Here is a 144,179-nt window from a genome sequence, read left to right on the forward strand (position 1 = left end):
TGGACCTGCTCTGACTGGCAGTTCTGGAAAAAAAACACTTGTTCTGCAGCACAGTCTTGGAAGAAGTTTTTACCTGGAGAGAGATAAAAGGCAATGATACAGAAATATCTTCATCCAAGAAGCAGCCCCTAATGTTGGCCATGTCATTGGTAACTTTTTTTAAAAAACTATGAAATGAACTTTTATGGAGCCAACACCTGCATCATCAATATCTTCTGTCTTTAAATGCAGTAGTTGGCAAGACAATTTTTATGATTTCTGAGGTCCTTATATTTCACAATGTCCTTATATTTTTGGCTTATTTACAGTCAAAAATTAGATGTGTTTATATAATGAAGACCATATAATTTCATCTCCTGTAAAGAGCTGAGAGATTGTTTTTCTCTGAGTTCCTCATTCTAGATTCAGCAGTTTTATTACTTTCTGCGAATTTTTAGTCCTTTCCAGTGGAGAACGGTTGTCATGTCCTTTAAGGGATCTATTAAGCAAAGTAACACAACTTTCTATTTGGTGAGGTGGAACTCCATGTTTAAAGCAACAATTAGAAAGATAAATGGAGTGTTTTGGGGTGCAGCCTCAGAAAAATACAAAAAAAAAAGATATTTTTGATTGTTTTATTTTTAGCACTGGAAAAATCAGATAGGATAGGCTGTCAGTATACATAGCGCTACGCACGATTTTTTCAAAAGGTTAGGGAGAACACTTTTAAGGACGATGCTTTTCATAAGTATTTGGAAATGTCAGTGAGTACAACTTCTATCTATCCAACTGATTGACAGTATTACCTCCAAATAATGTATTAACCACAGGATTTCATCAACTAATTGGGTTTCCTTCTCACTTCTGTAGAGCACTGTACTGTTGACACTGGACTAAAAACTCTCTATTACTTGGTTTTCTGGCCAAAGTCGCATTTCTGAGCACAGTCTCAAACAATGAAGATCACTGAAAAACTGCCAAAATAGTTTCCGGTGGAAAAAAAAATGTACTTTCACTAATGTTGAAACATTTCATGGGAAATTATTGTACTAGAACCCCCCAAAAAACTGAACTTATGGTTTCAAGCCCAAGTTTTAGGTTACTACAGCCCACATCAAACTTTCCTCTGTAGATCTCAAAGCATTTTTTTAAATTGGTAAGTATGATTATCCCCATGTAACAATTGTGATCAAGTCAAAAATTCTAGCTGAGCACTCAGTGGCAGCACACTACCTTTTTTTCCCTGGCTCTCCCACAGGCAAAACAGGCAGGTAAATCATTCTTTTCTTGTACCCACATGCTTTCTGCAGTACACAGCTGTTTATTTTGCCTAGGCAGCAGCAAGTCAATGAAAGAGCAATATATCACCTATTAATCAGTCCTGTCTGTGGACCATTACCCACAGATAAACCTACCTTGCCCACAGAAAAACACTTTTCACACATTGTAGAGGTCAAAGCTGGTGTAAACCAGTCCATACTATCTGAAAATCAGGCCCATTTCATCTATCTGAAGACTAAAAACATAAACAACTACAACCACTTCCAAGACTGTAGTGTCATACCTTGCAATAAGCTCCAAAGCTTGTCTGTGTTGACAGCAGTTCTACTTTTCTCCTGCCTCTGACCGATTTGCTTGGTTGACCTACTTTTTCAACACTTTCCCTAAAGGTAACATAAAAACTTGCTGAATCACTCATACCACTTTTTGATCATATTTAATAAACACGACCTCTTTTTGAAGGTTGTGTATAACTTCTTCAGAGTGGGAGAAATCCCAATAGCCCTTTGTCATCCAAGGGATTATTTGCATATCAGGTCAGGCAGCAGATTTCAGCAGCTCTATCTCTTTCAGTTAAATATATAGAACTTAAACAAAAAGAAGGGGAGGGCTGGTTTTGTATGTAGTGCTGTTTTTCCATCATCAATACTATTCAGCTCTCTAAAAAGGCAACTATTGACATTTGAGATGCTGCAGGGTACGTAAGGCATGCTGAAAGGGCTGGCAGATATGACAGAGGACCTATGGAAGATCCATGCACTTCTGGAGTATGTCAGGAGGCCAGCAAGATAAGTTATGGCATCTGAAATAGCACTGCACATCTATATTTATGCAACAGAACCACACCCACTAATTTTCAAGCCTATTTTTCTGGAGAAGGCAAAAAATTGGTTATGTTTTAAAATACAAATGACGACTCATCATCGATTCCCCATTGCAATTCCGGTGGTCCTATACTTCTTAATCTCACTTTATGACTGCAGAAAAAGACTACACAGTCTGCAACTGATCGTTAATACACAATAAATGCTGATAGTGTACTAAGTACCTTAAGGGAGGGTGTTGGGGGGGGGGGGACAGGGACAAACTCTTTTCAGTTGTCCCGTGTGACAGGACAAGAGGCAATGGGCAGAAATTGAAGCACAGGAAGCTCCACCTGACCGTGAGGGGGAATTTCTGAGCAGGGAGGTTGGACTAGATGATCTCCAGAGGTCCCTTCCAACCTTACTGATTCTGTGATTCTATGATTCTACTACGAAATATTTTTTGTTTGTCATATGATTGCTATGACTTTTTTTTCTGTCAGCTACTTGCTATACTAAAAGACCTTTGACAATTTCAAAGTTATAAAGTGGTGGCTGATGTCATAGTGATGGAAAGAAAGAAAAAGAGAAAGAAATCAAACGGAAAATTTTCTGCTTGGTCTTTCTTAAGTTGATGGACCTCACTGTTTTTCTTGCACAGCTGTGGAAAAGGCCCTGCTTTTCAGCTGGCTCCTCACTTCTCATTTAAATATCCTCTGAGGATTGGGTTGTTTTTCTCAGTTCCCCCCACAGCCATTCACTCTCTTTATTGGTTTGGTTTATTGTATTTTCTTCTGTTTTGAGGCATACGAGTGGTCATTTGGGGCAGGATTCAGCACGAGGCTGAAGACACTTACACATAGCTGTCTAAATGGGAATAAGGCCCCTGCTACAGTCAGTGAAGACCTAGTCAATACTGTTAGTGAAGGTGCTCAGCTCATCAACAAGGAGCTTTAGCACTTGAGATAGGGCTCTAGATTGAAAGCTGAGTGGCCTGATCCTGAGCGTAAAAATCCTTGTTCATTTATGGACTGAGTCTTTTTTATTTCTACTCTCAAAATATGCTAGAAATGTCCTTTTAGAGAAGTGTGGGGAGCACAAGCACCTGTGAAATGGTAAAGGAGTCAGGACTGTAACTGATGAGCTGTTCAACAGATCTGACCCTTTTTTGTTTGAGAGCAGATGGAAGTGTTTCTGTCTCATTGGGAAATCACTACGCACGTCCTACAGACAGAGTGTGGAATCGCTTTAGATAATGGGTGACTCCTTAAGATAAGAATATGAAGCCTGCAGAGACATATATATATAGCAGAAAATCTCCCAGCACATCTAGAGTAATTGCAGAAGATAAACATCTCTAGAAAATGGTCCATCTAACTTAAAATAAATGTTTAAAGTAAGTTGCCTATATCTCTCTGTGTTGTATACAGGAAGCCTTGATGACTAAATTGTAGTCACCTGCCTAAATTTTAGATAGCTGAGGTAAGGTGAAATGAATCCTATCAGTCAGATGACCAGGGATGAGATGGGGCTTTAGTGTATAAACTTGAGGTGAAACATGCAATTGAAGCATTATAGGTCATAGGAAAGTCACAGGTTTTTCACTAACTGCAGAGGTACTCGCTGTCAGATGTATTATTGCTGAAGATGTTTATCCCTCTCTAGTTTGCTTTCTTTTTTCTGCTCCTCATTGCTAGGATGAAAGGTCGGAACACAAAAAGAACTGACATACAACGAAACTTGATGTCATTCAACCCTTGATCTGGCTAAAAGTGAAAATTATGGAATTCAAAGGGCCATGAAAAATACACTTTCCAAAATTCTCCATATCACCTTTATCAACTCAGGAAATATAACTTCAAATGAATCCACAGGTATAGATGAGGAAAGTTAGTACATAAAATGGATTTTGATGAAGGCAGTGCTTGCATCTATTAAAAATAAATCTGTTAGCCATATTAATGTAATTTGTAACTAAGAAATTATTATTTGAAAAATAATTGGTTTTCTTGGAGAAAGCTTGAAGAATGAGTTTGTGCTGGAATAGAGTCAGGAAGTTTTTCTTACACCAGATAAAACACAGTAAAGAATCGCGGAAGTCAGAGCTGTTACTAGGTTTTGATCACATGTGACAAAAGGAAGCTACTATATTGCTATTTTGTTTTAAAAGAAACGAACTATTGCACTAGCCCGTTGACTTTCAGGTTGAATAGCAGAGGACAATTCATAACATAAAAGCATTATCTTAATTTGCACAGAATGTTAATAAGAGATGAAGTTCTTGCCAGGCAGCTCCTTGCAATGCACTGAATGAAGCATAGAATTGATTTAGTATATCCAGCAAAATTAAGTGGACATCTTGCAATGCCTGAACTAATTGCAGGATGTATTTTTGTTTATTACTTCTGAGGGAAACTTCAGTGGCTCTCATTAAATGGATGGATGGATGGGTGGATGAATGATTGATGGTACAGCAATCAATATAGCCAATTAGTTTTCCATTTCTCCCAGGCGTATCACTCTATTAAAAATCAGAAATATAGTAATAACAATCAACTTAGCAAAGCCATCCTTATTTGCTGTTCAGGGTGAAATTCATCCCTGTGCATATGCACAGCAAACACCCTTTCCCCTTCCTCCCCACAAAGAAAACACTCGCATTCATTAACAAGTTTTTGATGTTTACAATTAGAACAGATTTTCAAAAGGTTCACTTTTAGAACTGCAAAATAAGTAATCACATTTTCTAAAGAGCTTGTTCATATTGGTCATTCATAATAAATGCCATCCTCTTCTGAAAAACTAGCCCAGCTGCCCACTCATGCTTAAGAGGAACTTCCTGGAATCAACAATAGAAGGAAATAGAAGAATAATTTCATTATTCTGCTTCAAATCCTTCCTTAAAATTAGTGATATAAAAATGAATAGATAAAAATAGTGGATAAATGTATCTGTTCAGTGACCAGAAAAAGGCTGAAGGCCTGTAAGGCTTTACACAAGACTTTAAAAGGCCTGCATGTGTCAGCAGCGACAAGGAGATGCAATTCATACTGTCCATATCAGAGCGAAGTCCTGGCTGTTTACTTGATTCACCACCGAGCACACTGTTCCACTGTTTCAAGAGATGCTTTGCTACCTAGTCCTCAAAACTGAATAAGAAAATGCTCAGAAAGGGGAAGCAACTGCTTGGTTGGGGCAACACCCTTAACCTGGCTGTATCTGTTGTCTCACTGTCCCCTGTTTCCCCCTCTCTATTTATCTATACTCAGCTCTTATTTAAGACTACAGGGTTATTTTCACTGAACAAAGACCACTTTGGGTCTTGTGTTCGCAACACTTGAGCAGTCAAAGGAGTAATGCTCCATAACTCAGTCTCTGGATCATAACTCAACATCCATAAGTCTGTTGCATACTGACCGCATTTTGCATTCTGGATCTTCAGCATGTGCCTGGATGAGAATTTGGTTGAAAAAGTGGTAGCTGGCAGCTGCTGAAGTTTGCCTCTACTTTTTTTTTTTTTTTAATTTAACCTTACATCTATCTCTAGTTTTTAAAGTTCACTTTTGCTTTGTGCTCACATTCTTAACAAAGGTAAGCCTCCCCCTGAGTTAAAATAGACATCCTGATAAAAGCTTTCCTTCTCCCCAACACTTTCCCCCTTTATAATCAGCTATTATCATGCTTCTCCAAGGACATACCAGTGTATATGTTCCCAGAAACTGTCTTCAATCTGTCTGAATTTTTCACAGTTATGGCCTTTAAAAAACAGCAGATATTCTACATTTCTATCCCAGAACAGGTAGCCCTGATTTACATTATTTTTTACAATTTTTTAACTGTTTTATATACTCCAAATCAAATTCTACAATTTCTCCTGTGATCTACTTTCATTCAGCTTAAATACTGCAGCATGAGAGAGTATAAATAGAGTTACTTTGACCCCACCACTCCCAAAATGACCATACACTGTTCTGTTTCTTATGAGACTTCCAGAGCATAGCACATATATATAGCATCAGCTTGCCGAGCTCAGGCCACGATTCTGTTTTGTTATAACAGCGTTAACAAGAAGTAACTCTATTTCTCATACCAGTGTAAAACCAATGTAACAGAAGGAATAGTGGTGTGAGAAACACCTTATTTTCTCAGAAGCTAGACCTGATAAGCTGGAAGCTCAATACATGAAGCTGCTTTGTCAATTTTGCATTGACTTAACTAATCAAAACATTTATTTTTAACATTGTTCCCGATTAAATTGGTTCATTTTATTGGATCCCTTTGTGAACTAATCCTGAAAATTTGTAAAGATATGAGTCATTTATAAACATTCATTTAATAATTTGGATGATTAATAAGCAAAGGTTTCTTCATTTGTTGCACTGAAAGTTTTTATGTCTTCTTTTGCTATTTATTCTGCCTTCTAATTCTATTCTCATGGATTCACAAGGAATTATTTTTTACTGGCCAGCAAACCAAAGGAAACTTTTTGATTGGGAGACTAAACATTGCCATGGAAATCCTTATCAAAAACAGCCTTCTTGAATGAATGCTTAATCAAATGATGGTTGTGCTGAAAAATCTGGGAAACATTTAGGATAAATGAATACGCCTCATGATTCCTAAATATTTCAACAACCAGCATGCCCTGAATAATCACTATGAAACAAACTCAGCATCAGATTTGCACCTATTGCTGAGAGATAACAAAAGCCAAGTTTTAACTGTCCTGCCTCGTTTTGACACCCGTCTGGGACAGCTAAGTTTGAGCTCTAATGCCAAGAACCGATTGCAGCCTGACCATAAGGGGATCTAGCTCATTTCTTGATATAAGTACAGCTGTCTGAAGAGTCTGTTTGTGTTCCAGTTACTCCTACATGCAGTGTGAGCAGCTGATTGAAACTGAAAGCTGTGATATATCAACACAGAAATATAACGTGTTTGACACACAGTACTATTAGTTCATACGGGCACACCAGAAGTCCAACAGGCTGTCATAGCTTACACTTTTTGTGCAAGACAAAACGCCACCAGCCTCCTTTTAAAATACAACCGAAGTCCTTTTTAATTAAAAGGCAGTAAACTTCCTTTCACATTAGGAAGGCAGCTAGTCATCTGTGAAATATGAAAACTGTGGGGAAAAAAGTACATCCTGCATATAGAAGAGCTACACCTAAGAAGTCAAAGGTAGAGAGAATTAGGCTTTAAAATAAGAATCTTGACATTCACCCACGTCCTCCATCTCAGGCCCTGTCTTCCATACAAAGTCCGCTCTATCTAGTGCTGTGTGTGTGCGCTTCACTTTCCAGCTAACAGGTAATTTTCCTGACTGCAGAAAGGATTGATACTATCTTTATTTCAGAAATGCCAGTCTTTTAAAATAAAGTCTCTTCAGTAATCGTTGGGCTGGCGACCTCTTGTTCCGCAGTGGAGCTATACTACTCATGCTCTCTACAGCCGTAAAAGTCAGGAAGTTCTGGGCAATGACTCTGATTTGATGTGGGGCGAATCATTCCCTGGTGTCGCCTCGCTTTCCGTTTCGTCTGTATGGTGAGCCCAAAGCGGAGAGTTTAGGCATGCAACTGTCCTCACCTAAGTAAATATAAGTAGGAGGTATCTGGAGTACAGTGCAATGCACAATTCTTAAATATGCCTAAGGGCTTGTTTTGCTAAGGTCTGACATAATTTCTTACTTCTGAGTGTGTTTTGGAAACACACGGTGGGGGCAGGGGAAAAAAAAAAGAGCAGCTTCCTTTACTAACTACAGAGAAAGAAGGCCTTTTTCAACTCTGTTCTAACTCTGAGAAAAACAACAGTAGTGTGTGAAAAGGCAAAGTGAGTATTGACTTAATCTACTAGGGTTTGTTTACAAAAAACATCCTCTGGTGATCAATGGCTATGCCCTCTGGAAATGCAGTGTCAATTCTGACCTTGAACCATGGATCAAACAATGTTGACTATTATCAAGAAAAGAACGAATTTGTGATTTAGCTGGTAGCAATTTTCTCATTGACATGTGAAAATAATACAATGCTAGCACAAGGGGCTGGTAGTTGCCAGACCACAGAACTTACCATTTAGTAGAAAAGGAGCAGGAAATGTGAGCTTAGAATATAGAAATGTCAGCTATCTCCAGCATAACTCCTCAAAGACTCTGGCATAACCACTTAGCCCATTTATTTAGTGCCCCAACCAACCTCGAGAAACTAGACCCCCTTATCCTCACTTACCACCTTTACCCCTTTGACCAGCTCACATCCTTTTTCTCAATCATTGCTTCCCTATTGCTATCCCTATCCCCTGTCGCTATCACTCACACTGCAATATCATACAGGAATACGAAGCATGGACCATGATCTTACAGTGCTATACGCTATACAAAACCAGAATAAAGACAGTCCACATTCCCACACGTCGTATGTATGGTATGTGTCTAGCTGTTAAAATCATGCCCCAAACATCCCCCCACCCCATCCTTCCTTCATTTTATTCCTTTCACACATAATGTGAGCTAGAACGTGATCCCCAGTTCACTTCTGCAGGCTTCCGACACCACTATATCTAAGCTACGTTATTACATGGTGATAACACTATTACACGGCTGTCGTCTGGATGTGACAGACTGCAGTGTGTTCTAGCTTCATTTCCTCTGTTGAGGAAGCTTTTGCGAATGTCTGCAGCTTATTTAATATATTAGTGATGAAGCAGGTATTTCTGCTGAAATAATCACCCAACCATAGAAGCATCTGTGCAAAAAACTCATGTGCCTACAAACAGCATGACAACCTCTATTAAGAATCGACATCCTTCCAATGTTGGAACCAGGTGCACTGCTAACAAGCTGCAGGTGGAGACATGTAGAAATTAATTGTGAGGCCCCTGATAATTGCTCGGAATTCATCTTAAATACACTTGTGAAGCTGTCATATTTTGGTAATTCACCTCTTCTCAGGTTCCGTGCTTGCTATAAACGCTCCCACCTCTTACCTCACCACAAAGCAATCCCTGGCCCTTTGCACGTAATGTGCACGAACTCTATCCACAAAGGGAAGGAAGATGAAACTTTAAAGAGGAAAACATGGACTAGGGTATGAGGTTAGAACATAAATGCTGTAAGAACAAAGAGACAAACATAGAGATGTGACAGGGAGAAAAGAAATAGAAACCTGATTTTAGCAGGACAAAGGTCCACCTGGAGTTACAGGACTTGAATCAGTGGGATGCTTGCACCTCACTAGAGGTCTTCTTACCCTGTGGAAAGACTCAGTTGCACTAAGTTTAAGAAAAGGAATGAGCGAGCAAGGATTCAAGCTCCAGCACACTGCAAGCCTGAATAGACTTTCTGATAACCTAAAATCCAATTCCAGCTCCGTAATAATTTTTTATTCACATACCCCAGCAAAACATTGCTATTTTACCTCCTGTGGGACAGATAAGAAGTGTATTACCAGATTCAACCAGTGAAATAGCTGCAGATCTTACATATCCTCCCTTTTGGTCCCACCTTGACTGCTGTATGCTTGATTGCTCCTCTGCAGGGAAGTCTGATGGTTCTGTTTCCTTGAAGAACATTAATGCATGGAGTACCACAGAGTACACCTACCCTGCAGAGAGCACTGCTGTGTAAAGATACTCCTGCTGCTTTTAAACAAGGTAGCTGGTATGCCACTGCTTAGTGTTCAGTCTGGCGCTGAGCACAGACTGAGAGATAGTAAATTTTCCTGCACTGAGGTACGTGCTCAAGCACAGGAATCAGGAGGAGCCAGGCAGCACTATCTCCCCAGCTGCCCTCTTGCCTCTAACTGATTTGAGCATGTGTGCCCTCTTTGTCTGAAGCATCCTAGATCCTCCACCTGCAAGCTGAGGTGTCTCTAAAACTTCGCTGCGTGCTGGCTACGCTTTTGAGATCCGCAGCTGCTGCGGGAGCACGTTTCCTGTTGCTTCCCGCAGTCTCCAGGTTGCCATTCTCTCCGCTTGTTCAAGATCAGTTGGGATTCGTCTCCCACCAGAGTTAGGATTTTCCTCACCAAATATACATGTGCCTAGAAGTTAGGCATCGCATTTTAATTATTGCCTGGGTTTCTTCTACAGTTAGTAGAGCTAGAAACATTCAGGACGTGATTCATCTCACCTATCTCAGCATTTTTACGATGGGATAAATCAGTCTCTGGAGGTGTTTGTCTCCCCCAGTTAATTAGTGCAGAATGAATCGCACTGTTTAAACACCAAGTCTGTAGACAGTAACAGTTAGGTGGGATATTTCACAGGTCTGGAGCATGGTTTTATCATTTGTCTCCGTGAAACTGTGCTCGGGTCACTGGGGAACACAGGCTCGTGCTTTTGCGAAATATCACTCTGCTACAGGGTTTCTGTCTTGTCTCCTCGGCCTGACAGCAGGCATTCACTGTATTGTACACTCAAAAAAGAAAAGGCCTTCAACATAATTTAACTGGGCAGAAGCAGACAAGCACAGATGCAACCCTAAATATAATTAGCTTTTTCCCTTGGTTGATATGCAGAAATAGGTAGTCGTCATGTCCAATCCAAATGATCTGTGTAAACTGCCGCACTGAAATAATGCAGACTGACATAATCCTGGGGAGCTGTGTGGTAAATGTCCATATTGTTTGGGGGAACCTTTATTTCCAGTATTTCTTTGCAAATTGTACTGCAGTGGAGTCTTTGGTCCAGTATCTCCATTGGCACAAATCCCTGATGAGCCAGAGGCGGAAAGAGCTACATCAGTTTGCATTAGCCAACAGGTTAGCCCCGCAAATTACGCTCTTAAACAAACTGGAAATGCCTGGGGAAATCCTCCTCATCCTGCTTCTGACGTTTCTCTCTATCTGAGTTACCAAAAGCAGACATAACATGCAGTAACTGATTTCCGTGTTCCTCCATGACCATTTCCACTGGTCAGAGAACCAGTTTGAAACGTATTTCATCAAGAAAGACATTATTGCAGAAATAGTTGCAGTTCATCTAAGAGAATATTCCAGAAACTTGTCTGTGAATTGACCACTGACAAAGAAAATGGTCAGCTAGGTTTTTTACTATTTATTTATTAAATTTCACTATCTTATGTACCTATGGAGTCTTTGGGGATTACTGCAATAAAAGATTTTTATTTTTCTTCCTACTTTTTACTATAGTTAGTACTGAATTCAGTTTATGAACTGATGCTACCTGCTTCAGATATCATTTTGAGACACTATATATAGAGCATAAATATATTTTGGCAATAGACAGATTATTATTTCTTTTTTCCAAAAGACAGTGGTAAATAATGTATGTTTTATCTTTATAGACATTACTGACAATTGACTCTTTGACTTGAGTATGCCTGTATGCATTAAATATGTTTTGTAGACAGTAGCTTTTAAGTATGTTTTGCAATGTTCAAAACTATAAAGAGATATATAGCCATCATAAGACTGAAAATTGAAAATTTAATCTCTGACGTAGCGGGTTTTTTGGCATGGTGGTTTCCATAGCAACTTGATGTCACACTATAATTTGATCCATCTTGATAAGAAAGCAAGAAATTATTTGGTCTGTAAAAAAAAAGTTTTGAACATCTTCAGTAAAAATAAACTTTGAAATATATAAGAGAGAAGAAAAGATGGGGTAAGAACTGGAGGTAAAGTCTTTCATAAAATACTAATGTTGAATTAAGCAAGCATCTGGCAGATGGACAGATTCGGTTGCTTCTGCAGGTGCTAGCACTGTGGGAGAAGATAAGAGTGAGAGCAGTTCCCCAGAAGATCAGACATGCACTGTTCAAGAGACAGCACTTGCATCCCCCATTTTTGACAGAGCTAATTGCCCGTTTTTGAACTGAGAGCTTTTGGTTCAGGCCTGCTGAAAATGTAGCTGTATACTTACTTACATACCTCAGTTTTCTATATGAGAAGGGAATGAAGTCCTTCTAAATGTAAATTTAATTTTCAGAGAGGCATGAAAACAAATGAAGATAGAGTTAAAATACATTAGAAAACCCTCTTTTCTCCCTGTTTACTTATTTTTTTATCAGCTCTGAGCTAATTTGATACCAAGCAGGATGATAAAACAGTCTTTCCCTTGGGAAATCCTCTTCTGAGTGAGAGCCTGTAAATATTCCCTCAAAGTGAGGTGATTTGATGCAGTGCAAACTTTACCATAAAAAGCACACCTTACATTCAGAAAGCAGCTGTTCAGAAAGCAGAAAACAGGAGTTTTTTGCAGTCCCCAACAATATTTTTATTGGTCTTCCACTTTTACAAATCATGTGTTGTATTATTATTTTCCAGTAGATGCTATTCTTTGTATCAGCTCTCTATGTTCCTATATAAAGTGGTAAATTTGGAGATTTCTCAGCTTTTTGTCCTCAGAAAAATAAAGAATGCTCAGTTTTATACAGCTACACCATCAAGTGTGCTGTCAGAGGAATGAACTTTGGACAAACAGTTCAAGCACAAGAGCCTCAGATATTGCTGAAATACTTGAACCAGGACAATCTAGACAGGCACTCCAAAACCTAGATCTTCAAAACAATCTAGGTAATGAAGCTGATTTTACTGCACCACAAATTATCACTGCACTTAGTCATAACTTCATCTGTATTTTTCAACCCTTTATCAGTGAAGGAAAATTCTCTGGAAATTGCTGTTGTGCTCTCTCTCTTTCCCTGTCTCTCTTTCTCCTAAATACTGACAAAGCCCAATTCAGAAAATAGATAACTTTTGAAGCTTTGCTAAATGCATGACAGTTATAATGGTTATTTACAACATTTTGCTTTTGAATTCAGATGAACAGTTCTAGAGCTGATCTTTGATTTTTTTTAATATATTCCTCATGAACTTCTATTTCCTAAGTATTCACTTGTGATATAACGTACACACAAACCAATTTTCTATAAATACTGAATTTCTGTGAGTGTCACTGGAATCCTTTCTCTGAGCCTGAAAGTAGATAAATCCTATTTTGAAAGAGTAATTTGAAATTTAAAATCAATAGCCACCATTGTAAATGATCAATTTCCCCATATTCAGAGACGAATACCTACAAATATATATATTCTAGCTTGACTATGCAGAGCACTGAGGAAGAGGTTGTTGTCTACTTAAAGCACAATTATGAGACTTTCAGACCTTAATTTTCTTCCAAGAAAAGCTGGTTGCGTGCCTAGCTTTTCTTCAGAATACAGGTATGTTCAATGGTTAGTAAACCATTTTTCATCTATAGTATGGACCAAGAGTCAGCTGTTCTAGGTCTTAATTCCCGAAATAATATCCTCATATATTTACAATCTTGGACAAGCTGGTTTCCTACCAACTTTCATAATAGATCTCCTGTTTCTAGATTGGCTCAGTTGTAAACACAATTAAATATATAGACTTATTTTTGCTCCTCTGTCCTGTCTACAGCCATTTCAATTTTGCCTGGGATTCACATGAATAAAACAGTTTTTTTATTTGAGTTGGTTGTAATTGTGGAGCAGTAGTCTTTCCACGCATGTACCATTCATTGCAATAAAATAAGAATGACTACTGGACACAGATCTTTCCTTCCTGAGAAAAGCACCTATCATGAAAAACTTGCGATCCTACTACAACAGAAGTACAGGAGACACACCAAGAAAGAGCTTATCTTTGGGATGATTTCTACATCAGAGCTGGGGAAGAACTGCAGTATCTCTGAATGTCAGATTGCAACTCATCTTAAAAGGAATCCAGCATGCATAGGCATACCAAACATCTGGATTTTTGTATAGGTGTTCACTCTATTTACCTTGAAACTTTTGTGTAGGAGGAACGGCTGGACTTTGGATATTTATTCAGGTTTTCCAAGTGACTGTTAATCTTGGTTAAATACACTCTTTATGTCCTGATAAATTTTATTGCTCATAAACTGTGGGTTCAATGCACACCGGATGTGCCAGATTTACTGCAGATGTACTACACAGTGCATATACATACACCTGCCTAATTTCAGACAGCTCCAAGGCAATCTCAGCATACGTATTACCTCTTGTGGACTGCTGAGCTAGATGAAGGCTGTGGGTGGAATATGAGTGCATCTCCTTCATTAAGGTTATTTGATCAAGGAGCTTTTCAGCACCAAAGGGATAGATAATAATAAAAGAGGAAAGCCACAAACAAAACACAGGAACACAAACCTGACAGACAAGAGGTAACAGAGGCGATGACAAAGACCAAAATTTTCCAGTCACTAATTGATAGGCCATTAAGAAACTGTGGACATAGCCAACCTGGACTTGGTAGCTGACAAGAAGGAAGAGAAAAGAGGAATATTAAGTATTTTTAAGATAAGAGAGGGGCAAGAGGGATCCCTGGGGCCAGGTGGAGCAGGCAGCCCCCATTGCTCCCTTATTTACTTTCCTCTTCCAGCTCTTGAGAAACAAGAATTCATGTTCTGAATGCAGAAACTGCAGTTCTGCCTGGCTACTTGGTGTCAGCATCAGTAGAAATAAAGCCTAGTTCAGCAGAATCCACAGAATATCTATGCCCCATTTCACAGAACACTATAAGCTGGGTAGAGGACCCAATGTAATGTCCGGTAGAGCTCATAAAATATCTTCCACGGGCAGAACTTTAGATCAAGCCCAGAGCAAAAATGTGGCCAGAAGCTGAATTCATGTCCTGCTTTCCCTTCCCCATCTCCTTCTCACCCCGTCATGTAAGACTGGTGGGTTATTCCTCGGCGCCAAGAGCATTAACCCTGGACACAAGGAACAAGACATGACCACCCTGTATAAAATCCAGTTAACTTTAGCATACTTAAAGCCCATTTTTCACAGCAGTTCTTTTTTCCTGATCCAGGAAAAGGCAGTCCTCTGAAGCAAAAGCACAGTTTGCTGCCCTCCCCCTACCCTCAGCTTGTATCAAACAGCTTCTTGAAATCCAGCAAATGCACAAAAATAAGCCCTTTAAACTATTAACTCCTACTCTTATCATTTTTTATTGGAGCTGAAAGTGTGCTAATCAAACCAGCATCTAGAGTAATTTTAGTGCATGCAGTCACCAAGCAGATCTTCTAATCAGTGTTTTGGTAATAAAAGACACTGGCATCACTACACAGCCGTGAACTCTTCCCATGTGTAAACAAAATTGATAACGATCATATTGTCTTTATTGCTCTTGGGAGATAACACGTCACTCAGTCTGTAATGAATGGGTTAAAGTAATCCTTTCTGTCAGTTTAGAGACCCTGCAGCCTTTAAGAATAAATTCCATTTTTAATTAAAGATTTTTTACTACCTAATGAAGGAATTTAAAATGTAAACTGCTGATTGAAAAAGGAAAATGGACTTCAGCCAAGACAGTGACGAATTCTAGCATTAAAAAAAAAAAAAAAAAAAGTCAGTGAGAACCACACATTGCACTGACCTGCTACAATTTGAACAGGTAGTTACCATGTTTAAAAAGTACAGTACATTAACATAATCTGAATTATCATTATTAAAATGCTGCTCCAGGTATAATTAGTATTTTATTATCATTAATATTTTGACTTAATTTCTATTCTGAACAGATACCATCTCGTTCTCTCCTGTTTTCACGAAATGCAAGTTCTGAGGCAACTAAAAGAGAAAAACCTTCTTAGTTGTCTCATAAATTAATAAACCTTAAAGTCAGAGGGAGCAGCCTGATTACTGGCTTGGCCTCTCTGAATAACACGAGCAACTCTCCACCTCCAGCCCTGTCCCAGAAATTTCTTCATCAACCCCATGCCTTTTGGTTGAACCACTCTGTGAGTCCTGTCTTGAACAAACCCATGTTGACTGTTAAGGTCACGTTCAGATCACTTTTCCTAGTGCTCACAAACCCTTGCCCCTCGGGCCATTGCTACTCATGTCCCTCACGTACTCGTGTGTTTGGAAGAGCAGAAACTAATAGGTAAAATATTGGGTCTTTTGCTGATCAAGCCTTAACGTGTGACCCACAGTCATCCACGGGAAGTAATGATTCCTTTTATATACACTAAATCTATTTGTACAGCTTGGTTTTGTTACTCAATAGCTTTTTCAGCGTAGTTAGTACCACTAACTGGTGGTACTTTTTAATCACACACTTGTCATACCTTCTCGCCCCCAGCATTACACCGGGCATACTCCCAAGGACATGGAGACACTCAGTGAAGTGTGCAAGTGGGTCAGCCTCACCTCCCTATCGTGCCGTATCATTCGTAGCCAGCCAGCACTTAACATCATGTGCTTCCTATCCTTGTGCTTTGAGTGATAATTAAAACCATCACTTTCCTGGGGATTTATTTTTGGCTTCCTTTTTCTGTCAAGCCTGCGCAGAGCATTGTTTATGCCCAGCAGTCACATCACCGTGTCACTTCAAGTTAGTCTTGGCTTACAACCACCAAGCGACGTGTGGAGCTGAAGGTGTGCAAACCCTCAGGAGGCCTCAGCAGATACCAACCCAGCAAGGCCAGCTATCTTAGCAGCTCTGTTTTCTAGGCTCTTGTTTGTCTCTCCTAAAAAAGTTATATATCTTCTAGAAAGTCAGCCTGTCCTCATTTTAAAAAATTCATCATGTTTCAAGCGAAATTGTTTCCCTGGTTAATTATCTTTTCCACTTAACTTTTGCCTCTTATTTCTACTATGTATCTGTCTAGCTTTCACTTCCAATGAAAGCTAGACATTACACCTCATCCCGTTAAAGTTGGCTGCTAGACTAAATATGTGTCTTCCGATAGTCACTGATAACTGTGACATGATCACCTCATTATCTTCTTAGATAAATGATATACAAATTGAATTTAATAAACTAGAAGAAAAAAGGAAGAAAAAAGGTAAGAGTCTTTCAGCGTATGGAAAGTTTTCAAAATTTTGCCATTCTTCCCTGAACAGTTTCTGATTCTGTAGCCTCCCTTTTGAATTCTCTGGTAGGATGCACCAGGAAGAGTCTCACAAATGCTGAATGGCTCTTCTTGTTTGGCTCTATCTTTTCATAGGGCATTTCAAGCAAGATGTTACTTGAACTTGTTTTCTGGGCTTTAGAGAATATGTTTATTCCACTGAGGTTGTAGCTTGCGATGTGCGATCATTAAGATTTCATAATGGGTTTCTATAATAATCTTTGGGATGGGGGTTACCACGATCTTTCTGAAGCTTTCATCTTTCAAAATTTTTGCAAGTTTAATCTCTGCCCCAGGTATTTCTTCTTAAAATTTTCGAGGAAACAAATATTATTCATCCATTCTTGGATGAAAAAGTGGAAGAAGGAAATCTTTCCTGTTTAAAAATAAAGTCTTCAGAACTTGTTCTGAGAGCCTTATATGCAAAACAGTTGGGGATTAAGAAACAGCTTGGAATAGAGGAATTTAAATGTTTCCTTTCCCTAGTATAGACTGAATGTTTCCAGCCCTGGAATTTATAAAACTCTGAAGTGAAACTTTTGGTTTACCATTTCTCTCTCTTTTGATTCATTTCTGTCTGCGAGCACTCCTATATCAATCTGAGATGTCTTAAAAAAAATAGGGGGAAAAAAAAAGAAAAGCCTAAGAAGTTTCATAGCAAAGCACTGCACGACCTCTAGAGCTAATGATTTGAAAAGTCAGCTGTCATCTTGAGTAGCTGACTACTTAAAAAAATCAGAATTTAAAAATCAAGACAAAGCGATCTGTCTGGTATTGGCATGCGGTGAGACAAGACGATCATAATAGTCTCTTCAGTGTTCAGTGTAGAGGGAGAGATTCACAAAGGCTTGGTCTATGGAGTCTTGCTTCCCTTCAGCTTTTGATGTCTACACTGGGGAAACTCCTCGTGAGAGTAATTCACTGGCAAACTTGCTCTGAATGTTATATCAGGAAAGCTTCCCCTTCTCTTTAGACTTCAGAAGAATCACCAGAGATGGGACATAGGAAAAGAAATACTGGATCAGAGTGAGGTCTATCTATCCCAGTGTCCTCTTTCCAGCAATAACCAATAGCAAATGCCTACGCAAAAATTAAATACAGAGAGTGTGCATAATAATATTTCCCCAAATACCCTCCTAGCTTCCAGCAATCTTCCTTTTAGTGATGTTCTTCATAATCATTAATTATAAAATTAATTTTTAATTATAAAAAAAAAATCCCTCGGGTATTTTTCTTCCATTAGGTTGTTCAATCATTTCTAGATCTATGGACACTTCTATTATGCACAGCACTTTGTGACATTGTCCTACAGTTTAATCGTGTGTCACATGAAAAAAAGCAGCTTCTCTATACTTAAGGTAGCTGTTGTTAATTTTGCACTTTCCCATGATTTTCAGTCCACATTCCCACCTTCCTGCACACGAGTAGTAGCATACATGAACTAGTTTATGAAGTGACTACAGAAACATGTGTTAATAATCCATGATTTTCAGGGTGAAGCTTCCCTCTTGAGAAGCGAGGGTTTTAACCTTTAGCAGTAACAAGCCAACCAAACTCATCGTGACTGATGAGGCCCACATCCGCACCGGGAACTGGAAGTGTCGGTCATAAACACAAAGGTGGCTTTGGGCCCATTTGCTGCCCCTGAACATCAGAGACATAGCTGTGTTCAGCAAGACCATCTAAGCTAAGACCATAAACGTGCACTTGCATATATGAGAAAAAATAGTCCATGAACATCCCATATGGCTAGAATTTGAACTTTTCTCATGACCCAGTGCAGCCTGACTTTCATAACATTCAGAGTAGTTTCCAAAACAGATTATTTCTCCACAATAGAGGGATACTGAACACCCTAATTGTGTTTTACTATAAAGTGAGGCATACATCAAACTTTCATGTCATTTTATGTTTCTTTTTCTTTTGCTGGGAGGAGCAATAACTTGTCTATTTTTGTGTGACTACATTTTTAATTTACAATAAAAATTCCCAGAGCTCAGGAATGTGCTTTCTTATATAAGTACTATAAATCACAACAGTAATAAATAAATATCGTATACACCAGGCAAGCATCAAGTCTGCAAATCACTTTTGTAAGTACACAGTAAACCATACCTTGGTGAGTCTGTGCAGGTATGGTGCAACAAAGATTCACAGGAAAAAAAAATATACTGGCATACACAGAATTTTCAATTGAGTGTGACATGAGTGTGCACGCTCTCATTGTGAACAAGGCAAACTGCACACTGAGCTGCAGGAGGAGTAGTGTGGCCTTCAGATCAAGGGAAGTTATTATCCAGTTGATGCTAGTGAAGCTGCACCTGAAATAAAGGTGCCCAGTTTGGGGGTCTTCAGCTCAGCAGGGACATGGAGGAATTGGAGATGCTCCAGGAGGTGGCTGGGGAGTCTTGGGCATATGGCTTATCAGGAGAGGTTGGGGAAGCTGGGCTTTGTTGAAGAAGACACTAAGGATGAGATCTAATATCAACCTAAGCTACTTAAAAGGTAATTACAAGCACAAAAAAACCCCTAAACGTTTCTCAGTACTGGCACATGAAATAGTCACTTGACTGTTCTTGGGAGGTTCAGTTTGGATTCTCAGATTACCTTTTTTACCAGGCGGGATAGCAGTACTGAGTGGGTTTCATACAGTGTGGAATCTCCATTCTTGGCAATTTTCCGAACCAAACCAGACAAAGCTGTGGCTGACGGAGATAGTGTTGGTGCTGGTCCTGCTTCAAGCAAAAGACTGGATTAAGTGACCTCCAGAAATCTCTTCCAACTAACATTTGGATGATTTCTATGACAATTTCTATGATTTCTTAGCAGGTCCGTTACTATAGTCATGCATCTGTAAATACCTCCTAAGTACGAAGTTGTTACTTTTGCACAGTGCTTTGCTGTGATGTATCAAAGTAATGGACTGCAAGATACTAGTTCAAAGCTCTTTTTACCAAACACTGGTTTAGTGCAGATAGAAACTGAAAAATGATGCCTTTTCTCTTTCTCCAGATTCAGGACATTCCTTCTGTAACTCCATCTCAACAATGTTCACAAGACAGATTTGCCTCTTTTACTTATTTGAAAATTGTCCCATAGTATGTAGACACATCTACAAACAGATAATACACGTCACTCTCCTTTAGGGGCTATAATGTTATTGTTAATATTTACCTTATAAAACAGCTCAGTGCGAAATCACATAAAATCCATGCAATTTAACAGGAAAAATAAAAAGAATCTTCAGGTGTAATTTAATTTACTGATGGTAAATAAAATATTACACTCAAATAACTTGTTTCCTAGTGAGAAAAGGAAGGTTAGAAAATCTAAGCCAAGATTACAGCACCATTTGGCTATTTCTCTTGATAGATCTCCTCAGCTTGGAGCAGAGGGAAAACATTTTTTAAGGAGTTGGTGAAATAAGTTAACAGAAGACACCTGTCACAACAGCCTGATCTATTTTGATGAGACAGTTTAGAACAAAACGACTTGATCCTACAAAAACTAAAGGTGTAGGAGGAGAGCCTGCAAAAACATATCAGATGTACTCTGCCAGCTTTTTAATTTTTTCCCCATTGCAGCTGAAATGTAAGTTGGTGTTCCTGAAACGCCTCAAAACCATGACAAACTAGAGTTCACAGAAAAACATCCTTAATGACCGCCTTTAGCTAGTCTCAGGCTTGCCTATCAAGCACCAGGACATAGGAACCCTCTGTGCAGCACTGTTTCAAACATTAATAAATTAATCAGGGAGGAACCTCTAGTATAGCAGCTGTTGTTTTTCAGCCGGAGGACTTGTACAATCAGCCCACAAACTCCTCTGGCCAGACAAGCTGAACTGAATGGACTAATGCTAGATGGCATGAGACCGCCTAAGTTATAAAGCCTAAGATGTCCCATTTGCATCCTAGGCTTTTTATTCGCCTATAAAAAAATCTACTGGTGCATCTGTTCATCTCTGTAATATACTCTTTGGGCTATGAAACAGATAACGTATCTGAATTAAATAAAGCAGATAGAAAAGAACATTTATTTTTATTAAATAAATTCTACCTGAGGAACTGGGAGAGGTTTTCTCTTTTTTTTCTTAAGGTGCTATGGACAAATTGCTGAGATAAAACAAGTGCATATATAGGTATGTTCAAGTCAGCACCTGCTAATAGACAAAAAAACTATCTAGCTCATTGCAGTTCACCTTTAAGTTGCCATAATATTTAGCAGTTCAAAAGAACGACAGCAAGTGTACACAGCTAATCTGTATAACCCCAAAATTTGTACTCATAAGGGGAAGCAGTTCTCCTCATGAGGGAAACATGAAAAAGTCACATAGTGATATCAGCAACAAAGCCAGGAATAATGTCCAATTTTGCAACAATTACACCAATATCTTATTTGCTAGACTAATGTTTTATCCACAAGATAACATGAATTAGGATTCATGCTAAATTCATATTTAATCCTTCAGGATTAAAATAGCATTTAGACTCAATTGATTTTAAGGTCCTTAGTCCAAAAAATGGATGCTCAGTGTCTGTGGTCTAACAGTCATCTAATTCAGGAAGGGAGGATTAATTTTAATTTATTTCAGATGTCTTAAGTATAGATGTCTAAGAATCTATAGCTGACCAAGTAGTATAGACTCTGACTACAGTTAGGATATGGCGTAATTTCAAGTTGCTGCTAGAAGTGATGGCTCCAGACTCTCTCCTACCTATCTCAGCTGCATCCCTCACAATGAACCTAAAGGTTATACAGCCTCGAGATGAATCAAATCAGCCAGATGGTGCAATGGAAAACTAAACCATTCCGAAAAAAACATATTTTTTTGTCCCCATCAGATGGTCTTACTAAACTGCAGCCTGAAGACCTGACAGCAGACTGCACCCATGCAAGGAATGAGAGAGAACGTGCGGCTGCGAGGAGACAGAACTACTGTTAGTAGCCCACAATAACATCACACGTGGTGTAAGATCAGATCACCCATTCTTAGGTGAAAGGAGCCAAAATTCAGCAAGTCCCCGGATGTGGCTGACCACCGGATCAGAAGTGAGAGACATGACTGAGTGCCCTTCTGACCCACTATTTCATCTCATGAGAGCAACATATAGCTATTCAGGAAGATTTTTGCATGTTTTTTCCAAACTTGGAGGGTGAAACCAAAGGAGTAGAAACTCAGACAAATGGGAGATGCTCCTGCTTCCCGTGGTTTGTACGTAGCCGTGGGTTACGAACCTTTCTGGAGCACTTGTTTTTTGCTGACCCACCTGACGCACACATTCAAGGCTCTGCTGTCATAGAGTGAAATGAGTACTTCAGGGAAGGACCAAAGCTACTGCTGATTTTCAGAACTAATTTAACAAGCCAGTTTTCACTGTTTGAGATTACTCTGTATTCTAACAACAACAACAAATAAAAAACAGTAAAATGACCTCCCTGCCCCCTGCAACACACCCAATTTGAATTGCAAAGTTCCTTTGCACAATGTTGCAATCCTTCTGCATAGCGTGGACATCGTTTGTATAAGCAAAGCTAGTTTTCTCTTGAGATACAAGTGGATCACAGAAAAGAACATACTTTGATTAGGTAGGATCAGAATTTTATTATACAGTCTACTTGTTAAGAGGGGCATGAAATAGAGAAGCTGAAATAAGGCATTGTTGAATGGCATAAATAATTTTAATAGCATTTGTTTTAATGAAAACAGTTAAACGTGTCAGTGTGCCACAAATATACATCTAGCGTCTCAGTGTATACAAGAAGAAAATCAGGAACAATTATTTCATGAAAAATAGAACTGGGCTTCATTTTAGATTGATAGTCTCATTACTGCAGCCCATGTAAAAAACCTATACATTTGTTCAGCTCTGTGTTTCTTACTCACTAAACAAAAGAAATTCCTTCTTACTCTTTCAAAACAATCTTTCACCAAACTTTTTAGGTGGAGACATAATTCCACCACACTACGCATTAGCTTTTGCTCTCCGATTTAAATGGAGGAGTTGGATATATTCATAAGCAATAGGGCCAATAAAAAAATGCCGCTAGTCTATCTATAGCTTGATTCCAAAGATGAAGGAAGCCTTATTTCTCTGGGGGGAGGGGGGCATTCAGCATCTCTCCAGGTTAAGTATAGGAATAATACATGAACTTTATAGCTGTAATGCTTAGCATTCATGCACGCTCCTTGACTCCACTGGAACAGATTTGGCTTGCTCAGTCACATCAAACTTTACCGACAAAGTCAAAGAAAGATCTCTAAACACTAGGGAGTAGTTCCAGGGAATTCACACTTGGCCAGCATCACAAATCTCATGTTTTGCTCCTGCAGACCAGCCGGCTTCATTTCAGCAGCCACCCAGCTCAGAACGGAAGGGTAGGCGCTATGCTGACGTCCTCACGCGGGTGTTTCCCTTTCCTGTTGCGAGTAATAAAAGCCAGTGAAGGTTTAGCTATTACCTTTCATCCAGCTGTCCTGTCACTCTTCCGACGTCTCCCTTGCCAGGATGAAGATTTGAGACGAGTGGGTTCTTCTGCTGTGGTCTGCATTTATGAGGGAGTGCCTTTCTCCTCCGCTCCTCCTAGACGTGACCGGGAGACCTCATTTTGCTTTGCCAGAAACCAATCGTTGAGAATTTCAGGCAGGCTGGAGGTGGAGGAGAGGATAAGTGGGAAAGTACGACCCTGAAGTAGTAATTTTCAAGGGCATGGACTCTTTCCTCCTGCCTCATTGAGCATTACCCATGATTTCACTCCTTTAAATATAAGAATACAGGATCTGCCATTTCATAACAGAGCAACGGTCCCTCCAGTGCATCCTCGTAATCCCAACACTAGACAACACTGAATGCTTCAAGGGGGCCTATAAAACCCCATAATGCACCTAATTGGACAAGAATACACCACGGGGGGAAATTTCTAACTGACTTCAGCTGGTGATAGGGTTATTATTTGAAACATGACAACCCTTGTAATTTTTCATTGCAGCTAGTGTAACTGCAGCTGCTGTTCTTAGCCATGAAAATATCTGTTGCTGTTGCTTTCAGTGGGACAAAATATGTTTCCTGCTCTGTATTCATGCCTTAAAAAGAGCTATCCAGCATCATATAAAGTTTCTCTCTAGACTCCTATTAAGCTGTTTTTCTGCTGTGGTTCCTGCGCATCTGAAATACAGGTTAGGGAATGTGCCAGTCATAGTAGAACTTGTCTGATTGCCTTGTAAATTCTCTAAAATAGTAGAAAAAAAATTCTTGATTAAACAAAAATGAGAGAAAGGCTAAAAGCAAAACAGAAATGGATAAATGGGGGGAAAAAAGCCTTAAAGAAATGTAAAGCTTGTCACAATTACACTATTGAAGAAAAATACAATATATGGCTCAGCATTCACTCACAAGAAAATATATAATTATAGACTCATTTCAGATGGAAGGAGCCATTTGTGTCACCTGTTTCATCCTATACATTAAGTTGGAACTGATGTTACCATCTTTTTCACCCTCCTAACAGACGTCTGTCTAATCTGAATAGTTTGACCGGCTCCATTTAAGATTTCATAACCTCTATAAGGAGACTCACCCTCTTAAACTTTTCTTAAGCTAATGCCATAACACAAGCATGAACTAGTGTATTCTCTTTTATTTCAACAGGCTTTTGATCAAAGTCAAGACTAAATCCTGCAGATATGAGACGTCACTGATTCTGCTGCAGCAAGTCAGTAGATTTTAATACCTGCTGTAATAAAGAGTATGGGTCTTTCCTCTGCGACACCAGCCCATCCCCACCTCAAATCCAATAGCTCTGAAAAGAAGCATTTCCTCTGATATAATCTATTTTTCAACTTCCATGGAGTTTGTAGTTTGGACAATATCTGTATCTACATCAACATCTACAGCCAAACATACAGACAGACAGAGAAGAGAGAGAGGAGAGAGAGTTTTACACTTGTAAAAATATCAGTTCTGTGAACACATTTAAGGCCTAAAATAAATTCCACCAGATAGTTGAATATTCTTATTATTTTAAAACCACTTTTTTACTCACCTCTCCCACCTTCTGCTGCAAAGATCGGAGGGCAAACTAAGTCAAAGACTTAATAGTTCCATATCAGACTTCACCAAAATGCCCAGAGATCAGGCAGTAACCGCTTAGGCTTAAATTCAGAACTCAGATATGTAAACATCAAAATAAATTAGAATTCTGCACAATGTATCTGATTATGTTAAGCAAAAGAATGGCATCTTACAATTATGCCTAACAATTTCTGTCAGAATTGTGCTTTTGGCAGGCTAAGGCTCAAGAAAGAGAACTCTTTCTGGAATGTGACTTCTCAAAGATCTTGCTTAACCAACCTCTTTTTCAGGTTGAATTAAATGCCTTCATTTTTTTGCTACTCTTCTTTCAGAAGAGGAAACACTGTCTTCTAAATCAATTTGGCCCCAAGGAAGTAAATTTTTGACAGATTTTAACTTCTTTGCTGTTATATCCATAACAACTACTAATGAGAAATCTCCTGCCTTGTTTTAATGCAGAACTTTCTTTATAGTGCATCCAGATGCAAATATAATTTGGAATAACCTGCAGGATCCTTTCTCTTTACCTTAATTTTTATGAAACTTCACACTTTTTTTCAGATTTAAATTAGTCCAGATGGAGAGTAGTCCCTTAGCAACACCTTCTGGCAACTTCACCTGGCTGGAGCAGGCACCAACCTCCCTGTTCCCAGCCAAGTGACCTGGAAGTGGTCCAGACAGCACATGCTAGTACTAATGTTGCCAGCTGATACACACTGTAAAATGTGACTGTTTCCCAATTCAGAGGGAATATGGGACAAAACATTGACGATCTGAATGGTGTCAATTGTTTCAGAGCATCTGGCATCCACCAGTGTTTACAGAAATAACTGGTTAGCTAAGTTCATTTTGTTGTAGACCATGTTAGCAAAGATGACGTGATACGCAGAGATCAATCATCCCAGAAAGCCTGAGATGTTGCAAACATACAGTGGACTATCTACTCACTGCTGGGATGATACTATTGCTCAGTCTTAGTTTCTTAGGCTAGTTTCTTAGGCTATGTCTATAATTAGACTAAAAAGGCTAGTAACTTTTCTGTGGTCCTCAGCTCAAGTGACATTGCAGGAGTAGCATCCAAACAGCCAAATGCTCTTTCTCCCCACAAAGTTTCCAGGCGATCTACTGCAAACAGTGCCTGAAATGTGCTGTACTCCAAATGGGGCTGGAGTTTATCTGAGAGAATGAAAGCTGCCATGAGCCACAATCTGCCACACATTTTCTAATAATTAAGCAGACAGGGTAGTTTTAAGACAGAGCTCAAACCTGCTCCCTGTTGAATTGATTAGTGTAGACATACCATCAAGTCATGCATTGAAGTCAATTTAGTAGGGTTAGAAACTGCCTGAATACCTAGTGTACATCATTTCTTCTAACTCTCATTAACTCTCCAGCAAAACTCTTAGGAATTAAACCATCATTTTCCCTTCCCTGTAAGCTGCATTTGGACCAAGAAGGAACACAAGAAAGGCGTGGTGGGATGATTTTATCTTCTTTCAACCTGAAACCCTCAGGAACAAGCATCACCTACACCCTTATTCTTGGCAAGTTTCCCTCCTTATACAACCACAGCAGTCAGGAGCTGCATCAGTAATTGGATGTATCCAGTGAGCAACAGAGAAGCAGGTCACACACTCCGCTGTCTGATGGTGCAAGTCTGTCATTTCTGAGCTGTCAGAGCTGGAAGGGACAATAGCAATAATCTGGTCTGACATCCTTCATTACAGAGAAAAATCAAACATCACGCTTTACTCAGGCTTTGTTACCCTAAGCAGCTCTTGCTCAAGCTACAATAAAATACTAGAAATTGCTTCTTTTTTAAAGGCATGACCAAAACATTTAAAAAACAGTAGCAGTCTAGTGATGGCAATTGGATTTTGCCTAGTTATGCCTCAGTGTAGCTAGAAATATTTTCAGATTTGCATTTATGTTTTTTTCCTGAATATGAATCTTCCTTAGGAAGGTTAGGTAATAATCTGGGCATAAAAGTCACCATTTCCTCACAGCTCCTGCTCATAGAGTTTCCTGGCATTCGATGATTCCAGCTCCCCATAGATTCCATTATTTTAAGTGGTTTTTATATAATGGAGCTCTGTTAGAATTGCGGAGCCATACTCATCATAATAAGACAGAAACCATATTAAAGGCTGATGTGCCTCAAGATTTTTGTTGTGAGAAAGATTACTATCTCAGTGGAATACTTGGACAAATAAAGATATTGATTAGGATTTTTTCTCTGAAATACCATTTTACATAATTTTCCACTATTTTTACATACTAAAATAAATAACAATGGTAGCAACAACAGTTACATTTTTACCTTGTAAGACTAGCAACTTTGCAATTCAGTCTGAAGATGACAATGATGGGATTAAAGTCAAGGCTACTACAAAATAATACTAATAAACAAATTTAGCTCACACACAGAATTTCACAAAGACAACAAAAGCTCCTAAAAGATAAGTAGGTATCACATCTCCTTGATTTCCATGAGATTAGCTGTCAAAATCATTTTAGGCGCTGAGACTGAGTGACTCAGGAAGTAAAATATCATTATGCCTAATAGGATTTGTTCCCCTCAATTAGGCATTTTTTTTAAGTAATTATCTCTCTTATCATCCAGAGATGTAGCACATGAGATTTACTTCAATACTGATGAGTAAATGAATGCTTCACTTTTTAAAATATCAACTCTGAGACCTTCAGCAGGACGCTGCTCTTGTCTTCCAAATAATCTAATGGTCACCCTACTGACACTGCCCCTAACTTATCTGAAAACTCATTTCTAATAGGTGCAAATTAGCAGGAGGTGGAGGGGAATTTCCATTTAACAACATCTGATATGATGTTCTTCCTCACTGGATGGTAGAGAGACAATTTTACTGTACAACACACTAATTATATTGCAGCTGCATTTACTCCCACTCTAGAACTGCTTTTAATAGGATATCCAAACTTTAAAGTCACCGTGGAAATGTAGAGTAAGTCTTTATCTTTAGAATTTCTTTATGAATTTCGGTATACTACAGAAGTTATTTCTCTTCCTTCTAATTAAAAAGCAACATTTGGATCATTTAGTTAAGCTTTAAAGATGTTAAAAATTGTTATTCTGAGTAGAATGTGTAAAATCTTTGAAGATCTTAAGACAAGTTCTCATGCACCTGAGAGCTCCCTGTTGTACAACATCCCTGTAAAAATGTCCCAGTTCATTGTGGCTCTTACAGAATATGTTGGTGTAGGTGAATTTTCCTTCATTTGTCCTTAAACTCCTACTCTTCACTTGAGAGTTCCATACTACATCAAAATATTTAAAATATTTTTCTCACAAACCTTCCAGAAATTACCCAATAATTCCCATTCCCATTTTAAAACAGGGAGTTGCACAAAAATGTAAGTATGTTTTGAAGGCCTGTGACAAGGCAGGGAATTCAACTCCCTCCTGAGTTCTAAGCTATAGGGCTGAATTCTTTTCAAAAGAAGATGATGGCAGCTGAATAACAGATCTAGCAACTGAGAGAGACCCTGAAGTATTTTCTGACTGAAGGAGAGATATATGAGGATTTGTCTGGTTTGAAATCAGAGCTTCTCAGGAAGACATTAATCTTTTGCAGATCTCATTAAAGGACATACCACCCTACAGTAGCTATAGCAGGTGGTCTTTAAAATGCATTCCTAATGTATAGAGAAGAAAGAAGAGATGCATATACTACAGTTCACTTACCATCATTTTCATTATCTTTACAACATAACATGGGATGTTGAAGACACTAGAGAACACTGATTTTTTTTTTTTTTTTTTTTTTTTTTTTTTGACTGAGAAACAATTGGAGGAAAAAAAGGACTACAAAAACCTTCGTATTGCTTGGAAACATTTGTTCATGACCACTTTAGAGGATATAGCTAGTTCTACATTAAGACAATTGTACCAGTCTGTATATCTTTTATAAATAAAAGAGTTAAACTACAAGGCCATATTTCTCTATGCAACAGAGACTGAGACTTGATGCTGTCATTCAAGTTTCAAGATGATGCCTTTAATAGTTGCCACTATGAACATCTAATTATCAGCATTTTTTTCACAGACCAAAATAACCCTGCAATACTGTTATTGTCATAGCAAAGCTTTATTGTCATTTTTGCTTCAGCACATCATTATAACTCAGTAAGTACATGCTAGATAATCACAGAGATTCACTTTGACACCTGTATGCTAATATCAGCAGTGCTGATATTGAGCATTGCCTTCCTGCTTTGGTAGACCTATGACAGTCTCGCTTTATTTGCATTACAGTTGTACTTCCCAGAAGACATACATCTCTTAGGTGTGCCAGGTGCTGGAGCTTTCTCCATCTTCACCAGGAGACAAGGCTGCTTTGCCTGGTGCAGAGGACACTGTCTGAAGGCACTGGGTACACACAGTTCCTTAGGTGGACATGACAGGTCTCAGCAGCACAGTCAGTTTTCTCCACACCCTGTCCTTACCAGGGCTAAATGCAGAATAAGCTGGTATTCAAGGTTATTAATGGTTTTGGTATCTTTTCTGTATATATTTGATCTTACACAATCTGTACTTACGTATGTACACTCTCCTCTTCCCTGCTTCCTAACAAAATGCTTAAAGTGAGCCGGTGTGTGCATGATGCGGAGAGGAAAAGATGGAAAGGAGATCAGGTTTCTTCATTTCATAAAGTTTGTCTCAGATTTGACAAAAACTGCTGACTGTAGATATTTTAATTAAACATTTGCTAAATTTTCATGCAATACTTTCAGCAAAATGTCAGCGAATGTCTGGTCTGCTTTTCTTGACACATTCTGTTCGAGGGTGAGACAGGCTAACGTGCTTGCTTTGCAGGGAATTTGCATCCTTAATTTAATTCTTGCATCTTGGATCCATAATTTAAGGACTTGACTTCTGTTTGGTACTTTAATTTCTAAGAAATAGGTTCATCCCCATACCACAGCACCTAAGTCTTTCTAAAGCCAAGAATACAATTCACTGGAGGCAGCATTCAATTCATTGCAAAGAAAGCTGTAAGGAATAAACACATGCATTATTTAATTATAATATATTAATAAAAATATGTGAAAAGAATACCACAGACTCATGATGTCCATGTGAACACTTCTTCACTTTTTGGAACTCCTCTTCTGTTACAGAGCTATTTTTAGCTCAACTCAGCCCTCAAGTTGATAGATATGGTAATGTACCCAGTTTTAAGATTTAAGTCAGAGCAGGGAGAGGTAGATCAGTTTTCACTGCATTCTTTAGAAGTCAGTCTGCACTTCCTTTTTCAAACTGCTTTTCTTTCATGTGTGAAAAAGCCAAGATATCAGGTCTGTGAAGAGTAGAAGAAACCGACATGTGGCATATATGTGAGAATCTTATTTACATACAACCGGATCAAATTCCTCATGACTCAAGGTGAAGAGAATGGAAGTGACATCTAAAAAAACCATGTCCATGGGCAGACACCCAGCCACCTGCGAAACTTGTGCTGCTGCCAGAAAGGAGAGCAGCCAGTTACACGGCAATAAAATCATGCATTAGTCGGGGCCAGATAGTGCTCATTGAAAAAATCTCTTTCTGACTTGAGACTGATTTGCAGAGGCTGACTCTGCCAGCATAGTAGTTATAATTGACAGCTCCATGTCAGAGAGACAGAATATCATATGGAGCAATCCTGAATGGTCCTCCTGGTGTTCTACTCATCTTCCTGGCTCACCCAGTAGTTCTGCTGTACCACTTGCTTTAAGATAAGAATAGCCCAGCAACTGCTGAACATTTATTCTTGCACTTCCACATAGTTATCCAGGTGTTTCCTCTTATAAGCTGTGGCTGCTCTCACCTGGGAAGGATCTCTTATCAGATAGTTGAAGCTACTTCCATGAATAAACATCCATTCACCCTCCATTACCATTCATCAAGCACATTGTAACTCTGTATGTAATCTTTGGAGCTACCCCAATAGAGTATCTAGCCAGAACATTATAAAGACTGGACCCCCTGTTTATCTTTGAGTGATCTGAGTGGTACTGGTAGTGCTAATTCCAACACAGAATCACAGAATCAGTAAGGTTGGAAGGGACCTCTGGAGATCATCTAGTCCAACCCCCCTGCTCAGCACGGTCACCTAGAGCATGTTAGACAGGGTTGTGTTCAGGTGGGCCTTGAAGATCTAAAGAGAAGGAGACTCCACAACCTCTCTGGGCAACCTGGTCCAGTGCTCCATCACTCTCACAGGGAAGAAATTCCCCCTCACGTTCAGGCGGAACTTCCTGTGCTTCAATTTCTGCCCATTGCCTCTTGTCCTGTCACATGGGACAACTGAAAATATATTGTAGACAGCAGGAGATCCTCTATATATATCGCTAAAGGGAAATTAATGAGAATATTGTAGCTTGTTCTGATGTTAGATTATGATAAAATTTCCTGCATTTTCATTGATTTTTAAGAGCTTGCTACATCTCTTAAAAGCAATCATTTTACAATCATTTTAAAATATTGAAAGATTTAATATAAAGAATCAGAATATTTAGACCTATTTGAATCTGAATGTCAGTTTATATTAAGCTCTGAAAAAAAAAATGAAGACATATCTCAAAAATGGCCTGGCTCAATGGAGAAGTTAGAGCTCCAACTCTAAAGAGGCTCAGAACTACCTATCACAAGGACAGAGAAAGGCAGGATAAGCACCAGCTTAGGGAGGAGGAAAAATCTCAGTACTGTTGGGGCAACATAATATTCTGTTACATCTGGATTCTGGAGAGAAAACCAGAAAGCCTAATACTGAGAAAGGGGATTTATTTTTCTCTAGTCTATGGTGGTGGGATACATGGCACAACACAAAAACTGAAAAAGTCTTTGTCGGAGTCACGTTTCATGCAGCAGGAGCTCATTAGAATTGGCTTCGGTGAAAGGTGGTCGAGCCCAGGGGAACCCCTTTAAGTATGAGCCTGGGTCTGCTCAGGAGCTGCGCACCATGAAGGTGTTGAGCCAATGGGAAGACGAAACCTGGTAATCTCAAATCCACCTGAAAATGTAGGATTCGTGTTTTCCTCCCTCTCTAGGAGGAGGCTTACAGCAGCTCCAGCTCTCCACAGTTCTTAAGCTTGATAGCTCTCAGCATAGTTAATCCTGTTCACCCCAGAAAGCACATGGCAGACAGTAAAGAAGAGCAGCAAAAGCCAAAAGATTCTAGAAGAAGTAGTAATGAGAAATGACTGTTCAGTTCAGTACTCATTCAGCACTCAATATGACAATACCCCTGAGACCAACTCAGTGTGGTCTCAGCAGACAGGATGGCATAAAGCGCAGAAAAGGATTAAATTTTTATTTTTATTATTTTCAATAGGATATTAAAATCCTTTCTGTAATTGGAGATATTAACAGCTTCTCCTATTAAATATGGTGCTAATGAGACCAAGAATTGTTCATAAGAACACTAGAGCAAATGGTGAGATATCCTGGGGTTTAAATTAGATTTCTAATTCCTCCTAGGCAGAGATTTGCTTGTCTCAGGACAAATTCATTTAAGTAAATGTTGCCCAGGGTTTCACAGTGCTTAGAGATCAATTTTATAATCAAGCTACAGTGCCTTATCAGGTTCCCACACGTCATCCGAGTTCTGCCCAAGCCCTGTCCTGTCTCAGCCATTCATGCACAAGGCAACGGAACTGACTTCAGTTTGGGGTTAAGCTAAGCACAATTAATTATCTTACATTTGCAGCAGCTAGAAGTGTGAAATGAGAGGTTATCACTGCCTCTCTGAAAGCACGCTAACGCAGCTGGAACACCAAGCCTTTATTTAACAATTCTTCCATTTTTTTCACTTATAAAGTGATTATCCAAGATAAATCAAGTGTGATTCACAAACCTTCAAGCATAGTGCTGATTCCTATTTATAAAGTGTTTTCATTTCCTGTAGCATAATGAACCGTTTGGCAGCAGGATGCCATGCAGGCTGGCAAATCCCAGGGGCCAGTGTCAGCAGGGTGTCCCCGCAGTGGCAAGGCAGAGCCTCACTGCTGGCGCCCATCCGACTACACCACGATGGAGCAGAGCATCTCTGCGGGGACAGGCCGAGCCTGGGCTGGGTGATCATGTAACCGGGGTCAGACACAGCTCTGCACAAGTTGAGCAAGACTCTGACATTTTGGAGGTTTACTTTGTTCCTAACTCCAGGTTCATCTGTTTTCAAAGGGATAATTTTTGTTAAAAGCATTGCACAAAAGGATGTGCGCAAGAGTCTGCCTGGCGTAATTACTGTCTTAATCAAAAAAAAAAGGAGGGGGGGCAAAAGGGAAAAAAAGACAAAAAAAAAATCTGTTGTTGTTATTGACCTTAGTAATAGCTCTGGCTATTTTACTCATCTTTAACTGTGTCCTTTAAAACAAATCAAAAACTTCTTCTTCTTGACTGGAAAAGTGAGAGTTCTATATCTTATGAACTCCAAGAGCAAGTAGTAGGATTAAGGCCTATCATTTCTTTTATCTCTGGACTATGAATTTCTGCTATTTTTATATAGAAAAAATGCTAGATGTACAACAGCTTTGTAGACTCTTTGCTGTCAGAAAAGTCCTGACTCAGACAATGTCCTGGAATACGGAGGAAAAAGGTCAAATCAGAGAGAAGACGAATATGCAAATAAAGTGGACCATATTTTTTAGATTTTCACAGTGAGGCTGTGACAGAGAAGGACTGAAAATCTATGGCTGTTGGCTCTTACTACAATGTGCTGTCTACTAGAACAGACTTTGTTATAAGTGAGTTTACTGTCAGAGACTTTAAGTGTGTTGAGGTACAAGTGAGTTTGATGTTAACAAAACTTTAATGGATACAGGCAGATGCCTACAGATTTTAATGAAATGTTTTTGCAAAAGTAGTGACAGTGACATTGCAGCTTCGAAGCCATGTACAAGCTCTGTGCAATAAAGCATCCAAGTCTGCTGAACCTGAGCCATGCAAGAGAACCGGGAGGAAATAGCAAGCGATAGCACTGGGTGACTCATTGCTCCAAGGGATGGAAGACCCTTCCACTGACGCAATTCGCTGTCAGGAGAGGTCTGCTGCTTGCTAGGGCCTTGGATCTGGGACATTGTGGAGAGGAAACATCTCTTGTGTTGGGCGGAGTGGTTGATAAACCAGACAGCTGCACTGTCATGCAGGCAGACCTGTCAGGCTGGAGAAATTGCCAAAAGCAACCTCATGAAATTCAACAGAGGGAAGTGCAAATCCTGAGCTGATTTGGAAGAGTATTGCCAGCACGTAGAGGGAGGTGATCCTCAGAGCAGAGGCTCAGGGCACATCTGCACCGCAAGTAGTTATGGGCTCCTCAGCACGAGAAGGACATGGACATACTGGAGAGAGTTCAGCCAAGAGTCATGAAGATGATTAAGGGACTGGAGCATGTGTCATAGGAGGAGAGGCTGAGAAAACTAAGAATGTTTAGTCCTCAGAAAAGAAGGCTCAGACCAGGGACCTTATCAATACGTATAAATACCAGATGGGAGGGAGTAAAGAAAATGGAGCCAGACTCTTCTCAGTGGTGACAAGTGAAAGGTTGAGAGGCAGTAGGCACAAACTGAAATACAAGCAATTCCATTTAAACATAAACTTTTTTTATGATGGAGTGAGGCTTCTGGGAGAGATGATGTTTAATTATATGAAGTGATATGTTTGAGGAAAGGGAAACATAGATCTGGCATGCTTTTTCTTAAACTCTGAAATGGAAGTGGAAAACTTCAAAGCTAACCACAGCATGAGAATAATCTGCCAAAATAGACAACATTTTACAAGATGTCATTAACGATTTTGCTATGACCATTCTTCACAGATTTCTACCTGAAAATACTAACTTACTTTATAATATACCTAAATATAGAAAGCATACGTTCAGATGTGGATCAAAGTCTAGCTTGAGGCACAGTCACAGCAGGCAGTTGCCATGGACATTGAAAGAGCCAAGGCTCTGCAGCTTATTTCTCTCATCCTAATGCCCTAGAGTATCAAACTGGCAGCTGCTGTTGCTACCCCTGGGAGGGAATTTAGAACAGGTCGAGAAGTGCTTCCACGGAGAGATGCTCCACCAGGAAATCTCTGCTTTCAACTCTCTCCTCCCCTAACAGCAGCAGGGCACAAGCCTGATTGCCTAAGGCATTCCTCTATTCTACATCTCCCCTCTTCTGCTGTTTTGTTCCATATTTCCCTTCCTGTATCAAGCCCACACCACTGGGGAATCATAGAATCAGTAAGGTTGGAAGGGACCTCTGGAGATCATCTAGTCCAACCCCCCTGCTCAGCACGGTCACCTAGAGCATGGTAGACAGGGTTGTGTTCAGGTGGGCCTTGAAGATCTAAAGAGAAGGAGACTCCACAACCTCTCTGGGCAACCTGCTCCAGTGCTCCATCACTCTCACAGGGAAGAAATTCCCCCTCACGGTCAGGCGGAACTTCCTATGCTTCAATTTCTGCCCATTGCCTCTTGTCCTGTCACACGGGACAACTGAAAAGAGTTTGTCCCCTTCCCCTTGACACCCTCCCTTCAGGTACTTGTACACATTGATCAGATCCCCCCTCAGTCTTCTCTTCCCCAGACTGAAGAGGCCCAGCTCTCGCAGCCGTTCCTCATAGGGCAGATGCTCCAGCCCTCGGATCATCTTTGTAGCCCTACGCTGGACTCTCTCCAGTAGCTCCACATCTCTCTTGTACTGGAGAGCCCAGAACTGGACCCAGTACTCAAGATGAGACCTCACCAGGGCTGAGTAGAGGGACAGGATCACCTCCCTCCACCTACTGGCAACACTCATCCTAAGGCACCCCAGGAGACCATTGGCCTTCTTGGCCACAAGGGCACATTGCTGGCTCATGGTCGACTTGTCATCCACCAGCACTCCCAGGTCCTTCTCTGCAGAGCTGGTCTCCAGCAGGTCAGCCCCCAGCTTGTACTGATGCCTAGGGTTATTTCTCTCTAGGTGCAGGACTCTGCACTTGCCCTTGTGAAATCTCAGCAGGTTCCTCTCTGCCCAGCTCTGCAGCCTGTCCAGGTCTCTCTGAACGGCAGCACAGCCCTAAGGTGTGTCAGCCACTCCTCCCAGCTTGGTATCTTCAGCAAACTTGCTGAGGAGGCACTCCATCTCCTCATCCAGGTCACTGATGAAAAAGTTGAACAAGATGGGACCCAGTCCTGAGTCCTGGGGGATGCCACTAGCCACAGGCCTCCAACTAGACTCCACGCCACTGATGACGACCCTCTGAGCTCTGCCTTTCAGCCAGCTCTCAATCCACCTCGCTGTCCACTCATCTAACCCACACTTCCTGAGCTTATCTAGGAGGATGTTATGACCTTCAGTTGGCTTTGGAAGAAAGGTAGTCTTTCTTCTCTGCTGTACATCAGCCCACTGAAAAGTAAAGTAAGTGTGGCCATGCGTACACTCCTTTGGCTGAACTATCCAGACACTGTTTTAAGTCCAGTTCTCTTCTTGTTATTTTAAGATAGAATGAAAATATTTTCCTTCACTCAGGCTTTATTCTAGTCCATCATAAATTTTGACTATTAGGAGAAATTTTAATGGTCAAACTCTGGAGTGAGAGAGATTTTGAGATTTCCCAGAAAATCTGCATTCCATTCCTTGACACTTCTAGCAGTAATTATACTATCTATGGCACATCTTTTCATCATGTGACTCTATCCCAGTGCGCATGTGTGTATTTTATATTTCTAGAGAAACTGAAACCTTTCTTTCCTGTTTCCTAGGAAACAATGACTCAGTTCCTTTCATTAAATGATGAACAGCTTACTTTCCATTATGTTGTTCAGTACTTCAGAAAGCTAAAATGATCACCACAATTCAAATAGCCCTCCACGGAAGAATTATATCACTTTCAGAAAACAATACATTGAAAAGTATAATGATAATTATGCTTTTCAGAAATAAAATGGAATTTTTTTGTGCTTCATCACCTCAGGAGTAAAACTACCCAGAAGATTTTCAGTAAAACCTACTGGTCTGTCAAAACTAACAGGTTCCATAGGGTTCTATTAGCTTTGATGAAATTTTCAGGGGAAGAGATGCAGAGGAAACTTTCCCAAGCTTCATGGCCTTTTCATCACAACAGGGACTCTTTTTTTTATGCAAAGTTATTGAAGGATGAATCTGAACAAAGTGGATTTTCACCCAGCATTTTCACTGGCAGGCTCAACCTCAAATTATAGTCTACTCATCCCTGTACAAAACAAGCTTCAGATGAAAAGCAAAACAAAACAAAAACAAAACAAAAAGCATAGATTCCAATCCCAAGCCAGATTTTCCAACATAGTTTCAAGCAACATGAAAATGAATCTGAATTCTTTAAAGTCTTTGCTCAGTAAAATGGTTGTACTCCAGTAGGCTTTGCTCAGCAATGATTAAGGCAATATGTTATAGTGATATCTCCCTCAAGAGTAACTGTTTTCTATTGCGCTATCATGAAAAGAAGACAGCCCTAAATCTAATATAATCCTCATTCTTCAGAAGAGAAGACTCATAAAACCTGTTGACAAAACACATCTATTAAAAACTGAATCTTTTGTCCAATACCTTAGCTTTTTCCAGCCATATATCTATGGTCAGGGTCCAAGAAATGTGGTTAATATTCAAGCATCACCTCCCCCAAGCTCAAGAACAATGCATCCCTATGAATAAGAAGCCAAGCAAAGGGGGCAGGAGACCTGCAGGGATGAGCAAGGCGCTCCTGCAAAACGCAAACAAAAGAAGAAAGCACATGGAACATGGGAAAAGGGATAGGCCACTTGGGAGGAACATAGGAACATTGTCAGAGTATGCAGCGATGCAATGAAGAAGGCTACAGCCCATTTGGAATTAAATCTGGCAAGGCATGTCAAGGACAACAAGAAAGGCTTCTTTGATTATGTCAGTAGCAAAAGGAAGGCTAGGGAAAATGTGGGCCTGCTACTGAATGGGGCGGGGGCCCTTGGTGACAAGGGATATGGAGAAGGCAGAATTACTGAATGCTGCCTTTGCTTCAGTCTTCACTGCTAACGGCAGCCCTCAGGAATCCCAGAGCCTGGAGATGACAGAAAGTCTGGAGAAAGGAAGACTTTCCTTTGGTTGAGGAGGATAGGATTAGAGATCATTTAGGCAAATTTGACATCCACAAATCGATGGACCTTGACGGGATGTGCCCACAAGTGCTGAGGGAGGTGGTAGATGTTATTGTTAGGTCAGTCTCCATCATCTTTGAAGTCATGGAGAACTGGAGAGGTGCCTGAGGACTGGAAGAAAGCCAGTGTCACGCCAGTCTTCAAGAAGGGCAAGGAGGACCCAGGCAACTATAGGCCGGTCAGCCTTACCTCCATCCCTGGAAAAGGGATGGAACAGCTCATTCTGGATGTTATCTCTAAGCATTTGGAGGAAAAGAACATGATCAGGAGTAGTGACCAGTAATAGGTGATTAGAGGACTGGAGCATCTCTTTTACGAGCAAAGGCTGCAAGACCTGGGCCTGTTAGCCTGGAGAAGACTGAGAAGGGATCTTGTCAATATCTACAAATACATTAAGGGAGGGTGTCAAGAGGATGGACCAGACTCTCTTCAGTGGTGCCCAGGGATGGGACAAGAGGCAACAGCACAAGCTGAAACATAGGAAGTTCTGTCTACACATGAGGAAAATTTTTACTGCCAGAGTGACAGAGGTCACTCTGGAGCAGGTTGCCCAGAGAAGTTGTGGAATCTCCTTCTCTGGAGATACTCAAAATCTGCCTGGATACGATCCTGTCTAACATGCTCTAGGTGACCCTGCTTGAGCAGGGGGTTTGGACTGGATGATCTCCAGAGGTCCCTTCCAACCTCAACCATTCTGTGATTCTCTGATTCTGTGATTCTGTGATTCTTTAAATAGGTGAGCCTAAGTCAGCTTTCCTCAAATTCACAAATCATCCACCAAAAGTACACCTTCTCTTTGCCCTGTTTATGTTTTCACTTAGTATCATTTCCCCCTTAAATATCTTATAATAACATAAAACCTAAAACCCTAAGTGTTCCATGTGTTCACAAAAAATAAGGTGAAATAACACCCTGTATTTTATAGCAACTCAGTCTCCTCCTGTTCCCAACAGGACCAACCTAATAACCAAGAAACCCTTCTTTGTTCCAAATCAGAGAATGAATGTACATATATTTTATATATATATATATAAAGAGAAAGAGATTAACCGTCTTTCATCTACTTCTCTGTAAGGATATTTTCTGGAAGAACCCAAAGTTCTCCATTCTATTTCTCCATTATTTTGTCACTGTCTCTTACTGTTTCTTATTTCTGTGTTTCTAGTTCAGCAGACTGGTTAATCCCAGCTTTATTTACTCATACTTCATTTTTTGCTGTACTGTCTCCTACATACAGAAATACATTCCTTTCAGATCTACCTTCTCCTTCTTTAGGATGCTTTTCAAGGCTGACTTTTTATCATAAAAAGAATTAGCTGTTTCTTTCAGTCTGAGCCGTGGCCTCCACACCCTTTATTGATGCTAATTTCATTTACTTAATGATCGTGGAATTGCAAAGGCTGTCACAGTACATGTTGTTATCCAAGTATTCTGGTTAAATAGCACTCTGGATAAATTTCTAGGGATAATTTAGGTGTTTGGGGTGTGGTTTTGTGCTGCCTTATGAATGAATGGAGGTTCCCTCACTGCCTCCAATGAGCTCTCCTTATGGCTGCTAATGGTTAGAAAATTTTACGAAGTGAAAATTATGGATAAGGTCTGGTAGGGTGCCAGTTAATGGACAGAACATATGCAGTGTGGAGTGTTTAGATTTAATATTTTAGAAATACTGATAGCTTAACAACAACAATTCTTTATAAATGAGTAATATCACCGACATTTGAAAACATTCACTGACTGACTCAACAAAGCCCATTAAAACAAATAAGGGAAAAGTGGAATTATTTCTTTGCTTGTCAGTCTCTGCTTCATTCACTACACCTGCTTTCTTTTATGTATTAAATCATCCTCTTATTATTTCAAGACAGTAAGTCACCATTAATAAAGATTAGACATCACTCTGCAAATGTTAGAAACCCAGTACGAATGGGAACTCAAATGAAATGTCTCCTGGATAACGCCACTTACTTTAGCAGAATGTCATCAAATTAACCCAAAGGTAAGCGGGATTCAGTGCCAATTAGGCTGGAATAATAATTCTGGAAGTTATGCCTCTAGGAAGCAAAATAAATGGTAGTTGTTTTGACTTCTTGCACAACTGAAGGAACAATTAATTTAGTAAGTTCAGGTTTAGAAAGTTGCATGTCCATCAAGTCACCTTGCAGAAGACAAGAGAGGAGAGGACAGGACAGGACAGGACAGGGTAGGACAGGGCTGTAAACTCCAAGAGTTTCAATTATGATTACATTAAGTGAAACTACTTAGGCAAACACAATTTGTTGTATTCCAGTTAACAGTGAGATCCTCTCTAGTGCAAAGGGATTAGGTCCCTCCTGAGGCCTAATCTATGGAGAAAAGCGGCATGGGATACTGAATCAAATTTCAGTATCAGGGCCAAGAAAATAGGAATGAAAGGAAAAATTTATCACCGTTTTTCAGCCAACTATGTGGTAATTCTCCTATTGTGCAGAGGATATACCCCTGTCTAAACATGGTCCCCAAACAGCAATATGCTGCGGGTGAGAAATGATCATACAGGCTGAGTGGTTTCAGAATAAGCTAGCAGTGACAGTCTATGTCTGCCAGGAATGCTTTTAAGAATGGCTTTAGAAATCGTTGGGAAAAGAGGCCACTTTCTCTCTGACATTCTCTCTCATGCACATAAATCACCATAAGCACAGAGCTGCAGTCAATCCGAGTGCTAGCTCGTGCACCTCTTACGGGTGCTAAATAAGATCTTCCTGGGTGAATAGAATCACAGGAATCAAGAGGAGTGCTCTCAAAGTAAGATGCAGACAGTAGAAAATTAATAAGTGGTTTATCCAAAAGTAGTTTATCCTGGAAATTAGCCAGGCTAAATAGGGATGGTATAGAAGGATATTTAAGGGTCCATCTCACTTTCCAAAGGCCCCCAAGGAATATCAGGCTGGAAACCGTCTTTAGGACACAGAGTTTGCTAGTACCACAGGCAGCTCTGTCATATAAACCCATTTAACAATTTCTCAAGTTCTATCTTCAGCTAGGGATTAATTTTTTAGGTCAGTATTCTCACTAGAAGGCCTTATCAAATTCTCATTTCATCTGACCTTTACAAACTTCCTTCTGTCCTCCAGCTTAAAGCTGTTCCCTGGTCAGCTTGTATCCATTTTGTAAAATTTCAGTGTTACTGATTAATTTAAATAAGTTTCACTTTTCTTTATAACCTGATATTTATTCACATCAAATGCAAAAATATTTATGTCACTTGACTGCTGTTATGCTTATATGACTCTCAGGCCAAAATTCAGGATAGTAAAAATAATCATAAATATATGTTTAAAGCTGAGCTCATGCTTGTATGCTGTCTTGAATCAAGGCCTAATCAGCTCTCTGAAAGCAAATGCTAAAGTTACCAGAATTGCTGCTGACCTGTATTCTGTCCCTATCACATATCGTTGGATTAGAATACTTTCTAAATATTATTTTAGTGGCACAAAGGAAATGAATTTGTGAACAATACAGCCCTTAAAAGACTAACAAAAATGCCACATGCCAATTAAAATTGTTTTTATGGGTTTTCCGCTGCAATTATTTCAGGTAGTTTGTTTCCATATGTGAATTCTACTACTAATCAGTCACTCATAAATCTTAGTAATATCTATATGTCATCTCTATGCATTATAAATATGTGGAAAAACAAGCTATATTGAAATGTAAGGATTTAGATTACAACCTGTTTCTAGTAAAACTAAATAAAAATTAAATCTGTGGTGCCAGGTCACATATGTGGATAAAGATGACTGTAGAGGGCAAGAAGCTTACATGAAACTGATAGAGCTAAACTGGCTCAAAAGCTGTCCAACTTTGCCTAAATATGCAAACAAATATCTCACTTTGGTTTTAGAGATGCCTTTAAAATTCTTGCTCTGTACATGTATACAGCTGTCTACCTGAAGAGTTTAAGTGCTTATTTAAGAGGAAGCCAGAAACTCAACACAGATATTCATATAGATTCCTATTATGTTTGAATATAGTATGTTTTGATGGAATATATATATAAAGCTTATGATTACGTTTTGTCCTGTTAAAAAATCATAGCTATTCTCCTTCTTTTTTAATTAAAAGATGCCTTTAAAAGAAAAAAAGAGCTTCTATCAACAATTTAGTTCAGCATCTTAACTCCTAACCTTATTAAAAGGTGTGAAATACCTTCTGGACTTAGCTAAAAGAATTTATTGAGGTGCTGGAAATGATGAGGGCAAGATGGATGGTGCCTTCCCAGCATCATAAAACAAACGGCTACCACTTTCTCTTCCCCTCGATTAAAGCAAAGGAAACCTTTCCCTCATCCTCTTCGTCTCGTCAATTATTTCTACAGAGTGCCAAATAGAATTACTTGTATTTGGATTTTGAGCTTCCACAGTCCAGCGCTCCACAGAGATTCCTGAAAGAGCTACAAGGAAACTATCTTCACCTCTGGGTTCAGGGTAGCGGCACCAGTTTGTGAACGGGCAGCCCTGCCCTGTGCTCGTGCACACACCAACCCTGGTATCTCCACAACCGCTCCCACAGCCACAAATGACAACCTCTTCTGAACGCAGGATGGTCGTGCAAATGCGTGAGGACTTTAAATCCTCCCCCTACAACAAGAAATTGTCATCTTTTAAAGCTGAGAGATCGTTGCTCCATCAACACCTTGACTTTTGCGTCACCCAGGTCCACCTGTGGATCGACCTCATGAAATCTGTTTGAGGCCTCTAGGTTCAGACCTGCGGAGCTCTCCTTTATTATCTGGGACAGTCAATTTGCCCCCAAAGTGCAAAATCATCCGTGCCCTGCTCCCTCTGGTGGTAGCAGAGTTCCAGTTCAAACGGGAAGACCGCAGCGAAACAGTGGAGTTACAGTAGATGTTTGACAAGGTTTATTTGCTTGTAAAGGCCATGAGATACAGCGCTCTGACTTTTTGCCTCTCTATTGCCTTAGACCGGCACTGGTGGTTTTTATCTCCAGCCTCTCTTCTCTACGCGTTCTTGTGTCTCGGGGTTACTAGCTGTTCAGCAATGTATTTTTGTGCAATTAGCTGTGAGTCACAGGGGCATGACAGCACTGGCAATCGAAGGAGCATATTCAAGGCAGAAGAAAATACAGCTGTAATGTGCAGTCAGTAGGAGAAAATCAAAAAGGAGAAATTATATTGGCTTAAAATGACAAAAAATGTGCATTCAAAATTAGAAATGTGAATTAGAAAATGCATCTAGACTTAAATCTCTGGAAATTTAGCACGGGTGTTCCCTTTTATAGCAAGCTTTACAAAACTTTTTCACTATTTCTACGGAGGCTGAGTCGACAGAAGGCTTGTTTTTTACCCTCTTGCAGCGGGGGGGTCCCAGTTTGCCGTCCACATACAAATACAGAGGCAAGGTTTTCCCTTCCACCACCGCCAGCTACTCTCCATATGCATTCACCCTGCACATACACTGTTAAACTTACTGGCTCTGCAGCACTTTATTTGGAATAAATCGACCAAGTTACCCTGACACCAGCTGCAGCTATTCCAGATTATATGGAGAATCCAGCCTATCCATTCAGAAAGCCAGAAGGGACTAAAGAGATCCTCTCATCCAGCCTCCTAATTGCAGCTGTCAATCTTTCGTGTGGTTTACATTATAAACAAACCACCTGGAAACTCACTCTGAAAGCAAAAACAGACGTTAAAATTCAGATGCAATCCCCTTGAGTGAGCATATCAAAAGACTTTATAATATATCCAAATTAGATGGTAATTTTGGATAGAATACCTCTGGGAAATATACGTAACCATGTTAACATTTTTAAAAAGTGAAACATGGAACATTGTACTACTTAAAAGGGGGGGAAAAAGCCACCTGTGGTAACAGTCTGTATTTTTCATCAGCCACTTATTAATTGCATGCAATAAGGGAACTGCTGAAAGTATCTGACATGACCTGTCTTATGATAATTAAAAAGCTTTTAGAAGTGAAATTGCAGAATGGTGATTTGGCAAGTAAATGGGTTTGCATTTTTTGGAAAACAGATGAGGAAAAAAAATAGAAGAAGAAGAAGAATCCAGTAAAGGGAATGAAAAATATTTATCTTTCTGGAGGAAAGAAAAGGAAAAAAATCACCATTAATAAACTGATTGGCTCAGTCCCTCTAAAATGGAACTGCTCTGACCTATCATCTGTAGTATTGCTCTATCACCAATAGTAGTAAGTATAAGGAAGTGACATTCTGATTGAATTAAAGAAAATTGCATCAGTGTTATACTGCCAAACCACTTAAGCAAAATGATTTTCAAATTTTCTAATGCATTCCATTTTCTCTGACACACAGGATCAGATCACTTTTTCTTCATGAAATAGAGCACGCAAGAATGTTTTTGGCTATAGTACTTACACATTTTGAGTAGCTTTTCTGCCTGCCACCTAAGTACACGCATCATGCAAGGCTCTGACCAGCCCAGGCTGTATCCTGAACACGATGGTCCATGGGACAGAAGCGCTTTACTCCACAAGCGCAAGGCAGAAAACTCGGCCTGTTGGACATTAAAGAAAGGAGTTTCTTGGGGAAGTCTTCTAAAAATTGTAGCCTCTGACTAATGCTGTTTTCTTGGAGTAATTTTAAATTTCTTCACTCCAGGTGACGCTGGAGTGCTCCAGGTGAGGCTCAATGCTCGGCCCCGAATGCCGGAGGCTTAGAGCAGCAGCGTACTACCGGGCACAGCCAGCCCGACCCGCTGCCGTTCGCTTTCCAAGGCGCCCACGGAGACGTCGACGAGGCTGGAAGGTGAGCAAACAACCGCACGTACTCATGGCCGCGTCTCAAACTCCACACGGACGCAGTTTAATACAGCTAAGGACGGGCCTGCTGCTCGTTGGTCCAGCAAGCACGATGTGGAGCCATGGCTTTCGATGAGCAAGCTGTTTTCAGCTGTCCGTACTGAGGGTTTTGCTTGGCAATTTCATTTACGGAATAAGCTACTTATGTGCTTGCATTTTGCCACTTGGAAAAGTAAGTGTTTCATGGACATTTTAAAAATATATTAAATTTGATCTGAAATTATCCATTTCTGTTTTTCCCCCCTTCCTTTTTTTCTTATAAGTGTTTTCAAAAATACTGGTGAAAACTCTAAATCTTACAAATAAATACATTTTTATTTGGAGAGGGAAAGCTATTATGATTACATTATTTATATTTTATTTACTTATTTATAATTATATTAGCAATAATAATACACTTTACTAGAAAAAGTTGAAATATCCTTGATTTTTCATGTTTAACATTCTCACATCAACATTAGTGCACTTGGGTGTTTAATATCATTCTGTTTTATTTCTATCCAGTTAGAGGAGGAGATCTTCAGTCATATCCATGATTATACTGTGATTGTTGGTGTATGAAGAGAAAAAAAGAAAAAGAAATGACAATCCAAGAGCTGTACAAAGCAAATACGCAGCCAAGCTGTTCTATTTGAAATGAGAAATCTTTAAGAACATGGGCATCAGAATTCCCATTTGGATCTGAGCTTTCCTGTTTTGCTGTGTCTAGTTCCATAGCGTTGGATTCATAGGTAAGAACAGCCGAATCGTCATTCGTAAGGTGGTAACTCCAGTTTGGATTAGAAGAGGGGGCACTCTTGTATTGAATGTATATGAATTCTAATATGAATACATCAAGATATATGAAAAGTCACTGCAATATTCTGTAAAAATAAATGAATAAATAAATTGTGAATAACTCTCTTTCCTCTCGATTTCATATTGCCAAAGCCCTCTTTAAAATTATACAGGCATCCTTGAGTCAGCTATTCTCCACATTATAGTCCTCCGGGAGGAAGCAGTCCAATTCAGGTCAACCTCAAATCAAATCTATGCACCAAATTAGCACAACCAGCTGTGTAAGCACACTATATAAAGAATTGACATGCCTTATATCATGTCTATTGCCTTTTAATTTTCTAGCCTATTAGCCGAGCAACCCACTGGTCAGTGGGGTCACCAGAAATCCAGGACAAGGTTTGATCTTGTATTTCTCCAAACATACCGAAACATGTTCTTTTCCCCCACCTTTTCACGGGTGGCAATGTCTAAAATCTCAGCAGAATACACCCCTTTTTCGTCCAAACGGAGTTCTGTTATAGATTCCCTTTTTTGTCTTACAAGACTTGTCACAGTTTTGCTTTGCAAGGGTGATATTGGCTTTCACAGTCCTGGTATGTAGCTGGAGAAACCTTTTAAGTAAGAGTAATATATAGTAAATATATAGTAAATTGCACAACTTGATTACAGATTTCTTTGGTTTCAAACTTTTTTAGAAGGACCTCAGCCCAACCTCAGGCATCCTTAAGTATCGGGAGAATATTACATGGTTTCATGCTGAATTGATTGTGCACATGCAAGTGAAAAACACCAGCCAGAGGGGAATTTTCCACTGAGTTTTGTGTTATCTTGAATATTAAAGAAAAACTCAAATTGAAAGAAATTGTCATAGCCTTCACCCTAGGTGAAGGAAAAGAACAAAATTCTACAGATTCTGCTCCAGAACATTTCATAAATAATTAGAAACCTTCTAAAGGTATTCAAGCAATGACATTTGCACAGACCACTGGGATCATGCACCCTTTCTGTTTAATAGAGAGAAACTTTATCTCTAAAAGCTTCCTTATTTCAGAGCATTCAGAACATGGCATGACTTAACAGATAACAGATTGCTTATCCTACTAGTACACTATAAACCAAAGTCTCAAAAATCTATAGCAGTATTTTCTTCAACTGAAAGTGGTTGAGGAAAGTGTATTACAGATTTATTCTTGCTTTTCTTCTGGACAGAAGTGACTTCTTTATAGCATTGAAAATGTCCTGAAAATTCCTGAGGTTTTTCAAAATTATAATTGATTTTTAAGACGATGTTCTTAGTTAGAAAAACAAGTTATTTTTGCATTTTTTCCTATATTTACATTGAAACAAATTGTCCAAATTCAAAAAAGGAAACAACTGCTTTCCGAAAAAAAAGTACTATTGCAAGATGTGGGAGGAAAAGCTTAAACAATTCAAGATGCTCCTTTTCTTTGAAATTTTTCAAATTAATTAAAATATGTCTTTGAATTGCCTCTAATTAGGAGATCTGAGAGAAAACAGGATTAAAATCTGTGGTATGTGGTTCTCCTCGGGTACTTCTCCTCCTGTTAGTATTGTTTACTTACTGCAGAGTTAACCTTAGGAGTGACTCAGAAAAAATAATGAGTCATGATTGAAATCACAAGTATTTTCAGTGCTGAAAAGGACCGAGACCTTTACAATGACATTTAACCAAGCTGCTTTAATGTTGACAAATGTAAATCTCCATATGTTGGTCTGGAAAACAGTAACAGCAAGCACTTTTTAAATTATAAGTGTTATTCTAAAAGCTTTGAAGCTTCAAATTGGTTGTCTGATGTACAGTTCTACCATATATCAGTTCTATGGTGTATGACTGCAGTTTTAGATGCTACAATGGCCTAAAAACTTGAGGATTTGAGAAATGGAAAGAGTGGAAGATATTTTCTGTTCAGAAAGGATTGTTTTGTTTCAATGGCTGAATGCTCTCAAGCACAGAGGAAAGCCTAGTGTATCTCCTCAGCATCTTGCAATGGCTATTCAAATCACCAATAGCAAAGTGAAGCCTTCACAAGCCACGGTGTTTTCCAGTCCTTTCCAGACTGTCTCCCTTCCAAAAAGTGCATCTATGTTCATAATTTGGCAGAAATAGAGACACTACTGTTTTTCATTCAGTTTTGGGAATGCAGCAGTCATTCAATCTGCTTGCCATACCACTCCAAAAAAAAATGCTCCACTGTATCCTGGGTCCCAGCTAAGCTACAATTAACTACAAGAATCCTGGTCTCTATATAATTTTAGAAAATTTTGAATTCACAGGCTGCTGGAAGGACATAAAGAAAATCTTCCGTCACTGTGTACTTCTTCCTGGTTGGTCGTCCTTTCTCATTACCCTCCTAAGTAACTCAGACAGTCAAGAACAGTTCCTACAAACACGTATGACAAGAAGATACTGACAGGTAACTGTGGGAGTTCCTTTGTGAACTTCTACTTTTGCTAACTATGAGATGCATAATGTCCTGACCTAAAATTCATGTAAATCAAGGTGAAAAGAGACCGATAGATCATCTAGATCCTCCTATAAACCATAAGAAAGTATGAAAAAAGGAATTCAATCTATATGTCATCTATTAAAAAATGATGTTATCTCTTATGCCTTTCTAAAGTAAATTTCATTAGTGAAAAAGCAAGAGGTACATTGCATATAATATTGATGTTTCTATTCTTTGGTTTCCCAAAGAGGGATTAAAAGCAGCAATATGCATAAATGATACAGTCAGAGGAATCTCTAGACAAGTGGTGCGAGTCCAAATTTTGTCTGCAAGCACATGATACTTTAAAATTATGGTAAACAAGTATAGATTTACCAGGATGAGCAAAATCGTGTGAACATCTTCCTTTCTTTCACTCCCTTTTCTTTTCCTCTGTCCAAAATTTTATGTGCATTCTTGGGATACAAGATACAGTACTGTATCCATGCAGCCCCTGTTCAAAACACGTATTTTCTGTATACAGCCCTGAATTCAGACTAACAAACTCTGATGAGCTAGGTGCTGTCATGAATGGTATTTCAAAGAATGTCCCAATAAATGTACTCTCCACTGAGATTTTTTGAAAAATCGGGAATATTCACTCTGATTAACAGACAATTTTGCAGCATGGGCTGAGGCCGTACGAGTATCAATATATCCACAATGTGTCTATACAAAATATGATCACAGAACAGCTAAGGTAGACCTGTATTGCATATGACACAGTGCAAAACTATATAAACATGTTCATTGTAGCTCTGAAGAATCTAATTCAGGAGACAGAGGCGATACACCTCAGTTAGCGTAATCCTGGCTAATGTATCTTAATCCTCTATCCCAGTTTTGCCTGGGTTTGCACTGTATTTATCATTCTTTTCAATGAAAATGATTGATTACTTTGTGCAAACTCACTGTATAGTTTCACCTTTGCATCCAGCTCAGCTTTTCTAAATCATCTTCCCTTTATCTGACTTCAGTTTTTCTATGCATTTTTTTAGCACGCTAAGACCTGTACCCAGCATTAGAGATGCCTCAGTCTTGCCTTATTGTTATCATATCCATTGTCTTCGAGACATACAGCATTCTCATAAACATGAACAGCTATTGGCCTTAAAACTGTTCTTTCTAAAATTCTGTTTATATTACTGGTTTGCTTTACTAACATTTCTAGACAATGCTTTTATATATAGTTTTATTTAATGCAAAATTTTGTATTTCATTTTTAAACTTTTTTAGCAAGAAAGATTTGAAAATTAAGACAGATGATAGTGTTTTCCAACCCAGTTAGTTGTTACTTTTTTTAATGTGGTACTACTTCTTTAAACATGCTCACTGAATAAAGTTAACAATGCTTGATTATTAGCCCACTTCAAGTGAATAAGAATATTTTATATGCAATTAATTTTAAATAATATGTTAGATAGCACCATCATGCATCATAGTCTGTTGAATCCAGGACTATTTCCCTGAAACGGAAAATTCTCCCATTTTATAATATAAAGAGATTATATACTCCATATAATCATTATATAATCTATAATAATCTACAGAAGATTATAGCTGTTGTTTAATAAACTTCAGCTTGTTAATTCTTATATTCTGAAATTTCATTTTTGAAATATTATTTTAAACATTATTAATGTTTATGGTGCACAATATGCATGCACCTTCAATTAATTACCATCTTTCTATTAGATTATTTTGAAGGAATATTATTATAGTAAGTGAAGGTATTTATATGTATTATTTCCCTGCTTCAAGTTAGAAATTCTTGTGTAATTTAGGTGGCTTTCCCTGACACAACAGAAAAAAATTGACAAAATGCATGAAAATCTTGTTTTGTTGCTCTCTGTTTTATGAGCTATTTGTGTTTGCAATTACTAATAATCAATAATTCCATCCACATCCCCACATTTTCATTCTTCACAAGCGTGTTAACTCTCTTGACATCACTACTAGTTCCCAAAAGCATGAAAAGCATTCTTTCACTTAACAGCACATTTTTGGTGATAAACCTTTATACTCTGTATCAGATTCAGCCCACTGCTTTCTGAATAAAAAAAGGGTCTGCTTCCAGTTCCTGAAGTCTATATTAAAGTAGGAAAAATCCGTATGTTAACAAGGTAGGCTCTACTGACCTGCTACTGTTATGTCTGATTTGATGTAATGCACCACGGTGTCATTTTAGGCAAGGGCAGATCTCATCAGCACATCAGTTGCTTTATTCACCTTCTTGCTATATTGTACATAGCAGGGGCCACCTTCCACATACACCAGAAACACTTCTAATATTGATGCTAGCTATCTGGTAACAGAATAAAAATCAGGACAGTGAATGGGGAAGGATAAGAAGTCATGGAGTTCAGCAATCCCTCTGTTTTAGATTGTGGTAAAAAGCATCAAATCAAGAGAGCATCAGGGGATTCCCAGGGGCGAAATAAAACCTTGAAAGGTCTTTATTTCCCAAGCTTGGAGTTAACGGCTCAAGAGATCCTATTAACAGTCTTGGGGACAAACTTTCAGCAAGTGAAAGAGTGCAAAGCTTCACTGAAAGAGCCTGCATTATGTTGGGGATCCAATGTAGTGAACTTTCTCTGAAAGTCAGTGTGAAATGTATCACTGAAATCGATGGAAATACAATTCACATTTTTCAGGTTTATTTTTTAAATTACGTACAAACATAAAACTCTCTCCTCTCACCAAAGAGCTTTTATTAAAGTGTATCCAGGTGTGGTACCCCTTAATCTTCCTTATTTCCTTCTGGATGTGCCCTGCAGGTGGAGATTTTTTGCTCTTTTGCTCTGTAAGGAGTAAATTCGATCCCAACTGAGAGTTTTGGGCAAATTGTTGTGTTAGCATTTGGCAGTCTTTACTCCCTTTGGCAGTATTTTTTAGTTTGTAGTTAGTGCAGTGGCATTGCTGCATGAGTTCTTCAGATCTTGGATGCATGCTTTGCTGCAGTTTTCCACTAACAGACGAGTATACAATTAAAGCCCTATATGCACAGCAATCTGCAGCTCCAAGTATCATCGCAGGCCCATTTATCACAGATGCTATTGTTTTCAGAATTTTTGTATTGGAAGCTGATGTCATATATATTTCTGAAGCACCTTTAAAACTGAAAACAAACTAATCTGAAAGGAGAGAGTTAAACGCGCAAGAAGCTAAAAGAAATATAAGAGAAAGTAGTATGAATCTGAAATTCAACAAAGCTATAACTGTGCTATGATAATTATCTAGCTTTGTTCTAAGCCTCAAGCCTGTAATCCTCATGGCAGTTCTTTCTTTTTTTAAAACAAACAATCAAGAAGAAACAGCACTTGAGCAACGCACTGTCAGTTTGCCTATTTACCAGGGAATTTCTACCAAATTTGATCAAAGCCAAGGTGCTACAAATATACTAAAATGTGTTACAGAGTTGTAAAAATCAGTGGTTGATAGAAGGGGGGAAAATACATTGAGGTAGAGACTACACGATGTTCACAATAGCTCTCTGATGTGTTTGACCTTGGCCAACTGCCTTGTTTAGGCAGCACATTCACAGTGGCTGTGCAATCAGCACAAGTATTGCTTGGAAACTGTCACAGCCACTATATTCTACCCAGCTGGTCCTGGGAAACATGGAAGAGAGATGAAATATTATGGTGGGGCTATGAAGGAAAACTGAAAACAATGGGAAAAAATTCCCTAGAGGTCCTGATAAACAAGTTGACCACGAGCCAGCAATCTGCCCTTGTGGCAAAGAAGGCCAAGGATATCCTGGGTCATATGAGGAAGCATCTTACCAGCAGGTTGAGCGAGGAGATCCTTCCCCTCTGCTCACCACTAGTGAGACCACATCTAGGGTGCTGTGCCCAATTATGGGCTCCCTATGCAAGAGAGACATGGACATACTGGGGAGAGTCCAGCAAAGGACCACAAATATTAACAGACATCTGAGATACGAGGAGAAGATGAGAGAGCTGGGACCATTCAGCCTCAACAAGAAAAGGCTCCATGCATATAAACAGCTTATGTGGGGAGGAAAAGAAGATGGAGCCAGACTCTTCTCAATGGTTTCCTGTGAAAGGAAAGGAAGCAACAGGCACAAACTGAAATTTCATTTAAACACAAGAAAAAAAATATTCTTACTGTGAGGATGGTCAAACACTGGAAGAGATTTCCCAGAGAAGTTCTGTGGTCTCCATCTCTAGAGACATTCAAAATTCACCTGGACATGGTCCTGAGCAACCTGCTTTGAGCTTGGACTGCTTGATTACAGAGGTCCTGTCCAACTTCAACTATTATGTAACTGCAGATTTTTGTTTACAGGGGAGATGTCACAGGCAGGCAGGTAGTCTTGAGAATTGAGATATACATCCTTAAGAAACAAGATTTCACTAGTTTATAGGTTAAAGAACAATCTGGTTAGAAATAAAAAGGAAGTTAGAATAGAAGTCTCCATCTCAGCACTTTCACATTGCAGTCCAGAAACAAGGGGTTTTCAGAGTGCAGTGGAAAGAAGCCTTAGTCAAGGAAATTGCTGGTAATGAGAATGATCCTTGTATACTGCAGTATTCATAGCTACTTTCTGGAATTCTGGTACTAAATTGGCAAAGATTAGCTGATCTACCCTTAACCTGTCCCTATTAGCGGTTTCTTGAATAGTTTATCGAATCTGGAACAATTTAATGCATTTCTAAAGCTGTTCTCTACTGCCCTCACCTTCTTGTTACCTGGAAGCTAGAATAGCAACCATGTGTCTTAGATGAGTAACAGCCATGTTTGACCATGAACATATCCAAATTATAATGGATGGAGAACAGATGTTTCCTGTGTATTTGCCCTTCTAAAAAATAACGGTGATAATGTATCCTTTTCATAAATAATTAGCTATTTGGGGAATTGATAGTTTCCTTATTTAAGCTGTTGAATCAAATCCATTGTGGTCTTTAGAGAGCAGAACATTACGCATTCCGGCAGCTAGATAATAGGATTTGTGCATTTGGGACTTTTTTGTCTGTCCCCATGCACAGATGTCCCCATGACAGGAATCACAGAGGGATAAAAATCACCCATTTTACAAGGACATCAAGAACTGAACAGGCACAAAGACCTGAAAAACAGTGTTCCTAGATCAAGATAATAACCGATTGGCAGGACCACAGCTGGGGATGGGGGGGGAGTGATAACATGGAGGTATTTCCGTACAGGGATTAGAATGTCCTTGGTTCTGTTCCCAGGGCTGACACTAGCCTTCTGAATGACTGTCAGTCACTCCACAGCTAAATGTCCCAGTTTCCCATTTTACAAATTACTCGAGTTCTTTGTAAAGTGTATTTCTGAGATCTGCTGATAAAGTCCTTTTATTCTTAGCAATAATTGCAGAGCTCATATTATCATCTTGTGCATGCACAAAATTGCCATACCTCACAGAACAAGTTTTTATCTAGCACTATGTGTAGTAACTTTGCCTGAATGTATTAACATGTCTCCCTAGTGACTTACCTATGTTATTATCTCACCATTTAATATGTGAGGGCAGAACTATGAAGCCTTTTATTTCAGTTTATGTGGAAAAGAAGTATTTTCTATTATGATGAAGATCTTAAATTTTGTTTCTGCTTTTAATTTCAGTATTTTGCAGATCATCATGGTTCATTAGGATTGTACTGGATAAATGCCAACGTATTCATTTTAGTTAGATCTTTCACAACTTTCAAAATCAGTACTGCATTCTTCTGAGAGTTTGACTCTTGAGATATCTTACTTGTCATGCTTTGGCAAGGCTTACCTGATGATCAGCTAAGAGACTAAAGGGGTAGACTAGGAGAGTTATGGACATCATTTCGAATTTCAGAAGTATTTTTATTTGAGTTTTCTTTCAGTTTCCATGAAGATTTTTTTTTCCAAGGTTCTCTTGTGAAGGAGGCAGAAAGCAGTCCTAATATAAATTAGGTCAAGTAATCATCTGATAGGAAGAAAAAATGATTGCTCTAATAGTAATAACTGACATGAATACACTATTTAGATTTTCTGTATAAACATATATATAGGTTGTAATGGTATTCAGCATGTATAGTCCTCTACTGCAGTACAGTACCCACCAAACTGAGCTTGAAACTTTCTACTTTGGGCACAAATATCAGAAGCATATAGGTGAGTAGGGTCAAGTTAAACAAGATCATTTTAAGCCAGTCAGCACCTAATTTCACTACTCTATCTTTCCATGACTGCATTGTAAAGACCCCTGAAATCATTTGCAGTGAGTGTCAGTATTAGTCTCTCTACTTCAAAGAAAATGAAATAAAAAGCAGGAAAATAATATGAATATGAACCAGAGCACTGGATATAGACCAATAGGTAACAGCGAAGATTAGGTTAGTGAGAGATTTAGCTATCTCTTCCAGATGTGACCTAGCAGCCAAGTAGAAATATTTGTTATAAAAGACAATTGCTTGATCAACTGATGTTAAAGATGTGTTATTTAAGAAGGCTGTAAGAAGACTAATGTGAGAGGAGAGAGTCCAAGGAGTGAAATGGATCAGGAAAGTAATGACGTGTAGAAGGGAATGAAACTCTGCTATATACCTTTAAGCAAACAGGCAGTGGAAGGTGTAGTCTTGCCTTTCTTTTATTTACACTATTGAGGGTGGACTGGTCAATAAATGATAAAAAAAAATCAAGATTATGTTTGATATAAAAGATAACTGCTCATGTTCTATTGATTTAGAGATTTAGAGATGAATTCACACTAGCTTATATGTCAGCTCTGTGCTTATTACTAGAAACCAGCGATGACTTATCTGCAGGACTTCAACAGACTGGGATAATGTAATCCGCTTTCAAAGTTCGAATCTTCCTAATTTTTAGTAAAATTGGGGAATTTCTGATATATAATCAAAGATGAAGAATCTAATAATCTTTCTTTTTTTGAGACAGTTCATAGGGTCACAGAATGGGTGATTAATAACCACATGCTCTTTTAGTGTATCAATAACATCCTAATACAAGAAAGACATGGACATACTTGAAAGTTCAGCCAAGAGGCATGAAAATGATTAAGAAACTGGAGCATCTGTCATAGGAGGAGAGGCTGAGTGAGCTGAGACTGTTTAGTCTGCAGAAGAGAAGGCTCTGACCTGGGATCTTATCAGTGTGTATAAATATTTGACAGAAGGGAGTAAAGAAGACAGAGCCACACTCCTAGGTACCAGTACAAGCTGGGGGCTGACCTGCTGGAGACCAGCTCTGCAGAGAAGGACCTGGGAGTGCTGGTGGATGACAAGTCGACCATGAGCCAGCAATGTGCCCTTGTGGCCAAGAAGGCCAATGGTATCTTGGGGTGCCTTAGGAAGAGTGTTGCCAGTAGGTGGAGGGAGGTGATCTACTCAGCCCTGGTGAGGCCTCATCTGGAGTACTGCGTCCAGTTCTTGGCTCCCCACTACAAAAGAGATGTGGAGCTACTGGAGAGAGTCCAGCGTACGGCTACAAAGATGGTCAGAGGGCTGGAGCACCTGCCCTAGAAGGAATGGCTGTGAGAGCTGGGCCTCTTCAGCCTGGGGAAGAGAAGACTGAGGGGGGATCTTAACCAATGTGTACAAGGACCTGAAGGGAGGGTGTCAAGGGGACGGGGACAAACTCTTTTCAGTCTTTTCAGGACAAGAGGCAATGGGCAGAAATTGAAGCACAGGCAGTTCCGCCTGACCGTGAGGGGGAATTTCTTCCCTGTGAGAGTGACGGAGCACTGGCCAGGTTGCCCAGAGAGGTTGTGGAGTCTCCTTCTCTTTAGATTTTCAAGGCCCACCTGAACACAACCCTGTCTAACATGCTGCAGGTGACTCTGCTGAGCAGGGAAGTTGGCCTAGGTGATCTCCAGAGGTCCCTTCCAACCTTACTGATTCTATGTTTCTTCTCAGTGGTGCTTAGTGAAAGGACAAGGGGCAATGGGCACAAATTGAAATTCCAGAAATTCCACTTAAATGTAAGAAAAAACTTATATTGTGACAGTGCTCAAACACGGGAAGTGGTTTCCCAGAGAGGTTTTGCAGTCTCCATCTTTGGAGACATTCAAAACTTGACCGGACATGCCACTGGGCAGCTTAGTACAAGTATGTCTGGGCTTAGCTTGTTGCACATGCGTTCACAATCAATCAGCTTTTTTTATTGCATATATATGGTGTTTCATACACTCAGAAAAAAGGTTTGTTGGATTAAAAAATAAGTGTTTCTAGAATCACCAAAAAAATCAAAAAGTCAAAAATATATTTACTCTATTGACTAGTTTACTGTATTGACTGAAAAGGACTGACTTAAACCATCAAAACCAAAAAAAAACTTTTTTTTTTTTTTTTTTTGAATGTACTTTTATGGAATTCGTATGAATAAAAAAAAAAAAAAAAAGAACAGAACAAAATATCTGTTCAACCAGAAGAAGCTGCTAATGTCTTCATGGTGTCTTGCCTTCAGCCAGCATTGCTGAAGCTGGTGACCAGCTGATCTTTGTCATGCTGGTTACCATACATCATGACTGGAACTGATCTAAGAACAGTGGCAAAAAGAAATGTGAGGAAAAGAGTGAAATCCAGTGAAATGTAGCCCTTGATGTTAACAAAAAAACTTGACTGTTGACTGCTCAGCTTTCATTGTAGTTTATTAGATGACTGAAAAAAGGGTAAAAGAAATGCTTTTGAGATGTACAGAGTGGGTTAGCATGGATCCAGCCCCTTCCATTACATGGAAAGTAATTACAAAATGCCTAGATCTCTAGTTTCTTAATTCTAATTTGGGGGAAGAGGGAGGGAAGGGAGTGGTGTTAAATCAATAATTATATTGAGAGGAAAATTCAATACTACACCTCATAGACTTGATGACTGAGAATATTAAAGAAAGATTATGGATGTGAGCTTTTAATATAAAAATTTTAAAGGATTTTTACATATGTATAATTATGTAATTCTTATCATCCACTATGTCACTTTTAACTTAACTTTTAAATCAAAGGGCTTTTTTTGTTTTTGTTTCTCCCCCCCCCCCCCCAGGAAAAATGACCAGTAGCTGCAGAAAGTTAAGCTAGATGTTTACTTTAGTCAATGTGACTATGAGAAACACAATCATTTATTTTATTATAAAATCCATCTTAAAGGGGACAGAAAGCATCTTGATTTTGCAGTAGCTTCAGCAACCACCTAAACCAAGCAGCATCCTGTAGCTCTGTCCTCAAAGGTATACTTCTCTTTAATCTCCTCATTTAATATACTGTAGTCAGAAACTATGTCATTAATTCCACTGAAAGTTTAAAACACCTGAGCTGTAAAGCAATATCCACACACAATTCTTCCAAGAATGCCTTTTCCTTTATGTCATGTTTTGCAGCCCTAAGCCTTTTTCGCCTCACTGCAGGCTTAATTTTTTTAACCTATGGGAACACAGCCTGTGTTCTTCCCATAAGGAAAAGACATACAGCTTTAAAGGACTTACTGAGAATTTGCTCAAGATTTGACACTTTTATATCAGACCTGATGATTAACATCACACCCAGACCTCACTCCCATATAATCAGATAAACAAGATGGTAAAGATCATTTGCAAAATTACCATCTGGCCAGCTTGCCTTCATTTGAATTATTATTATTCAATGTGCTTGCTTTAGTTAGGCAATCAACTCAGGATTAGATACATCAGTGTGAGGCACTTGAGAATTTCTTTGTATCTACATAGGATGTCAACACTACAGATCAGAACTGTTCTGACTACAGATCAGAACTGCTGGGCACCAAGCAGCCCCTCCAGACTCCTGATGATAAAACGTGTCTCCAGAAGGTGTGTGCACGGACCCCTTACAAATGTGTTTTCTTAAGCTATTAGATCCTCTTTCCTTTCTCTATTAAAGAGTTTTTACATAAGCAATTTACTTAAATCGACCCTTGTCCTTCTAACAGTGGGATTCATTTATCTAACTGGGACCTCTGGAAAACAAGTTATCTGGGTTCTGTCCAGGATGCAAAAGAGAAGCAGCAAGAGACTCTCAGAGATTGAATCATCAGATTTGTTTTAGGTGGGTTGAATCAATATACAAATGCGTCCCTCTGACTGCAGTGGGGGGGTCTAATGAAAGGTTAAATCCATTGCCTAAATTTTGATGGCCCAAGACAGCCCACTTAAGTCAATCTTGTGTGCTTTTCTGTCCGAGTTGCAGAAGTACTTGGTATGCACAGCTGCGGCCGGAGCCTGTGAGCTGAACTAGTGGAGGTTAATCCTAAAGACTAAAACATCAGGAAGGAAAGATTTGTTAGGAGAGTAATAAATATCACTTATAAAATAGGTTCAGGTCTGGGCAAAAAATAGACAAGTGTTCAGCCGTACCAACCCTTCTTCAGACTTGTGTGGGGAAGCTCGTATGTTTTGTTTTGCAAGTGCATCTGCGCATCTAAACCACGCTATTACTACTACCTGCAAATCTACTTTTATTTATACATTACACTATCAGACTGCAGCATTCCTGCCACAGAAAACTGTTGTCATTTTAGCCAAATTACTCTACCAGACATTTTTTAGCTTTCTGAAACTACATAAACATGAATGGGCATGGAGGGGGAGCAGAGACAGTGCTTAAACAAAGTATTCAATAAGAACAGGTCTGTAACTTCACTCATGGCATAACCTGATTTTTGTGTTTGGTTTTATGGCCTTAATACTTTATATCACTGTGGAATTATTAAAGCTACTGTTAACAATCAAGAAGGAAAGCATTTTCTTATAGGCATTACACTTTAAAATGTATAATAGCATGAGGAAATACCTCAAATACCCAGCAGATTTTGGAAGCTGGTCTAAAACTTATCAAATATACGCCGTGCTTCTTGAGAATGTTCTAAACTTCCTTAAAAAGATCAGAGTGCATATTATTTTATATTTGCTTAAATAGTTACAGCAAGCTTTCAATCTTAAATTACAGAAGGTGTGCAATTTCAAAGCTACCATCTACCAAACTCAACAACCCATTTTAATGGTTATTTTGAAGTCATGTTCTTGCCTTTCTGAAACATGGGAGAGGAAATTTGAAAGAAAAGACATCAAGTTTATTTGCTGTAGCTATAACACATGCATTTGTGATGCAGACAAGAGGGCAAAAGAAGCTACTGATAGGAGGGCAGCGTCACTCAAAATTCTGCTCTTGTGAAAATCTTTCAAGCACAGCTCAACTGTTGTCCAACATCACCAAAGCCAATTGCATATATATGGGGAAAATTTGACGCCCAGGCTGAACCGCAGTGAAGAGCGAAGTGGGAGGAACGGCAAAGCTGCCTTCAGGGCCTGCAGTTTGAGGGACTGTTGTCACAGTGTGGGACTCCCACCACTGCAGCCGCTCACCCCAGGGATGCTTGCCCCGGCTACATGCAAAGACTAGCCTGAAGCATTAGAGGTTCAGCATCAACTCCTTTGCGTAAAAGTAGGAAATGGATATAAAATGCAGTTTGTTAGCAAGCTAAATGGTGTCAGGAATCATTTTATGCCTGCTTTTGCCTGCTCCTTGCCTAAATATAAGTAACAAAATGAGTTACAACAAAATCAAGGCCTAGATTACAGTTATAGAACAGATGCAAAGTGATTCTCCGCATTCTTCAGGGATTCTTCAGGGATTTTTCTTTTTCTCTTTCTTTTTTCCTTTTCCTTTTCTTTTTATCTCTTTTATGACTGGGCAACTCGAGTCAACACAGAGTTGTGGAACACTGATTTTCTGCTCTGTATGAAATTGCAAACTTATATGCTTATTATATTTTAAAATTTTATTTCTAGCTTTTCAGAATAAAAAAATAAAAAAGCTGTCACTTCAAAATAGCAAATGGGTATGCTCAATTTTGGAAGCAAAAGGCTATCGGACATGGAGACAATGTTTCAGTTTGACAGACTTTCATGTAAAATGAAATGACATGTCTCAAAGGGTTTCTGCTTTTACAAAAATGCAGTATTACATTGCAATCGTCTTTTGATGGCAGAATTTTTCTGTGGGCATTCATCTTCACCTAAGAAGTTCACCAATGTGGTAACTTGCTACACAGCCATCCCTCTGGGAACAAATCCAAAGCCTTTCTCATGTCTCAGTCAAAACTAAGTATTTCAGGATACAGCCAGAAGTAAGTTAAGAGTCGAGTAGGGCCGAGTAGAAGACTTAATATTCATCCTTATCTCCTGCAACAGGACACCACATAAGTCAGCTCATGTGCATCTCTTTCCTGCCACGCACGCTTTTTCTGTAGCATTTCCTTCTGCTTTCTGTATTTATCACGTTCCACTTGCCCGTGTCCTAAGCGTGTTCCGTGTGCTTCGGCAAGCCAGCAAACCCGGGGCCCGGGCAGAGCAGATGCTCAGCAGCAGGCGATTTTCTTTTATCACTAGTCTCATGAGCAACTTCATTCTCCTCATTAGGCATTTCATTTCTATGCTGTGATTCACTGTAAATTTTGTAGTGTTTCAAATATGGTTTTAAGAGGTCAATTATTTGTTAGTTATTTAATTTTGGAGAGTGCCAAAGCTTTTTTTTTTTTTTTTTTTTTTTTTTTTTTTTTTTTTTGTTAGACTGTTGATACGAGGTATTGAAAAATAATTTTACAGGTCTCACAGTAGTATCTTATGACCGCTAAAACTGTTCCCAATTATTGAAAAATATGTAGCATGCTGTTGCCTAAACTGGGTAACCTTTAACATGCTGATTTGTGTTCTAGTAGTCTGGAATCCCCTAGAGGATTACTGGGGGGAATTACAGCTCTTGAATCAGTATTTCATCAGCCAAGATATGTAATGAGTAGGAGAAAAGATATACCGTTAGCTCCACCTTGGATGGGGGGTCTAGGAAAAAGAAACTAAGTTCCAGCACTTTGTGCACAGAGTTTGTAGCAGAAGACCATGTTTAGGTTTCCTGTGGATCAGATCAGCACCTCACTTTGAAAACAATCCTTTCTTTGGCTGAGATGAAAGAGTACAGAAACAGTCATTTCTTTAATCAGGTATTTCTTGAATAGAGCTTAATTTTTTGAGAAGAATCTTTTCATTTTAATTGACTACACTGGGTCAGTTAGTAAATTTTTTAAAATATGTCTAAAGCATTAATGTAATCTTATTCTTTTTTATTTACTTTGGTGAGATTTTTTTCCCCCTACAGTGCACATACTGGAGGGAGGCGGGGGGGAGTAGCTAAGATTTTATTTGCTTTACCTGAATGGAAGCAGACTTTTTGGAAGGTTTTATTAGTTCTATTACTTCTGAATAATGTTATCAATTTTCAAAGTGAATTGGTTTTCTCAAATGGAGAAGAAAATGAATTTTAGAAGAAAATATTGGAATAGAATGATGGCCAATTTATTTTTTTAATTTATTTAACCAAAGCTAAATCCTCCTTGTTCCCATTTTTAAATTTAAATGTTCTCATTTAGAAAGCAAGCAAATCTTGAAAAAACACTCCTTACCTTTTGACCACCAAACCAAACTAGCTATTAAAAATTACTTCTCCAAAAGCTATTTTTACTACTGTCATTTTTAAGATGGGTGGATTTAAAATATAAAAACATTTTTATAGCTTCTAGTCTGACTTTGTATATTCAAACACAGATCATGCAGTCCCAGCTTTTTTTTGCACAATGCCTTATGTTGATTTGAAGCAAATGTTTCAGAAATTCACTCCATCTTCATCTGAAGTAATGAAGAAATGTAAATTAAAAACTTTGGTGGTTAGCTTGCATTTTTAATCATCCTCACTTCTACAAACTTGTTCCTTATTTATAACCTCATGCTACATTTATAATTTCAAAGTACAAGCTTTAACTTGTAGCTGCTAGTTCTCGTTATGTCTCCCTCTGCTACATTTACAATAAGAAAGAGAAAAAAAGGCTGTGGAATGCCCTTTTGAGTTTATTTCCTCTTTATAAGGTATTTAATTATACATTACAATCAGCTCATCTCTTGACCTTTTATAAGTTAAACAAACTGAGCTCTTTAAGGTGCTATTTTAAGGATTATTTCATAAGTTTAACATCATTTCTATTCTGTTTTTTCTTCATCTGTTTAGATTTTTCAAATTTTTAAAAATGTGTCAGAAGACCTGGGTGTATCTGGTTGTTCATGCTTGTGTTAGCAGCAGTGTATGCTAAGGAGAAATCAGCTTATAGTTATTGACTATTTTGGTAATATAGTGTATTCCCCACACATAACAGCAAAGCAGTCCACAAATACATGCTAAATAGAGCGTAAACACTGCTGGAGTTGTACTAGAAACTATGTTAAGTGGCTTTCATAGGCAAAGTAGTATGTGCCCCAGGGTCTGTGTCTGATTACAGTTTGTTAATTTAACAGTTAATAATAGATGTCCACTTCATCTTCCTAAATGGATTACATATATCTCAATTATTAACTGTGAATACATTAATATACATACAGTGCCAAGAGCAAAGATGTATGTGTTTAGGTAAGCTAAACTTTTCTGCTTTTCTTCCTTTTAAATTCAAAGCTTCAGAAGTTTTCTTGGCATAGAGTCAGATTTGCGCCTTTGTTAAACTACAAAGAAAAGTTGTTTCTCTGGAGAGCTGGGTAGCCACTAGGCTGTCTGGTTGAATTGCTAGGAGGGTGTTTTCAGAAATGCTCTACACTGGACTAATTCTGTGGTTAATCAAGTCATTTGGGATTTCAGCACCAAAAGTAGATATCTAGGCAAATCTTAGGCCTTTTTGGAGCAACTCTTTTATGAGAAGGAGTCTCCTCTCCATCCGTGATGGATGGGGCTGTTCAAACTTGTCAAAAGGTGGCAAGAAAAGCAGTGCTGCATCAGAGCAGCGATTGATCTAATCCAGTATGCTGTAACTAGCAGTAACCAGTAGCAGATGCTTGCAGGACAAGCATCCAGTGACCCTTTCCCAGAATATTCTTCCAGCCCACCAATGATTTTCTTCTCAGAGTTTCCTGAATTAAGCTATTTAAAGGATTAAATTGTACCTAAGCCTTAGAGCCCTCCATTGCTTGGAGATACATGTAAAAATGCCAACAGAGAACACGTCAAACGCAGCAGTATGCAAATAACATAGTGGTCTTTCATGCCTCCATGCCCTCAAGGATTTGGCAACTATGGAGCCAAATCTGCATTTCATTGCATGCCAAATACACAGTAAGGAGAGGAAATGCACCTTATCAAAGTCATGCAAAATATCCTTTGCTGTTCATGACATACAATCGCTCATGTAGTATGTCCATGACCTATTGCATGACCTATTGATCATACAACACAAAATTAGGGGAGCAGTCAGTGTGCTGGATGAATGGATTGCTGTTCAGGGGGACCTCAAAAGCTACAGAACTGACAAGAACCTCATGAAGTTTTAAAAAATCTAACATAAATACCTGGGGTGGAATAAATCCTTGCACTGTGGGTCGGAAAAGATGGGACTCCTGGTGAAGAACAAATTGAGCATGAGCCAGCAGCATGCCCTTGCAACAAAGAAGGCCAACTGCCTCCTAGACCGAGTTAGCAAGAGTGCAGCCAGCCCTGCAGGGAAGTGATTCTTTTTTTCTATTTGGCATTTGTGAGACCACATCTGGAGTACTGCATACAGTTCTGGCTTCACAGAACAAGACATTGGCATACTGGAGTGAGTGCAGTAAAGGACTAGCAAGATGGTCAAGGGGCTGGAGCACACGCTCCAGATGAGAATAGGCTAAGAGCGGAGTTTGTTCACTGTGGAGGAAAGAAGGTTCAGGGGAGATCTTACTGCTGTCTATAACTACCTAATAAGAGGGGGAAGAGAAGACAGAGCCAGCAGCATATAGTAGACGAATGAGATACAATGGACACAGGCAGCAAGAGAAGAAATTCCAACTAGATATATGGAAAAAAGGTTTCATCATGAAGGTATCCATCCCTGGAGAAACTCTAAACTGAATTAGACATGGTTGTGAACAACCTACTTTGAGCAGGGTGTTGGGCTGGTTGACTTCCAGAGTTTCCTCCCAATCTAAATTGTTCCATGACATCCTCTCTTGCCTGGGACTATCCTGAAACAGAGCTCCTCAAACAGGAGATTTTCCTTTTCTGTCTATATGTACGGTTCAGGAAGAATTTGAAAATTTTGGCCAAGTTTGACTGACTTGCCAGGTATCCAAAAGCAAATCACAGCAATGAATTATAATAAGGGCCTTTTGAATGGAAAAAGCTTCCACTTCACAACCGTACTTGAAATGTTCCTGATTCACTCCTAGTCTTTACACTGGAGCCCATCAGTCTCTGCTGATGGCTCCATCTCTATGGGAGACTGAATTGAAGATACGTGGGGTGATGAACCCTTGGTGCTCATGGCTCATAAAGCCTGACTAACCCCAGTGATTCAGCTTTGATAATGCTATAGGCATCTGAAATGCTTTCACCTATCATACTGTCATCACTGAGTTATCCTCATTAAATGGGAGACCCTCCCAGAATAAGACCTAGATTAGCAAATTTTTATGCTGCCTTGATGCTTAAGGACTTGCATGTTGCTGGAATGTCAAAGCATTCCTCTTTTAATGTAGTCATTTGACCATAGACCTTGTTTTCTTGAAAAGTTTTTTTTTCTTTGATATTCAAATTCAATGATTTGCTGTCACTTAGTTGGGTTTCAGAAAAGGTTCCTGAATGGGAAAAGCCACTACGTGATGCTTGGAGGCAAATAATGTATCTTTAAACAATTTAATATACCTAGACTAGGTTCTGTATGAAAATACCAAGAGATGCAAAAGAAAAGGTAATAGTGAAACATCATCATCCTCTGAGACAGCAAGAGGTCACAAATTATCTTAATTGTCCTTTGAATAAAAGATAAGTCATTTTTCACAAATTAATAATTTCCATATAGACTGTATAGGAGGATTTTACAGAAGGGATTTTGGTTCTGTGTATCTAGAAGACTGATTGTGTATATGTGCTGATAAATGCTATAAAACCACTAAGAAACGTGAACAATGTGTCAGAGCACAAACCATCAAAACTAGACAGTATGTAAAGTATATTTTGGCTGTTGTACCATTTGAATATATGATGGTAAATGTTATCTTTTGTTACTAAAGTTGCTAAAAATCCCTGTGGATAAAGAATATTATTATAAAATACTTACTGACTCGTCCTTTAAATGGAAAATATTTCTTTCAAAATTCTTGAAGTTTCTAATAAAGTATTTCTTAGCAAAAAGAATAATTTTTAAAAATAATAAAAAATAATAAAAATGAAGCACTTTTCACAGCAAATTTGGACAAAGACCACAGAAGTATAGGTTAGAACCGCCACAATAAGCCTACTGTGGCTTCAACCATTAAGCTGAAGTCTATCTGGGCAGGAGATGAGCTTTGGTAGGGACCAGTCCAAACTGAACAAGCTCACACTTTACACCTTAGGACTGTCATGAATCCTGCCGGTTTCAATATACAGAACTCAGTGAATGAATAAAACAACAGCAAATTTTAATATTGATCAGTGTGATAGAGTACCTTAGGGTGTACAGCACAGACAAATCTCTGCAGAAACTGCTGATCCTTTTGAGAGGAATGCCACATTTTTATAATTAGGCCTCATCCATTGTTAATGAAGAAGAAAAACAATTAAATGGGTAAAGGGAACTATTAAAACTACACTTAATTTTAACAACCTGACAAAGTATCACAGTAGCTAATCAATAGAGCTGCTGGGAAGCTAATAGGCCTTATCAATGTTACTGATGTCTGCATATTTGCATAGTTTAAAGTTCCTATGCTACATGACCACAGTGTTATGGGAGATGTTTTTTCTTGTAAATTAGCTTAGAGAAAGGCGAATCCAGTGGACAGTTTGGAGGAAAGTATTCCTATGGATGGATTTTTCAAAAGCATTTCTATTTGTCCTGCTTTTGTTCACACTAGAGTTTCATCCTTCCTTTTTCTTTCTTGAATAAGGAGCTCCTATTTCCACCTTACCAAAGACATTGCAGTTGCCATTTCGTAGAACTGCCAATTAGTTATTCAGTTAAAAGGTGTTCAGTTACACTGCTTTAGATCTGGATCTTCATGTTCCAGCTGTGCACTAATTATTCTCCCTGGCTACATTAACAGAGATTAGTTTAATGGTAAAAATGTTATTTGATATAGGTGATCAGTGACTATAGTTAATTAAATAGGGTGTGATACAAACTTCATTGAAGTCAATAGCAAGATTCAAGTGGACTTTATTTCAGACTTACAATAGGTCACACTGGACTCACTGGAGTCACACTACTAGAAACAAAGTCAACACATTTTCATTTATTCTGAAGACTTTTCCTAAGAAGTTTTAAACTGATCCCAAGATCCCTTTGTCAAGAATTTTCCAATACTGCATTCTGCTGAGTCCTCAAATACAGTTCTGCAGGTGACAATGTTAAATGTGGCAGTGGAGTTAAGAGAAGGAAATGATCTAAATCTGGTCCAAAAATGACCCAAGTCCTACTGCTGTAGTTTGCACTAAAAGTGATATTGAAGGTGGCAAAATAATTTTCCACAGAATAACTACTGCAGACTCTGATTTTATTATATATTTACCATAAACATGGCTTCTGTCATGCTGCCATCTGAGTAGATGTTTTTACCTGCTAAGGTTTGCTCCCTCTGTGTTACACGAGTGCTAAATAACCTCTATCCTACAGGGCCTAATAACATGGATATCTCTCACACTTAATATTTCCCTTGTTCTACAGATTTTTTCTCTCAAATTGTAAAATTATGTTAACCAAGTTAAACTTGGAGCAATTACTTCCAATCTGTACTTAGCTTTATATTTGCTTCTACTCCAGAACAGAAAAAAGGCTTGTATGCTCAAAGCTTTTCTAATTTTTTCCAGCTTTATGAAAAGATATAGCTTCTCCTTACAAATCTGCCCATGTTGGTTTTAACTGAATTGAAAGCAAGACTTTTAGAATAAATGTGAACAGAAGCAATATTAAAAGCATAGAGTTGAATTAAAATGTTAAAGAATACAAGAATGCAAAAGTTGCATATTAGATTAAGTTATTGCAACTGTTGCTAAAACTTGGTTGATTAAATTTGCTAACCTTGTCTTGTATGAAACAGTCTAGGTTTCCCAAAAAAATTTGATATCATCTGTTTAAGATTATGAACAAGAAGAACATTGATTTATTTGTTTCAGTGAACACCTCTAGTGCACACTTTGATTCATTTATTTTGCTGCACTCCTAGGAGACTAGGAATGGAGATGAATAAACATTGCAAAAGCATGAGAAATCTTGATGCTCCTTAATTCTTAGGTTAAAGAGGAGAAAATACACTGAGACACCCAAAGAGAGCTTGTTTTGATGGTCATCACTAAAATTACTTTCTTAAGTATCTTCTGTAAGAGGAGCTTTGTTTCACAAAGGGCAAAAGTCTGAGATTAGAAACATTTAATGGGATTTAAGATACTGGGTGTTGCTGTAAATTTGGAGACTTGATGTGTAAGCCTGGTCAAATGACCGAAAGCGCTGCTCCGTGAGATGGCTGAGCTGATCTAATAGATCACTCACTGCTGTAGTCTCATTTCCCTGCCCTTTTCCCGCTCCCTCCTTTTGATTATATTGCTCTGCAACTTTCTTTGTAGCAGTGCTAGCACTCATCTGACCTTCACTGGGCCTTTTCAGCTCCCTAACCTGGTGGAAAAGTAGGACACCAAAAAAGAAATAATTTTCTGCTGGTTTAGTAAGTTTATGTTCTGTAGTTTTAAGGAGATAAATCAGATACATCTATCCTTTATGGCTTTTTTATCTGTCCATCTCTAGTTTGGGATTTAAAACTCCAGAGGGAAATAAAATTGATAGAAAGCATGCATATAGACACCTAAGCCACATTTTGAAAAGCTTTAGCCATATTATGTTTAACACAGAATTTTTTGCACTGTGTTGTTTTTTTAATCGTGTGCCTATGGGAAAAAGAAAAAACAGAAAAAGAAAAGAATCATTGTTTTATTTCACACAGTAGTAAATAGGAAGTAGCTGATTCCACCAACACCTTTGTGAACATCACAGGTACAACATGACCGCTGTTCCAAAAGAGCATCCAACCATAAAACATGTCAGTTAAAGAAACTGAGGCAGAAATTCTCCCTCTCTTTACACAGCTGCATAGTCAGAAGCATCACAGGAACAGCCAAACCCTTGTGGATGTCTTTTGTATCCTGCTCAGCAGCCTCTAGCATAGAGTCTAGCAGTGGTGTAAAGTCAGGAGGAAATTCTGTAGTATGACCATATTACAGGTATTTTGGCCTGTTGAGCACAATGATGCCCATCTGGAGTCAAATTATAAGCATATATTTGGGGAACATGCAAATGAAAATGCATGCAAGCTAAGGGAGATGAGAGGGAAATGAGGAACAAGAGCAGTGAAAATGGGGGGGAAATTCTAGGTGAAAAGCTAGACCCACACACAGAACAAGACTGATTTTAATTTACTGAGCTTCAAATCAAGCCCAGACTGGCTCAAGTGTTCTTGAGTGCTGACTTTGTTACAAGAGCATGTGTTATTTGCCTCAAAGGGCTTCTATTTTTTTTATGTATTTTAAAACAATACCATGAGCATTATTCTAAAATTTGGCATATCTCATCCCCTGTGCAAATCCACACTGAAATCATTCAATTCAGATACTACTTTGTGATGCATTTGGTTCAATGGCAATAAGGTGCAACTACAGAAAAATCAGCTGAAGACTGAGCAAACTGCAATATTTTCACTATCAGCCCTTGGATGTTTGACTAAAATGAGGTTCACAGTGCTCAGCATGTGTACAATATGTGCTAAATTTAAAGGCAAACATAGGAAGGGAAATTGAAATATCTTCTGAACACTCATTATTGGTAGAAATATCAGAAAAGACTTCTACCATTTGTATGAGCTTATGGCCTTAAAACTGGGATTCATGAATAGGTCCACTTAGGGAGCAACCTGAGTAAACGTGATTTCCAGCCAGGTAAGGTGGAAGAAGCAAGACTAGAATGCTTAGCGTTAAGAAGAAATGCCACTTAAACACTCTTTCTCACACAACTCCTCATATATGCACTAAGTTTCTTGAAGCATATGGATATGGGAAGGTAAGGCAAAAGTGGATTAATTTGCAACACAGCATTTAAAAAGAAATATAAATATATAACAAAATGGATTTTCTGCTAGTAGGAAGAATATTTCACCACTGGCTGTGTATTCTGCGTTTCCCCTGCACATCTTTCAGAAAATAAATTACAGCCCAATATGGGAAAAAGCAGGGGTTTTTTTCTTAATTGATTTGTTAAAAGTATACTTTATTAAACAAAGAAACAAAAGCCTGTTTGACAAGACTTATTTTTCATGAGAGCATGCTGACAAGCATTCACATATCCTGCTTCGTGACTGTGAAATTCTTTCTTTTTATTCTGGACTGACTTTCCTAGTTCCCTGATTTCCCTCATTCACCACACACAGAGTTGTCAGGATTATGCATTTACAAAGCAAGTGGTTAAACGATCAAACTAGCTATTTTCTATAGCACTGATAGGTAAATGTATAGCTCTGTTCTATGCCAGTTTGCATCGTCATTCATTCTAGCTGAAGAAAGGGATATTCTATTTATCACATGATTTTAAGGCACTTTCCAACTTTGTTCTAAATACTGAACAAAAATGTTTCGTCAATGTTTTGCCCTTCCTGTTCCATTCTTTCTACTTGTACTTTCTAAAAAGCAGGGGCTAGGGTCTGAAAGACAGATATTTTATTTAGTCATATGTATCCAACTGATTCTTTTAACCTTCCTCATTGATTACCTAAGCGTATCCTATGCGTAAGGTTGTAATTTATTGTCACTTTCACTTTTGCTTTTCCATTAATCTCCGCATATATACATATGCAATAAATTATAGATGCTAGTGTACCCAGGTATGCACATATTCTTCCTATCTCTTCGGGTCTGGCCTGGATACGGCACGTTTGTGGAATCATACCCTCCGGGAATCTAGCAGCTGACATCCCTCCCCGTTTTGTGCCACTTCCATGGTCTAACCTGCTAGGCTGACAAGTAAGTTTTTGGAAAAGGCTTTTCTAGCAAGTTCTGAGTACCCATGAGCTTATTGGGTATTACATGGTTTATTTACACTGACATAACTGGATTGCATCACCTAGATAGAGAAACGAATTATTTTCTTTTCTATTAGCAGCTCAAACTAAGTATTTCCTGTCTAGAAGTTATTCCCTAAAGGTAAAATAGAGTTTTATTGCCTATTATGAGAGGAGCTATAGCAAATCTTTTCAGCTAACCGCTTTCTCCAGACCATCTGTTCTTTCGCAAAGTTTTCCTGGAATTTTTTTTTCTCTGTTTTGTTTTCAGAGCACTCTGCTGTGTCCTTGTGCCACGGAAGCTCCAAGTAAAGAAATGTCATGTCACACAACCAGCACGCGCTGGGTCATTAAGCCGTTTTCATAATTTCACTTCTGGAGTCCTGGGTCTGTTTGGGTACATCAAAACTTTTGAGCTGCACAAGGCCAATTTTAATTCCAAACCATAATTCTTTTAGAAAATGCCTGATACAGCCAGGTACAGCATCAGCCCAAGACTGTTCCTAACAAGTAGAAAGAGTTAAGCTACTTTCTTTTGGGAAGAAGGGAGCGGAAGTGAAATGCTGTGCCACTTCTCTTCAGGAATGGAGAATGAGTCTTGGTCTATTTTATTTACTAATACCTATATTAGTAAAAATATAGATAAAATCTATAATAAAAAATAATATCCATAATGTAGATTAGAATCTACATAGGTTCTGGAGCTGTGGATTTCTTTCCTCCTCCCAATTTTAGTTTCAGTAACTGATATCCCAAACAGAAATTCCTACAGTAGCGTTACCTACTTTGGTAGAAACATTGCAGGTGTGACTGATCTGTGAAATATTCAGCTTTCAATTCAAAGCTGTAACCTGAATCTGAGCTGAATCCTGACAGAGCTTCCTATATACATTTCTAATAAAACGGCTAACTGCTCAATTAAAAACATGCAATAAGGTGAGAGTCCCTGCAGGTTTTTTCTCTTCCCCTCATGGATGCTTGTTGAAAGCTCACATCAGACACTTTGATTGAAAAATCAGCTTCCCATAAATAAAATGAAAGACTGAATTAAGTCAAGGAGCTCCCCTGATGTTACTTACTTCATTAACACTCTTCCCTGGTCTCCAGTGGATGTTCAAGTTCTCCTTGGGGAAAATAAAAAACATCTCTAATCTATTTTTCCTTCTGTATTTATTTATTTATTTACTAATATCTGATGAGTCTAAAATATCCTATCAAGGTTTAGGAGCTTTTATGTTATATTTAATTTCCAGATAAAGCTACTCTTTCTCTGCTGGATTTTCTGCAAGGATTTTCCTTTGAGATTAGTAGTTTCTTAGCTAAAAGATTTCTTTTTGGGGAAAAATAAACTATATCTAGAGTATTTCAAGAAATAAGTACTGAAGCATAGGTTGTCTTAGTTGAGTCTTACCTACTCTCTCCCAAATAGCTGACACTCATCCTTTTCCTACTTTTTAGGGAAGATATTTCCACTGAGTCCTGCCTAGCAGCCTGAGTTAGGTAATGGACACAGTTAGGTTAGAGATTCATTCTGCTAAAAGCTCTACAAAAAGAAAAAGCATGATAGCATCTGTCCCCATGAACTCACATACAAAAATAAATAAATAAATAAATATAAATAACAGATGTATCCACCAAAGATGCTGAGCAATTCTAGCACAGCTTAGGTGTTCAGGTAATTCGTAAATCAACCAGCAGCAATAACCAGAGCTCCTCTCCTGCCCGTGGGTTTCAGAGGACAATTTTCAGTGGGCATTATGGCAGAGGTGATTTCTCAATCAATGAAAGAGCCCATTATAGGGACAGTTTAAATGGTGGTAAAATGAAAACTATTGCAGCCTGGGCTTAAAATCACACACAAATCAAACTCCAGGTTTGTGATAGTGTGGAGGATTTGCTGGCACTATGGTTCATTCAAAACTTAACTAATATATTACAAATGTATTCTCGCTCGAGTGAGCTCAGCAAATTAGAGATGAGTCACAGCATTTGCTCTCATACAGTTAGAACAAAACACCCCCCCAAAACCCTATTATTCCCATTGTATTTGCACATGCTCTATTGCACTCATTATTCCAATGCTATAAGTGGATTTTTACAGTTGAGAAGATGTTAAATGTACACCTAAATTGCATTATGAAATGTATTGAAATTTTTTTTTCATTGCTTTCAGTATGTTTAGTAAACAGTCAGGGAACGTGATCCCATTTTAGGTAGTAAGCTTGGGGACTTATTGTAAATGTAACTAGTTTCCATATCTGTGGATGCAAATTTCCATGCTATGTATCTCCTCACATAGATACAAGTGGCTTGGATGACTTACGACAATTCAGTGTTTGGATTCCAGTTTTAGAAACTCAGTTGTTTGCCTCCTTTCTGAGCATTGCTTTCCACTTAGAAGCACAGAATCACAGAATCAATAAGGTTGGATGGGATCTCTGGAAATCATCTAGTCCAATCTCCCTGCTCAGCAGGGTCACCTAGAGCATTCATGCCCTTTACAATCACCTAGCACTTATTACCTTTACAATTAACGGCCTGAGGTAGATGACTGACTGGCTCAACAGTTCAACAATCTTGAAAGCTCTATTTTAGATGAAGTACTCCATTTTCTCTAACATGGGGCAAGAGTGCTTTCTTTTAGCACTTTCCTTTCATCGAGAACTTCAGAGCACTTAATAAAAAGACATTTTGTATTTGTTTATATTATGTCATAAATCATGGTACAGAAATGCCTGAGTTTACATAGAGTTAGGCCACAGAATTCAACCTTGTTTTGGGCTTGTTAGCCCAGATACACCATATCTGTTCCCAAGTTAACATGAGGCTGGGGCTGTCTGTATCCACCTTTGTAAGATACAGCTGATGAGATTGCAAAATGCTGCACACGGTACTGCAGTAGCTTGCTAAATAGGTACAGGAAAGTTTGTTGAACTCTGTAATTTTATGTATATCAATAGCAGAGAATCAAGCAAAGGGAATCCTGATCTCTGTATCATTCTGACTCATTTGGTACCGTTTTATAACAAGCTTTTCCTTAAGAAGAATATTTTGTTGGGATGGTTCGTGATTAATTCATACACACTGGTATGAATCACCTGTAATGTCCATCATTAAGTTCTCGTATGCAATGAAGAGTTTGATTGGGATCCAGTTTCTTAAAGTTAGCTGTCTAATCACATTTGACATTTCCTAGGGTAGAGAGACATCCACGGAGGACTAGGACATATGATGCAAGACCTAAAGGATATGCCAGGCAGTGCGTTGCTGTGACAAACTCTTCAATGATGGAGTTACAGGAGTTACAGACAACAGCAAGTAATCACATGGGGATCAGGTTTAGCTCAGTTGGTTAGAGCATCATGTTAATAATGCCAAGATCATGGGTTTGATTCCTGTATGGGCCACTCATTTGAGAGCTGGACTAGATGATCTCCAGAAGTCCCTTCCAACCTTACCGATTCTATGATGATAATCTCATGTGCAATAGCAGTTTGGATGCAAATCTGATCCTCTGCTGGTGTGTGTGTGCATGAGGATGGCACGAGTACATAAGGTGTAGAAAACCTCTTTCAGAGGCAGATGTTACCAAAATTTTTCTTATCCATGATTTACTGAATATAAAGCTATTACAAAAGTAATTTTGCTTTTTTTCCTCCTTAGTTCTCAAATCCTTTTTTGGGGGGAAGTTCGTTTTTATCACCCCTATTCCTTAGCTTTCACTGGGGTGAAAAACAGTATGATAATTTGCCCACACTAATTTCCAGCTCTGCCACTGCCTGGCTGTGTTGAGTGCATTGCTTCCCGCTGCTAAGCTCGGTGTACCACAATGTCTTTCCAGTTAAAAGAAGAGAGTTTTATGGGTTGTAGTGTTTTTGTTCCATTTTGTTTGTGGTCAGCAGAGGTGAAAAAAGGCTGCCATGTATGGGAATTCTCTTTTTAGTTTCAATATATCCTAAACCTAAGTCTACTTGGATTCAAAGGATACAGTTCTTTTCTTAGAGTTTAGGCTGCTACAGCTGAAATTTCACATTTACTATTGGGAGAAACAGCATTTCTTAAATGAGTACAAATACAGAGTTATAATTCTGATTTGGAAATTAGCCCTCAACTCTCCACCAAAATTATTTTAAGTGAATCACATCTCCAAAAAGCCTCTGTACAAAAAGATTGTTCTGCTAAAAAGCTTTCACTCTTACATTTGCTCATTCACAACTCTAAGCCAATTGAACGAAAACTGATTTTTTTTTTCCTTTTGAATTATGTGCGTTCTGGTCATTTACTGCAACAATATAATTCAGAATAAAATGGGAGAGGGTATAAATTTGCACTGAGGGTATTAAGTTAAACAACACACATGCTTTGTTTGGTTTTAGAATTTCATTACAAAGGAAACTGAACTGCAGAAGACAGCTGTCTGAAGCTTATCGTTCCATAAGCAGCAAATATGTCTCAGTGTGTTCATCATTTCTTTATATGTATGTATATATACATATATATACATGTATATATGCATACACACACACACACACACACACAGAGAATGTGCTACAGTTATGAGGAAAAGAGAATCCTACTACTTCATTTGCTGGAATTACGCCTGTGTTCTTGGTTTTGTTTATTTCTCACCCATTTTTAATTGTTACAATTTTTCACTATATTCCAGTCAGATCCCTGGAGGTTGGGGAGGGGAGGGAAAGGGAGGAAGGAAATATATGAAAATATACACTCAGAGTCTTAATTAAGATTTATTTAATCCAGCTACAAAACAGTATTTAGCATCCTGATGGGAGCAGATTGCTTTCACACTTTATGTAATTTCCCATTTTTAAATGAGAAAAGTAGCACTGTACTAGACTGGAATTATTGCTTGGGTTCTGGGATGTTTGAGCTTTCAAAGCATGTACCTTCTTGAAAGGCAAGTTGTCAAAACCCACAGAAAAGCTTGCCCTGTGCTGCAGTCCTGTCTATTCTAACCTCAGAGGAAGAACTCGTAGAAGGGAACTGGATTACCAAAGCCTGCTTTCACTTGCTGTGCGAATCTTTTCATAACATGACCTTGAAGGCTCATGGTATGCGATAAAACGTTAAATGGGACTTAGTGCTCTGGGCCATATCTCAGAAAAAGCCAACCCATGCAAATAAGACCCAGACGGTACTTTCTCAAGCATGTACGAGCCCATCTCCTACTGAAGTAGATGGCACTTAGCTCCTGAATTATTTTCAGAAGTATCCATAATCACCTTTAGATACCCAAATACTTTTGTATATTTGTTCCTTGGTACCAGCTGGCAATCATGGTGGTGAAGAAGTAATATATACCCAAATAACCTACAACACTATGGCTATTCCAGTATACATATATACCATATACTATACTGTATAGTATATTCCAGTAAACTGAAAAGGAAAAAGTCAGGGACGTAAGCAGTGACTTGACTCATATGACTCTCATAGGACCTACGCACAGCTTGGAAGATGGCACTTTCCAGGGACTGTTTTCAACTCCTACTACAAATACAGTGACAGCATTTTGGAGGCAGGTGAAGCTGAGACTTCAGCCCACATGGATAGGAGCTCTTCTGTGACATTTGCCTTCAGGACCAGAGAATAGCCTTGACCTATTTGCTAGTATGAATTTACTGGCATAGGGTTTGTGGGGCTAAACGAGAGAGCTGCAGTCCCCAACATCCTTTCTCCTCCTTTCCCACCTCCCGTGAACCAACCCCTGATAGGTACTTTTGGGCTGAATTTTAGAGGCTCCCATTAACTTTCATTTTACATCCTAAGCAAATGGAAGAAGCTACAATACAAGAGAGTAATCTTTGTGGTGAAAATATGTGGGACCCTAGTTAGATCATATTCCCCACAGTAGAAAAAAATATAAACAGGCACTGCCACAAGTATACACTCACTTCTTAGTAAGAGTATTCTTTAAGCATTGCCTGTGTAAAATCTTTCTGCACCTTGATAAACCTAAACTATACGACACGGGGAGAACCTCTACACAAATGAGAGAACCAAAAATGTGTTGTAACACTATAATCTCAAGACAGTTTCAGTTACTAAGTTCTGAAGCCTTTGAATGGAAAGAACTCTATTGCAAAACTATCATTTTTCCAAGAAAGAATTTGCCTCTAGTTCTTTTATCTTCACTGTTTATAGACACCTTCATGTTAAGCCAGGCAGCTTTGATATAAAGGTGCATTAGCTAGGGAATCTAATACGTTTTTTGACAAGGTCAAGGAGAAATAATACCACAAGTATCAAGGAATAAAACGTGAAACATAAAGATGCTGTTAACAATATCAGAAATCTCTAGGTTAAAAATATAAATATTTGACCTAATCCAAAGTATTTTGAAGTGAATAGAAAGAGTCATGATGAATTCAGTGATTCTGGAATCAGGCCCAAGAAGAGTAAGGCACTATCATCTATTAAGCTACAAGTCAGCCCTCTGCACATTTCTAATGCAGAAACTGGTTTCCAACAAGGCCGCTGAGCAAACGGATTGTTCTTGGGTCACTGCCACTTAGCGCTTTGCCCCGAGAGGAGGAAAAGTCACTTCAGGGGCTCCGTCTGTCTGACCTTTGGGACAAAAAAAATAACATCAGGAGGCATTTGGGGCTCCACGGGCAAGCGCTTTGTGATGGAAATAGTTCTGCCAGCACCATCTGAGGCAGTCAGCAATAGCCTGCAGGCTCTTGCGGGAAGGCTCCATACCCTGCCCGGCAGATGCGGAGAAGGTCTGGAGGAGTGTACCGCATGGAGGTCCCCAGGCTGCAGCAAGCTGTCTCGCAGAATGCCGTGAGGCCCTTTTATGTTAACACAGTATGTCCCCAGCTTAGACCTGGTCCAATTTGTTGAAGTATGAATAATCTCCACTAACAAAGCCAGTGCCTAACAGAGAAAGCTACTGTTGCTAAAGAAGCCCTCCATAAAACAGGTATGCAATTAAAGAGCGAAATACTGAACTGTGTACGTTCAAATGGAGAAACTCAATAATCCTATAGCCATTAACTTACTCACAGAGTACATATCTTCTGTAAGAAAGTCTGTGATCACATATAAAATACTTAGAAATTGCTGCTGCTTTTGCTGTCACATTGAACTTTCAGCTGCCCAGGTTTGCTCAACCATTAATGGTAGATTGTTCAGTTGTCCTTTTGCACTTTTATACTTACTCCCTGTTGTAGCTCATGGAAATCTGTGCTTAAATCTCAGCAGAGCTGCTGCCTTCCCGTATTTTCTGCAAACCTACCTCTGCATATGATGCTTACCAATGATTCCCATCTGGCACGAGGTACAAGTGATGAAATTTACTTCTGTTTCTTTTACTGTTATCTTTCTACCAATTTTATCTGCCTTTTATTGCCTGCAAGACTTTTGGGGACAAAGACTATTGTGTCTCTGCCTAAAGAAAATGCCAAATGTTTCTTTGTATTTATATTTTCACAGAAAAAATGGTCGTTTTGGGCAGACAAACTCAACACAAATATCCATTCTTGGTTATATTTATTTATGTTTTTGTTTAAACAGAAAATTTCACTTTTTCCTTTCCTCCTTTCCCCCAAATACTAACAATCAACATCTTGCAATGATTTAGTATTCCACTAATGTAGTGACTGAATTCTTTCTCATTTGGATTGACTGGGGGAAAAAAAAAAAAAAGTACTGATCAGTTTCTCTATCTCTTACTTTTCATTTTTTTTAAAAATGTTTCTGACAACAATTGCAGCATTTTTGTTTTGGCTGAAATGTCCCATGAGAACTAAACCTACTTAGGAACACATTTATCCTCTAAATATTTACCAGTCTCAAACATCTGTTTTTCTGTGAGTGATAAGAGGGAGGGAAGATGGGGACAGAGTCACAGGAGAGATGACAGAGTCACAGGAGAGATGTCTTTACCCCGGGGAAGACAAACGGAGGAGGGGGGGTTTTGTGTGACTTTACATAAAGAAAATCTCACAAAACTCAACATGTTTAATGATTTCTGGGTAGAATGAGGGCTATATTCCTGCATATAGGAATGTAGGAATATTTAAGGATCACTTGAAGTTAGCTGATATTTATCTAGAATATACACTGCATCCCTCCCTATTCAAATAATTTATTAATAATCCATACCATGGATTTACAGCCCTTTATTTCCGTATAAATGCAATGTGGGCCATGTTCCTTCGTGCCATGCAAAATCAAGGTCTTCTAGGAATCAGACTAAGGACTAATTTTCCCTCTGGCAGCAGAGCAAATAGAGTTCAAAAGGCTGAAAGATAGAAGCAGGAAATTATGGGATTTCTGTTAACTGACAAAATGTATTTGGATTCTGTGTGCTTAACGAAGCTGGGGAGCAGGCAGGGAGAAAGTGAATTTCATAACCAGAAATCACTCGAATTTATAAAATAGGAGTGGAAACTTCTGTGGCTTAGAATTTACAATTTTGTGTTGGAAGATGATTTTAAAGGTTGAATAGTTTGTGATTAACAAGAATCTAGTATAATGCTATTAACATAATTAAGGAACTTAAACAATTTGAGTTACCGGGAAGATATTATTTTTAGATGCTGGGTACAAATCTGTAGATAACTGACTTAACAACTGCATAAAGGAAATTAACATGCTAAAAATATTTTTAAAAAGAACAAATAGGAAAAATAAATAATGATGAAAATGATGTTTTAATTATCCTTAAGTGGAAAAACACAAATTCATACTTTCTCACTAACCTTTCATGTATATAATTTGTTTTCTCCTGACTCTGGTTTTAGTAAACTGCTGATTAACACGGTAGCATAGGTTATGGATGACCATTCACTAAATTATCTGACTCCCTACTTTTTAGAACCAATAGCTGAAGATTACTGAAGCAAAAACATAACTACTTTCTAGTAGCAGTGTGTGTTAATGAAAAAGGTCTAAACCACACACAACTGCATAGGACAACTCAATTATGCGTCCTAGGTGTTAAGTAGTTGAGTGAGCATTTTTAAATAACATTTAAACGGCATCTCTTTTCTACAGCTGTCGTTGTTTTCAAAATGCCTATATTTTACCTGCATTTGTGCTCTAATTTCTAAAGTAACATTTTCAAGCAGCTGTTCTCTCTTCTGTCAATAGCTCTTGCTTTATAATCACCACTAATGAGCCAGCAAAACTCCCACTGCATTCCCTCAAGCTATAATGAACAAGGAGACGGAGTTTTCAAACTTATTTTCATTTAACCAACATTTCAAGTACCAAAGTTGAGAAGGTTTTTCAATGGCATTTATGCTAGAAAAGGGAGCAACTTTTTGTTCAATATAGATTTGATGAAAGCCCTGTCCGTCCTTAACCTACCAAATATAATGAAACGATACCTGCGGGTGTGCTGTAGTTTCCTCCTTTGTACCCAGTGATAAGGTATTAGCTAGATAAAAAATGATTCTGCAATATGAAGAAGAAAAAAAACCTTTTATGTATGACAATGAATGTTTAACTTCATCATGATTTATTTAAATGTTTCAATGGCACATTTAACACTGTAGAAAATTTAAAGGTCTTGTACTCCTACTTCAGGATTATGCTAGTTTGCAAGTAGGTCTATGGAAATTAATAGGAAAGTGTAAAGTGCACATCTATTTTCAACATAGGAGTTGTAAAATTAGATTCAAAAGAAGTCAGTCATGGTACCCTAGTTTAATGGAAAGATTTGACAAAGCTGCTCATACTTAATATTCTGAGTTTTCAGTATTTTCTCTGAGTGAAGAGTATGATTCTATTCAACTTTAGAAAAGGTGTAGAAATCTGACCCTAAGAGGGTTATAAAACATTAAAAGGCCAGAAGTGACAATACTTTTGGAGAGCAGTATTTTTCTATATGTTACTTTTGGTTTGGAGTTTATGAGAGCAACAAAATAAATGAGACTTAATAAAGGACTTCAGTATAAAGCCTCCCTCCTCTGCAGGAGGGGTCTAGCTGTAAGAATGATGGGTAAACTTCAGGCAGAGGTTATTCAGATTAAGCCTGTTAGACCTCCAAAATTTAGAGGCTTAACCACAGCCTCCAAATGCCTCAGAATACGTGAGACTATTCAATTATGCGCTTAGGCATTTGACTGCCAGACCCTTCCTGTTAATATTAAGTCCTTCAGGCTTGACTGTCTGTAAGGAGGTTGGTCCAAAAGCAGGACACTTAAGTTGTAGAGCTCTTGAGCTAACATTCAAACGTTATCATTCTGCTTCTGTGCCTGGTATTCTGAGAAGCCGTGTCCTAGTTCCAGCTCGGAGGACTCGCTGCAGTGGCCTTCCTTATATGCCATGAAACACAAATATCATGCTATAGCCTACAGAGCACAGCTGTACCCTGAACTTTGTAAGTCTTGATTCATCAGTATTAAGAAGGGTCAAATGAAAGATTGTACCTCACTACCATAACTATGTTTTTTTTTTTTTTTTTCAAAAAAAAAAAAAAAAGCCTTACACCACTATAAAGAGCCAGCAGTGAAACAGTTGGAAAATTGCAGTAGCCTCTCAAAGAGTAGATTGACTTTTGAAAGGATTGCTATTTTACCTTTCATAGCTATGATCTTTAGAAATCTTTTTTCTAATAAAATCACTGAACAGATGAAATCAAATGTTAAGAATTCTAGTGAGATATCAGGCTATTTACCTAACACTTAAGGGTGAAATAAAGAAATATGCTAAAGGGGAAAGTCAATTAAATATTATACAACTGGAATTATATTCTCATTTGTATTAGAAAACTTACTCAGTGACAGACTGGATTCAATATAGACAGTATTATCTATCCCTTTGGTCTGAGTGGCACTAGGCATCAATATGGTCATAAGCTATTCTTCCACTTGATAACAATAACATTACTCTTATATAATAAAAAAATTATAAAGCACAGAAGAATGTCACCCACATTGGGCTATTCCCTCCTGTTCTTTCTTAGGAGCTTACTTACATACTAGCTCTAGGCAGTTTGCTGCTAAATGGCTTTGATGAATACTATATGAAACTTTAATATGAACAGAATTATGCAGATGATGGCACGTACATGAATGGAGGTCAAGGATGGATCCAGCCTATATGTTCATTTCCTCTGAAAGAGAGGACGCAACAGAAATCAGGAATACCAGTGAATTCATACCTAATTTTCTATCTTTTCTGGGAAAATCTTATACGAAACAGAAGTTTCTGAACGGACAGCTTGTGTTCTGAAAAACATGTGAAATAGATGATATGAGATGAAGCTAGAGATGCTTAAGAGTGTCTGATTATTGCTTGTGCTAGAGATTTATCAGGTTTTCATAAGTCCTCTTTCATGTTTGCAGTGAATATTACTACAGAATTTGTAACACTCAGCACTTTTCTACTGCTGGGCCTTCAGTGACAATAAATCTTGTTCTCTCTTTCTTTTTTCTCCTTCTTTAAAAAAAAGCTAAACTATTCTTATTAGGCCTTATTTTATAAAACATAGTAAATTAAATTTGACAAATTATTGATAGCTTTAAAGTATATTTTTTGAGATTGTGTTGTTTCTGGCTTTCTTACTCAAATGGGTGCATTAAAATTGTGAAGATTTGGGACCATTTTCAAAGTTTGAATTAAAAAAATAATAGAGGCATTCAAATGAATAGAAAAGAACTAAAAAATTAGCCTTTCTCCTCTGGAAGGTTAGGGTTTACCTTTGAATTAGTATGTAGTATAGAATAGCTGCTTATTACCTGCTCTTTATGTCTCATTCAGGTAATCTAGTGCAAAACAAAAAAAAGAGTAAGTCTAATGTTGATTTTGGATTTGAAGATTTTTTTTCCCCTGTTATGTGGATCATCTGGCTAAAAATGTTTTCTGATGGAAACTCATTTGGAAAATTGACAAAAAGTCTCACTGAGGCTTTTTTAATCTATCCAAGGATACTTCACAATGAACATCTGGAAAGCGTTGCAACATATGCTTTGCTTGACAGTGAATTATCCCACACATCTCAAGAAAGAGAGGACTTGTGAAAGAGGACTTCTCCTTTCACTGCAGTTGCATACTTCACTAGAAGTTGTTATTCTTATAGAGTGATTATATCCTCTATTCTAAAGTAACAGCTCCTAAATGTATATTCCCATACACTGTAATTCAGTGAACTATTCCATCCCTTAGCTTTATTCCATAATTATATTGTTGGTAAAAGTATTCTTCCTTAGCTCTGCAGAAGGTCAGTGTTTGCCTCTTCAGCAACTGTGTTATCACTGTAATCACTTATAAGTTTCATATAGTCATTACTATCTTAGGCTAGTGATAGACTGTTTTTGACATTACAGGCAGCTTGGATCAAATCTCTGAACCAATGATCTGTTGGCATGACTCTCACAAATGTATGTGCTTATGACTATCTTAAAATTCTTGCTATTCACGGTTCTATGGATTTCTACCGACCTGAGTTTGGACCTCCTAAGGAAAAATATCCCACAGGGCATAGCAGAGTATACTAGTACTTGCTGTGTTCTTGTATTTTCTTTAGGTAGTTCAATCTCTAGTTGATAGACAAGGGCAGCACGACTTCCATTCAAGGGAAATTTTTTGGAAGCCAGAAACTAGCATCTTTTCTAGTAGTGGGAAAGGATACAGTCCGAATGTTAGTCTCCACTAAACCAGTTCTCATTCAGAGTAATTTCATGCCCACCCATGAAATCAAGAGCAGAATTATGCTCAGCCTATCTAGTAAAGAGTAGCATATAATGAAGGCTGGACTTACTTTTACAAATCCTCTTAGGCTACTGCTTTAGAAAAGATGATAAGAAAAATAATTTAATTTCACGAACAGCTCTGAAGTTGTAAAATTCCATATCACGCTTATATGAAACAGAGGGAAGGCTTCTGGAGGAAGGCTGCCTTAGAACAGCTAACTGTCTAGGTGTGTGAGAGAGCTGTGCCACTGTCCCGTGTCCAGATACATCTCAGATGAGTGCGGCAGCTTTTGGGCTATTCTGAAATATAATATGATCTTCTTTTGACCAAAAATGCCACCTTTATGTGAGAAATTACTTTTTTCTTTATTTTGCATCACAATGAAATACTATTTTTGTTTCAAGAAGTTTTTCTTTCTGTTTTCTTTCAGCATCTAAACCTGTAAACTGCAGACAAACAATATCATTTTGCTTTTTTTCTCATATCTCTTTTGAAGTATATATTTAAATCACTAAAATAAACTTTGCTTCCCTTTCCAGACTACTTTGGTACTCTGGACCTATTCAATTAATTTTCTGCTTTAAGGTGTTTTAAATGTCTTTTAAAATTAGACAAAAGACAATGAATAGGAACCCCAAATGCCTCATTTAAAAACAATTTGAGCTAGCATAATCAGCATAAATCATTCCAATAGAGCAATTTTACATCAATTATGACACCATTATTTTTGAGCTCATTACTGATTTTATAAATAAAACAGTAACCTTTCATCACTATACATGTAGATGACTACACTGCATTGTGTCATGACATGAAATGGGTGTCACCTTGCACTCTCAAGTCAGCACAATTATCACCCACATTATTTAAGTACTTGACAATCTTCTGTTAAGTGAATGCAGAATAATATCGAGTGAATGGTATATCATTTTTCAAAACTCAGAGGGAAGAGGACAGTTTTTCCACCACACACTGTTAAGTTAACTTCCCCTCTAATTAATAAGATAACAATTTCTTTATATTACTCTTTCCTGTACTATTCAAATAGGTCCTTTCCCTACTGTCTGATTGAATCTTGATATTAAATTTTAATTGCAAACTAATTTTTCTAATTTGAGTTTTTCATTTTTTTTTGCATTAAATATTTGTGCTGCCTTTAAATCAGGACCTTGTAGTGCTGGACAATGAATATATAGGTAGTGAACAATACGTCCTTCCCAAAGAGATTAATTATCTACATAGTTAGGAAAAAGAGAGGTGAAGGAATAGTTCAGCGTCATATTGTAGGTCAGAAGTGATTTAAATTGAAGACTTGAGTTCCAAGCTAGTATCCCACTACTCTGTATTCCCTCCCACTATGTTTGAAAAAAATTACCAAGCAAATTTTAATAACATTAAAATTTTGCCTTTAACCGTTTGTTCTATCTTGGTTCAATCAAATCAGTATTTCTACCTCTTTGGACCTCCCTATTCATGTAAAAGTGCTGCTCTTGAAAACAGCTATTTAGGTACCCTGTGGGTTATTGAAAGATGCTGTTTATATACCGCCAAAAATATAGGTTCAGAGATGCAAGCAGGCTTCCACTAGAAAAGGGCAGGTCACAATGAAAAAGGGGTAGTGATGTATTGCTGAGGCAGACTACCAAGAGGAAGGAAAGGTTAGAGCTGAAAGACAAGAATGAAAACCCAAGATCCTATCTGCTAGAAAAGGGAAGTAGCTTTTGCCCTGATGTGCAAGGGGGAATTTGCTCCAGGGTCCCCTCTTGTCCCTGAGAAAGCTGCAGATGTGGATGAGAAAGGCTTCACCTTGTATTACCTACACAGCATGTAACCTCATTGCTGCTCAAAGGAGGTTATGAAAGAAACACACAGCCCAGGAGGCCATAAACATGACAACACAGTATTCCCAGGCCTGTGCAGTACTTGTCTGAAGCTCTGTCTATGGTATTAAATAAAACAGCTTGTTCTCTGTTCTTCAGACCCAGTGGTATGGTATGTCATGGTGTGTTCCTATGGCTAAATGCCTTTTCTCCTTTAAAAATAGCATTGCCTCATATGTGCTGCCTACTCGTAACTATCCATAGCCTGGATGCTGTCTGGGAGAACGCTCATAGGCAAAGAGCGAAATCACACCAGATAGCATGCAAGGCAACTAAGCCATATGAGCAATCATGGGCAGTGTGGACGACTGCTCCCTGGCCCTGATTTCACTCGTGTGGACATAGCTACACAGTTATAAGTCTTAAGAGCTCAAGAGCACAAACACGGGAAGTTGTGACTGAACACTGGACCAAAAATAGCAAAGGAGCTGGAGGCTTCCTTTTGGTCCCATTTTAACAACTGACAGAAGGCCACAAAAGTAAGTGGGTTTTTTTTCATAAAAATGCTGGAGGGAAGGAAAGTGTAGTGTAATGGAGTGTGGGCTGGAGACCTTCAGGCAGCTCTGAGCAGACTGACACATCAACAGTGATACGCTGCCAGCCTCGCAAAAAGCTAGACCTCCAGCACTGCAATAACGTGGCTTTGACAGCACTGCTAAGATCCACTGGTCAGGAGAGGCTTCTTCTCTGTCTGTCTTTGGACTTCCAGGCTCCAGTGAGGACAATGTCAAGAAAACTGGGTGTGTGTTTGTCCTGCTTACACATGGAGGCACACAGACAGAAATCAGCTCTGCTCCAGAAACCACAGAGATCCCTCAGAGAATACATTTGCTGAGGTTCAATGTCACGTTAACACAGCAGCATGCCCATATTCCCTGCTTAGTATTTCTCTTTATAGAAGTCTAAAACAGAACGAGCAGAAATCTCATAACGCAGGGATTTTGCACTCATAAGATTTCACACTTAAAAGTCATGTAAGCAAGCTCAGTACATCGAGCACAATCTTTTTTTTTTTTTAAGTGTGTACCTGAACTGAATCTGATTTACAGACCCTTTCGAGCTCCAAAAAGAAGAAACTAATGGAACCAGTGCCTTCTAAGACAGATTAACTCCTTTTGAGGCCACGAGGTGGAGGTCAGAACACAAGGTTGAGTTTCTATCCAGAACATTCATTAACCACCTCTTTATTACCCTATTACTGCACTCTACTAAACTAGAAAAGCAAGACTTGGTAGGAATCTTGATTATATTATTACACCAGGTTTACATTCAAAACCCTGCACTTGTTACCACACCACTTGTTTTCTTAGTGGAACCCTCATCCTCCCATTGCCCTTTTATTCTGAACATAATCTTTTATTACTTACTGTGCAGCACTTCTCTTCTACCGTTTTCAATGCCAGACATGATATTAGCCTCCTGGCACAGTGAGTCTCTATTGCCAGGTGTTTGCCAAAGCACTGCGATACTGAATATCAATGGTGAAGGTATTCAGACTGATGGAAGGGCTTAATTGATGGACTGGTGTGAGCAGGTAGGACACTAGTACTCTATAAAGGGAAGCAATCGCTCAGAAAGAGTCTCCAACAGGATAAGATACAGCCCACGAACCGCTTTCAAGCTTCAAACCAAAGTTAGAAAGCTTGGAATTTCTGCCTAGTGTGGCTTGCCTTGCTAGATAATAAAAAAAAAAAGAGAGATGAAAAGCAGAGGATATGCTACCTGTACTGAGTCAAGGGAGATGTGAGGGGTTAAGGGAAAGGAAAGCCTGCTATAATAACTCACATGATTTGCCATAAGCCTGAGGTTTCATTTTGTCACTTGTCTGCCATCACTCTGAAAAGGAGTAATTTTTCAGAGTAGTGACTTGCTAGAGGGAGACAAAGACTAAGTTTATGATAAATGGAGTACTGTTGCTCATCCCAAGTAATAGATCTAAAGAAAGACATTCTTTGGGACCTCAGGGTTCATCCGTGCCCTAGGCCCACTATGACCATGCCAGCCTGTGGTACTCACAGACATACATGCTAGTCTGGTTACTTCCACAAGAACATCACAGCACCTTTACCATACCAGTATGTATTTGCATAACTGTTCAAAGTTAAAATCAGAAACAACACAAAACTCTTTCAGTGGACATATGAACCATGGACCATATTTATACTTCCCCACTCCTTTGTGTAAGCTTGGAGGTAGGCATAGCAAAGGAAGGAAAGCAAGGAATGTTGATGTATGGTGTTTGCAACCACTAACTTTGCTTTTGAACAGGAGACTATCCGGAGACATATTTTAGTCAACACATCCTTTCATTATTCCATGGAATAAGCTCAAAAGTTCACACACTGCCCTTTGACAGATGTTTTTTCCAAACTCCACCTGAACTCATGTTTAGAAAATAACAAAATAGATCCAAAGTATGAAGAGAAAGCGTAATTCAGTCCCTAATCAGGAGCAAGGTATACTTTTGAGGCTATAGTACTACAGAGGTGTTACATCCTGTTATTTTAGAAGAGTGCTTATAGTATTAGTCACAGATCTGTTTTCAGTGCTCTACTCTGTCACTGCCATATGTGACTTTGTGCTGGATGCTTTCAGTCCCTTTTCATACCACTAACCACAAGTACATAGTATAGGCATCATGATTACTTCTTTCCCAGAAGTTTATTAAAATTTAGGAGGTAGTAGCCTTTGTTTACAGCTGGTGTGAACTATCCACTGATCTCTTGTCCAAAGATGTCAGAGTCATCTGACAGAAGTTAACCGCATATAGGAGATAGTCTCATTATGCTTGGTGTCTCTCTGCCTCACTTATCAATCTATAAAGTAACGTTTTTATGCTTTATAAGGTTGTAGGGAGAATAATCATATAATACAGGGCCAGAAGAGATTTCAAAATAACATCAAGACCCTGTTCTAGTTTTATTAAAAATTAATGAAGAATTCTGAGATGTTCAGATCTCATTGTAATGATACAGATGAGAGTATCTAAGATGACTAGCAAGATAAGGATAGATCTCTTTTATTTTTACTAACATCACTATTTAGCTACAACAGATGTATGAGGAAGCTCTATGGAAGCATTTACAGGCTTATTAGAATCTTAATTCTAACATTGGATCCATTTTCTAGTGATTTTATTTTTTTATAGATTACATGAAACTACTTCAGAAAGGATATGCAATTTACTAAAACCCTCAAATATGGGATACACAATTTACTAAAACCTTCAAATACAGTCAGTAATTACTAACTTCTCAAGGCTGAGCTCAGAGAAAAATGTTAAAACAGGGTCTTTTGGGAGCTTTTCTAATACAAGCTCTAAAAGTATTAGATATTTTCATCAAGCTCTGGGAAAATGGAGTACAGAACAGCTTTAATGAAATTTATGGTAGAACCTTAAACTGGTAGAAGTAAGCTATTCTACTGAGTACAGAATTAAATCACTGTACTAGATAAGTAATTAAGAAAAAATGTTGAAATTATCAAATCCAATGCAAAAAAAACGCAAACATACAGATTTTGCATAGGCTGGATTGATTTAATATACACATGGAAAAGGGAGGAATGTTGCCTAAGTAATAATATAATAAGGAAGGTTCTGAAGGTAATTAATGGTGATTTGAATTGGGATGGTTAACACTAGTTTCTTTCAAATAATCTAGTTCTAAAATGAAGAATTCAGGAGAATTTAGTATTTCTAACAGTGGTTGAGCCTTTATTCTGTTGCTAAAAGACACCCAAAAGGAGGATTTGAATTCCAGGGGACTTTAGAAACCCAAGATAGGTTCCTCTAATTATAAATAAATGAAAAAATATAATTGCCCCAGCATCTGTTTAACCATAAGCCTAATGAATCTTGTTTTCTTTCACATAAAGGAATTTTGTTCCATAAGTGGTAGAGTGGAACAAAAGATATTAAACTGGAAATCTACTGAAGTTCCCTGTCGATATCCATATATTTAATATAAAAAATTTCCACTACTGGCTTTGCAATAAATTTAGAGTTAATTGGAAATTAAGGCTTTAGAAATGTATGAAATATTTGAAACATGAACATATGAAGGAAACAATATTGGGGGGGGGGGCTGGAGGAAGGAATACCCTTATCTATCTTGTTTCGTGTTTGTAGAATTTGCAATATATGCGTCTGAAGTACCAGTATGTTATACTGTCACATACCAGTTCATTTCAAGTACTCTGTGTGTTTGCGTGTCTGTGTATTTAATAGCCTCATGGTGAAGGAGAGAGTAAAATTTATTCTGAGTGCTCCAGCTGTCTGCTATGCCTTATACTCTAAGAAATTTTCAGACACAGAAGAATTATGACATACAGGGCAAGAAGCTGGAAACAAAAAGCCACAGCTAAATTATCTGTAAAGTTACTACTACAGAGATATAGATCCACATCTTCTGCAGGTATAAACTGATGGAGCTCTTAGGACTTCAGTGGAGCAATAATTTTGCCCACATGCAGCAAATTATCCTTTCCCTATTTCAAAGATAGTGTTGTATAGAATAATCCATGCAGCCAAGGCTGCCAAAAATACGGGCTCCTTATTCAAGGTGAAGTCAGGGAGTTTCTGAGTGTGGCTGTATTTGGAGTGTCCTAACCTTCCTCACAAAACTGAGTCATATGCAGCTCTACAGAGGATATAGAGAAAGCAACTAAAAGGATTGAATTCAGTAAGTGTAGAAAGGAAAGAGAAATTTTTTAGATTTTTTTTTAGCTCTCATCCTCAGCTCCTTAGTGAGTTCCTAAGACACAAAGCACTTTCAAGCCTTGCATTTCCTCATCTTTACCTCCTCCTCCTCCTCCTCCTTTCATGCACATAGCAAGGTTTGACTCTGAGGTACAATGTCAAATAATTTTTCATGCTTTGTAACCAAAGGCAGGAGAAGCAAGTTTTTCCTCAGCCTTCTACTATGCTTGACATCTTCTCCAACTGTCCCATTTCTTTTTAAGAATTTTAATAATCAGAGAATGGAGCATTTCTGTATTTGAGGTAAGCTTAGATTGTGATATTTCAATAGCATGAAGGCATACTGCACTCGAAGGCTCACTTCAAAAGGCACACAGCCTTCTGTGAGTGTGTCAGGCTCAGCAGGTATGTGGAGACCTTCAGTATGTTTTAGATTACAGATTTGATAGTTGTTTTTACTATAACTACTTGAAAAGGCTTTCAATTGAATTTTCTGGGTGCCTCATAAAATATCATTGCAACAGATTGATTGCTAGATATTTGCTGGTTGAACTACAGAAGTTTCTATAAACCAAGGGAAAGGATGCCATCAGCTCTGTGCCCTGCACTCAGCTTGAAGGGAGAACTAAGTAAGGACCATACTGGCAGTAAGTAGTTTAACAGTAGCAACAGTGTGTGGTTGCTGGATCCCATTTTCTTCCCATTTCCTTTAAGAGAAAAAAAAATCAAATGGAAAATTTCCATTTCTGAAGAAAAAGAAATGAATTAGTCTGTTTGATATTATTGAAATTTTGGACAATTTAAGAGAAATGATAAGCACAGATCTTGTACTGCTGCCTTCAGTGGCTTAAAAAGTGCCCAACTTTTACAAGGAGGTGACGTTCATGTCTACACTCCGAGCACTGAGGCAAAAGTACTCCTCCCTAAGACGTGCAGAAGATAAAAACACTCCAGCGAGCAGCCTTGCTATTCTCAGCAGAGAGACCCACCTTCATGTGGCCCACTAGCAAATGCAGCTGAATACCAAAATCCAGGCCTCACCTTTCTGTTGCACGTCTTTTTTTATTATTATTATTTTTCCTTTATTTTCTAGCCTTGCCTGACCGACGTATGGCTATACTGAAATACGGACATGGTACAAGTACGACGTATCCCAACTGGGTTCTGTGCAGCAAGCACAAGTGAGCTGAAGCTATGTCTGCAAGGATTTAAAAGCTGTCTTCTCAGAGATTGACCTAAGAGTCCTGAGAGGTTTCAAAAAGTTTGCATTGAATAGTTTTTTGTCACGTTTTCATTGTGACGACTGTATCGAAGCCAATATGAGGAGCTCAGTGCAGATGGCCATCACATCTGTGAATGCACGGGAACAAATCCGTAGAAGACAGATATTTAATTATGGCAAGTGCATGTGGGATTATTATTTTGCCAATACATCCAGTACAATGGCACTGACTGCAGTCGTTGTGCAGAGAGAGAGCTAACAGAAACGGGTGGAAAGTCTCTCAGCTTAAAATAACAACAACAAAAATTAAATAGGAAACAACTGACCACCTTTTCAGTTGTAATTTTTGCCATAGAACTTTAAAGTGCCAAAGGATAGGTAAAAACAAAAAATGTATACAATTTCAAAACGTGCTTCACAGTTTCTCCCTTTCCTCTTCCCCTTTAATTAGCTTTGTATGTTATTCAGCTACAGACACAGTAGACTATCATGGTAACAATAATTCAGAAAATCCCACACTCCAAAGGAATTTTAAAAAGACGGATTTCAAAGAGACAAAGATGCCAAAGAAATGAATTACGCAGAGAAATCACTGAAATAATGATGGATTGGTTTTCTACTGCTATTTTGTGGATCAAACCTATGTTATGAGTAGATATTTCTATTAGAATCACACTGGCTACACTGAGCAAGTGTTATATGAATGCATACAGGAATAATTGCCATTTATAGTCTAGACAGATAAGGAAAACCTCAAATCTCATGAATGTCAGGAAAGTGCTTAGATTGCTAAAGCACTATCGATATTTATCGTGTGCTGACATTAGTAAAAGTTCCCTTAAAACTGCAGCTGACAGAGACAGTTATCATCCTGTTCCTCATTTCAGCTGTCCTCTTACCTTTACTCCAAATCCCCTCATTATATAGCCAAAATCTGACTCTGTTCTTTTCTGTCTTCTCTAAAACACTCTCATAATCTTTATACCCATCAGACATCTTGCAAGGTGACGAGCTTTGGAGAATAAATGTGAATTGCTTCACTTAACATGGTCCTGACTAATACACTTTGTCAGGGCAGCAGTTTCATTGGCAGCAGTATTTGAAAGCTATTTATTTACTAACAAGATCTATCCCCGGCTTCACTTATTGCTTACTACATGAAAAGATGCCTCATACTAAACATTTCCTCTGTGTAGTTCCACGTGCCATGAACTATTAAAGTATATGGATTAGCATAATCTTTTTCCCAGCAGCTTTTTCTTTTTTCTTTTCTTTTTTTTTTCTTTTTTTTTCTTTTTCTTTTTCTTTTTTCCTTTCTCCCCTCTCCTCTTCTCTCCCTGCTGTTTGATACCACCTCCAAAAAAATTATCAGTACTCTGTATTTTTGAGTAGATAACTGAGACATGATAAAATAAAAATCTTGGGTGAAAAAGTCATTCTGGGGAAGCAGGGGAAAAGTTTACCGCTTTGTTTAATTGACCTACCTAGCTATGTAACTCAAGTGCGGTGACGTAAAACACGGTCTGGACGGTAGGACAATCGACTCCTCGCTCAGTGAACTACAATCTCAGACTAGATTTTAAACCAGTTTGGAGATTGGACTTTGGCCATTTTTTCTTGAGTTTCTCATGGGCATAAGTTTTATGTGTTCCTATTAATATTTTGAAAATAAAATTGGGAGGGGGCAGGGGAGAGAGAAAAAGGAGCGAGGAGAAGGCAGCTGTAAACACCTAAATGATGCAGTATCAGTAGATTGTGCTGCATTGCAGGCTATCTGAGCCAGGTCTCGTAAGAACCTCTTGCTTTCTGAACTCTGGGCTGGTGAAGGTTGAATACATCAAGCCTTTCAAATTCCTTCTGTCTTGGACAGACTTACTGCTACATTATCTGCATTTGTAAGCAGAAACTTTAATCAGCATAAGCACTAATTTAGATCAATTATTTTCTGTAGGTCACATATACAGAACTATATACTATTATTACAAGCAACCTATTTCACTATTTTATTTTAGATGAAGTAAAACGTAATATTGAAATGGAAGGACTGGATTGTCAGATACTTAAAATTTTTCAGGGAGTTCTAACTGGTTTGATAGAGCTATGGTGATTTATAGTGACCCTAAATCCACTTCCTCTCATATTATAATGTCCTGACAGGTATGTTTAGCACTTCATATTCCAAGGGTATGAAAGGTGAACACTGAAGATTTTACTACCAAAAAATTTAGACCTTGAAATGAGAATGGGTATAAAGAGAAGGTAGGAGGAGAAGGAAGAAAGGAAGGGAGATGTGAGCCTGTCAGCATGGATTGTTTCCTTCATTCTGAGCTATCTGCACTGTTGTTTTTCTGGTTTCTTCATTACAGTTTGAAATTTGTTGTATAAACAAAAGGACTGGTAATTGTATTAAAAAAAAATTGCCTTCCAATGTTTCAGTTATAATTTCTGCATACTTTTGTTGAGACACAATTTATAAAAAGCTTGAACTTCCTAAGGCTTTATTTATTTATTTATTTATTTATTTATTTTATTTCAGGCAATTAGGAAAAAGTGTATTTTGGAGTAGTTATTGCTGTATCTCCCTTTTGTTTATTCAAATTTTGGTAGCTTTTAAGCTGTTCAAACAGTCTTCATGGCCTCTCTGCACCGCAGAATTTGGTGTTCAGTTCCAGGCAGAACATGGAATCTAAGTTTGTTCTTTCCATCTCCCCAAAATCGTTTTGCTGTATCTTGGTTCTTCTGATGCCAAAAACTGAGGACTTCAGTGGCCACAAATCAGCATAGCATGACTGAAGCCAGCTAACGTAAGCCTAGCTTTAGCCATCTTAATTGATACTGAATTAGAAGAGGAAATAATAGAATTGCTGAATATGCTAGGGTTTGTAGCTTCCTTGCAGCCAAGATGTTGCTGCACACAGATGTTTCTCCTGTACTAAACCAGAGAAGCAAACTCGGATTGAAAAAGCATCAAAAGTTTACATCCAGTGATATCTGTATAGTTAATTGCTTTAATTTCTTTCTGTTTATTTATTTGCTTAACCAGATTTTCTTTCACTCTTCTTAATACATAGCATGTTCTCAGTCAGACTGTTCAAATGTTTTGCAGCTGCAGTCAAGTCAGTGGTACCTTCATGACAGGAAGGCAGCTCTCTTTCTTCTCACAAAGAGCACTTGGCCATTATGCTTCTTAGGAAGACATGCATGAAAATTGTCAAGGAGCATTCACTTGCTCAAGACTCGAAGAAATGCCACTTGGATAATTTGCTTTCAGTGGAAAATTTAGTTGACAGTTGCTTATTCGTGAGGAAAATCAAGACCAAAGTTAAAGTGTAGTTTCAAAGCCCAGCTGCTTCCATAGAAGGCTAGAGATCAAATACAGGCTCAGGTTATCATGTGACTTTATCAAGACTAAAGTAAAGAGGGATTTGTGTTCTGCCTCCATAATTCTTCACTTCTGTTCTTTAAATCTGAAATGAAAAGTGTGTGTAGGGGGAAAGCTTCATCCCATTGTACTTGCCAGGCTTATTTCACCAAGGTCTCAGGATCCCACACGAGTAAAGGACTATGAAAATCTATCAGAGAACAGTTTCCATGCAGGGTGCCAATACAGCTTCACCAGAGCTAACATTACATATCTCTACTAGAATCCCTGCTACACTCCAGGAGTGGGTTTGGATAAGGTACAGGAGGAAGAGAAAGTAAGGAGTACAGCAGCAGGGACAAAGCTGCAACAAAGCTCATGGCTGGTCCTCCATTCTTCTAGGACAACTGGGGCTGCTGGGAGTGGAGTGAAATTAGAGAATTTTTTTAATCCACCCTGGGCAGCACTTGAGTATCTAGATAAAAGGCATGCATTTTGCTTCTTATGCTTCTTGAGTTCTGTGAAAGAAACTACAAAGATCCTATTTTATCATTACAGGACCTATATTGCTATCTTTTTCACCACCCCATTACCGTGGTATGGGAGAAATTCTAGTACAGGTCTGCAGCATTAGCTCTTGGAGAGCTAAGAAAAGTTTACTGCAGGACAAGTATATTCCCACACTCCTTCAACTTCCTTTACTTCACAATCAGCATTGAGTTTAACCCATAAGGAGTGAAGTCTAGAGGCAGAAATAGAATAAACATGTCAAGCACTCCTCCTCACTAGCACTCTGTCTGCCAAAGTAGCCTCTGCCAGAATCTGTTGATAAGCCATTGGCCAAGACAGACTGAAGCTTATCTCATTTGCATGGGTGCTAACCTCTGCATCACTGAAAGTAATTCCGGTGTTTTCATTACAATTCATTGTTTTCAATGGAAGAAGAAACCAAATCATACAATATTTCTCATATAATGATCTCTGCTTAAAATAACCTGTGTACTTTGATCAAATGCTTAGTAACAGATGTTGAATTAAAAAAAAAAAAAAAAAAAAAAAAAAAAAAAGTTCCTGTCAAATGAAAAATGGGCAAAATCTCTAGTTTTGGAAGAAAGAATCAATTCTTGGTGGCAGGTACTCTAAGATGCTATGTGCCATTAAAGTTGCTATATAGCGTGTGTTTTGAAAAGCAAGCTCTTTCCACTGTTATCAGATAATTGTGATAATGTGAATCATATACCTGGCTTGTTGACAGATATATTGCTCCTTTACTAGATCTGTAGTTAGGTATTTGAAGATCAGGATTCAGCCTCACAAGAAAATAAGGCATAGAAATGACTTTTAAACAAGCTAAGAGACCATTACTGGAGATGACCGATCTCTAGGAAGAGGTTTTTTATTAAGCAAGGATAGAGCAGGACTAAACAATGATAAGATAAATGAGGAAATCTATGAAAGAAGTGGAGAAAGAATTGCAAAAAGGTGTTTACCTGGTATACATTCATATCAGCTCAGAGGAGAACAGACCCATGATTCACTAGGGAAGAAAGTTCTATTCTTTACTGTGTCAACACATATCACAAAATCACAGAACAGTCGAAGTTGGAAGGGACCCCTGGAGATCATCTCCCTGGGACCAATTCTTCCTCTGCTGAAAGCAGGATCAGCTAAGGTATGGTGCTCAAGGCCATGTCCAGTTGGGTTTTGAGTATATCCAAGCATACAGAGTCTATAGACTCTCTGCGCAGCTTTTTCCACCAACCTTACAGTAAAAGATATTTTTTCTTATGTTTAAATGGAACTTCTTGAATTTCAATTTGTGCCCATTACCTCTTGTCCTTTCACTGAGCACCCTTGAGAAGAGTCTAGCTGTGTCTTCTTCGTCTTCTTTACATCCTCCCATCAGGTGTTTATACACATTGATAAGATCCGTCTTGACCCTTCTCTCCTCCAGGCTAGAAAGTCACAGTTCGCTCAGCTTCTCTTTAGGTTGGAGATGCTCCAATCCCTTAATCATCTTCATTGTCCTTTGCTCAACTCACTTCAGTATGTCCAACTCTCTGTTGTACCAGGGAGCCCATAACTGGCCACAGCACTCCAGGTGTGGTCACATCAGCGGTGAGTAGAGGGGGAAGGATCGTCTCTCATGCCAGTGGCCACTGTCTTCCTAATGCAGCCCAGGATGCTGGTGGTCTTCTTTGTTGCAAGGGCACATTGCTGGCTCCTGTTCATCTTGTCCACTAAGACTTCCAGATCCTTTTCTGCCAAGAAGCTTTCCTGTCAGTCAGCCCAGCTGATTGATATTGATTTTATTATATTGACATTCTTATACGAATAACTCTTTGTTAAGTTTTCTCAAAACAGTCTAAATTTCCCTGTAAGATTTTCAATGACTTTTACAAAAACAGAACATGGACAAGGATGTAAATACAGCTGCCAAGGGTATTCAAGAAAGTTATTTGCTTGTTCTTGGATGTCAAGCTGATGTGTTTAAATTTTAAAAGAAATTTAGTTATTTGAATGTATCATTTTTTGATAACTGGTTGATGGATAGGTGCCACATTAATGTCCTTATCCGAGAATCTCCTTCATTTTATATTGATGATTATTCCTTGAAAATGTTTCTATAACTTGCTGGAATGACAGATTACTTGTTCAGGGAGTAAAAAAATAGACAAGAGAGACAAAGATGAAAAATAACTAATCAAATGCACTTTTCTTAGAGGGAATTGCTACACAAGGCCACTTGTACATCTTAAGTGATTTTTCACTACTTCTTTATCAGCTACAGATAAGATATATAGACACACAGTTTGTGATGTTTGTTATCAGTCATTTGCTATGAGAATTTCTAGGCAACAGAAACTCAGAGGAAGTAATCTGGATGGAGTCAGAAAGGCACAGAAGAATCTGCCTGCCTTGCATTTAGTCTGCTTTTCACCTGGAAATTTACCTCTCCCAGGGCTCTTTTGCAGGGGCTTCTGTGAAAGGTGATATACAGCAGATGTTAAGCAAACTGAAACCAATTACGCTGCTGAAAGCAAGCCAGCACACTCTTCCTCCTCCTCTCTCCTGTCCTGATCCTCTATCTCACATAGAAATCTCATTTTCAAGATTTGCAACAAAATCCTAGTATCAGGTTTTATTTTAATGTGATAGGTGCCTAGCACAACAAATTTCCTCAGGAATCCTTAAAAAAAAAAGTAACAGCAAAATTCATACAGAGCTGGAACTAGAGAAATTAGACCCTAAAGATTCTATTACAGGGCTCACAACTGCTATGCTCTTGTTTCCCAGTGTGCTTTCACCAATTTCCACTGGGTTTCATGACTGCTTGCCACGAGAGTTGGCCAGAGAATTCTCAACATTCTCTTCTTAAAAACTGAAAATATATCCTTAAGAAAGACAAGGCAAGGCAAGGCAATGTCATGGATTCTTTCCAAATTGCCAAATGCTTTCTTAATGCATTTCTTCAAAACCCAGGTTTGGGGAGATGGAGCAGGAATTAAAAAAGGATAAAAAGCATATTTCAAATGCTGTGCATGAAAATATTTACTTGGAGAAAGAATTCCATTTCCTTTTTGCAAAATGTTTGATTTCTGTCTTTCATATGCTATGAACTCCACTGGGACAATCTGGCTGTTTGGTAGACACATTTGATTTCTCTATTCATAAGAATTTGGTATGAGAATTGAGATTATCTGCCTAAGTAAACACACATCTTTTTATTTCATCTACAAGAAAGAATAACAAAGTACTTTGGCTGACTTCATTAATGTGGTGACTTACAACTACAGAAAGCAAGGCTGTGTTGCAACAGGATATAAATAAGTAAGAGAACTAGGTGAAATTACGCAGAGTAGAGTGAGGTTAATTCATATAAATTTGGAGTATTTTGCTTGAAATAGAAGAGATAAATAGAATTTCTGAATCATTACAGAAAAGGTTTGCTAAAAAATCAGAAATAATTCACATAATTTTAACTAGATTTATAATGATTAAACAAAATAGATGACCAGGAATAAGATAACTCTCTCCCCTTTTGGAGTCCTTAAATGACTTACTAAAAGGTTTGTTCTACTTATTTCATGAATGGATAGACAAATTTTAGTGGGGCACTGGAAAAGAGGTAGTGCTGGTCACTTAAGCTTTCAGCCTACCAAAGGATCTTTCTTCCAATCTAATAAGAAGTTTGAATATTTCATAACTTTTGGTGAGATTAGGATTTTTGAAAATCATAATAACCATGCATGCTGGATACTCTTCATGCATGAGTTTACTGATAACCTAATAGCAGTTTACCGAGGCAGGATTTCCCTTTACAGAAGTCTCTCAAGAAACTATTTTTATCCTTGTGCTCAGCAACCTTATTCTTTACTACATACATGTTATATGGATGGGAGTTAGACTCAGCAGTCTGTAGTTTCCAAGATTCCCTCTAGTACTCCTTCTGTACACAGGAGGCAACAACCTGCCAGTCTTCAGGCCCAGAAACCCTTCGAAAGATAGGTTACACACCTTGGCCAACCGTTCCGCAACTTGAATCAAGGCCTGGTCCATGTGACTTGCTCACATTGAATTTATGGATTTGGTCGAATGCTTTCTTTGTATTTTTTTAAAATGATTGACTCTCTGACCTACATATTGCAAAGAATGAGCTGTGGCAGTCTTCTCAGCAGTAAAGATGAATGCAAATAATTTTTTAAGCTGCTTGGTAAAGGTCTTATCTGAATGACCTTTCCATAGCCTTGTCACCAAGAGGTTCTAAATATTTCCCATCTGTATTTCTGCTTTTAATGTATTAAAATAGCTATTTATTATCAGCTTGTGTAGCCTTTGCAAGTTATTCTTCAAATTAACTTTTAACCCTTATTAAATCTTGGTAATTTGATTAGGAGTTTGTTTTTTTTCTCTGAACACTTGTCACTAAACTGTATGCAGTGAATTAACTTTCACGTTGGTTGGTTACTAAAGGTTTGGGAATATCTCATTTGCTCTGTCAGCTGTGACACACTAAATATGAATAATGACTGTAGGGAATAAGCTATTCCGTACACTAAGCTTTCCTGTTAGCGTTATTCATAGAAGCTGCTTAGTAAATCTAGATATGATCTAAACTCTAGCAACAGAGGTCTTGTGTAAATATGCAAAAATTGAGATCTAGTAATCAGAGTATAGCCATCTTCCAGAATCAAAGGTATTTTTAAATCCTCATCATCAATCAGACTGAAATTTCATACCTTCTTGGCTTAAGAAACAAGCTACATAGTGATATTTCAAAAATCCAGTTGATTTCCAAACATGTTGATACTTACATAAGGCTTGATTCTTGTAGGCAAATGTTGCTTCCTTAAATTTTCTCAAAAGAAGGCAGTATAAGCTGTTGATTATCTTCTATGATCTATTGCTCCCCCAAAGGAACATTTTGGAACATAAAAACAGCTATTCAAGGGGTTTTGTCATCGGAATTTTTATGTTTATTTCTTGTATTTTACGGTTCTTTTTCAATGTTGGCTAATATGTGCATCCTATAGAAGAAAAAAAGGGCCAACTCTATTGACTTACCTTGGTAGGTTATGTCCATGGATTTCATATCCTTCCACAGATCAGTCTGGGTGATGGACGCAAGGGAGATGGTGTTACATGGTCCAAGAATGAATATATGAATGTTTGGAGTCATCATCACAGTCAGTGACTATACAGTGGTTAAGTATAATAGTCTTCTATTAATAGTACAGACTTTTAGTTTGTAGACTAAATGCTTGCTCGCTCCTGAAAATATCTTTGTTCCTAAGGAACATTTCAGCAGTTGTAGTTTTATTCTTTTCTATATCAAAAAACCACAAGGTTTAAGAGGGCACAGGACACAGCAGGCAGCAAGAAGGCTGTAAGATGGCACAGATCACTGACACAACATTTTGCAAAGATCCTTTCAGAAGCAGCACATTCAAGAGAGTTCAAATACAAGATGAAATGCAAATATATACTGGAATTAATACACTGACTATTGTTATTAAATATGGATTGTGAGGTTTTAATTGTCTTTACCAAACAGTATTGGAGAAGAGATGTGATAATGCAGTTAAGTTTATTTTAAAGAACTTTGATATACAGGACGGTGATCATTCAAAATGTTTGAGGCCATTCATTCTGCTAACCATTCTGTTAACCTGCAACATGCCAGTGGTGCAGTGGATGTTCTTCTGCTCTGCTCTTTGGTGACTGTGCTGTGGCCTGATCACCTATGCTGAGAAAGAGGGCTTGGGCACCGAGTTTCTTTTGATGCTTAGCCCTCTCCTGAGGTCAGTCATGCAGCTTATTGAAATACTTAATTCAAAGTTTTTCTCGTTATTCTGAGCATCATTCTTTCTCTTGCCTGACCTGGCAACTCCGCATCTGATTTTCATAAGAATTTGGCAAGCTAAGCACAGGGCACATCTTGGGCATGTCTTGAACAAAATTAGAGGTCTGTTTAAAGTCCAGAAAGTGCTAGTAACTTTGAAAGTCTGTCCCCTCAATTAGGAATCCCAAATTAGTTTTACTTTCACTGCTTTGTCTGTCTCTTAGCTATATGATGGGAAAATAGTTGATTCCTAAGGAAGCCATGAAGGTACTTTCCTTCATGTCTGAGAAGCAGCTATGAGATTGATGAATAAAATGAAAAGGCTAGTGAAGTAATTAATAGTTCTGCCTTCAAAGACAGGTAAACAGAGAAGGAAGCACAGAATAGGATAGAACAGCACAGAAAAGGCATCTGAAAGAACCACTTTCCACTTTGCACCTTCAAAAAGTCAGAGATCCTGGGGGGAAGGGGAGGAACAGAGCTAGTGTGTGATCATATTGAAAGACCGCTTCATAATGCAGTTTCTAATTTTCAACGATTGATTTAGCAATAGAGTTGCTGTGAAATTCTTTGACAAAACCATTTGCTTTCTGAAAATGTAATTCCATCAAAATGGAAACGATCACAAAGAAGTGTTAATTTTCCTGACATCTTTGGATTGGAAGGGAGAAGGAAAAAAATCTCTCTTCTCATTTTCATATTTTGAAGTTAAACTTTCCATATGAGCTTTTTCTCCCTCTCATGTATGATGCCATACAAGACGAAGTAATCATCTAGAAGTACTTACTGCCCACAATTTATTCAAAATGAAAACTTACTGGACATGTTAGATAGTTTGACTACTCTAGTTTAGAGCTGAGGTTGCTGAATGGCAAAGTTAGGGGAGATGAACCTCACCCCTACTGAAGATTTTTAAAGACTCCTAGTGCAGCCAAATTCATATGGTTCTCAGTGAGGGGAAAAACAATTCTCTATAAAATCACTTCTGCACTCTAGTAGATACACATACATGCACACTCGTTATATGTCAAACCTCCTTCCAATTCCCCTAACTATATCATTTTCTCTGTGTTGCCAGTTAGAGCTAATCTATTTTTCATGACACTCTGTAAAATAAATATGTAAATATTTTAACCAGAAGGAAGGGAAGAAGCAACCTTTAAACTTTTCAGGAAACTGTAACTACTTGATTACAGCCCTTGACATTCTTTAGAAATTGGTGCTCTATGATATTCATCCTTAAATGTGCCGTTATCTCTTTCTTTAATATTCATTATATCTGTCTCATCTCTATTCTGCACACATCACGCATTTTAATGACAGCATACCAAAAACATCTGTAGTAGCCTCCCTTTCTGCTCTCCCCCTTAGCCTTTAGTGACCCCATTTCTGCTGCTGAGAAAACTAATTTACTTGTATAGCAGCTACTGAACCAACTGGAGTTCATGGCTCAGACTTTTAACATAACCATGGTTTATCCTCATATTTGTGGCTGTGATCCCAAGCAAAGGCTTCACAAATATCTGGTTCATTTCTGCAAGGCAGACAGTTGAAAATGGAAACCATTAGTACTGGGTAAAGATAAACCATTCACACTCATGATACAGAGCCCCTTGAATCTCAGCTCTTTGCCTAAAACCCCTGACCACTGACCTGACCTTCCTTCCTAGAGTATTGATTCCAGCTGGATAACACAGAAAGCCTTAATGACGATTTTTAGCAATTTTAGATTTCCAGATTTATTTCAATTATTGAACGCCTCTTAAAGGATCATACTTCCTTTGCCCTATGAATTGCAATAAATTACATCCATCAAACAGAACAGGAAGTAGGTCTTTTGGTTTCTCGATTACTTGTTTTGCATTAAATCTCTTGAGACCCACTGAACATTTCATGATGCATACAAACAGAGGATACACAAAAGAGAAGAGGGGCAAATTGAAGATGCCAAGGTTTTCATAGTCAAGGAATAAATAGGTCATAAAAGAAAGAATATAAATGCATAAAAAGACTAAGGTAGCCCTTATAAGTAATCTTTTCTTCCCTCATCACATATACAGAGGGTGACATTGTGCCTTTTTGGCTTGTCAAGCCCACCTTAGTGGCAGGCTCTGCACAGTACTCTAACCTAGGTCCCCTTCTTCAGTGATCGGTTATACTGACTCTCAGGCAATATTTCAGATTCATGAATTAATCCACTCCCCAAGCTATAAATATGCTAGTGGTCAACTGGGTATGATGGCTCCTAGCTGAAAACACAAAGTCAAAACAGCAAAAAGAGGAGGAAATGAACAAAACAGATGGATTGAAGAATAAAATAATTTCAAACTTTTACCAGGAGTAAGGGAATGTATAATTTCTTGGGTTCATAAAATTAAAATAAAATACTAGTTTAATCTACTTTACAGTGATAGCACAAAAATTTGATCAGAATTACTGCTCTCTAATTGTTCCCATTTTCCCTTTTTCTGTTGAGATTACACTATCTTGATATTTTCCTCTTAAAGCAGGCTGTCAACCAAAATTAAAAATGGCCATTAAGTACTACAATTCACGTTATGTTCTTTATAAGAATCTGTGGGAATATCTCTTTTGAATTTGATGCATACACAAGTCTGAAAAACTGTATGTGTGTGCATGCATGCATGTGTGAATGCGCATGAATATGCACATTTAGACCCACATACCTTAGTATATAGGTACATAAATTATATGTCTGCTATGTTTTTCTTCAGATTACACAGAAGATTCACAAAGCAAACTTGATTCCTCCAAAAGGTCTTGAATGGCTTCATGTCTTTACCATTTAATTTGCATTGCTTTTACTACTGGTACAGAAAAACTTCTTACTTTAGCTGAAATATCTGAGATCTGAGGCCCAGATCTGAGGAAGGAGTAGTTTTGAAAAGAAGTCTTCTCTCCAGTAACTATTCCCCCAAGACTATTACTGTACACCCTGTACCATGGTTACTTCTTTGAGATAACAGTTTCCACCTAATCTGTCAGAACTGGACAAGGGACATTATAAAGTGGGGAACCATAAAGCTGCTGTATAAGAAGGGGAACAGCATAACATCCTAACTGCTTATCTGTCAAGAAACATGAACATGCTGAGAACTATACTGCAGTGTATGGGAATATGATTTTAACAAATTTTCTCCTTTTTTCTCCCCTTCTTCCCCAGGGACTATGAGACTGCTTGCTCTGTTAGGATGCTCATTTCTCCTCTGCCTCTCAAAGCAAAATTCCGCAAGCCAGACAGATCATTTGGACAAATTATCACCTCCCTGTAAAGACGAAGAGCTCTGCTGAAAAGAGCACAGCTGGCTGGCACACCATCTCTGGCTCACTGTCTCTGAGTTGAGACTTGTTTTTTTTTACCCTATCCCCTGTGGTGCCTCTTTCTCCCCGTTCTAATATGGGCTGGCCCAGGCATAAATGTCAATGAGCTACTAGAGGAGGCTTTCCTTATATAAGGCAGTAGATCTCATGCACTAGGAGTATTGATATTCAACATCTGCCATCTGGCAATTCAGCCACAGACACGTCAAAACACCTAAATCAAATTTTTTGCAGTGATATGACTTAAAATGTTGATTCCGAACTTGAAAGTCTCAAGGCCAAAGCCCATTCCTCTTAAATTCAGTGCCAAGGATCCTATTGATTTCAATGGATTAGTTTCCATCCTTCAGACTAGAAATGTATGACTTTAATGACAAGCAGAAATATAGAGTAGGATAGAAACTGAAAGGGGAAAGGTCAAATATTTCAGTCATTCAGTAATATGGGTTGGATCCATCTTAGCTGTTTGAATGTTAAAGAAATATCTCTTATTTCTTAAAGTGCAAACACTCTTAAGGTGAATTGCTAGTGCTAGGGTTTCTGTAGTTGTTATTTCTTTTGAATATAACAAGCTTTCTTCCCATTTTGTCTTTTTTCTTTAATAGAGAAATTGATTACAATATTGGATTTGGAAGGTACAGTTTTCTAGTGGTGTTCCTATATCTTGTTTAGACTGCTGAATTTTAAATAGGGAGCACCATGGAAGAGAAAATAGGGTCAAATGATACATTTTGACATCATCCAAAAATTGTGTGTTTAAATACATATATGTATATATGAATTTTCCACTGAGTTAAACAAGACTGCTTGCTTCAGCAAATTCCTGTGAGGAAAGTTCTGCAGAATCAGATTCTCAGACTGAACTCTGAGATAAGTATTTCTCTCCATCATACTTGTCTATAAAGTATACTTTTTGAAAAATACTTTTTGAACATTATTATGTAAATAATAATTCACCATAGAAATTAACCAAACTGCTGTTAAAGAACCTACTTCTTATTCAATAGGTATGTGACATTTAGTAATGAAGAACTTAATGTCCTCAAAATAAGATCAATTTGATACTAGTAAAATTTTAACTTAGAAAGGTCCACTAAATTCTTCAATTGTGGCTACCCATGAGGATGAAGTTTTGGGTGCTTAGAGTTATCACAGTGGGTATTTCCATAAAGAGTTTTTCAGTATGTAATGGAACCTACAAATAACCTGTACTTCCAGTATTTTTTTTTTTCTTCTATATGCATTAGACATTTGGTAACAATGCTAAGGTGCAGAAGGATGAAAATATTTAAGAAGCTGGAAGATAAGTGAAAGAAGATGGAATAAGGGAAGCAGCTCTCATGCTGAAGATTAAGAATATAGGAAGACAAGTTTCTTAATGCATTAAAGAACTTTTTTCTCTATTATACTTGCAAATTATGGTGTTAAATTAAAGATGTGAGTAGATAATCAGTCCGAGGGCAAAAGCAGTCAAGAGGATTTTCCTCTCTTTTTATGTTAATTAGCAAGTTGCACACAAATTTAGAGATAATACTAAAATGATATGTGGAAGTACATACACAAGAAAGAAACATGGTGGTATTAATTCCCTCTCTGAGCACCAGTTCATGTCTTTAGATCAGAGAGATTATTGTCATTCTCCAATCGGGCAATGACAGTCACAGTCTGTCCAGGTAAGTTCTTTCTTTTAAAGAGTTTCTCAAAAAATCATTCCCAACATTAAATATTGTTGAAGTAGAGAAAAATATATTGCAAATTGTGTTGTTATAGAAAATAATGCTCAGACTTTTAGGATTTTCACATTAAGGAGTACAATGCTACAATCCCAAACCACAGGGCAATTTGACAGAGAAGTTTACCTTCTTCACTCACAAAGAGCTACCCAAAGCCACCTGGAGTGCGCTACTGCCAGAGAAGACATCCAAAGATATCCTCAAAAGCTGAGAAAATAAATTCAGTGTATAAGGGTCTCCTGGTCACCTGAAGGGATTTCTTGTTGAAGGTAGACTGAAGGATTTGATTTTCATTTATGTTAGTCCTGGAATTTAGAAACATATGGAATTGTATTTTGCATTTTTTTCTACCTTTGCATTTTTTTATATGTTATTCTACCTGTATCTTTAAAAAACGTTATTCCATGAATTCCATTATTTTTTTTTTCTGTTGACTGTATATAGAGTTGAAAATCTAAACTTTGGTACCTAAGTTAGGCACATTAAATAAACAATAAAATTTGCTGTGGAATATCTACATCATAACTTAAGAGTTGTGTGTACATTTGTATAGGAGATACACTTACAATCTCCCTTTATTTTTTATTTTTCTATCTTGGCCTTTGACAAAATGTATGGTTTTGGTCAAAATTTATTATAAGAAACTATCTTATTTAAAATAATTATTATTTAATAGTAATGCTTAGTTTTATATGCATTACATCATTTGAGCATGTCTTTCAATTGCTGACGAGCATTTTGATAACTTTTGTGATAAAATATGTTTTATAAATGCAACATTTATGAACACTCACCACCGCATATTTCTTAACTGTCTAAATTAATAGTGCTGTTTGGTGTTTAAATTGCTTTCTTTTTTTTTCCATTTTTGCCTCAGATGCTTTTTTTTTTTTTTTTTTTTCCTGTGAATAATTTCCTAGGACATAGACTCAGGAGTGAGCTGCATGTCTTGTGGATCATTCATCAGTAAAATTGTCAGTGGAACTCTAATTTCATATTCTCTATTACTAGAGATGATACAAAATGCTGAACAAAACAGCTTGATTTTCTCATTGTAGAACAAGTTTGGAGCAGTTAGAGCAAGTTGACTGAATTTGAAACAGTCATATCTGGGAGAGAATAATTGTAGGACACAATGTGTCATTCTTACACATTCTATTCTTGCTTTTTGAATTGCAAAAACATTTTGAATTAAAAGAAGGGAGGATTACCATTTAATTCCTTTTCTCTTTTTTTTTCCTAAGGTACAAAAGGAGGAACACTTTTGCTTATTGCATAACATAGTGCAGATTTCAGGAGCAGGTTATGTGAAGTAAGATTTTCTATGAATATTGGTATTATTAGACCTGGTAATGTTCGATGCATAATCACAAACATTCTGGAAGTGTTCTGATTATCAGCCTTCTGGAACGAAGGAAGATTATTTCTATATTACTTTCCAGCACTATTCCTAGAGTAATAAATTCATCCAGAGTTCTGCCTTAAAAGCTCTGTTTCTTCCCAGAGCAGGCTTTTTCACTACAGATTTGCTTGAAAATCGGATCTTTCAGATGCAATCTGGAAGTTTTTGCTAAAAGCTATCAACTTATGAAGTGAAATAGTTCACAGACTAGTCTTGACTTTTAACAAAGGCCTAATGAAAAAGTTTTGCAGGTGTGGAGTTAAATTTCCGTCCGCATTGTTAGGGTTGCGCTCCCCCGCTCAACGCAGGGCATTCAGCTGAGATCAGCAGCAGGTAGGACTTTCACTAAACCTTATCGGCGATGCTAAGTATCTTAGCCACCAAACTACAGAACATTTCTTTTCCTTGCAAAAATTGTCTATGGCTTTGAACCTACCATGGATGCAGGTCAGAAAATTATCTTTTGTAATCTTTTTTTTTCCTTTGAAGGATAAAATCAATTTTATAATTACTGAGATTATACCCATTGGCTTACTTTCCCCACTCACACACACGCACACAGTAAGAAGTGGTGTAATGTTCTTTAAATGCTAGCTTATTTTAAAACAATTTGTTTAATGGAATTACTCTTCCTTTTATCATTCAAATTATTTCTTCTTACCCAAATACTTCTATCTTCTTGTAAACATTTGCTGTCTGCTTAGCTTGACTGAATGTAGAGGGTCGTTCATTTTTTCTACTGATTCTTTAAAGTCCAATATTCACTGTTGCAGATATCTGAACCATAAAACATCCTGTGTCAAAATCATTCATAATACAATATCTGTGCTATGCCAAGACCTAAAGATAGACCCAAATTGATCATGTATGATTACAGGCAATGTTCTGACACAAACCTTTCAAATGCCATACCAAGAAGGACAAGCTGGAATTAGGAGGATAATTAGGCTCTTTCTTTAGCAAGAGAACATTTCTGCAGTGATGGAGTAATTGCAGCCCTACTGTGCTATGTAGCAACTTTCACAGCAGCCAGAAAAAAGACCCTGGAAATTGCACCATTCAGGAAATCACTTGGTCTCCTTTTTTTGAATATTTAAGAATACAACCAAATACAAGCTTTAGGTTATATAAGCACACAGAAATTAGTATCATCTCAAATATCTGCAGATTTTACTTAGGCTGAAGTGTTCTTTGCCCATTAAGGATTTTTTTGTTTAAAGTTGTTCAATATTAAGGCTTGAGGTTTGGGCACTGAGAAAGCTTTGTGGTTTCTTCTCTGTTGCTGAGTTCTTCCATTTTTACCCTATGATTCTTGCAAGCTGGAATCACTGGGAGGTTTTTCACCAAAAGTTACATGGAGATAGAATCAAATCTAAAGTATCTGAAATTTAGGTGCATAAATCCTTCCAATTCTGTTGGAGCAAATTGTCTATGCACTTTCGTGGGTCTGCACACTAATGGTTGGGCTTCAACTCACACAATGTTAGGTAGCTAAACATTAGAAATAAAATCTAAGTTATTCATTCATAATTTGCTGAGAAGCTGGCAAATACTTTTCTCACATAGCTTGAGGATGTAGAGGTAGGGTTTCCTATGGCACTGCTTATCCCTCTCCACTTATTACTGAGAGAACCCAGATGGTTAAATTTCTATTTTTCAGACTACAGTTACAATTGAGATGTAAGTAAAAAAAACAAAAAGCAAATGAAAACCACAACGGGGGTTTCCTGGAATTTCAATGTTTAAGCTTTAACAGAGTTTCAGTCTCAGAACTGAAAGAAAAGTCATCCACAAAGGGAAGTATTCAACACATTTAAAATCTGACACCTACAGATGACACAGCTAAAATTGAGAAATCCAGCTGTGATTTGAAATTGCATCCCTAGATTTAATAATCTGGGCCTGATTCTGAAGTCATTTGCTTTGATGTAAGTAGCAGAGTTGAACTGAATTGAATTCTGTTAGATCATAATTAGACTCCAGATCTTTACTGACTGATTCTAAAAGATTCATGATGAAAACAACCTGGTAGCTAAAATAACAGTCTAGAAACAAGGCCCTGAAAATAAGCAAATGTGGCCTTTGTGTACATATTAGTATAATTTTATGCTCCACTTCTTTTATGCTCCACTTCCAACATGGATATTACAATATTTCACACAAATTATAGGTCAATTTTCACATAGATGCTGCCCTAAAGGTGCATGAAATTACATTAGCAAGGGAAATTCACATTATATTTGGCAATGACAAGTGAACAGGAAGATAATGTTTTGGTAACCTAATGCCTTTGAATGCAATGGTGGGTTTCATAATGCAAAAAGCATGAGACATCAAGAATGCACCAGCTGTAAGTAAAATAGTTCGCTTTGTTCTTAACTCTGTGAAATCTTCTATGAGTGTTAATACACACACCTGCCTTACCAGGTCTTATTTGGTTCCAATACAATTTTCTAAAAAAAAAAAAAAAAAAAAAAAGAAAAGAAAAAAAAAAGAAAAGAAAATCAAATTCACAGTATTTTCAATCAAATTCACAGTATTTTCCATGATACTCTACAGAACCTTGCAGCTCTCTCATCAGTGTGAAAATGTGAAGAAGATGACAGTTCACTTTCTTTCTGGAGATTTGACTGTGTAGACCCATCAAAAAGAAAATTAAGAAATCCAAGTCAAGCCTGATTCAAGGATTCCTGGCCCAAGGAGAGTAATCATTCCTTCTGTTGCTCGTATTTATCCAGCCTAAATCCCTGTGCTTGGTGTTTCTTATCAGTTGTCTCCAGGAGTCCAGATGGACTTAACTAGCAAAGAACACAAGTCTCAAATCTCATCGACTGGATGATATTTGGCTCCGTTCCTTCCAGTTTTTGACCCAGAGTCCACATGTTAAGGCAGCTTAACTATACTTACAGTCTTTATATTACCTTTATGTAGAAAATTTCCTTCAAGCTCATTAATGCTGCCTAAGTGTCATAAAGGGTAGCTAGAATTAGATTCTTTCTATGTGATAGATTTATCCATATATTTGTGCACTCTGTTCCGTGTTGTCTCCAAAGGGCTGCATAATTCAAAAGTCAGAACAGAGACCAGAGAATGAAGCAGGTCCAATTCCCATCTTTGAAACTGAACTATTGTTTGATTTTTTTTCTATTCACCTACTTTCCCTGTGACTCAGTTTATCTAGCTAATAAAAACCTAAGTTTTGAAGAGACATAATTCCTTGCATTCTCAGGAGGGCAATTTGAACACAATTCAGCTGTGACAATAGAAGAAGAGCAATTATGTTCACCTACATGCTCCCAATGAAATGAGAGACATGCAATTTTGTTTAAAAAAGTAATTGTCTGATCTAAACAGACTTCCTAGAGAATTCATCATGTCCACACCATCCCACAGCCCTAATTTTGAGTTCCAGAACACAATTGGTATGCAAACCATAAGCAAGTCTAGGCTAACAGATTTAACGTCCCTAGATAACATTTGCATGAACATAGTATATCATTATTTAAATACTGTCAGCCAGAATGTGGATTTTCAGATGGCACTAGCCTGTATTTCCATCCTACTGTTGCTAGCATTACAGATTTAGAAAACGAATAACTAATGAAATGTTTTCATCAATTTGAAGAACATGGAAGACATGATTTATATGCACCTTTGCAGTCTTAGCTGGACTGAAATCAATTTTTAATAAGCTGTGTAGATCAGCTCTGAATTGCGATTACATGACTCCCCATTGTGAGATGTGTTATAGATGGAAACGGCTCTCCTTAGAAAACTGACAGTCTTTTCATTGGCATTTCATTGCTGTTGTTTCCTACAAAGAAATTGCATGTCAACATTTCCTTCAGGTCTCTTTAAGAAGCAATTGCTCTTTACTTTTATTCTTTGAGATGTGGAAAACAATAGTTTCCTACTGAATGCTGAGCAGGTGACTGGCAAAAGAACACGAATGAAAAAATTAATGCATCCGTATTTGAAACCTTGTTAACACTGTTCCTTCCCCAAAGAACAGATGTACCTGTTCAGAACAAACTGCACAGCAGTCAGACGCATCACAATTAAAAATGTTACCTGCGTTTTCTGCTGCTGTCTTTGGAGAAATCCTTGGGTAAAGGAAATAAATGTGTTTTCCATGAATACCGTGAAAAGAGTCTCAGTACACTTCCAAATTAGCTTTATGATCAGTGTTTTCCAGAACAAAGCATAGTTTCCTTGTAATAGAAAAAAGAGAAGTCCTCTTTTTTTTTTTTTTTTTTTTTTTTTTTTTTCCTAATCAAAAACATTCCCTGAAGACTGGGAAAACCTATTCATATAAGAGAGAATATCTATACTCATAATAAACACAAGTGTAAAACAAACTCTCCATTACATACCCAGAACATAGTTCATTCTCCCTCTGCATTACAGGATAATAAAAGGCAGCTTGACAGGTCACCTACTCTTTCATGTGCACCACAGCAAGATCACCTTTACCTGTTTTTTGACAGATGTTCTGTTTGCCACAGGTCCACTGGTGGCTTAGTGGTGGATCCCATAGACTGGAAGCCTCTATCAGACCTGTTGCTTTTTACTTAGAGAAGAGAAAGAGGAGCCTCCAGGCAATATTGCTGTACTGATGGCTGAATATTCCTGCAGCACAGAACTGGGACATCCTGTCATGTTTGGACAGATCAGCAGCACTTTTTGCAAATGCACATTTTCTTTCAGAGTAGCACCAGGTTTTGCTCCACAGTAAGCCATGAAACTAGGAATTCAGATCCCATGACTGCCAAGATTGAGCTGTTCATCTTCTCCTGAGGGATAAATAAGAGCATTCTTCACTTCTGACTTGTACTACATTTATTGCAAGTGAAGCCTGTTACTCGTTCTCTCTGATCACAGTTGCTTGATCAATAATGCATTCCCCTCCTCTTTGCAGTATTTTTTTTTTTTTTAGTATATAGGTAATAGAAGATTTTCATGAGTATCTCTCAATCTTCTCTTCTTAGACTGATCAGTTGCAGGGTTTTTGATTGTACTGATGTGTATTCTAACATTAATGTTGATGTTTTGGAGCATTAGTAAAAAGACATTGACAGAGATGTTCAAGGAAACATACAGCATGTCTGGGCTAAGAATCATATGCTTAAATTATGGAAAATCAAAGGATGCACTGAGTAAATTGGAGAAAAAATGAATTTGAAATGTAGGTTTAGCAACTAGCATGACACAAACTTATTGATTTTTCCTTTCTATTTAATAGTTTCTAAAAGTTTAGTAGATGTGTGAGTCTAAGCTTGTAATTGCTTTGCTAAAATGAAGTCCTAGTCTCAATTTAGTTGCTCTATTTAAGATACCTGGGGAATTTTGGACAATGTTCAACCACATATAGTTTTAATGTAACAGAAGATAAGGAAATGGTTTTCTCTGCCTTGTTCACCTGCTTGGTATTTTCTGGTCTGCACCAAATTTCTAGCTCATGTTGGTACTAGTGATTTTGTAATCTGAATCATATCACATATCACAGTAGAAATACCATGTTTGACAGATGATCAGTTTGGACTTCCTGATGATGCTATTCTGAGCTCGATCAAAGCAATACCCATTGCTCTGGGTATTGGAAATCTGTCAGCTGTGATTTGTTTTATATTTCCTGACCAGAATTCCAAAATCTACATTTTGATTTTAAGTGTAAAAATTCTCCAGAAATTTAGATATCCCCAGATAGACAACTTGCTCCTCCAAGGAAACAAACCACTTGAGTGCTTCAGCCTGCATTCCCGATGGCTATCAATAACACCAGGAAGTCTGGATCTTACTTCTTCTTCAGAATGGATGAAACTAGACATGCTAATTCACTGTCAGAGCTGGGATATGAACAAGGTACCTCACAGGACAAGAACGTAATTAGTGCAGTTGAGTCATAATTGTATTCTTGCTGGCTGTAGCAAATGACCCTTTGCAGATCAGAATAGAGAAAGAATTGTAATAAACACTCAGCTTCCAGTTCTGCATGCCCAGATTGAGCTTCCACTCATTGCTCCCTTCCAGGATCTTCTGGACTAACATGCAAAGCAAACATTCACTGATGGTTTTTCTTTAATTGCGATTTTCCCTCTGCATCATTAACATCAACACAAGCTTCTGTAGAGTTAGATGCCAATAAGACAGAACCAGGCAATTGCTTTGTCATCAAATTATGAAGCAGAATTCAGTTTTCATGCTGATCTGGAAGAAAATTCCAACTAGCACTTGACTATTTGCTCTTTAGTTGTGTATTCAGAGGGTAAACACATTCATGCAGACACCAACTTTCTTTCAAATATTTGTACAGCATCTAGCACCATGGTCTTGGCCTATAAAAGTCACTGCAAAGCAAATGTTTTATAAAAATGCTAAAATTCCTGCCTTTGCCAAAAGAGAAAGAATTAGCGAAATAGATTTAGTCCATTCATTTTTTTCTTTTCTTTTCTTTACTGACAGACCAGCCAGCATATTGCACAGACAAGAAATATCTATTTAAGTAATTTATATTTTTTTCAAAGAACTATATATTGAAACATATACAAAAACACATAAGAAGTTCCTAAAATCTCAGTAGATAAAGTTGGAAAAGATGCACAAAATGAATTGATATTTTTAAGCTTTTCTGATATAATTATTTTTAGATGGGCTCTTCTTTATTATGATCAATAAAAATGCTAGCTAAAAGAAAATGAAGCAGCAGAATCCATAGGGGAATTGTAGAGAGAAGGCAGGTAGGAGAGGGCAATTTAAAATTTACCTCAAAAATGCATGTTTTCAAAAGGCCATGATTACCTTACGTCAGCACTATTTTTCTTATATTGTTTATTTTCAAGCTCAGTAAAAATATTCTGCCAGCTCCTTGAGAAACCAGATGGACTTCACCTATTGGTGAGACTTTTTAGCAAATTTTATTTAGTTTTATTATATCAAAACCATAAAAGAAGATATAAACATTTTCTGACACTGCTGCTGGAGGTAACTTCACTGGGACTTGTGAATCTTAACCATACTAGGGACAAAGAAAGAGATGCTCTGTGACATTTCTCATATTCTTGTAATTAGAGAAAAAATAGCAATCCAATGAAGCAATTTGTTGTTGTTGTTGATTACATCTATGCTAATTAACAAAAAGGGAACAGGAGCCTAGAAGATTCCTAGCTTCATGGCAATACAGCATTGACTGGTGTACATCTGTTTTTCTTAGTAATCTCTAAAGTGATTTGTTTGGGAGATAGCTAGTTGGAGAGGTACAAAACAGGAGCAGAGAATAAACAAACAGCTGAATAGTTTGCAAAATCAGAGATCCATTTATGAGCTCACTTCTAGGATCTCTTTTATTTACTGTTATATCCATTAATAAACATTAGTTGATTTGAAAACTATTTCTTTTTCCCATTGCACTTGTTTGCTTGGATGCATACATAAGCCATTTGTGTATATTTGTTTGTTTTCTTGTTTCAACTGTTTCCTGGATCAGACCTTACAGAACTTGTTTGCTTCTTACAAACCACAAAGACAGAAAAAATAATTTCATAGAGACGCATGTTCTGCTTGCATGTAGGCTCAAACATGGCAAATCACTACCTCAGGGAAACTGGATCAATCTAACCTAAAGCTTTTCAAGACTACATGAAAAACGCATCCCAATGCATATTGAAATTTGCAGCTTTAGTATTTGCTTTTTAAAGCTACTGAAGTCTCAAAAATGCTTAAAGCCAATACAATTGTATTTCCTCTGTCTGTGTCTGAAATACAGATCAGGAATCGTACTTAAATGGACAGGTTACACTGATTATGGTGGTAATTACTGCTATAGCCAGAGGTAACTCTATTGCTTATGCACGAGAAAGGGGCCATTGGTTTTTCATCGTCTACCATTCACCTATATTGTCCAAGTCAAACTGTCTCTGGCCAAACTGCACCGAGGGGTCTGAACAGAGCATCCTGCTCCTCGTTTTGACCCAGCCTTCCTTCCGAGCTCAGCTGCTCTGCACAGGCTCTCGGACTCCCGAGTGGTGAGAGATTCAGATTTAGATTTTCCATTAACAAACAAACTGGGTGGACGAGCCCTTTAGGCCCAAAAAGCCTAAAGCGACTGTACTTCCAGCAGATGGTATTGCGAGGCCTGTAGTTCCCCGTGACTTACACTATTAAAATTTTTCCCCCTCTCTTTTTATTTTGATGCTTAATGCAGGTAAAACCTTTTCCTAATAGTCTCCATCAAATGCCAAACTCATTCCATTTTCTATTTCTATTTGGTGAATACACATATATACGTGTGTGTGTGTGTGTGTATTTACATATTTGTAAAATTGAATTTTGGTTATCTCTTCTCCCTCCACCCTTCCTGCTCCTCTTTTTCCCTCTCTACATACATATTTATTGCATTAACTTTATCAGAAAGCCTTGAATTTTAGTGTGTCACTAAAGTAAAAAATCTATTTCACCAGTAGTGAAATGCAGCAATGCTTCTGAAGGCTTTCTTTTTTCTTTTTTTTTTTTTTTCCTTTTTTTTTTTTTTTTCCTATTAAGAACAGACATTTCCCTGGTAAATGCTTCCTTTGGGACCTTCCCAAGCATAGGTGTTTCCTGAGGACTGCTTTTCAGCTGCTGAGCACACCTGGCCTGCACTGCTGTTGACATTTACTGGAGCATTTTATAGCTTCAATAGGGAGGGATTTGTATTTGTCTGTTTAAAAAGATATTATTCAGCGGATTTATTTCTGTAAAATGTCTTGATGTTTTGAGCCCTAATTGATTTTGTTACCATACTCCTTCCTTCCACCTTGAAGGAAATATATGTTAAAGATAAATTAATATCTGATTTCCTAGTATGCAATTCAGCATTGATCTATGCTTTAACTTTTACACATAGAAAATGGAAGACATGCCCAAGAGACAGATATCCCAGCACATTAGTGGACATGCACGAAGCTCTCCTAGTTTTACCTACTCAGGATCTAGATCTAAAAGTGTGATCTTTCGAGGTTTCTTTGGTCTTAATCCACTGATGTTTGATAACTCTGAGACGATACTGGCTATGATGAATTGGAAATACATTGTCTTGAGTATATAAAAAATGTTTCTGGAAAACAAAAAAGTTGAATTGAATAAAAGTTGAACACAGTTAATTCCTAAAGAAGAATCAGAAAACATGGCAGTATGTTACAAAGCCTAAGAAGAGTATCCTCTAAGAGATCCTTACTGAGTTAAAAAAAAAAAAAAAAAAAAAGAAAAAAAAAAAAAAAAAAAAGGATAAAACCAGACCAGAATGTTTCTGTTGCAGACTGAGGGGGGATCTTATCAATGTGCATAAGTACCTGAAGGAAGGGTGTCGGGGGGGACAGGGACAAACTCTTTTCAGTTGTCCCGTGTGACAGGACAAGAGGCAATGGGCAGAAATTGAAGCACAGGCAGTTCCGCCTGACCGTGAGGGGGAATTTCTTCCCTGTGAGAGTGACGGAGCACTGGAACAAGTTGCCCAGAGACGTTGTGGAGTCTCCTTCTCTGGAGATCTTCAAGGCCCGCCTGGATGCAACCCTGTCTACCATGCTCTAGGTGACCCTCCTTGAGCAGGGAGGTTGGACTAGCTGATCTCCAGAGGTCCCTTCCAACCTTACTGATTGTATGATTCTACCATAACATAAAATGAACTTCGAGTTTTTCAGGCTTCTCCTCCTACCTTCTTCAGAACTTCACATCTTGCTGGCTTGCTATGTTTCTGTTCTTTGGGAAGAATTTTTGGTTGCTCTTTTGGTGATTTTTGCCTTACACATGGTTTTACATTACTCCTGTTGAGACTTCATTCTGTTTTTTCTTTCCTCCCTTTTTCTTAGTCTTGTAAAAGGACCAGTCTGTATTTCTTTCTTCATAAACATTTCTTAGGGGAAAATATCCTACTACATACCAGTTTTGTTCAAACAGTGGCTGTAGAAGGCTGCCTTCATAACTTTATCATTACTTTGATGCAGAGTATTAACTTATGTACAATTTTGATTTGGGCTTTCTGTGTCATCCCTACATATAGTACATGCAAAAAAAAAGACATGTGTTTAATCCTGCATTCTATTTCTTCCCCTTTCCTGGATTCAAAACAAAGACTTTTCTGTTTTAATCTGTGTATTTCATATCATACTTGCTTGTGCTCAGGCCAGAATTTCATCTAAAGAATTTCATCATACTCTTTTATATGCCAATGGAGATACACCAACACGGAGCACTGGAAAAATAGGTCCATCTTTATGTTAGATCATGCTGTCACTTCAGGTCAGCTTGAGTTCATGCCTGTACCCAAACTCCCTGGTCATCTGCACTACCCACACAGTGGCTCAGTCTTCAGTCCTTATTTGCAAAGAGCTGAGCAGTTCTGCAGGCAGAGAAACTCAGGTGCTCAAGGGCACTGTGCAATTCAAGCTATGCCGCTGCATCCCATATAGGTATGGTATGGAATTCTCATGTTTAAGAAACCATCGTACAGAATTGTAGCTCGTGGAAAATAAGGGGGAAAATTAAATATTTTCAAAAGTGCAACAAAAATCTTTTCAAACCATCAACATATTGGATTTCGAAAATATCTGTATTCTTTTTCTCCATTATTCTGGTGTGTCCATTTATATCCCTTTTTCCTTCTTCATTTTCTTCTCCCTTTTTTTTTCATTGAAAAACTGGAATAAAAAAAATCTTTCTGATTCATAAAAAGAGGAAAATACAAAAATATATTTTTAAAAGGCTTATGCAAACATATTGTGAAAAGATATTTTCACTCACTTTAATACAATATTGTTGAGGGAATTTTCAGTTGATCAAATATATCATATAATATGAATATATGAAACAGAAAATAATCATATGAAAATTGTGGTTTCTGGGTAAACAGAAACTTGCTCCTTAATGTCAGGATTTTAAGAATTCACACTCTTAAAGATGTTTCCATTTCAGTGAATGACAATTTTTCAGAAAATACTGTTTTGTGTAAATTTTTTTCCAACTTTAATGCTCATAATCTATCAAGAGGAAAGCTAGAATTGAAATCCATGCTTGTCCTTTTGACAAAGGACGAGGGGGACCACCTATTTCCTTTTCAACAGCAGAGAAACTTTTGGAAATGATTAGACTCTGAAGCTGAGAGGAAGTTATACTCCCACTGACTACAGATTCTTACATTTCTTCTTACACTCTATTTTCTGTTTGTGGTTTACACAGAACCGTTAGTTTGTTGATCTTCTGTGCGTACATGTGTCTCTGCCTTGGTGTTCCTAAGAACTTTCAGTTTTTCATAGGAATTAAATTATATTTGTAAACTTTTTACGTTTGTCTAGTTTGGTTCCCCCAACTCTCTGCAGATTCCAGTTTCCCCACCACAAACACACAGTAATTGCATTATATTGATGTTATTTTCTGATTTTTCAACTCCAATTCTCTGCTGCCATATTTAAAAATACCAATTTGTTTCTTAACATCTACTTTGTATATAGAATAAGACTGTATTGCAAGCTGAGCTGCCGAAAGTGATTTTTCCTGTTTTAGAAATGTTTACTGTTTTAATTGCTTTATTTCCTTACTGTGGATATTATTTTAATTATTTTTTAGTGTCTGCAATCTCCCTATTTGCCAGATCCCTTCTGTCTGTTAAATTCTTTCCATCTTTAAAATTGAATCATGAATAGTATCCCTGCTGGATCAGGATGGCTTTGCTTGTAATTGTCATTTTCAGTGTATCTGGGCTGACCCAGAGTATGGCTGACAGTTACACTGCTCTGAATTCAAAATTAAATGGGGATGACAACTCCAGCTGGACAGAGAGTTTGCTTGAGAATATATATTTAAAATAACTAGTGCTAAATCATGAAGAATGAGAAAGAAAAATAGAAAGCCTTATAAGAGGAGAGGGCTACTGTAACAGTGAATCAAGCAAAAAGAAATGTGGTGATATAGAAATAGAGCAAAATAAGTGATAACAGCAATGCTGTTACTAATACTATAAATTATTAATCATAATAACTAATAATGCAGGATGGTAACATTAAATACCATGTACAGACAGAAACATTGCCCAAAATAAATTCTAGTCTGGGGTTTCTGGTTAAATGTAGCTAAAATTAAATAATACAGCACATAGAACAAGTTGTGAAAAAAGGCCTATGAAGATGCAAAAATCTCAGGGAAGAGTACTTTATAGCAGATTCGACCCAGAAGACATGAGCCATCTATAAAGAAATTGGAAAGCACCTGACAGCAAGACAAGTGCCAAGAACACCAGGAACAGGTACTCCAGGCTGAGGGAGCAGAGGGCTGGAGAGGAAGACCACAGACAAACATCCTGCTGCGGGGCCCATATCTGCCCGTGTTAAATATGATGGGAAGGACAATTCTGTTGTCTCCCTCCAAGTGTAAGAGAGAGTATTTGAGAGGACAAATACCCCTTGATTTGAGTTATGCCAATATATCTGAAGGCTAAAGATGTGTTTTGCTGGGTTCCTGGAGTCTACCTTCCCTGAGAGGAAAAGTCTTTCCTTGGAGTGGAGGAAGGAAGACACGTAAGAAGCAGCAAAGCTATCACACTACAAAGAAGAGGCTATTGATTGGGCAACACAGCTCCAAAAAAGGGATCACTGGGCTCCTTCATACCTTTATACTGGCTGAAGAACATACCAGACCTTGCTGTCATGGATGCTTATGAGAAAAACATATTACCATGGTAAAAGGACCATGTGGATGAGAGGAGGAAAAACTGTGGCACTACTGTCACATAACATGGAGATCACACTGTACTGAGCACCAGCAACAAGCAAGGGGGCTACTGGCTCTTTGACCCTTTTTTCTCCCACATCAACTGATCTCAAGTTGTTATATCAATGTCTACTTCAGACCAAAAGCTTTCCTTCCAGAGAGAAAGACAGAAATCTAACTCAAATAAAAAAAAATAAAAAAAAAAAAAAAGAAGAAGAAGAAGAAGAGGAAGAAGAAGAAAGAAGAAGAAGAAGAAGAAGAAGAAGAAGAAAATTCAGGTTTTGTGCAGGTTACAGCAGTGCAGGTAGTCACAAGAGACTGCTCAAATGCAGGCATCATGATCTCAGCTGGGACTTAGCTAACTTCTCTTCAGTTCCTTCTCCTTTCAGTTTCCTCTAATCTACAGCTACCATGCACCCTTTTTGGAAAAAAAAACAGATGTTGATTCCCTCTGAAAGTGAGGTTATCTTTATCCAAGAGTGTCTGTACGGATTTAGAAAACTTCTCACTCATGAAGTCCCACCCAGAAAAAAAAAAACAAAAAAAGAAATATGATTCTCAAAGCAAACCACTAGAAATGGTATCATTTAAAATAAAGCAAGGCATATTTCTGTTGTCATATTGGAAATTTCAATGGAAATCCCTGTAACAATAATGTATGTAACACCAAATCTTAGAAATGGCAACAGCTTTCAATAATGGATAAATTTATTAGTGACCTATTCTTAAAAGATAATGTTATTCTTTCAAATATTGAACAATTGAAACAGATAATTTTCTAATAAAAGTAGAAAAAAATGTATGTCAGTAGCATTGTGGAAGACATTTTTAGGTTGGTTCTTTAGCCAAAATTTAATTTTTTCTCTGTGCATTGTTTGAAAAACAAAATATTCTTTATTAGAGCGATTTATATAGGTATCAATGTATGCACACATCACAGGTTATTCATTATTGAAACTAAACTAACTCAGGAAGCTGTAGGAGTCCGAACAGAATGATAATATTTGCAATAATATTTTCACATGGTTGTGAATAGAATTTGATCCTATTCTTACTGCAAAGAATTGCTGCAAAAGCTACAGAGAAATAAGCTGAACTAAAGACCTGCTAAAGCAACTAGTTTTAGGGGCAAGGAGGAGAGAGGTTTAATTTAGTCCCTTCTCTAAGTTTCCCATTTTCATGTAGATTTATTAAAAAGCTCCTCTTAATTAACAGCAGAAGTCTTGGCTGATTGAGATGTATGATGTCAGTAGGAAAGGCAGATCCCTGACAAACAGGACTGTTGTTTGATTAAGTAACCCAAGAACTATGTGAACATGATCTTGACTCTTAGATGCTGCTTCTAAGCAGCCACATCTCCTTTCATAAACAGAATTAAGCATGAACGTTACATCAGTAGAATGCATAAAAACTGTCTGTTAAATAAATATTATACTGTTTTAAAAAGCAGTGGGCAGTTGAAGCTATGTTAATTCACTCCAACTGAGGATTTGATCTCATATGACTTTAATTCACTTTATTAGCAAAAGGAACAAGTTCAAAAGCATCCTTATTTCCAGCATGTCTGCATGCTGTATTAGCAAATGCTCTTTATGACAAGATTCCATTTCATTCAACTTTCATTTATCCCAATATTCATGCAAAAAGTATCACTTTAATCATTTGCATAGTTATTCTAATATGAAAAAAATATATAGACATTTTCCATTAAACCTCTCCTCCCACCTAAAAAACTACAGTAGCTAAACCTTCAAAATACCATCCCACGTTTTTCTAACTTGCTTTGAAAGTGCATTTATAAGAAAAGTGACCTACCAGAATGTCAGGCTAGAACAGTCAATCCCGGTACAGGATCTGCGGAGCTGATACAGGGAGGATCATGGATTTACAAGCTTCCCCATAAACCTGCTTCATCAGTGGGCCTGAAATGTGCCCTTGAGCCATCATTTTCAGGAGCAAAATTTTCAGCTGTCTTTACCCAAATACCCAAGTTGACTTACCAGTCTGCTAACCCATTAACATCAACACTGGCTTTTAGAACTGAGAGTTTCCTCCTTCCTAAGACACTTCCTGAGTTATTTTCTGCCCAACAGCTGTGAGAGAATAGCCACTTCCACCTACATTTAATGAAGAAGTTTATTTTCTGTTTATTCTATTTCTTTTACAGATTTTCCTGATTCTACTCACTTTTTCACCGGAATTTGGAGTTCGACTTTCTTCCAGAATAAAGCAGCATAATTCAATGGTATGTGTGATTAAACAGCATCTGGAGACCTGTTTGTCTACTGTGTGTGTTTCAGATACATCCAGAACACCGAAAGTCAGTGGAACCATGTAGATTTATGTAAATTCAGTTTTCTGACCCAAATTTTATAACCATAATGCCTTTCAGGGATAGAGGATACAAAGTATATAAAATTGCTTAACAGTTCCAATACAGTTTAAAATCACCAGTAGTAATTCTGCTTCTTCTCAGATGGATAAATAAATGGGGTGGCATTTTTTTAATAATTTGTAAAGTTTGACTTTTACTTTCATAAAAGAATGAATTTACACAGGTTGTAATGTAGCCAATTTGTAAAATGCACTTGGATTTCATTCTTGCTAAACTAGATCTCTTTCTGTTGTCTTATTGTCTAATCTAATTCAAGATGCTGACTACTGAATGGTAATTTATAAGCCTTTGAGCCTGTTGAGATGAAGGCTGCAAAATTTTTAAGAAAATAAAAGGTAATACAAGAATCGTAATAGCTCAGAGGGAAGAAATTACCTTACTGCGGTGTGCTTATGCATCTTGTTTTGCACCTGTGCTTTAAAGCAGTTCTGCTGCTGAATGGTGCAGTACCACTCTACTGACAGTGGAGCAGGCAGTTAGGAAGCAAAAGGATGATTTTATGCTCATGCACTATGTTAACCAGGAATGTGGTATTCTGCTTGAATACAGCTGATTGTGAAATATCGGCCACACTGCTTTTGCTCACAATTTTCATGTCACCAGCTCTACTCAAAGTGAGGATGTCAAAGCAATTGTGGACACAGTTTTGTTTTGATTTGATTTGATTTGATTTCTTGCATGACATTTTGCTGGGATTTTTGGGGTGCCATTTATCTGGATTTGCTTTTAGCATAACATTTGAAAATATTCTAACACAGAGGAAAAAACAGCACTCCTGAAGACAAGAATGAAAAGGCATATTAGGATTTCTGGAAAGTGATGCAGAGGGGTCAACATAATATTGGACAGATTTGGGACTAACAGCTGGTAACAGGATTAACACTCATGTTAATTGATAGACAGGGCTTAATGATTTATGGTCTATCATTGCTTTGAGTTTATACCCACATGGTGCTGGCATTTCCAGTCCGAATCTCGTTCCTAGACTTGGGTAACTAAATTCCCCCTTGGAATAGGAGTGATTGGCTCCCTCTTTTCTTTCCAAGCAGAGGTGGGAATGATGTCAGCACCTTCCTGTACTGGCCTGGTGGTGAGACATCTCTGCAACTGGAGAAATTGAACTGAGGATTTCTCTTGAGGCTGAATGCATTTAAATGCATATCTTGTCTCAGCAAGGAGAATGCAGTAATTGCCGGTACAGGCACCAGCCTGCACTAAAGACACACTCCATCCCTCCTGCCCCACAGGGCTACCAAAAAATGCAAAGTTTGGTTTGATTTCTTGCATGACATTTTGCAATGATTTTTGGGGTGCCATTTATCTGGATATGCTTTTAGCATAACATTTGAAAATACAGGAGGAAAGGTACAGGGTTTTACAAACAGTGTAACTCCGGAACATTGTGGCCAGTGCTCCCTTTCTGGAGACAGCAATGTCAAACTCTATTACCAGGACTGAATTAAACAGTCTTTGAATAAAACATGTGAACAACACTAGGAACATGGACTAACCCTCATGTGAATGACTGTATCACTGGGCTACAAAATCAAGCTTCTTTCCCTCCCCCCGTCCATGACCTTGCATGAGCCTTGCATCACTGAGCACAGCAGCCCGCTGCTGTATGTAGCGGTACACAAACCTGCACACTGTACAGGCTTGGGCATAATTTGGGACAGATACCAACATTGAAAAAAATACTGATTCCTTAAAGAAATGCAGTTGCTTTTTCCTCTCTACAATAATCTTTCATACAGGACCCAGGAGTGTGTTTAGGCTGTTTATTTCCTTTTCATAGTTCAGGGGGAAGATTTGATATTTCCAAGTATTTCTTCCCATCTTTTTTCAAATTTGTTATCACAATGCTAAGTTTTAATTGGCATTTTCAGTAAATCTATTTGTGATAAGCATCAAACTGGTGTAAAACTGTACTTAATAGCTGGTGTGTTTTAATAATTCATTTTACTGCATGCATTTCTTACAAAAAATCAAAAGACATGGAACGCTTAAAGGAGTATAATATCCCATTTGGATTCAGTTCCATATTATATTTATATACTGACTTAACAAACACAGGAAACAATTGTTGGCTGTATGCTCAGCCTTAGTTTTTATATTGACAGATTTTCAACTGTTTCATTCCTTTGTAAACTTAATCAAGAGGAATCTATTTTTTATTTATTTTATAATGCCTTGACCCTTTTATAATGCTCTTTTCTCTTTAACTCCATGATACTGTAGGGAAATCTCCTGGTTTTAAATGTAACCCCATTGCTACCGGTCAACTGCATTGTTAAATAGGATTTTTTAGTAAAACAAAGTATTTTGGAAAATTTATGTACATATGCAGAGACATATACAGGCAAATTTCCATAAAAAATAAAGAAATAAATGCTCAGTGCTCACTAACTCTGAAATGTTGGCTGAAACATATAAATAATCTTCCCCACACATACACACACTGAAGGTACAAAAATATTGAGAGGTAATTCTCTAAAACTAATACTATTCCCAGTATACATTCTAAATACATATGCATTGCCACTTTGCAAATACTGCAGCATATTTCTCATGTAGCTGTACTATCTTCTGTGCTGGTCAGGATATTTCTGCAAGGTGATGTTTTGTAAATAAACCAGGACTTAAAATGATTTTTAACGCAATTGTGCTATAAATAAAACTTAGGCAGATGGCAAACATCCTCTCTTTTGGGACTTCTCTGAAATATCTATATGATCTTAAAAATTATAAGCAACAGTCCACGACTAATATCTATAAATCTTTTTTTCATTATTGCCTTTTGCTTTCCTGTTTTCCTCTTGCTCTTTTAAAATGTTTTGTTGGTGACTTTAAAAACATTAGAATCCCCTAAGCTAAGATAAAGAAACTGAACATTTATCTGGGAAAAGGTGAATGTCGGTGCTTATAGTAAGGAGTCTAAAGCTTTTTAAAGGGAGGTACAAACTGCCATGTTCCAGGTTGTGAGCAAGCTTCTGCCTAAAAACTATGAGAAGGGACATTTCCCTGTGGTCAGCTTGTTTCTTTAACTGTGGCTTTTACTGTGTTTTCCTCAAAAATGTCTGGGATTGGCCATAGCCGTCTGCCAGGATACTCCCACGGCACATCACAGGAGTAACTTATTAAGGCATTTCCTACAGTTCTTAGAATATGAAACTATCATATCAGAAGCACAGCACTTAAATTTCCTTGTATTTTTCTTCTTTCTATTAATAGTAGTAATTTGCAGCATAATATATACTTTGAATTCTCACATATCAAAACTCAAAACTGGAAACTTCTGGAAGATCAATAGTATCTAATTTGTGAGAGCTCTGGAACCACTCTTGACTTTCTCTAATAGTCAAAGACATGTAACTGGAAAAGACTCCTTAGGAAGGAAATCACTTGCTTCTGTTGCCACTTCCTGTAACCAGCTAATTGCACCCTAAACCTTTTTGCCATGAACACTACAAAGAGAGACTGCCCTCCCAGCAGGTCCCACTTCGCGACCAAATTCCAGTCTGTGCACAGCTTCGGCACACTGTAAAACAGCACGAGCCCCTGGAAAGAAATCTGATGCTGGAACAAGCTTCAGGCTGTCAAAAGCTCCAAAATGGGAACGCATCTTTCGGTGCAAGTGTGTACTGTCAAACTATACAGCAACTGGCCCTTCGAGAGCCAAAGCCCCAAGAGCTGTGGGAGGGACCATGGCATTAGGAAGGAGCTTTGAGTGCAGAGACATTAACGGTGGATCTTTGCATGCAACTGAGCACCATGTTCCAGTCTATCTGGAATCATAGGTGAATGTCAGAACTAGTCAGGAAGCAGGTAGGGATGGGACGGGATGGCAACAGCACTGGTTGTACCTTCAACCTCGGAAGCCATCCAACTATACAGTTCTGCTTACACCATTTCAGAAGCACAGGTAATAGCTCTCATTCTCTATCTTTCAAAAGCACTTCTAGCAGCCCCAAAGATGGCCTTATTTCTTTGATCTGATGTGTCTTTGATTGCATGACATTTTTGTAAAACCTAGTAGCAGGATCAGACACAGGTTTCTGTTACCTAAAATCCGCAATTCTGCATTGCAGAACTTGTTTCTTTAACAAAATTTAAGGGACAACAAGAAAAAAAAAGTACAGTAAGGCCTAGAATCCTCTGTATTTCCCTTGTTATAAGGTTCAAATACTTCTCTGTAAAGACTCTTTTAAGAATTCTGTTCATCTCTGTAAAAATTCCTCAGCCTTTAATCTTTATTTTCAATTTTATTCAAGCTGATAACTTCTACATGCCAGGAATAAGAGAGAAGGATACTGGTTTTAGAACTCTGATTTTTTTTTTTTAATATAACTTCAGTATTTATGCAAAAACACTGTTCTTTCAAAACTGTGCACTAAAGACTTATTCCAGGAAATATGCAAATCATTTCTGTTATTCCTGAGAGGGAACACTGCATCAGGAAGACCTAAAGGAGTAGACCCTCATTTTGTATAAACTTGCAAAGATTCACTGATTTTAAAGAGTTAAAAGAATTTACTTCTCTGAAAGGTTGATTTATGGTTCTGATGTAGGAGAAAGTTATTGTGGCTTAATGAGTGGCTGTGCATCAGATAAGCTCACCTTTCTGCATGTTTTTATCCTTCATGAATGCAAAATAAAACATATTAGCTTAAACCTCTGTCACTGACACTTAGGCTAATCCATTTTACTTGTTTTTTCTGTGCTAAGAGCATGTGCCCAGCTAATTACCACAGGCTAGTTGATGAATGGTGACTTGTTCAGTCTCACTTACTCAACTATGAGTCTGAGTTGGTGATGTCTTGTGAGGTTCTCCAGCACATAAAGATAGCACAGCAGTTTCTATATGGGACTTCTAGTGAATAAGGAGAAGAGGTGAATAAAATGCTCAAATATAAATGGGCTTCATCTGATCTAACTCCAATCTTTTACTCCGTAGAGGTCAATCTGAACTACCTCTCTAAGCTTCCACTTTAGTCAGTGAAGATCTAATCAATACAGAGGGACCGTGACAGGCTGAAGAAATGGGCAGAGAGAAACTTCAGGAAGTTCAGCTAAGCGAAGTGCAAAGTCCTGCAGCTAGGGAAGAATAACCAATGCACTAGTACAGGCTGAGGGCTGACCTGCTGGAAAGCAGCTCTGTGGAGAAGGACCTGGGGGTCTGGTGGACCACAAGTTAATCATGAGCCAGCAATGTGCCCTTGCAGTAAAAGAGGCCAACAGCATCCTGAGCTGCATTAGGAAAACTGTTCTTAGCAGGTTGACGGAAGTAATCCTTCCCCTCTAAATATCCCTGATGAGGCCACACCTGCAATTCTGTGTCCAGTTCTGGGCTTCATAGTTCAAGCAACCCCAGTGAAGGGCTATTAAGACAATTAAGGGAGTGGAGCATCTCTCATGTGAAGAAAGGTAGAGACGGTGGGATTGTTTAGCCTGGAGAAGAAAAGGTTCGGGGTGATCTTATCAATGTGTATAAATATTTGATGAAGAGAGATGGAGCCAGACTCTTTTCAGTGGTGCTCAGTGACAGGACAAGAGGCAATGAGCACAAAATTAAACAGAGAAAGTTCCATCTGAACATAAGATTTTTTTTTTACAAACAAAACGGCTTTAGTTTCAGAATTAGAACTTGAGCAAAAGATCCAATATAATACATGAAAAAAGAATCATTTTTAGTGTAAGTGAAATATTGTGCCCATTTTTGTTTTAGAAGTTCAATGCTATAAATAATAGCAAAAAATGCTGCAACCAGAAATTCATCATACAGATAGCTAAGATTTAAACTTTTCTTATTCTTATATAGGAGAGAGTAGTTAATACTGGATGCAAGTCTAAATTCATAGAATCATAGAGTCAGTAAGGTTGGAAGGGACCTCTGGAGATCAGCTAGTCCAACCTCCCTGCTCAATCACGGTCACCTACAGCATGGTAGACAGGGTTGCATCCAGGTGGGCCTTGAACATCTCCAGAGAAGGAGACTCCACAACGTCTCTGGGCTACCTGGTCCAGTGCTCCGTCACTCTCACAGGGAAGAAATTCCCCCTCACGGTCAGGCGGAACTGCCTGTGCTTCAATTTCTGCCCATTGCCTCTTGTCCTGTCACACGGGACAACTGAAAATTCTGGTACTCTATCAAGCACTTTTTAAAGGATAAGACTTGGAAATTTAAATATTTACAGCTGTAGAAATTGAAGGGTAGTTACAGGGACAGAGAGGAGTTACCTCTGAAATTCCAGACTCCTACCATAGTTCTGTCTATCACAAGCCTCAAAATCCCAGGTTCCCCACTTTGTTGTCACATAGATTGTCCTTTATGATCCAAGCCGCTACTCACTTCCTCACCCAGAAGTGGAAGTTGCTGTGGTGGATCATATATGGCACAGAACAAATACAGGAACACACACGGGAGCAGATATCAGCAGCCTCTTTGACAAAAGAGCAGCTTACTGTGCCAGCTGCTCCCTGATAAATATTAATATTCACCGTATTGAATGGGTGTGCAAGGTAGCTTATTGCTTTCTCATATGTTATGCATGGCTACAATTAGCAGGGAGCAGCTGGTACGGGATAACTTTGGCCTGCAAAGCATCTTAATGGAACTGGAACAGAGAGACTTGCCTTATTCTCATAAAGAACAGAGACCTGTGCCATACAGGACAGTTCTAGAGGAATACAGAAAAATACTATGTTTGTGAATAATTTCTAACAAACAGACACAGTGAGGAGTAATAAAACTTCATCTCTAAGCAAATGAAATCTTCTTAGCAGCTTTAGTTATTAAGTGTGTTTTATGATGGAATGACTGGCTGGGTAGATGAGGGGAGAGCAGTGGACATTGTGTACCTTGACTTCAGCAAGGCTTCTGACACTGTCTCCCATAACATCCTCCTAGAGAAGCTCAGGAAGTGTGAGTTACACAAGTGGACAGTGAGGTGGATTGAGAACTGGCTGAAAGGCGGAGCTCAGAGGGTCGTCATCAGTGGCATGGAGTCTAGATGGAGGCCTGTGGCTAGTGAGTCCCCCAGGGCTCAGGACTGGGTCCCATCCTGCACAACGTCTTCATCAATGACCTGGATGAGGGGACAGAGTGCCTCCTCAGCAGGTTTACTGATGATACCAAGCTGGGAGGAGTGGCTGACACACTTTAGGGCTGTGCTGCCATACAGAGAGACCTGGACAGGCTGCAGAGCTGACTGGAGAGGAACCTCCTGAGGTTCAGCAAGGGCAAGTGCTGAGCCCTGCACCTAGGGAAAAATAACCCTAGGCACCAGTACAAGCTGGGGGCTGACCTGCTGGAGAGCAGCTCTGCAGAGAAAGACCTAGGAGTGCTGGTGGATGGCAAGTTGACCATGAGCCAGCAATGTGCCCTTGTGGCCAGGAAGGCCAATGGTCTCCTGGGGTGCATTGGGAAGAGTGTTGCCAGCAGGTCGAGGGAGGTGATCCTGCCCCTCTACTCAGCCCTGGGGAGGCCTCATCTCGAGTACTGTGTCCAGTTCTGGGCTCCCCACTACAAGAGAGACATGGAGCTACTGGAGAGAGTCCAGCATAGGGCTACAAAGACGATCAGAGGGCTGGATCACCTGCCCTACGAGGAACGGCTGTGAGAGTTGGGCCTCTTCAGCCTGGGGAAGAGAAGACTGAGGGGGGATCTGATCAATGTGTATAAGTGCCTGAAGGGAGGGTGTCAAGGGGACAGGGACAAACTCCTTTCAGTTGTCCCATGTGACAGGACAAGAGGCAATAGGCAAAAATTGAAGCACAGGAAGTTCTGCCTGACCGTGAGGGGGAATTTCTTCCCTGTGAGAGTGACGGAGCACTGGACCAGGTTGCCCAGAGACGTTGTGGAGTCTCCTTCTCCAGAGATCTTCAAGGCCCGCCTGGATGCAACCCTGTCTACCATGCTCTAGGTGACCCTGCTTGAGCAGGGGGGTTGGACTAGATGATCTCCAGAGGTCTCTTCCAATCTTACTGATTCTATGATTCTATGAGTTGACCAATGGGTTAAGAGGGTCAACACACACCTTCTGTATTCAGAGGCTATGTTAGGATGAAATAAGTATCTTTATTATCTGACTATAGATTTGAAAAGAGTGGGACACGAAGAAGATAAAACGAAATCCCTCAAAGGAACCACCTAGAAATATTTCCAGAAATATTGTTTGGTGTATTGCCTTTTGAAATCAGCTTGAAATCCAATCAGTTATGTGGTTAGATTAAAGGTAGGAATATGCACCATTTTGACAGAGAGGCAAACATATCATTTTGAATTTAACAATCTCTCCACTCAAGTAGTCATTCTGAAGCTTTCTTATGTCATTCACCTGACATCAGATCAATAACATTATGATATTTTATGTCACATAAGTGACATAACAAAAATCTTTCAGTGGAACAGGATAGAAAGATGCCAAGGAGTATATATGATTTATGTATATATATTTTCTTAAGTAATGGCCTCTTACACATGGTAGATGTTAACTTGCTTCAGGTTTGGTATATTGCTTTGCTTAGCAATTATTAAAATTGTACTAAATGGACCATCTCTCCTTGAAGAGATTTGGACTAATCCCTAAGAAGACCATTTTGCTGAACTCATTACTTTTTCTCTGAATATACACATCCAAAGAAATTTGTTCTGCTTCATTGTTTCTATTTCAATCCCATTTTCATCTTTCTATTATTTCTGTATGAGAAACAGTATTATTACAAATTTCCTTGAAGTGTAGTTGGATAAAACTGTATGCATAAAACTAAATTTTTATGAACAATGACCAAGTACATGCTAAAATGTATATTTTTAACAGTACTCTCAAAGTCTGAAGACCAAAATGGGGGGAAAATGATCTCATTTGAAGACTGATTGTAAAACATTCTCTGCTCAAGGCAGCCTAAACCAAAACCAGTACAAGTTAAGAAAAGTCTAAGAAAGAACTTTGTAAGACATAGTATCTAGCACAGCATAATTGAAATGTAGAAAGACATTGTTGAGAAAACATATTATTAAAAAAGATTTATTTTGTGGTGCAAAGCACAGGGCAAAGCTCTAGCCATGTAGTCAAATGACTGTCTCCTTGGATAACTCTCCAATGGAAATAACTGCCCTCTATGTAGTATTAGTAGCAGTGGCATCCTCTTGAGTGTCACATTCCTATTTGCATACTGAAGATTTTAATGTTTCACCCTAGGCTAAGCAAAGGTTGATATAAACATATAAACTACTCAAGATTAACTCTACCTTCCTCTTTTTTATCTGATCTCCTGATTCTAATATCTTAGTTGGTCATTTTTAGTATGAAAATACCACCTCCAAAAACTCCTAAAGCTTAAAGAAGAGGAGGGCAAGACAGCACTCCAAGGGACATCACCACTTACATTCCTTGTTCTTATAAATGACTCCCTAGGTCTTGATATTGACCAGTGTCAGAGGCAAGAAACATCATGAAGATCTGATCTCGCCAGTTGTGGCTGTTCCTGTGTCTCAAGATTTGCTCTTTCTCTATTTATTGCTTTCTCTATTTATTTACTCGTTATTACTTTGTCATTAAAATAATTCTGCAGTTAGGCCAGGCATAAGAAGCTTTTATTTGGTTTGCAATTTAGATTTCTCAAGAATATTGATTTATCCTAAGATCTAGCTAAATTGACCTTTGATCAGGTGCCTTGTTTATGAATAAAAGTCTAGGTACTACAGCACAAGGGTATGTTATGATAGAAGAAGCTTCTGCCCACATGGTTTGCACACATAAATGGTAACACTTCAGAACCCACACAGTACAATGATTAACCAAAAACAAGGAGGGATTATTATAAAAGAACAAAAAAATGGAACATAATTTTCATTTCCAACACTTGTCATTGTGTGAATTGTTCAAAATGAATTTGCATCTAAAATTTTGCTCTCAGGAATTTGTGGATTCCCCAGAACAGTTCCAGTGAGGTCAAAAATGCAGACAAATTAAACGAAATTGAGCTCTTGGTTTGAAAAGGTGGGAAGAGATATTTGATATGAATAATTTTCTTTCTTTCTTTTTCTTTTTTCTCCACTGCATCTCTGGGCAATGTGTTCCAGTGATGTATATACGTATTATATGTATCTGTAGATCCACACTTGTGTTACTCTTAACTTCTGCACAGTAATGGACTAATTTTTAGTACTTGAATGCCTAATATAAAAATCAGTATATAACTATATTATTGGCACTACTTTTAAACTTCCCCATCAATTGTATGACTGGTATTGACTGTGAAGGCAATTTTCCCAGACAGATTCTCAGAGCAAAATTAGTAGCATTTATTATAGCTCCAAGGCACACATTTTGGAGAACTGCAGACTTTTATCAGAGCAAGACCTCCTTACACAAGATACTGTATTGTACATTAAAGTTTTTACCTCACTTTGCTTGCAGACTGATTAATACCAGTAGGAAAGGAAATGGATATAGAAGAAAAGTGACTTACGCGTTGGGTGCATTGCCAGTCAGTAGCCACAGTGAGTGCGGAACCAGCTTTCCTAGTTCTTAGCTGTTTGTTAGGAGAAACTGCATCAACTGAAGCACAGTTATTGAAGTATTTTATTGTGAGTCTCAGATCCAATACTCCAGAGATTTAAATATCTTCATCTGCAATGCAAAAATACAGATATAAAATCAATAACTAAGAAAAAGACCCTTTAAACCAGGTCTCTGCCTTTTTGATCGTGAAGTTCTTCAGTTTTCCTCAGTTTTAAGTGCTTGGCTACCATTTCAGGTTCCCAGACTAGAAATGTCAATGTTCAAAATGCTTCTCATCTCCCTAAAATTATCAAAGTGACTGTAGATCTGCCTCTGAGCATGCCTTAACACAGATAAGCCTTGAATGGGCTTAGCTGTCTAAAACATGTTTGAGTACTGTTAGGAATCATAAATTATGTGGTGATTTTTAATTCAATAACTCAGTTGGAGGACTCAGTCTAGATGTGAGGTGTTCATCCAGGTGATCCTCATATGGAGACCCACGGTTTAATACTTTCCTTTGGTTAAGAAGATTTAAACCTCACTTTATTGGCATAAATTTTATAGACAAAGAAATACCTAGCAGCCTAGTTTGATACCAGTGTTTCTACAGCCCTCCTGTTGAATTTATTTCACTTTGCACTGCATGCATATATATTAACTGGACTGAGGAGGTGAGAAAAAGTTAGTTTGATTCTATATGTCTATCTGGGCACCTTTCTTTTAGGGAATAACAGTGACTAATGGCCATGACTTAGTGCCAACCTCAGTATCCATGCATTGCATACATGCATTTTGTATTGCAGGTGTTTCCTAAGTGTTTGGCCCTTTCCCCAGCTGATGTAAAACAGCCAAATTCTAGTCTAGTCTAGTCTAGTGCAGTCATGGGATCTTGCCTGACCCTCAGTAGTGTCTCAGGCAATTAAGTGTTGTGCACATCCTAGGTCTCCTTCTAACTCCAGTCCATAAAGCTATGGGCTTAATATATTTGTCCACATATAGACATCTAGTGCTATTTTGGATTCTGTAGAGTGACCCTGTCTAGCCTCCAACTACTGCTCCCAAAGCTACTCTGTCTTATCTGCCAGTCCCATGTGGATGACTTGCGTAGCCTAAAATATATTACAGTAAAGGTGCATTTACAGTTGCAGTTGAATAGTTGCTGCTCAACCGTAACTTTTTAGACCAACCTGTAGCTTTTAAACCAACCTGTAACCTGGAACAAGCTGTGTCCAAACCACAGTGAATTAATTAAATGTTATTTATCAAACTTAGATACTGAATGAACAGTTCTTCAACTGGTATAATCAGATTAACCTCATTAGCTTCCATGTCAAATGACACTAAGTAAGGAACTGATACTCTGGTAATTGGTATAACAGAAATTCCTAGAATGATATCAATATCAATCTGCAGTGGGATGTGAGAGAGGAATTCTCAGCAAACCAGTGCAAATGCTGGGCAGAAGAACAGGCTTTGACTTTGGCTCATGTTTTGTTTTCAGAGACATTGGCAGAAGGCTCTCCCAACATATCACATAATTTAAATTAATCTGATCTCATGTTACAGGCAAATCTCTCTGACAATGCCACTAACAGTGCTGTGATTTTCCAACAAGCAGGCTAGGGACATGTTCAAAATCGCACGCGGCATTTGGAATAGATGCACAGAATGAGCTCATGCCCTGCACCAGTGACATTCAAGACAGTGAATGCCTGTAAGAGTATCAAATGTGTAATAAAGACACATACTTCACTCGTCTTCACCACCATTTGACATCAGTGTAGATCTCACAATTAACTACTTGCAAGAACAATAAAATTGTTGCATTTCTATCAACTTCTCAGAACTATTGAAAGTGAAATTTAATCAGAGGATCAGCTAAGTTGAGAAAACCTTTCTTTGAATCGAAGATATTTGAACCTTGTTCCTAAATGTTTGCGTATGACCATATTCTTACACTACCTCTGAGGCAGTTTTGATTTGTTTTTTTCTTGGAGAATTGGACAAAATTAAAATAAAAATAAAAAAGAGCTTGTAGAAAGAAAGAACTATTTCATCATCACTTCCAGGAACTCAGGCTGTAAAATCCTTTCTTATTTCAGGAAATTAACCTCAGCATGCAAGAAGGCAGGTGAGGAATATGGATCTTCTGTGGGCATACAGGGAGAAATCATACATTTGAAGACATCTCAGGAAAAATTGCTGGTAGTTTGTGAACTAGAGTTTACCACTGCAGTATTCTTGCTTGTTCTGTGACTTTGAGGCTGTATTACTAAACATAATCATTGTAGGCATTGGTATCCAGAAGCCAGTGAAAGGAGGCAGAACATAGGAACAACTGAAATACTTTGAAACTAGAATTACGAAAAAAGCTATTCAAGAGGGTTGTAACAAGAATTGATTTAGCTTTCCTCATCTCCTGAAATAGTCTCTTCTTCCATCTTTCTTTTTTATGATGCATTGCTCTTTTGCAAATAGAATTCCATCCTCCAATTATCAAGAAAGGATTAGCTTGCTGATTAACAAGCTGACACTACTCACAAGAGTAGTTTTCAGGTACTTCATTTTTTAAAAGGGAAAATATTAAAATTTTGTAAGATTTATTAAACTAGAAGAGATGTTTCCAATACTTTGCAACTCTTCTTTTACATATTAAGGATTCAAGTGAGCTTCTGACACTGCCACCTATGTGCAGAGAAGGGAAAATGAAATGTCCAGAACACAAAAAATATCCTTTTAATACAAAAATTAAAGGCTTCATTCTTTTTGGGCTAGGACATCTGCTGGTATAAATCACAGTAACTCCATTAAATGAACCTGACTCTCTTCTTTTACTGATCCCTTTCTCTCTGTGATGCCCTCTAATTGGTTCTTGAGTGATCAAGCTGTGTTCACTTCAGCATTCTTGCTTGATAGGTTATTCCATTCCTATAATAAATGTTTATGCAAGAATGCTGCTTTTGTGCAGCTCCTGGGGGGTTGCTTTCCTTCGTGAGCTAGGCAGTAGCTCAGTCTGCTCCTGCCTAGCTAACTGGCATCTTTTCTGTAGTGACATTGCCTGCCTGAATTCTTCATTTACTTTACACGTTTGACTTTTGCTGTCTTACATATAGCATTTCTCTCCATGTTTGGCTCAATTTCACTTTGTGGGTTTTGTACTGTTTCTCCTGTCCATGAGTTTGGTGACACTGCTCTGACAGCAAGTAGAGCTCATTTGGCAAACAACCAAATGAGTAACGAAGTCTTTCCAAGGATACGAAGAATTGCACGTTGCGAAGAATTTATGCCACCAATGAGATTTGGGAATTAGCAGAAAAGCTGAGTGAGACCGCCTTGAGAATCTCCAGCTATGCTGCTGGTAATACAAGGGAATGTGGAGGATGTTACAGCTTCTAATTGCCAATTCCTTTTCCTTTATGAGAATTTAGACATACACCTGCAGTTCTTGGAACATTTTGAAAATATAACTATTTAAGTGATGCAAAGGAATCTCACTTTAACTAGGTGCTACAATGGCTGTGAATTCTGTACAGCTGTATTTATTTATGCATGAGAAAAAGAAAGCTAAGCGTATAACCTGTGTTCACCACTCACTTTTCTAATGTAAGTTACAGTTTCTAAACTGCCCTCCCTGCTACCATATAAATCACAGAACTCCTTAAATCCTGCACTAATGGAGTAATTAGCCAAATATAGTTTATATAATTATACACAGACACACACTCAATTGTGGCCAGGCCTTGGAAAAGCAAGACCACAACATTTAGCAAGCTAAACATTCTGGTGCTACAGAATCCAGCACAGGGCATGAGGAGACAAGAGAGTCCCACTGCTCTCTTGATTCCAGGTTTTGCTTTGCCAGACTCTGACTTTGGTCGGAGCCTGCAATCTGTATGCCAAGCTTTACATTCACGGAGGGACTGGGCATGAACATGAGGCCTGTTCGGAAAAATGGGCTGAAATTCAGTCACCATTTGAGTTAGTGATGAAACTCCCATTGACTCCTCCAGTCCACGTGTTCTTCCCTGAACCATACTAATTTGTCCCAGCGATATGATTGAGGACAAAGCGAGCAGAATGTCAATGCCTTCTCTTATAATAAAACAAATTTTGGCTGCCACTGGTGGCTACTTTTTTCACCTGACCACCAAGCACAGGGCAGATATAGGAGTCAATAGACTCCAAGGAACTGACCTGTGTCTGTTATTGTTGCCCCTGTTAGTTAGCAGACTTAATGACCAGTCATAATTCAGTTCCCAACCTTTCTGTCCCTTTCTTTACAGTCTATATTAAGCAAAATATGAGCTAGACAGTAAAGCTAGAGTAGATTTGAAATTAGTCTGTACAAGTTCACCCACCGCTAATAAACCATTCAAAAGGTGCTGTTTCTTCTCAACACTTGACTATACATTTATTCAGAAAATAAATGCACTAATCTAAGGCCAGCTAGAACAAACTGCCTTTTAGAAAGTGCATCTCATACTGAACGCTCATTCCCATAACAGTTTGTACTCATGAATCTTGCTGTATGTGGTCACTCAGAAAGAGCATATTTTCATGGACCATATAGGTATCTTTTCACAACACATTTGACTGAAATAGTTAAGATGGGATTTTGAAGAACTGGATGTTCAAACTGCTATTGTGGCAATGCAAGGCTGCCACTTAAAAAAACAAGGCTATATCATGTATGTTCCCCCTATTATACCTTTCCATCAGCAACCGCTTTTGACCACCGTCAGAAACAGGATACAGATCTAATGATGGAACTTTAGCCTGACTTACCAGTACAGCCATTTTTTATGTTCCAAAATTACACTGTCTCCCATTTTTATGGCATCTGGGTATTTGCCAGTAACATGCAATTGCTTATGATAATTATTCTCCCATGTGTTCTCATAATAGAATAAGCAAAGTGTAAAATTCCAGAGAGTTTCTCTGTTTCCAATCTCTAGATTTCAGGGAAATGCTATGAAAATGAATGGGAAAAAGCACATCTGTAATTTACTGTATCATACATATCATATGTTTTGTCTAACTGGCAATTCATTTTCTACCATGATGCCTTTTTCATTCCAGTTATTTGTATGGACAAATAGAGAGAGTATGAGGTTATCCATGTGACTCAGAAAGGGGTACCCGAATCTCACAACCAAGGGTGAATGGTAAGGCGATAAGGAAAAAATTTCTCTGGACTTTGTGCATCTTGGGCTGAATGTTTGTTCCACCTCTTGCCTCATGGATCCATTTTACCTGCCTGATTTATCTTATTCTTTTCATTTCTTGCTCTGTGCCTTCTCCTTGCATTAAATTCAGCCTTGTGTAGTGTAGTGCAGTGCACAAGCCTTTGCTATAGTCCACTGGCATGAATAGACCAGAGCTGAGCATGAAGAGGTGCTGCTGTTCTTTCAGCTGCTCATAGTGGAGCACAACCAGCACTGGCTGCAGTGGGAGGGTAAGAGACTGTTGTCACCTAGTGAAGTACAAGAGCTAAATCATTCCTGAACTTAATTAAATTCCTCCTTACTTCATCCTATCAAAAAAAAAAGAGAAAAGAGAAGAGAAGAGAAGAGAAGAGAAGAGAAGAGAAGAGAAGAGAAGAGAAGAGAAGAGAAGAGAAGAGAAGAGAAGAGAAGAGAGAAGAGAGGAGGGGAGGGGAAAAAGAAAAGCAAAGAAATGCAAGAAAGAAGAAAGCAAAGCAAAGGGAAAGGGAAAGGGAAAGGGAAAGGGAAAGGGAAAGGGAAAGGGAAAGGGAAAGGGAAAGGGAAAGGGAAAGGGAGGGAAGGGAGACAAAACTTGTGAATTATACAGAGCTGCCACACAGAGTGGTTAAAGATTACCTGGCCCTCATCCTGGCACAGTCTCAGTAATTTAGTTTGTTAAGTTTTGGACCCCATGGAACGGGCTGATTCCTTAGCCAGAAGCATAATAAATATGATTATTAATAATTAATGCTCATAAAGCTTTTAACAAAAAGATAGTTGCTATAGAAACATTAAGCTGTTTATGTTTGCAATCACCATTACAGCTTACTTAACTGAAACAGTGGAAATAAGAAAATCCGTATGTGCCAAAGGTTAATAATGCATATGTGGTTATTTATATAGCATAGACCTGAAAATGTTTTCTTTACTCACTAAGCTACAGAGAGCAGTCCATCTTTATCACTGCATTATTCCAGTTTCATGCAGCTATTATATCATTCTGGTTATAGAGCAGAGTAACACTGGAGTAACACAGAAGTGAATCACATCCATAATTCTTACAGATGCTTGACATGACTATATTTCAGTGTTCTGTTTGCATCCATGTACATGTTGAGGCTATTAGTAAAATACATGTGCTAGGTAGTTTTAAGTACATTCCTGGTCGATGTATTTATCCTATTATCCTATTAGTGGATCACTTTGTGTAGAGAATCCATTTCTGAAAAGTTTCATAAGTGGATTATACATTTTTCTTGTTCCTATGTTCTGAAAATGGCTAGCACTCTTGAGTACTGTAACTCCCCAAAATAAAAATAAATAATATGAATAAGCACTTTATCCTTTCCTGTGCCTCTTTATTGAAAGAAAAGATCAGATCAATATGAAAGAAACTTAAAGATACTGTCTCTGGTGGTGTAAAGATTTTTAGAGGATGTTTACTATGGGGACAGATGTAATGCTGAATCTTCACAGAACTATCTGAAGCCATGGTTGCGGACCTTATGTTGAAAGAAGTAAAATGCATCAGAGGCTAGAATTTTATTTCCCTTCCCTTTACTTCTAGTTTGTTCACAGTACAAGAAATCAAATCTTAGTACAATTCTTATATTATCCGGAATTGTAATACTAATTTTGTTTTCCTTATTTTAATTTCTTCTTAATCCCTATTTTAAATTCACCATGAAAGTTTGTATCAGGCAATATCAAAACCCATCTCAAGGTCACTTCTACCACTGTTACCATAATTCATGGAGCCTTTGGAAAGACTTCTTTTTGAGCTAAACAAATCATAATTCGTCATCTCAAATTTTTAGAGCCATCTGTTTGAAGAAGGCATTAAAGCTCTACTATTTTTATCCAGCAACTAGAGCATCTATTTTTATTTTTGTTATGTTTTACAGGAGTTCTCTTGTTAGCTTTTCCGAAGTCTTCCCAAAAAGCTTCAGCTTTTAGATTTTTTTAACTTTCTCAGCTGTCACCTGTCATTATACATACCTGTATTTATCTATTACAGGGAAAATCAATCTGTTCAAACAGTTAGATTTCCTTGCATCTTATATATGAACCATTCTCCATTTTGATGCACACTTATTATTGTATTTAGAGATATCTGAAATTAAAATTTAGAAGGCAAAATTAAGATTTCCATTCACATTTTCTTTTTTTCTGCCACAGTGCTGATGAATGATGCATTTGAAGTACTAGTATGTTATCCAACTTGTATCAGTCTGTTTTGACTCTACAGGTATGCCTTAGAAAACAAGGACTTTACATATTCCCTCCCTGCAATAGTGGGCAGTTCTTCAGTACTTCATGATATAAACATGAAGAGAGCAGGAGGAGAAGGATTTTTCTCACTTTTCCATCAAGAAAAGGGAAAAAAAAAGTAAGAGTAAATTAAAGCAAATAAGCCCAATATGTAATTTAGACAGATGTTACAAGATTTTTTTTTTCCTTAACCAGGTAAAAACTTCTGTGAACATTTGAAATGGATTGTATGCAGGATCCTAACCTTCTGTAAGGGAATCAATTCTTTAAGAGGACTGATGATGTAACAAGAACTCTACAGGGTAATGGGCGCAAAAACTGGAAAACAGGTAAGCAGATACTCTCTTGAACTCCTGGTCAACACTAGCTTTCTGAAAGAATATTAGAGATACAAATATATGGAACAAAGTAAACAATAAATTAAAAATAAATAAACATACGGTGGGGTTGCTAGATGTAATAACTCTGTAAAAATCCTAGGGCCAATGAAATAAATACCATTTTTGATATTGTTTTCATGGGGACCAATAGTTCTTGTTCAAGCACAAATATTTCAGACAGTGATTTTGAGAGTAATGTATAAATTCAAATGAGAAGCTGCTGGTTTAAATTCAAACTCAGTCAAAATAGACACATAGCTGGACTAAACAAATCAGCTTTGAATTTGAACATTTTTTTTCAGGACAGTTATAAATGAAGAAAGGGTTATATAAAGGATGTAATGATTGCTGGCATGGACTTTTGGTGATGAAATAATAGGTCTAAATTATTTTACTAAGTTAGCAGTTTTAAATCTTGTCTAAAAGAAGCAATTAATTTTGATAGGCTAAATGTGAAATTAAGCAGAAATAGATCTTTCATATTAAATCCCTTTCAGGAGCTGGGTCTTCTCCTTAGCAGAGTGACCTTGTGCTAGTTCAGTCCCAAATTCTGGAGGCCAGTTTGAATCACTACATGCTGAGGAAAGTGAAGAGACACATGCTGCACTGACATGGGAAAAGCTGACAGCAGACTCAAAAAGTGAAGGAAAGGTTCTTTTGTTGTGGCCCACTGCTCTACTAAATTGTCCTTCTCGACCTAAAATTATGTTTATGCCTCATGTATATTCTAATACACGGATATACATGGTCCTGTTCATGAGCCAGGATGGGGGTTCCAACCTGCATCCGATGCACTATGCAGTCTGCCAGGAAAACTCATGGTCTGTGACTGTCATGTGCTGAACTGTGTTTCTGGAGTCAGCTTAGAAATGCTTGACTGCGGTTGCCAGACAAAACTTATCAAGCCAGGAGTAGGGGATCATCCTCAGAGCAAGAATTCGTGCAGCCTCTCCGATGCTTTCAGATTGTTTTTTAGCTACACTCTTCTCAGGAATAAATCTTACAGGGAAGGACCTGAATGAAAAAAACTTTCCTGGGAAAAAAATCTGGGGGTTATTTATATTCATGTTTTCTGTGATGCCTCTGTAGCACAAATATTTTTAAAACTCGATGTAAGTCACAGTAGACAACATATAGACAAAAACAGTCTAACTGGTGCACCGCACCTCCCAAGAGGTATGCACTTTAGAACAAGTCACGAGAAAAGTGTGTGATGACTCCTATGCAGATGAGAAGTTGATATTAAGTGTTCTGCATTTCATCCTTCTGAAATGAAACCATAAAAGTAGAGTGTTTATGTCATTTTTTTCTTAAGTCAGGGGTTTCTTCATTTGTTTGTGGTAAATAAATAGTCCCTGTTTGTCTGGACAGTAATTTGCAACTGCATCTCACTGATACTATTAACTGCTTCCTTGCAATGAATGAGCAACTTTAGCCTGTTCAGGACCAAGATAAAGAAATGAGAGGTTCAGAGCTGAAGAAAAGAACTGCGTTGTATATTGAAAATTGGATTAGAGTCCTTATGTGTGACATGTTGTATACCGCCAACAACCATGTTCCAGTTGAATAATACATATATGAGTAGTACAAATCCAATAAACTCTTTCTTTTCTTCTCATTATTAGGCACCACTTTATCATTTGTTCTGATTAAGGCTCTCCCAACATAGAGGCAGGAAGATGTTTTATTCTGTTTCCATTTGTTTTATCTTCCAATAAACAGTAAATTGCTGTTTTCTGGTTTGCTAATGGTTGATTCTTTGTAGTTTTCTGGTTTTGTTTTGCTGGTGCACTACTGTAACTCAAAGAATCTTGATAGCTAGCCCATACTTATCATTCAGAAATCTGCATGAAATGTTTATTTTCAAAGTTCTTAGTTCCTTCAAAAACCCTAACTATTCTCTGCTCTTTTAGTCATTGCTATCAAAAGAAAAAAAAAAAAGCAAGAAACACACACTAGCAATTATTAATAAACACCACCTCAATAAATCAGAGTAAAAAGATCTTACATATGACTCCATGATAGCATACTGCCCCCAACAAATTTTAAACCTTTTGTTTTATACCTTTATTTGGCTCAGTTTTAAATCATGCTTTCCATACCAAAGAAGATGAGGCAATGGAGTTGATTCAGATGCTCATGCATGGATATCTAATGCCACTTCAGATATCCATCCAGACACCAAGGCAGATATGAAATAGGTCCTGCAGGAGACCCACACTCTGATAGCCTGGCAGCTGGAGTCCAGGCTGGACTGACAAAGGACTCTCAAATGGCATTAGACATCTACATGTAGGCAACCAAAGCACATGAGCTTCAGGGTGAGCTGAATAGCTTGCTAGGTTCTTTTCAGTGTATTGATTTAAAATTGCAGTGACTGTAACAGCAGCTTAAACACCTAATACTAATTCAGGTGTCTACACCTGGAGTTGATTCCTGTTCCAATAGTTCCAATGAAAGAAAAAGGCCAGTTAATATTCTAGAGGTAAAAGAAGGTAGAAATAGCTTTCTAAATAAATTCATCATCAGTTATAAGAAGGAGGAAGGATTAGATGAGAAGATAGTCATTGGGAAAGCTAGTTAGATTTTGCATTCAGTCTGATTTTTACTCCTGTAAATGTGATAAGAGGGTATAGGATACAGCCAAGACCAAGTCACTGACAATGCAGATTAGGTGAGCTTCTAACTGCTTGTTTAAAGGATATAGGAAAGGAGAGATTGCTACAAGTAGATTGAATTCAGTTTTCCCTGATTTTTCTCTCTCTATGTTTATAAACTTTCATGCCTGTTTTGAGTTTTATAATTGATAAATATACACAACCTTTGTTGTCTACTTTCATAACATTTGTCATCATCAGGAATAGAAATAAGTTAAGTTTGGATGGAAAAAAAACATAAAGAGTGTTAAAGAAAACTCATGCCTACATTATCAATCTTTTGATAAGGACACTTTTTATAAAAGCCAAGATTTTCCGGAGTAAACAGTCTGTCACCATATCTGTCACAAACCTGTGCTGTATAATTGTATTAGAATAATACAAGACAGGGAGGGGTTTCGTCTTCTGCAATGCAAATAATGAAAAAAAAAAAAATTCTTGAAGCACACGATTAGGTCAGAGCTCTGCTGCACTCATCCTGGGCAAACCCAAATTAAGCTTTAGAAGTCTTAAAATTGCCTTGGAGAGTGGAGGTAAAACCAGGTAAGATCATAGAGCTGAAATGAAGAAGCCAGGCTCTAAATCCATGTAAGAACTTAGACACTGCAATGGAAAACCTCTGTGAGACTTCCTACCTGAAAAAATCTGTGCCTTAGATGAAGTGTTGGTATTCCTCCGCAATATAAATATGGGAATACCGTCTATTGCTGAGCATAGCCTCCAAACGCTGCTCCCCTGAATGTGGAACCTCCTTACGTAAGCCCCAGAAAACACTCAGGAAAAGTGATTTTAATTTCACCCACATAAAGTACTTGCTTTTTGGGGAATTAAGTGATTAACCTGGCCTTCTTATGGTCTAACTGGAGCTTCATTTTGACTTATACCCAGGAGATTACTGTATATAGTATACTGATACTGTATGGTTAGCACTGTAGCATTGTTGTTTCCTTTTTTTTTTTTTTTTTTTTTTTTTTTTTTTTTTTTGAGTGGAAGAAAAAAGAAAAACTTTCTTTTATTACAGTGC

Source organism: Rhea pennata, chromosome 4 (genome assembly GCF_028389875.1).
Source record: "Rhea pennata isolate bPtePen1 chromosome 4, bPtePen1.pri, whole genome shotgun sequence".
NCBI lineage: Eukaryota > Metazoa > Chordata > Aves > Rheiformes > Rheidae > Rhea > Rhea pennata.